We start from the raw sequence: 144,179 nt of genomic DNA, 5'->3' as shown, positions 1-144,179 counted from the left end.
GTAATAGAGGTCACACGGACATGTTACAGAGGAGGCGGAGGTTATAGAGGTCACACGGACATGTTACAGAGAGGGGACGGAGGTTACAGAGGTCACACGGACATGTTACAGAGAGGGGACGGAGGTTATAGAGGTCACACGGACATGTTACAGAGAGGGACGGAGATTATAGAGGTCACACGGAAATGTTACAGAGAGGGGGCGGAGGTTATAGAGGTCACACGGACGTGTTACAGAGAGGGGACGAAGGTTATAGAGGTCACACGGACATGTTACAGAGAGGGGACGGAGGTTATAGAGGTCACACGGACATGTTACAGAGAGGGGACGGAGGTTATAGAGGTCACACGGACATGTTACAGAGAGGGGACGGAGGTTATAGAGGTCACACGGACATGTTACAGAGAGGGGACGGAGGTTATAGAGGTCACACGGACGTGTTACAGAGAGGGGACGGAGGTTATAGAGGTCACACGGACGTGTTACAGAGAGGGGACGAAGGTTATAGAGTTCACACGGACATGTTACAGAGGGGGCGGAGGTTATAGAGGTCACACGGACATGTTACAGAGAGGGGACGGAGGTTACAGAGGTCACACGGACATGTTACAGAGAGGGGACGGAGGTTACAGAGGTCACACGGACATGTTACAGAGAGGGATGGAGGTTATAGAGGTCACACGGACATGTTACAGAGAGGGGGCGGAGGTTATAGAGATCACACGGACATGTTACAAAGAGGGGACGGAGGTTACAGAGGTCACACGGACATGTTACAGAGAGGGGGCGGAGGTTACAGAGGTCACACGGACGTGTTACAGAGAGGGACGGAGGTTATAGAGGTCACACGGACATGTTACAGAGGAGGCGGAGGTTATAGAGGTCACACGGACATGTTACAGAGAGGGGACGGAGGTTACAGAGGTCACACGGACATGTTACAGAGAGGGGACGGAGGTTATAGAGGTCACACGGACATGTTACAGAGAGGGACGGAGATTATAGAGGTCACACGGACATGTTACAGAGAGGGGGCGGAGGTTATAGAGGTCACACGGACGTGTTACAGAGAGGGGAAGAAGGTTATAGAGGTCACACGGACATGTTACAGAGAGGGGACGGAGGTTATAGAGGTCACACGGACATGTTACAGAGAGGGGACGGAGGTTATAGAGGTCACACGGACATGTTACAGAGAGGGGACGGAGGTTATAGAGGTCACACGGACATGTTACAGAGAGGGGACGGAGGTTATAGAGGTCACACGGACGTGTTACAGAGAGGGACGGAGGTTACAGAGGTCCCACGGACATGTTACAGAGAGGGGGCGGAGGTTATAGAGGTCACACGGACATGTTACAGAGAGGGACAGAGGTTATAGAGGTCACACGGACATGTTACAGAGGAGGCGGAGGTTATAGAGGTCACACGGACATGTTACAGAGAGGGACAGAGGTTATAGAATTCACACGGACATGTTACAGAGGAGGCGGAGGTTATAGAGGTCACACGGACATGTTACAGAGAGGGGACGGAGGTTATAGAGGTCACACGGACATGTTACAGAGAGGGGACGGAGGTTATAGAGGTCACACGGACATGTTACAGAGAGGGGACGGAGGTTATAGAGGTCACACGTACATGTTACAGAGAGGGGACGGAGGTTACAGAGGTCACACGGACATGTTACAGAGAGGGGGCGGAGGTTAAAGAGGTCACACGGACATGTTACAGAGACGGATGGAGGTTATAGAGGTCACACGGACGTGTTACAGAGAGGGGACGGAGGTTATAGAGGTCACACGGACAAGTTACAGAGAGGGACGGAGGTTATAGAGGTCACACGGACATGTTACAGAGAGGGGACGGAGGTTATAGAGGTCACACGGACATGTTACAGAGAGGGGACGGAGGTTAAAGAAGTCACACGGACATGTTACAGAGAGGGGACGGAGGTTATAGAGGTCACACGGACATGTTACAGAGAGGGGACGGAGGTTATAGAGGTCACACGGACATGTTACAGAGAGGGGGAGAGGTTATAGAGGTCACACGGACATGTTACAGAGAGGGGACGGAGGTTATAGAGGTCACACGGACATGTTACAGAGAGGGACAGAGGTTATAGAGGTCACACGGACATGTTACAGAGAGGGACGGAGGTTATAGAGGTCACACTGACATGTTACAGAGAGGGGACGGAGGTTATAGAGGTCACATGGACATGTTACAGAGGAGGCGGAGGTTATAGAGGTCACACGGACATGTTACAGAGGAGGCGGAGGTTATAGAGGTCACACGGACATGTTACAGAGAGGGGACGAAGGTTATAGAGGTCACACGGACATGTTACAGAGAGGGGACGGAGGTTATAGAGGTCATATGGACATGTTACAGAGAGGGGACGGAGGTTATAGAGGTCACACGGACATGTTACAGAGGTCACACGGACATGTTACAGAGAGGGACGGAGGTTATAGAGATCACACGGACATGTTACAGAGAGGGACGGAGGTTATAGAGGTCACACGGACATGTTACAGAGGAGGCGGAGGTTATAGAGGTCACACGGACATGTTACAGAGAGGGGACGGAGGTTATAGAGGTCACATGGACATGTTACAGAGAGGGGACGGAGGTTATAGAGGTCACATGGACATGTTACAGAGAGGGGACGGAGGTTATAGAGGTCACACGGACATGTTACAGAGAGGGACGGAGGTTATAGAGGTCACACGGACATGTTACAGAGGAGGCGGAGGTTATAGAGGTCACACGGACATGTTACAGAGAGGGGGCGGAGGTTATAGAGGTCACACGGACATGTTACAGAGAGGGGGCGGAGGTTACAGAGGTCACACGGACATGTTACAGAGAGGGGACGGAGGTTATAGAGGTCACACGGACATGTTACAGAGAGGGACGGAGGTTATAGAGTTCACACGGACATGTTACAGAGGGGGCGGAGGTTATAGAGGTCACACGGACATGTTACAGAGAGGGGACGGAGGTTACAGAGGTCACACGGACATGTTACAGAGAGGGGACGGAGGTTACAGAGGTCACACGGACATGTTACAGAGAGGGATGGAGGTTATAGAGGTCACACGGACATGTTACAGAGAGGGGGCGGAGGTTATAGAGATCACACGGACATGTTACAAAGAGGGGACGGAGGTTACAGAGGTCACACGGACATGTTACAGAGAGGGGGCGGAGGTTACAGAGGTCACACGGACGTGTTACAGAGAGGGACGGAGGTTATAGAGGTCACACGGACATGTTACAGAGGAGGCGGAGGTTATAGAGGTCACACGGACATGTTACAGAGAGGGGACGGAGGTTACAGAGGTCACACGGACATGTTACAGAGAGGGGACGGAGGTTATAGAGGTCACACGGACATGTTACAGAGAGGGACGGAGATTATAGAGGTCACACGGACATGTTACAGAGAGGGGGCGGAGGTTATAGAGGTCACACGGACGTGTTACAGAGAGGGGACGAAGGTTATAGAGGTCACACGGACATGTTACAGAGAGGGGACGGAGGTTATAGAGGTCACACGGACATGTTACAGAGAGGGGACGGAGGTTATAGAGGTCACACTGACATGTTACAGAGAGGGGACGGAGGTTATAGAGGTCACACGGACATGTTACAGAGAGGGGACGGAGGTTATAGAGGTCACACGGACGTGTTACAGAGAGGGACGGAGGTTATAGAGGTCACACGGACATGTTACAGAGGAGGCGGAGGTTATAGAGGTCACACGGACATGTTACAGAGAGGGGACGGAGGTTATTGAGGTCACACGGACATGTTACAGAGAGGGGACGGAGGTTATAGAGGTCACACGGACGTGTTACAGAGAGGGACGGAGGTTACAGAGGTCCCACGGACATGTTACAGAGAGGGGGCGGAGGTTATAGAGGTCACACGGACATGTTACAGAGAGGGACAGAGGTTATAGAGGTCACACGGACATGTTACAGAGGAGGCGGAGGTTACAGAGGTCCCACGGACATGTTACAGAGAGGGGGCGGAGGTTATAGAGGTCACACGGACATGTTACAGAGAGGGGACAGAGGTTACAGAGGTCACACGGACATGTTACAGAGAGGGGACGGAGGTTATAGAGGTCACACGGACATGTTACAGAGGGGACGGAGGTTATAGAGGTCACACGGACATGTTACAGAGAGGGGACAGAGGATATAGAGGTCACACGGACGTGTTACAGAGAGGGGACGGAGGTTATAGAGATCACACGGACATGTTACAGAGAGGGGACGGAGGTTATAGAGGTCACACGGACGTGTTACAGAGAGGGGATGGAGGTTATAGAGGTCACACGGACATGTTACAGAGAGGGGACGGAGGTTATAGAGGTCACACGGACATGTTACAGAGAGGGGACGGAGGTTATAGAGGTCACACGGACATGTTACAGAGAGGGGACGGAGGTTATAGAGGTCACACGGACATGTTACAGAGAGGGGACGGAGGTTACAGAGGTCACACGGACATGTTACAGGGAGGGGACGGAGGTTATAGAGGTCACACGGACATGTTACAGAGAGGGGACGGAGGTTATAGAGGTCACACGGACATGTTACAGAGAGGGGACGGAGGTTATAGAGGTCACACGGACATGTTACAGAGAGGGACAGAGGTTATAGAGGTCACACGGACATGTTACAGAGAGGGACGGAGGTTATAGAGGTCACACGGACATGTTACAGAGAGGGGACGGAGGTTATAGAGGTCACATGGACATGTTACAGAGGAGGCGGAGGTTATAGAGGTCACACGGACATGTTACAGAGGAGGCGGAGGTTATAGAGGTCACACGGACATGTTACAGAGAGGGGACGAAGGTTATAGAGGTCACACATGACATGTTACAGAGAGGGGACGGAGGTTATAGAGGTCACATGGACATGTTACAGAGAGGGGACGGAGGTTATAGAGGTCACACGGACATGTTACAGAGGTCACACGGACATGTTACAGAGAGGGACGGAGGTTATAGAGATCACACGGACATGTTACAGAGAGGGACGGAGGTTATAGAGGTCACACGGACATGTTACAGAGGAGGCGGAGGTTATAGAGGTCACACGGACATGTTACAGAGAGGGGACGGAGGTTATAGAGGTCACATGGACATGTTACAGAGAGGGGACGGAGGTTATAGAGGTCACATGGACATGTTACAGAGAGGGGACGGAGGTTATAGAGGTCACACGGACATGTTACAGAGAGGGGACGGAGGTTATAGAGGTCACACGGACATGTTACAGAGGAGGCGGAGGTTATAGAGGTCACACGGACATGTTACAGAGAGGGGACGGAGGTTATAGAGGTCACACGGACATGTTACAGAGAGGGACGGAGATTATAGAGGTCACACGGACGTGTTACAGAGAGGGGACGAAGGTTATAGAGGTCACACGGACGTGTTACAGAGAGGGGACGGAGGTTATCGAGGTCACACGGACATGTTACAGAGAGGGGACGGAGGTTATAGAGGTCACACGGACATGTTACAGAGAGGGGACGGAGGTTATAGAGGTCACACGGACATGTTACAGAGAGGGGACGGAGGTTATAGAGGTCACACGGACATGTTACAGAGAGGGGACGGAGGTTATAGAGGTCACACGGACGTGTTACAGAGAGGGACGGAGGTTATAGAGGTCACACGGACATGTTACAGAGGAGGCGGAGGTTATAGAGGTCACACGGACATGTTACAGAGAGGGGACGGAGGTTATTGAGGTCACACGGACATGTTACAGAGAGGGGACGGAGGTTATAGAGGTCACACGGACGTGTTACAGAGAGGGGACGAAGGTTATAGAGTTCACACGGACATGTTACAGAGGGGGCGGAGGTTATAGAGGTCACACGGACATGTTACAGAGAGGGGACGGAGGTTACAGAGGTCACACGGACATGTTACAGAGAGGGGACGGAGGTTACAGAGGTCACACGGACATGTTACAGAGAGGGATGGAGGTTATAGAGGTCACACGGACATGTTACAGAGAGGGGGCGGAGGTTATAGAGATCACACGGACATGTTACAAAGAGGGGACGGAGGTTACAGAGGTCACACGGACATGTTACAGAGAGGGGGCGGAGGTTACAGAGGTCACACGGACGTGTTACAGAGAGGGACGGAGGTTATAGAGGTCACACGGACATGTTACAGAGGAGGCGGAGGTTATAGAGGTCACACGGACATGTTACAGAGAGGGGACGGAGGTTACAGAGGTCACACGGACATGTTACAGAGAGGGGACGGAGGTTATAGAGGTCACACGGACATGTTACAGAGAGGGACGGAGATTATAGAGGTCACACGGACATGTTACAGAGAGGGGGCGGAGGTTATAGAGGTCACACGGACGTGTTACAGAGAGGGGACGAAGGTTATAGAGGTCACACGGACATGTTACAGAGAGGGGACGGAGGTTATAGAGGTCACACGGACATGTTACAGAGAGGGGACGGAGGTTATAGAGGTCACACGGACATGTTACAGAGAGGGGACGGAGGTTATAGAGGTCACACGGACATGTTACAGAGAGGGGACGGAGGTTATAGAGGTCACACGGACGTGTTACAGAGAGGGACGGAGGTTATAGAGGTCACACGGACATGTTACAGAGGAGGCGGAGGTTATAGAGGTCACACGGACATGTTACAGAGAGGGGACGGAGGTTATTGAGGTCACACGGACATGTTACAGAGAGGGGACGGAGGTTATAGAGGTCACACGGACGTGTTACAGAGAGGGACGGAGGTTACAGAGGTCCCACGGACATGTTACACAGAGGGGGCGGAGGTTATAGAGGTCACACGGACATGTTACAGAGAGGGACAGAGGTTATAGAGGTCACACGGACATGTTACAGAGGAGGCGGAGGTTATAGAGGTCACACGGACATGTTACAGAGAGGGACAGAGGTTATAGAGGTCACACGGACATGTTACAGAGGAGGCGGAGGTTATAGAGGTCACACGGACATGTTACAGAGAGGGGACGGAGGTTATAGAGGTCACACGGACATGTTACAGAGAGGGGACGGAGGTTATAGAGGTCACACGGACATGTTACAGAGAGGGGACGGAGGTTATAGAGGTCACACGGACATGTTACAGAGAGGGGACGGAGGTTACAGAGGTCACACGGACATGTTACAGAGAGGGGGCGGAGGTTAAAGAGGTCACACGGACATGTTACAGAGACGGATGGAGGTTATAGAGGTCACACGGACGTGTTACAGAGAGGGGACGGAGGTTATAGAGGTCACACGGACAAGTTACAGAGAGGGACGGAGGTTATAGAGGTCACACGGACATGTTACAGAGAGGGGACAGAGGTTATAGAGGTCACACGGACATGTTACAGAGAGGGGACGGAGGTTAAAGAGGTCACACGGACATGTTACAGAGAGGGGACGGAGGTTATAGAGGTCACACGGACATGTTACAGAGAGGGGACGGAGGTTATAGAGGTCACACGGACATGTTACAGAGAGGGGGAGAGGTTATAGAGGTCACACGGACATGTTACAGAGAGGGGACGGAGGTTATAGAGGTCACACGGACATGTTACAGAGAGGGACAGAGGTTATAGAGGTCACACGGACATGTTACAGAGAGGGACGGAGGTTATAGAGGTCACACGGACATGTTACAGAGAGGGGACGGAGGTTATAGAGGTCACATGGACATGTTACAGAGGAGGCGGAGGTTATAGAGGTCACACGGACATGTTACAGAGGAGGCGGAGGTTATAGAGGTCACACGGACATGTTACAGAGAGGGGACGAAGGTTATAGAGGTCACACGGACATGTTACAGAGAGGGGACGGAGGTTATAGAGGTCATATGGACATGTTACAGAGAGGGGACGGAGGTTATAGAGGTCACACGGACATGTTACAGAGGTCACACGGACATGTTACAGAGAGGGACGGAGGTTATAGAGATCACACGGACATGTTACAGAGAGGGACGGAGGTTATAGAGGTCACACGGACATGTTACAGAGGAGGCGGAGGTTATAGAGGTCACACGGACATGTTACAGAGAGGGGACGGAGGTTATAGAGGTCACATGGACATGTTACAGAGAGGGGACGGAGGTTATAGAGGTCACATGGACATGTTACAGAGAGGGGACGGAGGTTATAGAGGTCACACGGACATGTTACAGAGAGGGGACGGAGGTTATAGAGGTCACACGGACATGTTACAGAGGAGGCGGAGGTTATAGAGGTCACACGGACATGTTACAGAGAGGGGGCGGAGGTTATAGAGGTCACACGGACATGTTACAGAGAGGGGGCGGAGGTTACAGAGGTCACACGGACATGTTACAGAGAGGGGACGGAGGTTATAGAGGTCACACGGACATGTTACAGAGAGGGACGGAGGTTATAGAGTTCACACGGACATGTTACAGAGGGGGCGGAGGTTATAGAGGTCACACGGACATGTTACAGAGAGGGGACGGAGGTTACAGAGGTCACACGGACATGTTACAGAGAGGGGACGGAGGTTACAGAGGTCACACGGACATGTTACAGAGAGGGATGGAGGTTATAGAGGTCACACGGACATGTTACAGAGAGGGGGCGGAGGTTATAGAGATCACACGGACATGTTACAAAGAGGGGACGGAGGTTACAGAGGTCACACGGACATGTTACAGAGAGGGGGCGGAGGTTACAGAGGTCACACGGACGTGTTACAGAGAGGGACGGAGGTTATAGAGGTCACACGGACATGTTACAGAGGAGGCGGAGGTTATAGAGGTCACACGGACATGTTACAGAGAGGGGACGGAGGTTACAGAGGTCACACGGACATGTTACAGAGAGGGGACGGAGGTTATAGAGGTCACACGGACATGTTACAGAGAGGGACGGAGATTATAGAGGTCACACGGACATGTTACAGAGAGGGGGCGGAGGTTATAGAGGTCACACGGACGTGTTACAGAGAGGGGACGAAGGTTATAGAGGTCACACGGACATGTTACAGAGAGGGGACGGAGGTTATAGAGGTCACACGGACATGTTACAGAGAGGGGACGGAGGTTATAGAGGTCACACTGACATGTTACAGAGAGGGGACGGAGGTTATAGAGGTCACACGGACATGTTACAGAGAGGGGACGGAGGTTATAGAGGTCACACGGACGTGTTACAGAGAGGGACGGAGGTTATAGAGGTCACACGGACATGTTACAGAGGAGGCGGAGGTTATAGAGGTCACACGGACATGTTACAGAGAGGGGACGGAGGTTATTGAGGTCACACGGACATGTTACAGAGAGGGGACGGAGGTTATAGAGGTCACACGGACGTGTTACAGAGAGGGACGGAGGTTACAGAGGTCCCACGGACATGTTACAGAGAGGGGGCGGAGGTTATAGAGGTCACACGGACATGTTACAGAGAGGGACAGAGGTTATAGAGGTCACACGGACATGTTACAGAGGAGGCGGAGGTTATAGAGGTCACACGGACATGTTACAGAGAGGGACAGAGGTTATAGAGGTCACACGGACATGTTACAGAGGAGGCGGAGGTTATAGAGGTCACACGGACATGTTACAGAGAGGGGACGGAGGTTATAGAGGTCACACGGACATGTTACAGAGAGGGGACGGAGGTTATAGAGGTCACACGGACATGTTACAGAGAGGGGACGGAGGTTATAGAGGTCACACGGACATGTTACAGAGAGGGGACGGAGGTTACAGAGGTCACACGGACATGTTACAGAGAGGGGGCGGAGGTTAAAGAGGTCACACGGACATGTTACAGAGACGGATGGAGGTTATAGAGGTCACACGGACGTGTTACAGAGAGGGGACGGAGGTTATAGAGGTCACACGGACATGTTACAGAGAGGGACGGAGGTTATAGAGGTCACACGGACATGTTACAGAGAGGGGACGGAGGTTATAGAGGTCACACGGACATGTTACAGAGAGGGGACGGAGGTTATAGAGGTCACACGGACATGTTACAGAGAGGGACAGAGGTTACAGAGGTCACACGGACATGTTACAGAGAGGGGACGGAGGTTATAGAGGTCACACGGACATGTTACAGAGAGGGGACGGAGGTTAAAGAGGTCACACGGACATGTTACAGAGAGGGGACGGAGGTTATAGAGGTCACACGGACATGTTACAGAGAGGGGACGGAGGTTATAGAGGTCACACGGACATGTTACAGAGAGGGGGAGAGGTTATAGAGGTCACACGGACATGTTACAGAGAGGGGACGGAGGTTATAGAGGTCACACGGACATGTTACAGAGAGGGGACGGAGGTTATAGAGGTCACACGGACATGTTACAGAGAGGGACGGAGGTTATAGAGATCACACGGACATGTTACAGAGAGGGACGGAGGTTACAGAGGTCACACGGACATGTTACAGAGAGGGGGAGAGGTTATAGAGGTCACACGGACATGTTACAGACAGGGGGCGGAGGTTATAGAGGTCACACGGACATGTTACAGAGAGGGACGGAGGTTATAGAGGTCACACGGACATGTTACAGAGAGGGGACGGAGGTTATAGAGGTCACACGGACATGTTACAGAGAGGGGACGGAGGTTATAGAGGTCACACGGACATGTTACAGACAGGGGGCGGAGGTTATAGAGGTCACACGGACATGTTACAGAGAGGGACGGAGGTTATAGAGGTCACACGGACATGTTACAGAGAGGGGACGGAGGTTATAGAGGTCACACGGACATGTTACAGAGAGGGGACGGAGGTTATAGAGGTCACACGGACATGTTACAGAGAGGGGACGGAGGTTATAGAGGTCACACGGACATGTTACAGAGAGGGGACGGAGGTTATAGAGGTCACACGGACATGTTACAGAGAGGGACGGAGGTTATAGAGGTCACACGGACATGTTACAGAGAGGGACGGAGGTTATAGAGGTCACACGGACATGTTACAGAGAGGGACGGAGGTTATAGAGGTCACACGGACATGTTACAGAGAGGGGGCGGAGGTTACAGAGGTCACACGGACATGTTACAGAGAGGGGACGGAGGTTACAGAGGTCACACGGACATGTTACAGAGAGGGGACGGAGGTTACAGAGGTCACACGGACGTGTTACAGAGAGGGGACGGAGGTTATAGAGGTCACACGGACATGTTACAGAGGAGGCGGAGGTTATAGAGGTCACACGGACATGTTACAGAGAGGGGACGGAGGTTACAGAGGTCACACGGACATGTTACAGAGAGGGACGGAGGTTATAGAGGTCACACGGACATGTTACAGAGAGGGGACGGAGGTTATAGAGGTCACACGGACATGTTACAGAGAGGGGACGGAGGTTATAGAGGTCACACGGACATGTTACAGAGAGGGGACGGAGGTTATAGAGGTCACACGGACATGTTACAGAGAGGGGACGGAGGTTACAGAGGTCACACGGACATGTTACAGAGAGGGGGCGGAGGTTAAAGAGGTCACACGGACATGTTACAGAGACGGATGGAGGTTATAGAGGTCACACGGACGTGTTACAGAGAGGGGACGGAGGTTATAGAGGTCACACGGACATGTTACAGAGAGGGACGGAGGTTATAGAGGTCACACGGACATGTTACAGAGAGGGGACGGAGGTTATAGAGGTCACACGGACATGTTACAGAGAGGGGACGGAGGTTATAGAGGTCACACGGACATGTTACAGAGAGGGACAGAGGTTACAGAGGTCACACGGACATGTTACAGAGAGGGGACGGAGGTTACAGAGGTCACACGGACGTGTTACAGAGAGGGGACGGAGGTTATAGAGGTCACACGGACATGTTACAGAGGAGGCGGAGGTTATAGAGTTCACACGGACATGTTACAGAGAGGGGACGGAGGTTACAGAGGTCACACGGACATGTTACAGAGAGGGGGCGGAGGTTATAGAGGTCACACGGACATGTTACAGAGAGGGGACGGAGGTTATAGAGGTCACACGGACATGTTACAGAGGAGGCGGAGGTTATAGAGGTCACACGGACATGTTACAGAGGGGGCGGAGGTTATAGAGGTCACACGGACATGTTACAGAGAGGGGACGGAGGTTATAGAGGTCACACGGACATGTTACAGAGGAGGCGGAGGTTATAGAGGTCACACGGACATGTTACAGAGAGGGGACGGAGGTTATAGAGGTCACACGGACATGTTACAGAGAGGGGACGGAGGTTATAGAGGTCACACGGACATGTTACAGAGAGGGGACGGAGGTTATAGAGGTCACACGGACATGTTACAGAGAGGGACGGAGGTTACAGAGGTCACACGGACATGTTACAGAGGGGGCGGAGGTTACAGAGGTCACACGGACATGTTACAGAGAGGGGACGGAGGTTATAGAGATTACACGGACATGTTACAGAGAGGGGACGGAGGTTATAGAGGTCACACGGACATGTTACAGAGAGGGGACGGAGGTTACAGAGGTCACACGGACATGTTACAGAGAGGGACGGAGGTTACAGAGGTCACACGGACGTGTTACAGAGAGGGGACAGAGGTTATAGAGGTCACACGGACATGTTACAGAGAGGGACGGAGGTTATAGAGGTCACACGGACATGTTACAGAGAGGGGACGGAGGTTACAGAGGTCACACGGACATGTTACAGAGGGGGCGGAGGTTACAGAGGTCACACGGACATGTTACAGAGAGGGGACGGAGGTTATAGAGATCACACGGACATGTTACAGAGAGGGGACGGAGGTTATAGAGGTCACACGGACATGTTACAGAGAGGGGACGGAGGTTACAGAGGTCACACGGACATGTTACAGAGAGGGACGGAGGTTACAGAGGTCACACGGACGTGTTACAGAGAGGGGACAGAGGTTATAGAGGTCACACGGACGTGTTACAGAGAGGGACGGAGGTTATAGAGGTCACACGGACATGTTACAGAGGAGGCGGAGGTTATAGAGGTCACACGGACATGTTACAGAGAGGGGACGGAGGTTATAGAGGTCACACGGACATGTTACAGAGAGGGGACGGAGGTTATAGAGGTCACACGGACATGTTACAGAGAGGGGGCGGAGGTTATAGAGGTCACACGGACATGTTACAGAGAGGGGACGGAGGTTATAGAGGTCACACGGACATGTTACAGAGAGGGACGGAGGTTATAGAGGTCACACGGACATGTTACAGAGAGGGGGCGGAGGTTATAGAGGTCACACGGACATGTTACAGAGAGGGGACGGAGGTTATAGAGGTCACACGGACATGTTACAGAGAGGGGACGGAGGTTATAGAGGTCACACGGACATGTTACAGAGAGGGGACGGAGGTTATAGAGGTCACACGGACATGTTACAGAGAGGGGGCGGAGGTTATAGAGGTCACACGGACATGTTACAGAGAGGGGGCGGAGGTTATAGAGGTCACACGGACATGTTACAGAGAGGGGGCGGAGGTTATAGAGGTCACACGGACATGTTACAGAGAGGGGGCGGAGGTTATAGAGGTCACACGGACATGTTACAGAGGAGGCGGAGGTTATAGAGGTCACACGGACATGTTACAGAGGGGGCGGAGGTTATAGAGGTCACACGGACATGTTACAGAGAGGGGACGGAGGTTATAGAGGTCACGCACATGTTACAGAGAGGGGACGGAGGTTATAGAGGTCACACGGACATGTTACAGAGAGGGGACGGAGGTTACAGAGGTCACACGGACATGTTACAGAGAGGGGACGGAGGTTATAGAGGTCACACGGACGTGTTACAGAGAGGGACGGAGGTTATAGAGGTCACACGGACATGTTACAGAGAGGGACAGAGGTTATAGAGGTCACACGGACATGTTACAGAGAGGGGACGGAGGTTATAGAGGTCACACGGACATGTTACAGAGAGGGGGCGGAGGTTATAGAGGTCACACGGACATGTTACAGAGAGGGGACGGAGGTTATAGAGGTCACACGGACATGTTACAGAGAAGGGACGGAGGTTATAGAGGTCACACGGACATGTTACAGAGAGGGGGCGGAGGTTATAGAGGTCACACGGACATGTTACAGAGAGGGGACGGAGGTTACAGAGGTCACACGGACATGTTACAGAGAGGGACGGAGGTTATAGAGGTCACACGGACATGTTACAGAGAGGGGGAGAGGTTATAGAGGTCACACGGACATGTTACAGAGAGGGGACGGAGGTTACAGAGGTCACACGGACATGTTACAGAGAGGGGGCGGAGGTTATAGAGGTCACACGGACATGTTACAGAGAGGGGACGGAGGTTATAGAGGTCACACGGACATGTTACAGAGAGGGGACGGAGGTTATAGAGGTCACACGGACATGTTACAGAGAGGGGACGGAGGTTACAGAGGTCACACGGACATGTTACAGAGAGGGACGGAGGTTATAGAGGTCACACGGACATGTTACAGAGAGGGACGGAGGTTATAGAGGTCACACGGACATGTTACAGAGAGGGACGGAGGTTATTGAGGTCACACGGACATGTTACAGAGAGGGGACAGAGGTTATAGAGGTCACACGGACATGTTACAGAGAGGGACGGAGGTTATAGAGGTCACACGGACATGTTACAGAGAGGGGACGGAGGTTATAGAGGTCACACGGACGTGTTACAGAGAGGGACGGAGGTTACAGAGGTCACACGGACATGTTACAGAGAGGGGACGGAGGTTACAGAGGTCACACGGACATGTTACAGAGAGGGACAGAGGTTATAGAGGTCACACGGACATGTTACAGAGAGGGGACGGAGGTTATAGAGGTCACACGGACATGTTACAGAGAGGGGACGGAGGTTATAGAGGTCACACGGACATGTTACAGAGAGGGGACGGGGTTATAGAGGTCACACGGACATGTTACAGAGAGGGGGAGAGGTTATAGAGGTCACACGGACATGTTACAGAGAGGGGACGGAGGTTATAGAGGTCACACGGACATGTTACAGAGAGGGTACGGAGGTTATAGAGGTCACACGGACATGTTACAGAGAGGGGACGGGGTTATAGAGGTCACACGGACATGTTACAGAGAGGGTACGGAGGTTATAGAGGTCACACGGACATGTTACAGAGAGGGGACGGGGTTATAGAGGTCACACGGACATGTTACAGAGAGGGGGAGAGGTTATAGAGGTCACACGGACATGTTACAGAGAGGGGACGGAGGTTATAGAGGTCACACGGACATGTTACAGAGAGGGTACGGAGGTTATAGAGGTCACACGGACATGTTACAGAGAGGGGACGGGGTTATAGAGGTCACACGGACATGTTACAGAGAGGGTACGGAGGTTATAGAGGTCACACGGACATGTTACAGAGAGGGGACGGGGTTATTGAGGTCACACGGACATGTTACAGAGAGGGGACGGAGGTTATAGAGGTCACCGGAGTAACATCCCACAGTAATCTTTACTCACAGTATCGACATTAAAACAGTATTAAAAATACTCACGTCTGTTTTTCTCCCCAAAATCAATCCCCTGGTTATAACCTATTAAGTGTATCACTGTCAGTTTAACCCTGTGTGGGGCAGGACCTTTATCTCCTGCAGTGCACTGGGTGGTGCAGGGGTTAACGCCCCAGAGGTACAGGCCCAGACATGTAGGTATCAGTGTGCCTGACATCGCCCTGCTGTGCCCTTCCCTGGCTGGTCCTCCCATGCAGGGACCTGCGAGACCTGTTTATATTGCGCTTACTCCCTCCGTGCTGCTCACAGCTCCCAGCTCCAGCCTGACAGAGCCCAGGATACCCACAGACATGAAGCTGTCCCTGCAGTGCGGGCTGCTCAGTGCCCTGCTGTGCCTGGGTAAGTGAATATAACCCGTCCGCCATGCGTTGCAGGACCTTCTGGCAGCAAAGGGTTAAGTCAGGGGTTCTCAACCCCAGTCCTCCCCTCCAACAGATCAGCTTTGAAGGATAGCCCTGCTTCAGCACAGGTGGCTCAAATGGGCTCAGAGACTGTCCCTGATTGAGCCACCTGTGCTGAAGCAGGGATTGATTGAGCCACCTGTGCTGAAGCAGGGATATTTTTGATTGAGCCACCTGTGCTGAAGCAGGGATATCATGACAACCTAACCTGTTGGGGGGTCTTGAGGGCTGAAGTTAGAACCCCCGGGTTAAGTGAAACCAGATATATATGTATTGGTTCCTGGGCATGCTGGGCTGGTAATCCGATTACCCAGTCTACATGCCAAGGAACACGGGCTGGGCTGGTTCCACGGGAGATCGGAGACAAATGAAGGATGGGCAGTCCTCCTATCTGGGAGATGTTTTTATGAAGAGTGGAGCCATTGTCTGCCCAGACAGAGAGGTGCCTGTCTCCTCCGGAGATAGCGTCCCGGCACTGAGGGCAGGGGAAGGGGCTGCTGCCCCAAACTCCAGGTTTTTCAATGGAGACCGGGAACCTAGAACAGCAGCGACTGATTTGGGTTCCGCAGACCTCTCCTGGGCTGGCGTGCGGATACACTGAGCGGGGGGGGGGGGGGGTGGCTCTAAGGGCGTGCCAGGGGTGCCCCAAGTCGAGGCTGCGTGTACGCTGAGCGGGGGGCTCTGAGGGCGTGCCAGGGATGCCCCAAGTCGAGGCTGTGGGTACGCTGAGCGGGGGGCTCTGAGGGCGTGCCAGGGATGCCCCAAGTCGAGGCTGTGTGTACACTGAGCGGGGGATTTGAACGTGCCTGGTTCCAACTTGCATCCAGCGCTGCGGGGCCCTGCGGGTTTGCTACAGAAGTGGAAGCGGCTCCGGGAAAGCCATTTCGGTGGTGCCAGCATAGAGATGATACTGGAAGCCAAACAAGCTGCTGAAATCACCAAGTGATCGTGTGTCGAGAGAAAAAAAGAAAACAGAGGAACCAAAAGATAGATCAGCAGGGTGTGGAGACGTTAGCACGGGAGCAGTGGGAGAGGTGTGGGGAGAACCAGGATCGGGCTTTGCATCGGATGCAAAGAGAGCAGTGGGAGAGGTATGGGGAGAACCAGGATCGGGCTTTGCATTGGATACCAAGAGAGCAGTGGGAGAGGTATGGGGAGAACCAGGATCGGGCTTTGCGTTGGATACCAAAAGAGCAGTGGGAGAGGTATGGGGAGAACCAGGATCGGGCTTTGCATTGGATACCAAGAGAGCAGTGGGAGAGGTATGGGGAGAACCAGGATCGGGCTTTGAGTTGGATACCAAGAGAGCAGTGGGAGAGGTATGGGGAGAACCAGGATCAGGCTTTACGTTGGATACCAAGAGAGCAGTGGGAGAGGTATGGGGAGAACCAGGATCGGGCTTTGCGTTGGATACCAAGAGAGCAGTGGGAGAGGTATGGGAGAACCAGGATCGGGCTTTGCGTTGGATACCAAGAGAGCAGTGGGAGAGGTATGGGGAGAACCAGGATCGGGCTTTGCTTTGGATACCAAGAGAGCAGTGGGAGAGGTATGGGGAGAACCAGGATCGGGCTTTGCATTGGATACCAAGAGAGCAGTGGGAGAGGTATGGGGAGAACCAGGATCGGGCTTTGCGTTGGATACCAAAAGAGCAGTGGGAGAGGTATGGGGAGAACCAGGATCGGGCTTTGCATTGGATACCAAGAGAGCAGTGGGAGAGGTATGGGGAGAACCAGGATCGGGCTTTGAGTTGGATACCAAGAGAGCAGTGGGAGAGGTATGGGGAGAACCAGGATCAGGCTTTACGTTGGATACCAAGAGAGCAGTGGGAGAGGTATGGGGAGAACCAGGATCGGGCTTTGCGTTGGATACCAAGAGAGCAGTGGGAGAGGTATGGGAGAACCAGGATCGGGCTTTGCGTTGGATACCAAGAGAGCAGTGGGAGAGGTATGGGGAGAACCAGGATCGGGCTTTGCTTTGGATACCAAGAGAGCAGTGGGAGAGGTATGGGGAGAACCAGGATCGGGCTTTGCATTGGATACCAAGAGAGCAGTGGGAGAGGTATGGGGAGAACCAGGATCGGGCTTTGCATTGGATACCAAGAGAGCAGTGGGAGAGGTATGGGGAGAACCAGGATCGGGCTTTGCATTGGATACCAAGAGAGCAGTGGGAGAGGTATGGGGAGAATCAGGATCAGGCTTTGCATTGGATACCAAGAGAGTAGTGGGAGAGGTATGGGGAGAACCAGAATTGGGCTTTGCGTTGGATACCAAGATAGTAGTTGGAGATGTATGAGGGGCCCCTGATGAAGCCACGAAGGGGAAACGTACATCGGTACGTCTGACGTCACTTCCTCAGTGACGCAGGCTCATCGAAGAGGTGTGGGCGCATACTTGGTCGGAGTGCTTCGCAGACTGCGTCCGTGGGCAGCAACAGCACTCTGACCGTCAGTAGTATTATACTTGTCACTTTGAGCTATTTAATAGGGCTCTCAACGTTGAGTCATAAGTGTCATATTGTGTTCACCATTTAGTACAAGCGTAGCCACTTTGTATCTTTAACTAAGTGCTACACTGAGTACTTACCCGACTAAACTGTTTATTTCTTTAACAGTTTAGTGGTAAGAGGTCCCCCCACTGGGCTCCTACTTACAACACAGGTTACTTGTCAGACACTACACCAGTAGCTCCACTTACCTATTGCAGGTTTAAGTATGGCCTACCAATCCTTCAATTATTTCATGATAGGATAGTTGGTGTCTTTCCATTGGATACCAAGATAGTAATGGGAGAGGAATGGGGAGAACCAGGACTGGGTTTTGGGTTGAATACCAAGAGAGTAGTGGGAGAAGTATGGGGACAATCAGAATTGGGCTTTGCATTGGATACCAATATGAGGAGTGGGAGAGGTATGAGGAGAACCAGGTTCAGACTTCGTGTTGGATACCAAGAGAGTCTAGAATATGAAGAGAGGAGTCAGTGGACAGAGTGAGGATATCATGAACTGTGTATATGTTCCCAGGGACAGATTTGTACTTGTTTAACCCTTTAATTGCCGGTGCGTTGCGGGCTCCCTGTGGTAGTGAATCCAGCTGGGATGTTTGATGTCATTAAGTGCTAGTGATAACCCACACTCTGTGCCCCATTCCAGCTGCCAGCCTGCAGTGCTACCATTATAGGGGCACCCCCGGGCTCGCCCTGCGGAAACAGGAGCCCAAGACCTGTGAGGATGGCACCTTATACTGCAGCTCCTCACTCATCACGTACAGAGGTGAGTACACCTCCTGCCCTCACCGAAATGCTGACAGTCTATGTTGGCCTATACATAGAGCGACACAGACACTGCCCTGAAGAGCTTGCACTCTAATGTATGAGGAAGATACCCGACTCACTCAAGGTCCCATGGAGAAAATGTGCCCATCACAGTGCCAGGTGGTGCAGTGGCTCAGTGGCAAAGGCATAGAAGGGACTAATGGTCACTAGCAACACAGAAAGGACAATGGGGACTAGACGTAGGACGTTCACGTCTTACCCAGCTTGGTATTGCATATGTAAGACAGCTACAGGACCCTAAGCTCAGCTCCCAAGACATCATCACTTACAATGATAGCCCCAGTAATGATATTGTGGCCCTAAACAGCACCCTTCCTAATTATAGCAGCACTGGGAGACAGGAGTATGTTCCCCCCACCAAAAGGTGACATAACGATAGTCACATACAGTATTGTATGTCTTTATTTGTATAGCGTCAAAAGTGTACTCAGCGCTTCACAAAGAATACAGTACGGGGAATTATAATAATACAATAAGTGCAGCAAAATCAGACAATAGGAAAGGAAATCCCTGCCCCAAAGAGCTTACAATCTAAGAGGTTTGATGGGGAACTTACAGAGACAGCAGGTGAGGGAATAAGTGCTGTAGATGGCAGTGCTTGGCCACAATGGGTGGTAGGAGTGGCTGAGTGTGGGACAGTAACCATGAGTGCAGGCTGTTGGGATGCTTTGTGGGGTGAGTTTTAAGGTTAGTAGTATTAAAATGAGAGGGTTAACACCATTTACAGGGGAAGAGATGGCAGGGAGGCGTGGGTGAGATCAGGTGTGTATGTCTGGGTTCAGGTTTAGGGGAGATCCCCAGCAGCAGGAAGGAGTAGATAGAGGGTGTGAATAGAGGATTTGTGTGGGTGTTTTTTATTGAGAGGTAAAGAAGATGTTGGGAGAGAGGTGTATAAATAATGGTGCAGTGGGGAGTGGGGAAGTTGGAGAGTACAGGGACATTCACCAAGGAGTGAGGAAACAGTAACCAGAAAAAAGCAATAGGGGGAGGGCATAGTGAGATGCAGGAGGAGAGACTTCCCAGGTACTGGAGGATAGGAAATGCGCAAAGAATCACAGTGTATCGAAAGTAAAGTTCTCACAGTTGCAAAGTTGTGGTGCCGAGTCCCGGTCTTCCTCCAATCTTCACCTCCAATTTCAACTCCAAAATTAACTCTGCCACACACTTCTGAAGTTACACTTAAGATGGGACAAACAGCCATATGGCTCACAGCCAAGATATTCTGTCTTAAGTACTCTGATCACATGCAATTGAATAACAATTAAGGGAGGGGTCTGCCTATCAACTCACAGAAACATACCCCAATAGTTAACAGTAAGTCTGTTATTCCCAGTGCAGTGCGACCAGGGATCTCAGGGGAACTAAGAATGGACTTATCACCTATACAGTCTGTGCCCCCCCCCCCCCCACAGGGTGACACAGTGACACAGACATGGAGTCCCTCCCACCACAGGGTGACACAGCCATGGAGTCCCTCCCACCACAGGGTGACACAGTGACACAGCCATGGAGTCCCTCCCACCACAGGGTGACACAGCCATGGAGTCCCTCCCACCACAGAGTGACACAGCCATGGGGTCCCTCCCACCACAGGGTGACACAGCCATGGAGTCCCTCCCACCACAGGGTGACACAGTGACACAGACATGGAGTCCCTCCCACCACAGGGTGACACTGTGACACAGCCATGGAGTCCCTCCCACCACAGGGTGACACAGTGACACAGCCATGGAGTCCCTCCCACCACAGGGTGACACAGTGACACAGCCATGGAGTCCCTCCCACCACAGGGTGACACAGCCATGGAGTCCCTCCCACCACAGGGTGACACAGTGACACAGCCATGGGGTCCCTCCCACCACAGGGTGACACCCTGACACAGCCATGGGGTCCCTCCCACCATAAAGTGACACAGCCATGGGGTCCCTCCCACCACAGAGTGACACAGCCATGGAGTCCCTCCCACCATAGGGTGACACAGCCATGGAGTCCCTCCCACCTCAGGGTGACACCCTGACACAGCCATGGAGTCCCTCCCACCACAGGGTGACACAGCCATGGAGTCCCTCCCACCACAGGGTGACACAGCCATGGAGTCCCTCCCACCACAGGGTGACACAGCCATGGAGTCCCTCCCACCACAAGGTGACACAGCCATGGAGTCCCTCCCACCACAGGGTGATACAGTGACACTGCCATGGAGTCCCTCCCACCACAGGGTGACACAGCCATGGAGTCCCTCCCACCACAGGGTGACACAGTGACACAGCCATGGAGTCCCTCCCACCACAGGGTGACACAGCCATGGAGTCCCTCCCACCACAGGGTGACACAGCCATGGAGTCCCTCCCACCACAGGGTGACACAGCCATGGAGTCCCTCCCACCACAGGGTGACATGGTGACACAGCCATGGAGTCCCTCCCACCTCAGGGTGACACAGCCATGGAGTCCCTCTCACCACAGGGTGACACCCTGACACAGCCATGGAGTCCCTCCCACCACAGGGTGACACAGCCATGGAGTCCCTCCCACCGCAGGGTGACACAGCCATGGAGTCCCTCGCACCACAGGGTGACACAGCCATGGAGTCCCTCCCACCACAGAGTGACACAGCCATGGAGTCCCTCCCACCACAGGGTGACACAGTGACACAGCCATGGAGTCCCTCCCACCACAGGGTGACACAGCCATGGAGTCCCTCCCACCACAGAGTGACACAGCCATGGGGTCCCTCCCACCACAGAGTGACACAGCCATGGAGTCCCTCCCACCATAGGGTGACATGGTGACACAGCCATGGAGTCCCTCCCACCACAGGGTGACATGGTGACACAGCCATGGAGTCCCTCCCACCTCAGGGTGACACCCTGACACAGCCATGGAGTCCCTCCCACCACAGAGTGACACAGCCATGGAGTCCCTCCCACCACAGGGTGACACAGCCATGGAGTCCCTCCCACCACAGAGTGACACAGCCATGGAGTCCCTCCCACCTCAGGGTGACACAGCCATGGAGTCCCTCCCACCACAGAGTGACACAGCCATGGAGTCCCTCCCACCACAGAGTGACACAGCCATGGAGTCCCTCCCACCACAGAGTGACACAGCCATGGAGTCCCTCCCACCACAGGGTGACACAGTGACACAGCCATGGGGTCCCTCCTACCACAGGGTGACACAGCCATGGGGTCCCTCCCACCACAGGGTGACACAGCCATGGAGTCCCTCCCACCACAGAGTGACACAGCCATGGGGTCCCTCCCACCACAGGGTGACACTGTGACACAGCCATGGAGTCCCTCCCACCACAGGGTGACACAGCCATGGAGTCCCTCCCACCACAGAGTGACACAGCCATGGAGTCCCTCCCACCACAGGGTGACACAGCCATGGAGTCTCTCCCACCACAGGGTGACACAGCCATGGAGTCCCTCCCACCACAGGGTGACACAGCCATGGAGTCCCTCCCACCACAGGGTGACACAGCCATGGAGTCCCTCCCACCACAGAGTGACACAGCCATGGGGTCCCTCCCACCACAGAGTGACACAGCCATGGGGTCCCTCCCACCACAGGGTGACATGGTGACACAGCCATGGAGTCCCTCCCACCTCAGGGTGACACCCTGACACAGCCATGGAGTCCCTCCCACCACAGGGTGACACCCTGACACAGCCATGGAGTCCCTCCCACCACAGGGTGACACAGCCATGGAGTCCCTCCCACCTCAGGGTGACACCCTGACACAGCCATGGAGTCCCTCCCACAACAGGGTGACACCCTGACACAGCCATGGAGTCCCTCCCACCACAGGGTGACACAGCCATGGAGTCCCTCCCACCACAGGGTGACACAGCCATGGAGTCCCTCCCACCACAGGGTGACACAGTGACAGCCATGGAGTCCCTCCCACCACAGGGTGACACAGTGACAGCCATGGAGTCCCTCCCACCACAGGGTGACACAGTGACAGCCATGGAGTCCCTCCCACCACAGGGTGACACAGTGACAGCCATGGAGTCCCTCCCACCACAGGGTGACACAGTGACAGCCATGGAGTCCCTCCCACCACAGGGTGACACAGTGACAGCCATGGAGTCCCTCGCACCACAGGGTGACACAGCCATGGAGTCCCTCCCACCACAGGGTGACACTGTGACACAGCCATGGAGTCCCTCCCACTACAGGGTGACACTGTGACACAGCCATGGAGTCCCTCCCACCACAGGGTGACACTGTGACACAGCCATGGAGTAACTCCCACCACAGGGTGACACAGCCAAGGAGTCCCTCCCACCACAGGGTGACACAGCCATGGAGTCCCTCTCACCACAAGGTGACACAGCCATGGAGTTCCTCCCACCACAGGGTGACACAGCCATGGAGTCCCTCCCACCACAGGGTGACACAGCCATGGAGTCCCTCCCACCACAGGGTGACACAGCCATGGAGTCCCTCCCACCACAGGGTGACACAGCCATGGAGTCCCTCCCACCACAGGGTGACACAGCCATGGAGTCCCTCCCACCACAGGGTGACACAGCCATGGAGTCCCTCCCACCACAGGGTGACGCAGCCATGGAGTCCCTCCCACCACAGGGTGACACCGTGACACAGCCATGGAGTCCCTCCCACCACAGGGTGACACAGCCATGGAGTCCCTCCCACCACAGGTGACACAGCCATGGAGTCCCTCGCACCACAGGGTGACACTGTGACACAGCCATGGAGTCTCTCCCACCACAGGGTGACACTGTGACACAGCCATGGAGTCCCTCCCACCACAGGGTGACACTGTGACACAGCCATGGAGTCCCTCCCACCACAGGGTGACACTGTGACACAGCCATGGAGTCCCTCCCACCACAGGGTGACACTGTGACACAGCCATGGAGTCCCTCCCACCACAGGTGACACAGCCATGGAGTCCCTCCCACCACAGGTGACACAGCCATGGAGTCCCTCCCACCACAGGATGACACAACCATGGAGTCTCTCCCACCACAGGGTGACACCGTGATACAGCCATGGAGTCCCTCCCACCACAGGGTGACACAGCCATGGAGTCCCTCCCACCACAGGGTGACACAGCCATGGAGTCCCTCCCACCACAGGGTGACACTGTGACACAGCCATGGAGTCTCTCCCACCACAGGGTGACACTGTGACACAGCCATGGAGTCCCTCCCACCACAGGGTGACACTGTGACACAGCCATGGAGTCCCTCCCACCACAGGGTGACACTGTGACACAGCCATGGAGTCCCTCCCACCACAGGTGACACAGCCATGGAGTCCCTCCCACCACAGGGTGACACAACCATGGAGTCTCTCCCACCACAGGGTGACACCGTGACACAGCCATGGAGTCCCTCTCACCACAGGGTGACACAGCCACGGAGTCCCTCCCACCACAGGGTGACACAGCCACGGAGTCCCTCCCACCACAGGGTGACACTGTGACACTGCCATGGAGTCCCTCCCACCACAGGTGACACAGCCATGGAGTCCCTCCTACCACAGGGTGACACAGCCATGGAGTCCCTCCCACCACAGGGTGACACAGCCATGGAGTCCCTCCCACCACAGGTGACACAGCCATGGAGTCCCTCCCACCACAGGTGACACAGCCATGGAGTCCCTCCCACCACAGGGTGACACTGTGACACAGCCATGGAGTCCCTCCCACCACAGGTGACACAGCCATGGAGTCCCTCCCACCACAGGGTGACACTGTGACACAGCCATGGAGTCCCTCCCACCACAGGTGACACAGCCATGGAGTCCCTCCCACCACAGGGTGACACTGTGACACAGCCATGGAGTCCCTCCCACCACAGGTGACACAGCCACGGAGTCCCTCCCACCACAGGTGACACAGCCACGGAGTCCCTCCCACCACAGGTGACACAGCCATGGAGTCCCTCCCACCACAAGGTGACACTGTGACACAGCCATGGAGTCCCTCCCACCACAGGCTGACACTGTGACACAGCCATGGAGTCCCTCCCACCACAGGGTGACACAGCCATGGGGTCCCTCCCACCACAGGGTGACACAGTGACACAGCCATGGAGTCCCTCCCACCACAGGCTGACACTGTGACACAGCCATGGAGTCCCTCCCACCACAAGGTGACACTGTGACACAGCCATGGAGTCCCTCCCACCACAGGCTGACACTGTGACACAGCCATGGAGTCCCTCCCACCACAGGGTGACACAGCCACGGAGTCCCTCCCACCACAGAGTGACACAGCCATGGAGTCCCTCCCACCACAGGGTGACACAGCCATGGAGTCCCTCCCACCACAGAGTGACACAGCCATGGAGTCCCTCCCACCACAGGGTGACACAGCCATGGAGTCCCTCCCACCACAGGTGACACAGCCACGGAGTCCCTCCCACCACAGGGTGACACAGCCATGGAGTCCCTCCCACCACAGGTGACACAGCCATGGAGTCCCTCCCACCACAGGGTGACGCAGCCATGGAGTCCCTCCCACCACAGGTGACACAGCCATGGAGTCCCTCCCACCACAGGTGACACAGCCATGGAGTCCCTCCCACCACAGGTGACACAGCCATGGAGTCCCTCCCACCACAGGTGACACAGCCATGGAGTCCCTCCCACCACAGGTGACACAGCCATGGAGTCCCTCCCACCACAGGGTGACACTGCCATGGAGTCCCTCCCACCACAGGGTGACACAGCCATGGAGTCCCTCCCACCACAGGGTGACACAGTGACACAGACATGGAGTCCCTCCCACCACAGGCTGACACCCTGACACAGCCATGGAGTCCCTCCCACCACAGGGTGACACAGCCATGGAGTCCCTCCCACCACAGGGTGACACAGTGACACAACCATGGAGTCCCTCCCACCACAAGGTGACACTGTGACACAGCCATGGAGTCCCTCCCACCACAGGGTGACACAGCCATGGAGTCCCTCCCACCACAGGGTGACACCGTGACACAGCCATGGAGTCCCTCCCACCACAGGTGACACAGCCACGGAGTCCCTCCCACCACAGGGTGACACTGTGACACAGCCATGGAGTCCCTCCCACCACAGGGTGACACTGACACAGCCATGGAGTCCCTCCCACCACAGGGTGACAGGGTGACACAGCCATGGAGTCCCTCCCACCACTGGGTAACACTGTGACACAGCCATGGAGTCCCTCCCACCACAGGGTGACACTGTGACACAGCCATGGAGTCCCTCCCACCACAGGGTGACACAGCCATGGAGTCCCTCCCACCACAGGGTGACACCCTGACACAGCCATGGAGTCCCTTCCACCACAGGGTGACACCCTGACACAGATAAGGGGCCTATGGCCATGGAGTCCCCACCCCCACATGGTGACATCATGCTATTATTTGGATTAACCCTACAATCTCCCCCAGGTTTGCTGTTCGGTGAGGTCCTGGTGAAAGTCTGCGCCAGCGGTAAGGGGGAGTTCTGCAACAAGACCGAAAGTGTCCCCCTGAAACACATCCAGGCAAACCAGAGTGTGCTGTGCTGTGCCTCAGAGCTGTGCAATGCAAAGCTAGTGCCAGGTGAGGCTCACATCTGCCCCCCGCAGGGGGAGAGGGTCCCGGGGCATCTCCAGGGAGCTGTGACTCAGAGCTGTGTAATGCGCAGCTAGTGCCAGGTAAGGGTCCGATCTGCCCCCCGCAGGGGGAGAGGGGTCCGGGGCATCCCCAGGGGGCTGTGCCTCAGAGCTGTGTAATGCGCAGCTAGTGCCAGGTGAGGCTCAGATCTGCCCCCCGCAGGGGGAGAGGGGTCCGGGGCATCCCCAGGGGGCTGTGCCTCAGAGCTGTGTAATGCGCAGCAAGTGCCAGGTGAGGCTCAGATCTGCCCCCCGCAGGGGGAGAGGGGCGGGGCATCCCCAGGGGGGCTGTGCCTCAGAGCTGTGCAATGCGCAGATAGTGCCAGGTAAGGGTCCGATCTGCCCCCCGCAGGGGGAGAGGGGTCCGGGGCATCCCCAGGGGGTCTGGTACTTGCACAGAATTTACCTCAGTTGTGCAGTTGGGAGACAGTAACTACCCCCACACCGCCCCCACCCCCAAAGATCTCAGGGGGGGAGGCATTAGTAAATATGCCCCCCCCCCAAAGATCTCTGGGAGACATTAGTACACACCCTCCCTCCCCCCCAAAGATCTCTGGGAGACATTAGTACATATGCCCCCACTCCAAAGATCTCTGGGAGACATTAGTACATACGCCCCCCCCCCCTACCTCCCCCCCAAAAGATCTCTGGGAGACATTAGTACATACGGCCCCCCCACCTCCCCCCCAAAAGATCTCTGGGAGACATTAGTACATACGCCCCCACCTCCCCCCCAAAAGATCTCTGGGAGACATTAGTACATACGCCCCCCCCACCTCCCTCCCAAAAGATCTCTGGGAGACATTAGTACATACGCCCCCCCCACCTCCCCCCCAAAAGATCTCTGGGAGACATTAGTACATATGCCCTCCACCTCCCCCCCAAAAGATCTCTGGGAGACATTAGTACATACGCCCCCCCCCACCTCCCCCCCCAAAAGATCTCTGGGAGACATTAGTACATACGCCCCCCACCTCCCCCCCCAAAAGATCTCTGGGAGACATTAGTACATACGCCCCCACCTCCCCCCCAAAAGATCTCTGGGAGACATTAGTACATACGCCCCCCCCACCTCCCCCCCAAAAGATCTCTGGGAGACATTAGTACATACGCCCCCCCCCCACCTCCCCCCCCAAAAGATCTCTGGGAGACATTAGTACATACGCCCCCCCCCACCTCCCTCCCAAAAGATCTCTGGGAGACATTAGTACATACGCCCCCCCCCACCTCCCTCCCAAAAGATCTCTGGGAGACATTAGTACATACGCCCCCACCTCCCTCCCAAAAGATCTCTGGGAGACATTAGTACATACGCCCCCCCCACCTCCCCCCCAAAAGATCTCTGGGAGACATTAGTACATATGCCCTCCACCTCCCCCCCCAAAAGATCTCTGGGAGACATTAGTACATACGCCCCCACCTCCCCCCCAAAAGATCTCTGGGAGACATTAGTACATACGCCCCCCCCCCACCTCCCTCCCAAAAGATCTCTGGGAGACATTAGTACATACGCCCCCCCCCACCTCCCTCCCAAAAGATCTCTGGGAGACATTAGTACATACGCCCCCCCCACCTCCCCCCCCAAAAGATCTCTGGGAGACATTAGTACATACGCCCCCCCCCACCTCCCCCCCCAAAAGATCTCTGGGAGACATTAGTACATACGCCCCCACCTCCCCCCCAAAAGATCTCTGGGAGACATTAGTACATACGCCCCCCCCCCACCTCCCTCCCAAAAGATCTCTGGGAGACATTAGTACATACGCCCCCCCCCACCTCCCTCCCAAAAGATCTCTGGGAGACATTAGTACATACGCCCCCCCCACCTCCCCCCCCAAAAGATCTCTGGGAGACATTAGTACATACGCCCCCCCCCACCTCCCCCCCAAAAGATCTCTGGGAGACATTAGTACATACGCCCCCACCTCCCCCCCAAAAGATCTCTGGGAGACATTAGTACATACGCCCCCCCCCACCTCCCCCCCAAAAGATCTCTGGGAGACATTAGTACATACGCCCCCCCCCACCTCCCCCCCAAAAGATCTCTGGGAGACATTAGTACATACGCCCCCCCCACCTCCCCCCCAAAAGATCTCTGGGAGACATTAGTACATACGCCCCCACCTCCCTCCCCTCCATGATCTTTGTCAGATCACTGTAATAAACTGTTACTGGAAAGGCGATAAGTCTCTCCGAGGCAGGGCCCCCTGCAGCTTTTTTGAACCCCTTCTCCATTACAGATTCAGTTGAGGACTCCCAGAAGGGGATAGACTGCCTAGTATGTAATGGGCACCCCTCAATTTGTGGGGGTGACGATCTTCCAAGCATGCGATGTGGCCCCTCCCAGACTCACTGCCTTCAGAATTCCATTACTACAGCGATGGACAAGGGTGCGTATCCGCGGACATGTGTGTATATACAGGGAGAGAGCGTGAGTGTATATACAGGGAGAGAGCGTGTGTGTATATACAGGGAGAGAGCGTGTGTATATACAGGGAGAGAGCGTGCGTGTATATACAGGGAGAGAGCGTGTGTGTATATACAGGGAGAGAGCGTGTGTATATACAGGGAGAGAGCATGTGTATATACAGGGAGAGAGCGTGCGTGAGATGGGGGGAGGTATATACAGACAGGGAGCATGAGTGAGACAGGGGAGGTATATATAGGCATGGAGCGTGTGTGAGATGGGGGAAGTATATATAGGCACAGAGTGTGTGTGCGCAACGGGGGAGGTACAGTATATACAGGGAGAGAGCGTGTGTGAGACAGGAGGAGCTATATACAGGGAGAGAACATGTGTGAGACGGTGTGGGTATATACAGGGAGAGAGCATGTGTGAGAGAGGGGTAGGTATATACAGGGAGAGAACGTGTGAGACGGAGGGAGGTATATACAGGGAGAGAGCATGCATGAGACGGACGGAGGTATATACAGGCAGGGAAAGTGTGAGATGGGAGTAGGTATATACAGGTAGGGAGCATGTGTGAGAGGGGGAGGTATATATAGGCAGGGAGCGTGTGTGAGATGGGGGGAAGTAAATATAGGCACGGAGTGTGAGTGTGCAATGGGGGAGGTATATACAGGGAGAGAGCATGTGTGAGATGGTAGGAGGTATATACAGGCGGAGGGTGTGTGAGACAGGTGGAGGTATATACAGTCAGGGAGTGAGTGTGAGGCAGGGGGAGTATATACAGGCTGAGCTTGTATGAGAGGGGGGAGGTTGGCACGTCTCCTTGGTATATATTGTGATCCCTCCGTCTAGTTGCAGGGTCTTTTGTCCAAGATTAAGGCAGGAAACTCTATAGTTGTTGAACAGGGTTTATTTTACAGGGGTTAAATAACACAATAATAGGCCCACTGTCCCTTTAAGGAAAAACAAATCATAAAAGTAAAGCCTATTCCTATCAGGAGAATAACTGAACATCAGCTCCCTCTCTTATTGTCGCTGGCCAACTAAACTGGTTCCCAGCTTTAAATAACCCACCTGGTTAGCAACAATATCAATAGACTTTTCGGCACCCAAATATACAGTATTCAGTCCTTATCTGTTTGTTGGGATTCGGTCCCCCAAGAGTCCAGGAAATCACTCAGGACCGCCATGCTTACACATCAGATTCATGTCCTAACATACATGTCCCAGGACATACTTGAAAACGAGAGGTAACTCTCAATGTATTACTTCCTGGTAAAATATTTTATAAATAAATAAATAATAACTCTAAACGCCCTCTTGGCAATTCCCTGGCCCTCATGGCTCCCCTTCTTCACGGCTGCAGGGTCCTGCAGGTACCAGGCACATCCCTCTGGGCAGTCCCCACAGCCTTTTTGCCTCCCTCCTCATGCTCTGGAACAGATAGCCAGACCAACATTTCTCTCCCCTCTCCTGGGGAAATGCAACCTCTGTGTGTAAGCAAGCTCTCTGTCTGCCTTTTCCACTTTCTGGAATCAGGAGGACTGCTTGTTGATTAGTTGCTGCAGCTGCTGCTAGCTTCTCCAGGGGAGGTTAACTCCCTGTAGGCTGGAAAGCACACTATAGAAAAGGAAAAACCGAATAAAAGCTCAAGGAACAAAACATGTGGTGACTACGCTAACCCAATATATGATGATAAAAAGCGGGGCACTGAAAGGGTTGGATAAGGAGGTAATCACTGCTGAAGAGAAACTTGTGTTTAGGTGAAGGAGATAAGGGGTGAAGCGCTGATATAAACAAGCCCTGTTAACCCCGTGAAGGACAGATATACCACCTCCACGGTATAACTGCAGCGTGATGTAACCCCTGTCCGGTGTGGAGTAACGCTTCTACTCACGATTAATCACCGTATGAAGTTTTCAGCGTACATGCAGCTTGTGATGAACCCGAACTGAAAGGGTAATCCGCGTTCTCCCTACCCTGTCTCTCTGATCCTGGAGTGCAAAGCTACAAAGGCAGTGGGTCCCTGCAAGTAATCTTGGAACTCACCAGCATAGAAAAAAAAATAAAAACGTTTATTTAACCCACATAAAAAATGGTACGAAAATAGACAAACAAAACACGTGTTCTCCTCCCGCGCGTTTCACGCCCTCTGTGGCGCTTTCTCAAGGAGACTTGTTCATTTTTTTCTATGCTGGTGAGTTCTGAGCTCACTTACAGGGGCGGCAGTTTCACGGATCCACTCCCTTTTTCGCTTTGGAAAGCACGCTAGCTGCACCAGTCCAGCCTATACAGAGGCAGTGACTGTATATACTGTGTGTATATAGAGAGTTGGCAGTATGTGTGACAGGAGGGGGAGGCTTGTTCTGTATGTGTGTGTGAGGGGGACAGCTGTGTGAGGCTTGGTGATACCCGGTATATATGGGGGTTTAGCGCTGAGTAATTGTTAATGTCGGGGTCCCACAGCCGTACATCACGTGATTATAAAGAGCTGCAGTAACACCTCCGTGAGCCCCGGACTCTCCGCCTTCAGTAACGGCAAAAATCCAGTGTCATACGCCTCCAACTTCCAGTACTGCAGCAGCACACAGTGTAACACAGGTGTCTTCACAGGTTAGTGTCACACCCCCCCCGCCCCCACACACACACACACACAGTCACACACACACACACAGTCACTCTGTAACACACACACACACACACTGCGTGTTCCCTCCTCTCAGACACAGACCCCGGAGCAGAGAACGGGTTGGTGTGTCACACACACACACACACACACACACAGTCACTCTGTAACACACACACACACACTCACACTGCGTGTTCCCTCCTCTCAGACACAGACCCCGGAGCAGAGAACTGGTTGGTGTGTCACACACACACACACACACACAGTCACTCTGTAACACACACACACACACTCACACTGCGTGTCCCCTCCTCTCAGACACAGACCCCGGAGCAGAGAACTGGTTGGTGTGTCACACACACACACACACACACAGTCACTCTGTAACACACACACACACACTCACACTGCGTGTCCCCTCCTCTCAGACACAGACCCCGGAGCAGAGAACGGGTTGGTGTGTCACAACAGCTCATCCCCGGAGAGCGTCAGCACCATGAGGTGCCGGGGAGAGATGACCCGCTGCATGGACCTGATTGGTATGTAACGGACTAACAGAGATTCCCAGTCTGACCAATCATCTCACAGGCAGGGAAGAGATGCTCTGCAGTGTGTCTGCTCTGCAGTATGACAGCTCAGTGATGTTCTGCAGTCTCTTCTTCAGCTCTGAAATATTTAGCAGTCTCTCTGTCGGCTCTGCGACACTCTGCAATCTCTGCGATGCTCTGCAGTCTGTTGGCTCTGCGCAGTTCAGCAGTCTCTCAGCTCTGCGATGCTCTGCAGTCTGTCTGCTCTGTGACGCTCTGCAGTCTGTAGGCTCTGTGATGCTCTACAGTCTCTCAGCTCTGCGATGCTCTGCAGTCTGTCTGCTCTGTGACTCTCTGCAGTCTCTTGGCTCTGCGACGCTCTGCAGTCTCTCAGCTCTGCGATGCTCTGCAGTCTGTCTGCTCTGTGACTCTCTGCAGTCTCTTGGCTCTGCGACGCTCTGCAGTCTGTTGGCTCTGCGCAGTTCAGCAGTCTCTTGGCTCTGCGATGCTCTGCAGTCTCTTGGCTCTGCGATGCTCAGCAGTCTCTCAGCTCTGCGATGCTCAGCAGTCTCTAGGCTCTGTGATGCTCAGCAGTCTCTCAGCTCTGCGATGCTCTGCATAATGTCTGCTCTGTGACTCTCTGCAGTCTCTTGGCTCTGCGACGCTCTGCAGTCTGTTGGCTCTGCGCAGTTCAGCAGTCTCTTGGCTCTGCGATGCTCTGCAGTCTGTTGGCTCTGCGATGCTCAGCAGTCTCTCAGCTCTGCGATGCTCAGCAGTCTCTAGGCTCTGATGCTCAGCAGTCTCTCAGCTCTGCGATGCTCTGCATAATGTCTGCTCTGTGACTCTGCAGTCTCTCAGCTCTGCGATGCTCTGCAGTCTCTTGGCTCTGCGATGCTCTGCAGTCTCTCAGCTCTGCGATGTTCTGCAGTCTGTCTGCTCTGTGACTCTGCAGTCTCAGCTTTGCGATGCTCTGCAGTCTCTTGGCTCTGCGATGCTCTGCAGTCTCTCGGCTCTGCGATGCTCTGCAGTCTGTCTGCTCTGTGACTCTCTGCAGTCTCTTGGCTCTGCGACACTCTGCAGTCTCTCAGCTCTGCGATGCTCTGCAGTCTGTCTGCTCTGACTCTCTGCAGTCTCTTGGCTCTGCGACGCTCTGCAGTCTCTCAGCTCTGCGATGCTCTGCAGTCTCTTGGCTCTGCGACACTCTGCAGTCTCTCAGCTCTGCGATGCTCTGCAGTCTGTCTGCTCTGCGATGCTCTGCAGTTCCTGTACCTTGTACCTGACTCTCCTCTCTCCCCCCCCAGGTGTCTCCCCAATGGACTTTGTCATGAGTGGATGTGCCACGGAATCCTTCTGTCGGGGTCTGTACCCCAAATTCCCCATCCCAGGATGGAAGAGCACAGCCTGCTGCTCCTCACCGCTCTGTAACCGCGGCAACACCACCACCCCATCCCCACAGTGATACTGAGTATCTCTATCCTCCTGCAAAATAACCCCTTCAGTGCCAGAGAGGCCTGCCACACAATATGGGGCTGAGATGATTAAGCTGGACTCAGCATTTCCACGCGGAAACCATCTTTATACCACCCCATCCGCCCGGGGCCGCCGTACACATAAAGTGCATTATTTCCCTGTAACACTGGCTTGCAACGGCACATTTTAAATTGCAACGGTACAAATAAACGTGTGTGGCGGCGAAACGCGACGGCCATTTTGTTCTGCAAATTAAATTCACTGTCGCCAAACCTTCCTCCTCATTTCTCTCTTCTTCCAAAATAAAGGAACTTTCTCGCAGGAGCCCGCGCCAGCCCGCAGTGCGCACAGTCCCATTATACGCGCAGCGCGTCCAATACACATCACTCTGCCCATTATACGCGCAGCGCGTCCAATACACATCACTCTGCCCATTATACGCGCAGCGCGTCCAATACACATCACTCTGCCCATTATGGCTCTGTGTGTGAGCCCCTTACTCGCTGAGCCCCTTACTCGCTGAGCCCCTTACTCGCTGAGCCCCTTACTCGCTGAGCCCCTTACTCGCTGAGCTCCTTGTGACGCTTGTACTCTCCAGACAAGCGCAGGGAAAGGGAAGGACCCGGTAGCGAGGTGGGGAGGCCGCAGGGGAGACGAAGGGAGTGAGTTGCCGCGCAGCTGGGGTTCGGCGCACGTAGTCACGTGACCGCGCCGCGTGCAGGAGATTGCGCGACGCGTCCGGAGGTGCGGTGCCTGGCTCAGAGACACGAGTGATCCAGCTGCATGTGCGCACATGCTCTGACAGCAGAGCGGGAGTGCGCGCATTCTCAGGCACCAACGCGGGGGTTGTGGGAAGCCACATGTGAGAAGCAGGGGAGGTAGTATCCAAAGCACACGGTCACTATAGTGGAGTGCATCCTGGAGGACGTCCAGCCTCCTTAAGGACAGAGTGCCAATAACTGAAGAGTGCAGCAAAACTAAATATAAACATAAGGGTTCTTAGTCTAATCCATTGGCCAAGGAATTATAAGCCTGCCACCACATCAAGGTGAACCCTACTAAGCAGGTACCTACACTACCCGACGGTAAACTAACCTCAGTAGTAATTGAGTGACTGTCCCAGTCTTCCGGAATCCATAGGAGATAAGTAAAGATCCCAAGGAGGTCCAGGCAGGAGCAGCATGCGATGGTAGGACTTGCAGGAACCCAGACAGGTAGCCACTGAGTGCTATTTAAAGGAAGCAGCAGCTGTAAGCAATCAGAAAGTCAGAGAGAGGCTTACTTCCTGTCAGGAGGAGGAGGGCAGGATTTGCCAGGAAGCAAGATGGCGTTGTTTGCTACGGAATCCTTTAAGACACAGGATCTTGACTCGCAACTAGAGGGCGGCGATCAGAAGTAAACAGGTAAGGAAGGAACACGCCGCAGGGGGCGTGTTCCGCACATCGTTCCAGCCCTTACTCACTGAGCCCGTTACTTACTGGGCCCTTACTCACTGAGCCCGTTACTCACTGAGCCCGTTACTCACTGAGCCCGTTACTCACTGAGCCCGTTACTCACTGAGCCCGTTACTTACTGGGCCCTTACTCACTGAGCCCGTTACTCACTGAGCCCGTTACTTACTGGGCCCTTACTCACTGAGCCCGTTACTCACTGGGCCTGTTACTTATTGAGCCCCTTACTCACTGAGCCCCTAACTCACTGAGCCCCTTACTCACTGAGCCCCTTACTCACTGAGCCCCTAACTCACTGAGCCCCTTACTCACTGAGCCCCTTACTCACTGAGCCCTTACTCACTGAGCCCCTTACTCACTGAGCCCCTTACTCACTGAGCCCCTTACTCACTGAGCCCCTTACTCACTGAGCCCCTTACTCACTGAGCCCCTTACTCACTGAGCCCTTACTAGAGTGAAGTAAGGAGAAAGAAAAACCAAGAGGACCGGAAACTCGTGGCATCAGAGCGCCGCGGTAAGCAGAACGTCGCCCCCAGCGGCCGGTTTTTGGGAGACACAAGGCGAATCCACGGAACAACGACGCACACCGGGGCGCAGTGCTGGAGGACACGGGACTGTGACATCCCGTAAAGATACCACGATGTGTCTGTAGGGCACACACTGTGAGGCCCCTTAAGGGGACTTGTATTGCTGTGTGTATTGTGCATTAAAACCTTTATTTTCACTGCATTATTTATCCTCTATGTCCCTCTCCGGCCTAAAGACTCCACTTTACCGGCCACAATTGCAACATTGTATTCACTATTGTAGTAATTAGTGATTACAATTAAACTGAGCGAGCCCATAGTGCAGTGATTCCCAACCAGGGCCCCGTGCAGCCGTCTCAGGGGTTCCTCCTACGGACCACAGCCCCCCCCCCCCCCGCTGGGGGTGTTTTTTTTGCTATGTATTTTGTAGGGTGGATTGAGTGAGAGTGGGGTAATTGACGGAAGGTAGGGGCGAGAGTGAGAGAAGAGAGAGGGGCGGGAGGGAGTGAGTGAGGAAAAGAGGGAGTAAGAGTGAGACGCAGGGGATAAATACATGCGAGGCGGGAGGGGGGAGAGTTAGTGAGACGGAGGGGAGAGAAATACATGGGTAGAGGGTGGGAAATAGAGGGGGCTCGTGAGGTGTGAAATGTCGTGACTGACCCCTGTCGAACCTAATATATGTGTCAGCCAGATAGGGGTTCCCCGAGATTTATCGAAATACTTCAAGGGTTCCTCCAAACAAAAAAGGTTGGGAATCACTGCCGTAGGGGTCTGCTAACAGCTATTAATCTACTCCCTAACTTCTGCAGCCCTTGTACCCCCCCCCCCCTCTAAGTGAGATTGGGGTCATCTGTTTCTCTGCTACTCCATTTGGGTGATGTGCTGTACCTGTTTGGCAACAGGAGGGCTGGGTGCTCCGCGGTGTTGTGGGGAGAACAGGACAGGTTTACAGGTTACCTTAGTTCTTTGGGGCAGCGCCTCCAGTCAGCATGGGTCCTTTGGATGGAAGTAGAGTCCATACTGACACCTTGTTCTGGTCCAGTCAGTAACCACAATGGATTATGGTGCAACTGGTTCTTTATTCGTTTACAGTAGGAGTCAGCCAGACTATACAGCCCTCCTTTAGGAATAAGGCCTTGCAGGCCCCATCCAGATTCTTATCCCTGGTAGTGCTCAGGATAACACACACACGCTCACACCCCTCAGGGGGAGGGGATACAGACTGACTCACTTCTGAGAAAGTGCCAGAATCAACCCTGAGGAAATGTTTGTAACCCCGCCCCATAACAGAGCAGGTCTGAATACTGATAGGTCATCACATACAACAGATGAACCAATCAGTATCCTTCCCTCAGGCTGACACTCTCTGGCTGTTGCTAGGCCCGCCCTTGGATACATCTAATATATCCAGAGCTGCAAAAGCACACAGGGCCTATTTGAAGGAATCAACCCAACCACTTCCTGCACCTAACAGGGCTTATACGGGAAGAGCCGGGAGGCTATGCTACACTTCTATGCATTTGTACCTTTGGAGGAAATTTGGTTGTTCCTCTTCTGAGGTTGAGTGATTATAGCAGTCGTTTTGAATATTTTTATGTTTCTTATGTAGCCCTGCTTCCTATAGAACGCAGGCCGCTACGATATGCTGTATCACCTGTAGGCTCGCAGGGCCTGAGTCTCTGCCACGGAGAGCCTGGGGTACGCGCGTAATGATTATAAGGGGTGCAGCGCCTCCACCTGCGACAGCTCCCGCCAAAGGGGGAGTGGGTCTTCGCAGGACGTATACACGGTAAATACCAACACACGGCAGAATAACTTAACTAATCGACTTTACTGGCAGGAATATCGTTATACATGTACAGATCAACTCCCTCCCTAGTGGAGATACTCTATTCGCGTCACGGCGGACACCAACCCTCCCGTATCCCTCCACCGGGTGATCCCACCCCGTGTCCAATCCCCAAGGGATAAGTCCTCCCACCCTACAGTGAGTCAGATGTATGTGTATATGAGAGTGTGACTGCGCAGCCACTGTGTCCCGAATGAATTGAGGGTACCGTTGGTGCACTTGTAGAAATACCTGCCGGGTACTCCGATACCCGGTACCACTACAATCTTCACAAAGGCTCCGTACGAAGTAGATGTCGTCCGCACACCCACGTGGGTATCCAGGGCGATCCCACCCGGACACTCGTGGTAGCTTAACGGGGTCTGAGCCCAGACCTCCCGCCAATTAGAACAGTCCAGCACCGATCGTATGATACTAACGGGAATCTGGAACCTCGCTATGGCGGTCCCTAGCTCGGCTTGTCTCTACTGGGACTCAGGGCCTAACTGGGCCTGGGGCATGCGGCCTACGCAGGGGCGGTGAACCTCCCCTGCACCGAAGCTCCGTCTCCTCTCCTCTCCTCCCAGCTCTGATACAACGTGCGCGCAAACACCTCCCTTTCCTCCTCCAGCACTCAACCCATTGGCCCAATCCTATCACGGGGTCTTCGCGGGTGCTACTGGGACAGGTGTCTCGCTACCTCCCTCCAATTAGAGCTCTCCTCCTTCGCGGGCTTTGGCAAAAACAAGTCTGCGCAAGCGCAACCTCTGGCTAGGTCAGACCTTACGGGTGCGAATCAGAACATGGCGTCTTGCATGACGCGGAGCCTCCCTATGCGCCCCCTCCTTCCCCCATACCAAGGGTGAACCAGGGGGTCCCGGCTACACTTATGATTACTCTATTTGATTTTATTTGAGTTTACTATTTTACTGCTGTGTGATTATTCCACCACTAGGTGGTGCTACTATGCTGATAAATTCTGTGTTTGGGGCGGGCCGATTAGCCTGGTTTTTCTGCGAGTTCTCAGTCTATCGGGTAGGGGTAAGTCTGTAATGTGCACCAGTGGGAGACTGACCCTGGCCACCCTAGAGCCACTGGAGCTGGAGGCGCTGAGACCAAGAGCGAACTGTGAGAAGCCAACGAAAGCCTGTCCTGTTCCCCATGCCATCGCGGAGCACTCAGCATCTCCTGGACACTCGCAAGTATGCAAGCACCACAGCACCGGTACCAGCAGTAAGATCTCCCGGGGGGGGGGGGGGGGGCGGGGGAAGCAGTGCTACATAAAAATAAGAGAAGATAGCAATGTATCAAAACAGGTTAATTAGCCCTTAAAGTTCATACATTAGAATTTGTGAACTTACATTTTTGCATAGCTTGTGTTGTAATTCTTTTTCTATCCGGAGTGTCAGAGGTTAATCTAGACAGGCCAGGTCTCCAATACATATAGAGTTCCAATGGAAATAGAAGTGAGAAAAGATCATGGCACAATACATTTATTACAAAAGACGAGATTAAGAACAATATTGCACTTACAGCCATTATAATCACACACAGCGTTTTTGGACAGCTTCCCGGCGTGTGGGAGTAACTCTTTGCTTTGATGGTAATGTTGCTCACACATTGTAGAGTCCACGGTCCCCTTCCGCTGTGTGTCCGCTGCACCCGGGGGTGGGGGGTGGGGGTCGGGGGACACTGCACCTCTCTTTCTCCCCTGTACCTTGCTCACGGTCAGGGGTGCCGGGAGGAGATATTACCGCAGCAGTGTCTCATTCACACGCGTGTTCACATACAGCAGCCAGTAGCTTCAGCAAAGCGGATTTCTCACCACACGCCACACGTGGCAGGGAGCTACGGTGGCTCAGTAATAATCCACAAATCTAACATGTCTCGCCAACGCTTCATCAGCAAAACAGAAAATAAATAACCGTGAAGCAAACGCTAGGCCGTAATAGTGACAGAATATATCTCACAGCCCCGGTGCCGGCGCCATAAAATGCCGTTTGTTCCTAACACTTAAGATAAAAAGAGGGAAAATATAGTTTGATTAGTAGAACATTATTAAATAAATAAACTCACAATGTTAATTATTGTTAGTGGTCTTGCAAGTTTGTCTGGCTCCTGGTTTGTTGCTGGTTAACCCCTTCAATGGTACCTCCATCCTGTGAGGATTTCAGCGGCTACGTGTATATATGGCGGGAGAGCAGCCAAATAGTATATTACCAGGCATTTATAAAGTACAAAACAGAGGCATTTCTCCGCATTCATGAGTATCATGTGCAGATATTATTCCTGGTAGAATAAGATGGCGCCCGGGAGGCTCAGAGGGATCAGGCAACCGCGGTCAGAGTTTGCTGACCATCTTCGCCGTGCATCCTCCATCCCACCTGTGACGTCAGGAGGTGGCATCTGACCTGGTCTCTCAGTTTGATAATGGAGTGTCTTGTCAACCCAATGATGCCACCCAACGCGTTTCATGGGACTACCGCTTCATCTGGGGTAATTTGGGTAGGGTCACAAGTGTTCTATTCACCTGTTCCACACAGCTACGCAAATTCAGGGCTTATAATGTCCCATTAGTAAAATCCGTAATGGCCGTTAAAAACTATGGCGGTTGTCTATGGCGTTAGCGTAGGCTTAATGCCATGTGAAGTTAGCCCTGACTCGTGCCAAGTATCTCCCCCCTCTCGCATATAACAGGGCTCTGTGAGGGGTAACCCTGCTATTTTCTAACATTGGCACCAATGTCGGTTATAGATAAGGCGCACAACGCACACAGTGAAGAACAGTTATAAAAGTGGATTTTACTAAAGGATAATAAGTTCTGCGTACATCAAAATAAAAACAATCAAGCAATGGATCAGTGGGGTTACCACACAGAGGGACAGCTGGGCACGTCACTCTTCACCCGAGGTAGAGGAAGAAGCAGGGGACCAGCGGTCATCTGTCCAGACAGGAAGGTCCTCAACGTCTGTAAATAGCACTCACTCCATCTCAGGGTGTTAGAATGGTAAGTCCACAGTGTATAGTCCCGCAAACAAGTCCCACAGCCGGGTACAGCAGCCTCCGTCAGAGCCACCAGTGCCAGATGCCGACAGCACGCCACTACACCTCGTGGGGCGCCTGCCGATGACGTCACGGACTTCTCCTCGACTGCAGTACAGAGGGGAGCGTCCGCTCCAACGCACAGCACACACGGCGGCACAGAATTGTTTAAACGGAGGGGGCTGTCACAGGGGACAGGGGGAGATGAACCAAGTGAATTCTTGGCAACAAAGGGGGCGGTGTTGTCCTCCAGAATCGTAAGGATTACGAACAGGAGGCCCACCGTCTCCTCTATGATACCTCCTTTTATAGGTTACTCACTAAGGATCCAACTGGTGAATTCACTGTCCTTTTGAAAGAACTGAGCAAGCTGAGTTTGATTTTCTGTTTACTGCCTCTCCCAAAATACCTATATTTTATCATTTGCCCATAGTCCATAAGTCTATCTCTAACCAACTTAGCCGTCCCATAATTTCGGGAATTGATTCCCTTACAGCGAATCTTTTGCCATCTTATCTAAAGGATACATCCTCTGTCCTACATACGTTTCAGGACTTTGAGTGCAAGAGTACCTACAAATGGATCACCTGTGATGTGCAGGCGCTCTACACTCATATTCCACATGACAAGGGACTCCAGGCAGTTACATTTTTCCTGGAGACAGATACGACCCTACATCACCTTAATACCGAGTTCATTTTGAAATCCATAGATTTCATACTTACCCACAATTATTTCATGTTTCTTGCAGAGTTTTTCATACAGGTTTGCGGAACTGCAATGGGCACAAGATTTGCTCCAAGTTTCGCAAACCTGTACATGGCTCAGTGGGAGACGCAGAGTATTTGGAATAACAACCCCTTCAGACAACATATCATCATTTGGTGTCGCTATATTGACGACATCCTCTGTGTCTGGGAGGGGGATGATTCCTCCATTTGCTCTTTCCTCACCTACCTGAATACCAATGATAAAAACTTGGTCTTCACACATGTTTCTGATTCTATCAGTATTGACTTTTTGGATCTGCAACTGACAGCACTTGACAATGGGAATGTATCCACAAAAGTGTTCTTTAAAGAAATTGATGCCAACAATTTGCTAATGGCAAACAGTAACCACAAAAAATCGGGGATTACCAATATTCCCAGAGGTCAATTCATTAGAATTAAACGAAACTGTAGTGGGGAACACGATTTCGAGGAGCAGTCCAAATTGTTGTTTAATAAGTTTCTTGAAAGAGGTTACTCGAGTGCTAGCTTATCTAAAGATCTTGATGTAGTACGTTGTATGGATAGACAAACTATGCTAGTCTCCAAAACTAAGGAACAAATTAGTAACCAGAGCAGTATGTTAGAGGTACCTTTTATTACTACTTTTAACTCAGTGAATAAGAAAATTAAAAAAATTATTCAGAGGCATTGGGCAATTTTATGTAACGACCCAGTTCTAGGTGACTGCCTTTCAGATGTCCCCAAATTTATATACAGGAGGGCAAAAATTTTGAAAAATTCATTGGCCCCCAGTGATGTGGGTAATGTTCGTGTTAGATCTGCCCCAACCACTTGGATTGGTGATAAACCAATTGGCAACTTCCAGTGTGGGAGGTGCTCAATATGTAAACACCTACACCCTGAGAGGAAAACCTTTAAATCGTTCGCTACCGGTGAGAGCTTCGCTGTCGATTCCTTTATCAATTGCAATTCAACCCATGTGGTTTATTTGATTCACTGTGAGTGCGGCCTTCAATATATAGGCCGCACAAAAAGACGCTTAAAGATCCGAATACAGGAACATATCAGGAATATCAAAATTGGCTATGAAAAACACAGCCTTTCTCGCCACTATGCAGTATGTCATAACAAAGACCCTTCAAAACTAATGTTTAAGGGCATTAAAGTGGTCCCTAGAGAAAGGAGGGGAGGTGATAGTATTAAAAGCCTCTCCTATCAAGAAACCTTTTGGATTTACCAAATGAGTACGTTGACCCCTAAGGGGTTAAACGAAGACATAGATATTTGGTCCTTGTATTAATCTTTAAGCAATCATATATATATATATATATATATATATATATATATATATATATAGTCTGTCTTCATTTCTACACCTGTATGGCTCTAATTGTGGCTTCTCTCTTTCAGAATTTTGATGTCTAAATAATATACATTTGTATTGTTTTTATTGTATTATGTACTTTATATATGTTCTGGTTTTTTTAATTGACACTGTGTTTGTATAACTTTAATAAGCAATTAGATGCACCTCCACGGATTGGTGCAGTAATATGACACCTTATTTTGGATTGGGGGCTGTTTGATATATAAGTATGTACTCTCCCCCAGCTGCATGTATTCCCTGAAGAAGTAACTGTGTGTTACGAAACGCGTTGGAATGTGTCATTGCTAATTTTAATACCCCCTTGTTGCCAAGAATTCACTTGGTTCATCTCCCCCTGTCCCCTGTTACAGCCCCCTCCGTTTAAACAATTCTGTGCCGCCGTGTGTGCTGTGCGTTGGAGCGGACGCTCCCCTCTGTACTGCAGTCGAGGAGAAGTCCGTGACGTCATCGGCAGGCACCCCAAGTGGTTTAGTAGCGTGCTGTCGGCATCTGGCACTGGTGGCTCTGACGGAGGCTGCTATACCCAGCTGTGGGACTTGTTTGCGGGACTATACACTGTGGACTTACCATTATAACACCCTGAGACGGAGTGAGTGCTATCTACAGACGTTGAGGACCTTCCTGTCTGGACAGATGACCGCTGGTCCCCTGCTTCCTCCTCTACATGGGGTGAAGAGTGACGTGCCCAGCTGTCCCCCTGTGTGGTAACCCCACTGATCCATTGCTTGATTGTTTTTATTTTGATGTACGCAGAACTTATTATCCTTTAGTAAAATTCACTTTTATAACTGTTCTTCACTATGTGCGTTGTGCGCCTTGTTCTCTTGTTTTTCCTCCAGTTCTAGGGGTGTCGAGCCACCCCCCAAGAAAGGCTGCAGATGCAATATTAGTGATGCTTACACCTACAAGGTCTATAACATTGTTTATTTCACATTGAAATCACTGTGTGTGTCCCGCCTTGCATTAGCTGCGCACTTTCACTTTTTTGTTTTTTTCTGTTATAGATAAACCTTTCTGGACAAAGACCGGACTTTAGCTAACGCTGCTGATATTAACATAACCTTAAATTAACGCTGTGTTAATTCACTTAACGGAACGCTGTGAACCTGGGTGCAAATTAACTCTAATATTGGGGGTTCAATATGTTTTGCAATTCTTGTTCAGCTGGTCCTAGCTGATTTGGAGGGTGGCTCCTCCTTCCCTAGTTTGAAGCTCACCCCCTCCCACTTTTAAATGGTTTAAGCTTACTCCTTTGCACCTTCCACACCCATGGGAACTTGCATCCAGTATGATTGCGACAAATCTAATACAGAGTGCTTTTCCTGGTATTATACAGATAATAAGAGCTTCAAACAGACTTAGAACTATGCAACTAATTTGGACAGATTTATTATAAATCATTCTTCCTGGTAATGTACACGTTATTAAAAATCTATATTAGTGTTAAAACCCTTGAGACGTGGTCTGCCTTGGAGGGGCTCAAGGGCTTACAACACTTTGGCCAAAGAGTTAAACTAAAAGACCATTTTATTCAAAAGATATCTATATATATATATATATATTTAGGCACTGTACCGTGTATTAGTGTCTTTGGATGTAGCACTGATCTCCGTCTGTGTTTCATGTTCTATCTCTGGTTTTAAATGGATTTTATTATGCCCATTGTATTACCCAAGTTTGGCACAAGGGGGCGCACATCGCTGTTATAATATCCAAGATTTCATTCTAATAAACATCATTACAGTTATGACAAACCTGGGAACATGTCTCTCTTACTAATAACATATTATCTGTAGAGTGCGATAAATATCTAGGAGTAAACATTGAATATAACAAGTAAAAAAGGTCTAAAAGTGCACGTAGTGTTTTTTTTTATACAAATGTTTTAACACAAAGTAACACGTTGAGAGTTACCTCTCGTTTTCAAGTAATAGTATGTCTCGGTATACATCATATATACCATTTTATGAAAAATAATTGAGAAGAAATGTAAAAAGAATCTGTTGGTAGGGCTAAGAAATTTAGAAAAAAAGGGAAATGAACAACTAACAAGTAAGTATAAAAATAAGGGATCTGTGAATTCATTCATGAAAATTACATTTAATCTATAGTCTAAAATCTATAGTCTATAATCTATAGTCTAAAATCTATAGTCTAAAATCTATAGTCTATAATCTATAGTCTATAATCTATAGTCTATAATCTATAGTCTATAATATATAGTCTATAATATATAGTCTATAATATATAGTCTAAAATCTATAGTCTAAAATCTATAATCTATAGTCTATAATATATAGTCTATAATCTATAGTCTATAATCTATAGTCTAAAATCTATAGTCTAAAATCTATCATCTATAGTCTATAATCTATAGTCTATAATCTATAGTCTAAAATCTATAGTCTAAAATCTATAGTCTAAAATCTATAGTTATAATCTATAGTCTGTGCAAACAAATAGTTAAAGAGTGGCGCCTAAATCTAATTTCAGTGACTTAATAAATTCACGTGAATAATTATAACAGTGTATAAATGTGTATATGGGATATGATCCCGGTCTTCAGGGCTCAGCTGTTTGTGGTATACAATTGATTAAACCTTTAATCACAAATCATCCAGTCACTTGAGCATATATTGAGCTGTATGAGACTCACTGTGGTATATAGGCAGACAGGTGTACAGGTAATATTGGAGGAGTGACACAGAACTCTATATATACCATAAAGGCACTGTCTAAATCCCCAGTACCAAAGTACATACCTTGTGATAAACCGTTTTGTGTTGGAGCCTCAGTAGAACAGCTGCTCAGACTTCAGATGTGTGCGTGCATCACGCCAGTAACTTGAATAGGCGGTGGGTGGTCCCGTGGGATCCCACGGCGGAGCACTGCGGCTGTAGACAATGGGGGCTGCAAACCAGTTCCGAGTATAAAAAGAATTTATTTGGTGGTCATCGGGAGTACAAATAAACACTCTGACGCGTTTCAGGACTGTTGTCCCTTTATCAAAGAGTAAATGCGCGTCTGCTGGGTTCTCCGTTATAAACTCTTACTCCCGCCCCCAACGATGACGTCACACGCTCTGCAAGTATCGCGTGAGTTGATGGATAAGCCTGCTCATTGGTGGATCTACTAACCAATAGCGCAATTCCAGTCTGGCCAGCACTACGTCTGGAGCGCATGCGCATGCGCGGAAGGCGGGAGCTGCGACAAGGAGAGAAACAAACAGGAGGAAATCCGGTCTGTGCACGAGTTCCAGAAGACCACCCTGCTGTTAACTGCATCCTCGCATTACCATCTTACCAGCTGGAACAGAATCCACAAGAGACGATCAAATATTCTGGAGGACGATCTGTGGAGTCTGGAGACACCTCCTCTCTATGCCATTAATTATTGGTCGCTTGTGAGTTTTCAATCTCTTTTTCATTTGTTGTTAATAAACGGTGTTATACTATGTTTCCCTTCTCTTCCCTATTTTGAGGTACCATCAAGAGGTCCGCCCATCCCCATTTGAAGACTTGTTGTCCAAATGTAAGTGTGTTCCTTATAAAACTCCATACGTTTATTATTGTGTCCTAACCACCCCTGATTGTGGTCCCTCTCTTTATTTTATATTGAAATCTACCTGTTCTTTTTGAGCAAAATGTATGCCCACAATTATCTTTAGGTATAATAGGTTATGCAAAGGCATTGATAACTGTAACCACCGAGATAACGTCTTTATCTTTATCTCTTTCTATTTCAATGTTGTGAATAAGTGGGTTTATAGTTATAGTTCATTGTCTCGGAAGCAATCTTTGAAGCATATATATTAATATAACTCATTGTAGCATATATATTAATATAACTCATTGTAGCATATATATTAATATAACTCATTGTAGCATATATATCACTATAACTCATTGTAGCATATATATGAATATATCTCATTGTAGCATATATATTAATATAACTCATTGTAGCATATATATTAATATATCTCATTGTAGCATATATATTAATATAACTGATTGTAGCATATATATTAATATAACTCATTGTAGCATATATATTAATATATCTCATTGTAGCATATATATATATGAATATATCTCATTGTTGCATATATATGAATATAACTCATTGTAGCATATATATTAATATAACTCATTGTAGCATATATATTAATATAACTCATTGTGGCATATATATTAATATAACTCATTGTAGCATATATATATCAATATAACTCATTGTAGCATATATATGAATAGATCTCATTGTAGCATTGTAACAGGGGACTTATCCCTATACACAAATGTGCCTCTAATCCAGCATTGTGGTGGTTAAATGCTGGTAGCAAATTAACTAACCCCACCTGCCTGATTAGAGGTGGTAGAAAAAGCCTGCCTTTGAGACAGGAAGTAACTCCTAGCTCTGACTGAGAGCTGAATTTGGGAGAGAGAGCAGAGATTGTCTTTGACTCTCACAACAGTCTTAAGCCCTGCCAGAAGAAACAGCAGAGCTGCTTACAAGACACAGGGAAAACTTCTGAACCTGAATGCTGACACACCCTGAGGGAAGGGAGCTGAACCAGAGAAGATTTTTCCTCCAAGGAACCGATAAAACTGTCATTATTAAGAGACTGCTTATATCTGCTTATTTCATACTATATGTTTGGGGCTGCGAGACATGCTTGACTTAGGGAGTTGTGAATTAATTGCATGGTATTTTCACTAGAGATACTCCCAAGTGAATAGAAGCTTTGTTCCCCCCCCCGCCCCTGTTTTTGGATGATTTCCTGATGAAAAGGAAATGGCACAATAAAGCCTATTATAATTTCACATTATAAAGTCTCCAATTGTGTACCTCTGTGAACGTCCGTCTAGAAGCATATATATGAATAACTCATTGTAGCATATATATGAATATATCTCATTGTAGCATATATATTAATATAACTCATTGTAGCATATATATTAATATAACTCCTTGTAGCATATATATTAATATAACTCTTTGTAGCATATATATTAATATAACTCATTGTAGCATATATATTAATATAAATCATTGTAGCATATATATATTAATATAACTCATTGTAGCATATATATTAATATAACTCTTTGTAGCATATATATTAATATAACTCATTGTAGCATATATATTAATATAAATCATTGTAGCATATATATTAATATAACTCATTGTAGCATATATATTAATATAACTCATTGTAGCATATATATCAATATAACTCATTGTAGCATATATATGAATATATCTCATTGTAGCATATATATGAATAACTCATTGTAGCATATATATGAATATATTTCATTGTAGCATATATATTAATATAACTAATTGTAGCATATATATTAATATAACTCATTGTAGCATATATATTAATATAACTCATTGTAGCATATATATTAATATAACTCATTGTAGCATATATATTAATATAACTCATTGTAGCATATATATTAATATAACTCATTGTAGCATATATATTAATATAACTCATTGTAGCATATATATGAATATAACTCGTTGTAGCATATATATGAATATATCTCATTGTAGCAAAATTAAAAAAATTATGTGACAAAATAAACTTAATGCTTGTGATTAAAAAAGATTTAAAAGTGTCAGAAACCATAGAATCACCGTCCAGGACTTCGCCAATAGCCTCACAACCCTGAACGTGGTCAATAACTGTGTACAGTGATGATACGTCTGCTGTAACCAAAAAAAAAATGTGATTGCCACTGAACGTCCCTGAGGGTCTGCAGTATGTGGGTCGTATCTCTCAAATAGGATGGAAGTTGGGTGACATATGGCTGCAAATGAAAATCTATAAATTCTGATAAATGAGAAGTTAGTGATTGGATGCCGGATACGATCGGATGTCCTGGAGGGTGGTACAAATCTTTGTGAATCTTGGGGATGATATAAAAAATAGGAATAACTGGGTATTTATTGTACAAAAAATCAAATTCGTGTTTGGTCAGAACTTGTTGTTCCAATCCTTTACATAAAAATTCCATTAGTTGTTGTTAGTATTTGACAGTAGGATTAGAGGGGGGGGGGCTGGTAACATAATCTCCGAACAAAGCGTTGGACATCTACATAAAGTTGGAAACTACTGGGGCCTATAACAGGGGAAAAGGACAGGCCTTTGGAGAGAACTTCCTTCTCTTTATCTGTAATGGGGTAAGGGCTGATGTTAAATATATTTGTGTAAGTGGACTGTTTTGTAATCAATCCTGTCCCTTTGAAATTTACTCTGTTTGCGTCCAATAATATCCTTTTGCATACTGTCCATCTTAGACTTAATCCTATCCTCCACCACTGAAAACTCACTATTATGCTGGAACTTGACAAATTGCTCCTTCATAGCATTAATTTCTCCGTCTAATTTTTGGAGACACATTTTGCGCTTTGAAATAAGTAAGCGCATAAGCTCAAAGGAGCAATTGTCGAGCAACCGATTCCACTCTAAAATAAACTCTTCGCTCTGAAAGTCAGTGGTGGGTGGCTTAAAAATTCTTAAACCACGGGGAATCCTATTCTGTTCCACATATTTTTCTAAGGTTATCGCATCTCATAAATGTTTGGTTTCACTCAATAACAGTATTTCAAGTTTATCGGCCAATTCATACATATCATCTGGAATGTCATTGGTTTGAACAGATACATCATCATCTGAGAATATTTTATTAATATCTATATTCCCGTTAGCCCGTAGGGCGAATAATTGCGACATATTGTAATAAAAGCAGCTAACCTCAAGGAGGGTATAAAAACACTAAAAAACAAAAAAAGGTAGCGCTAATAGAATAACCTGGTAATGTCCCGCAGCCTGGGATGTAAGTCCGACACCCACGGTCAGATAAGATAGAAGCAAAACATGTTATATCTATGGCGCTGGGCCCCAAGTCACACCAAACAAAGGAACACCAAATAAAGGATATAAAGCAGCCTGATGGAAGAAGATGTCCACTAGAGCCCTCCTCGTGTTGGCAGTCAGATCATGTAAAAAAAAAATCTAAAAAATTAAAAAACAAACATAGTGTAATACAGTAAATGACATAAACACACAAATAGTGACACCACTAACAAACACTAAAACTAACAAATGCTGAGACAAACAAATGACTGGAAAGTAAAAAAGGCATTTAATACAATAACTGATAGTCCAGTACAACTAAAAACACACAATGTGAGAAGTCCCTATGGTATCCTGTAACTACTGTAGCTGAAATGCCCGCTTACCGGAGCCCAGCTGGTAGCAGGCAGTGGATAATTGGAGAGTATCCCCTCTCATGCGACACCGGTGCAGCTCCTGCCCGTCTCCTAGGCGTCTGCCACGTGTAATCATCTGGCTGCCGGGGAGTCAGTAGATGTAGCAGCTGTCTCAGCTTCACAGGGGCAGAACCAGCCGTCTAAGCTCCTTTCCTCTGTCCTCCGTGGTATGGACATGCGCAGAAGCGCTCGGCGTCACAGGACATGCACCGCAGTAACACCAGCTCCTCGCGGTGAAGGGGGGAGCTAATGGCGGCAAATTCAAAAGTGCTCCAGTGAAGGAGCTGCTCAACTCGGCTTGCGGGGATCAGATTCGCTGCATAAAACGCTCAGTGATATCAGGGACCACCCTACGCGGGAAGGAAGACTGCGCTTCCTTCCTCAGGGGTAAAAAAGTAGTGCCTCAGTCTCTGAATGTCTGCACATAAATAGTCCCGATTTAAAGACACATTGACATATTTAATAAAATGGACATGCGCACTAATACCAATGAAATGGTGTCTCAGCATACAAACATAAACACATAAAAAACAACATAAAAGACAAAGAAAATATACACAGCACTTGTGCAATACATAGATCTAATAATAAAATATCAAAATTCATGATGACCACCAACTATTGAGTGGAAGAAAAGATCTGAATAGGATGATACATCATACATGCTAACCTATTTCGTTAAGTGATCAATGTTAAGCCCTAAATCAATATCCATTAAAGGATATGTACTGTACATATGTATCATGGTATACATAAGAAAAGCAGTATATAGCCCATATGTAAACACAATATTGGATAAACAAGTGTAAGATAGACAGTATGCAATAGGAACATCAACCCAAGAGACCGCAGAAATAAAATACTGACTGTTCTAACATGAACAACACACATAGCATAGCCTATGACAGAATGTACAGCGTCCAGTGCAATACCATCCATAACTCATAATATTATAAAATGTGAAGGGACAGTGATGGACTAGATTTACTTTCAAGTAATCATGTGATATATATTAAGAAAAAGCGTTCTAACGCTAAAAAAAATCTATATATATAAATGCATACACATGAACATATATACGTGCACATACATGCATAAATACATGAACATATACATGAGTAAATATACGTGTTACAAGTTATACACCCAATATAGTAAATTGTAATATAATGTGTAATGCAGACTACTGCATAGTTAATACCTTATACAGAGGAGTGCTTTTGTTAACACTACATGAACTCTTATAATGTGATCCAAATCAATAGCGGTACATTAATATAGGTGGAATAAACCCACATAAAGGTGGCTCCAAAAAAAAAGGTAAGAGCATAACTCAACAACCCAAGAAGTGATTAAAACATGATCAAAAGTGATCAAATAGAAATAAAAATAACAATAATAGAATGGTCATTTACTTATAAGGAAAGCCTTAAGGTCGAACTCAATGTTTAGGCCAAGTGGCATGAGCGTTTGGCGCTCGTATATCCATAAAGACTCCTTTTTGCCCAGGAGGCTATTTATATTGCCAATTTGGTGTAAGTGCCTCTATGGCCAAACATTTGAGTCCTCTGAGGTCCTTTTCATGCACCTGAAGAAAGTGATTTGACACGCTATGTGTGACCAAGCCCTTAGTGATATTGTAGATATGCTCATATAAGTGTCGTTTAATGGACCTTGTGGTCATTCCCACATACTGCAGACCGCAGGGACATTCCAAAAGATAAATAACTTTGTGCTGTTGCAAGTGATATGTTGTTTAATGTCATAAGTCTTAGAGGTAACTGATGAAGTGAATGTTGTTTTTTTTGTGCTGTATTTGCAGGCTGTACACGTATTACAGATGAAATAGCCCTTAAGGCCAAAGGCTCATTGTACCATATATATGAATATAACTCATTGTAGCATATATATTAATATAACTCATTGTAGCATATATATTAATATATCTCATTGTACCATATATATTAATATAACTCATTGTAGCATATATATTAATATATCTCATTGTAGCATATATATTAATATAACTCATTGTAGCATATGCTGTATATTAATATAACTCATTGTAGCATATATATTAATATAACTCATTGTAGCATATATATGAATATAACTCATTGTAGCATATATATTAATATAACTCATTGTAGCATATATATCAATATAACTCATTGTAGCATATATATGAATATAACTCATTGTAGCATATATATTAATATAACTCATTGTAGCATATATATGAATATAACTCATTGTAGCATATATATGAATATAACTTATTGTAGCATATATATTAATATAACTCATTGTAGCATATATATCAATATAACTCATTGTAGCATATATATTAATATAACTCATTGTAGCATATACTGTATATTAATATAACTCATTGTAGCATAAATATCAATATAACTCATTGTAGCATATACTGTATATTAGTATAACTCATTGTAGCATATATATTAATATAACTCATTGTAGCATATATATTAATATATCTCATTGTAGCATATATATTAATATAACTCATTGTAGCATATATATTAATATATCTCATTGTAGCATATATATTAATATAACTCATTATAGCATATGCTGTATATTAATATAACTCATTGTAGCATATATATGAATATAACTAATTGTAGCATATATATTAATATAACTCATTGTAGCATATATATGAATATAACTAATTGTAGCATATATTAATATAACTCATTGTAGCATATATATCAATATAACTCATTGTAGCATATATATGAATATAACTCATTGTAGCATATATATTAATATAACTCATTGTAAAATATATATGAATATAACTTATTGTAGCATATATATTAATATAACTCATTGTAGCATATATATCAATATAACGCATTGTAGCATATATATTAATATAACTCATTGTAGCATACTGTATATTAATATAACTCATTGTAGCATAAATATCAATATAACTCATTGTAGCATATACTGTATATTAGTATAACTCATTGTAGCATATATATTAATATAACTCATTGTAGCATATATATGAATATAACTCATTGTAGCATATATATTAATATAACTCATTGTAGCATATATATGAATATAACTCATTGTAGCATATATATTAATATAACTCATTGTAACATATATATGAATATAACTCATTGTAGCATATATATTAATATAACTCATTGTAGCATATATATCAATATAACTCATTGTAGCATATATATTAATATAACTCCTCATTGTAGCATATACTGTATATTAATATAACTCATTGTAGCATATATATGAATATAACTCGTTGTAGCATATATATTAATATAACTCATTGTAGCATATATATTAATATAACTGATTGTAGCATATATATCAATATAACTCATTGTAGCATATATATTAATATAACTCATTGTAGCATATACTGTATATTAATATAACTCATTGTAGCATATATATTAATATATCTCATTGTAGCATATATATTAATATAACTCATTGTAGCATATATATTAATATATCTCATTGTAGCATATATATTAATATAACTCATTGTAGCATATGCTGTATATTAATATAACTCATTGTAGCATATATATTAATATAACTCATTGTAGCATATATATGAATATAACTCATTGTAGCATATATATTAATATAACTCATTGTAGCATATATATCAATATAACTCATTGTAGCATATATATGAATATAACTCATTGTAGCATATATATTAATATAACTCATTGTAACATATATATGAATATAACTTATTGTAGCATATATATGAATATAACTTATTGTAGCATATATATTAATATAACTCATTGTAGCATATATATCAATATAACTCATTGTAGCATATATATTAATATAACTCATTGTAGCATATACTGTATATTAATATAACTCATTGTAGCATAAATATCAATATAACTCATTGTAGCATATACTGTATATTAGTATAACTCATTGTAGCATAAATATTAATATATCTCATTGTAGCAGATATATTAATATAACTCATTGTAGCATATGCTGTATATTAATATAACTCATTGTAGCATATATATTAATATAACTCATTGTAGCATATATATGAATATAACTAATTGTAGCATATATATTAATATAACTCATTGTAGCATATATATCAATATAACTCATTGTAGCATATATATGAATATAACTCATTGTAGCATATATATTAATATAACTCATTGTAACATATATATGAATATAACTTATTGTAGCATATATATGAATATAACTTATTGTAGCATATATATTAATATAACTCATTGTAGCATATATATCAATATAACTCATTGTAGCATATATATTAATATAACTCATTGTAGCATATACTGTATATTAATATAACTCATTGTAGCATATATATTAATATATCTCATTGTAGCATATATATTAATATAACTCATTGTAGCATATATATTAATATATCTCATTGTAGCAGATATATTAATATAACTCATTGTAGCATATGCTGTATATTAATATAACTCATTGTAGCATATATATTAATATAACTCATTGTAGCATATATATGAATATAACTAATTGTAGCATATATATTAATATTACTCATTGTAGCATATATATCAATATAACTCATTGTAGCATATATATGAATATAACTCATTGTAGCATATATATTAATATAACTCATTGTAACATATATATGAATATAACTTATTGTAGCATATATATTAATATAACTCATTGTAGCATATATATCAATATAACTCATTGTAGCATATATATTAATATAACTCATTGTAGCATATACTGTATATTAATATAACTCATTGTAGCATAAATATCAATATAACTCATTGTAGCATATACTGTATATTAGTATAACTCATTGTAGCATATATATTAATATAACTCATTGTAGCATATATATTAATATAACTCATTGTAGCATATATATGAATATAACTCATTGTAGCATATATATTAATATAACTCATTGTAGCATATATATGAATATAACTCATTGTAGCATATATATTAATATAACTCATTGTAACATATATATGAATATAACTCATTGTAGCATATATATTAATATAACTCATTGTAGCATATATATCAATATAACTCATTGTAGCATATATATTAATATAACTCCTCATTGTAGCATATACTGTATATTAATATAACTCATTGTAGCATATATATGAATATAACTCGTTGTAGCATATATATTAATATAACTCATTGTAGCATATATATTAATATAACTCATTGTAGCATATATATCAATATAACTCATTGTAGCATATATATTAATATAACTCATTGTAGCATATACTGTATATTAATATAACTCATTGTAGCCCCCCTCCTCCACCCCTTGCCCCCCTCCACCACCCCCTCCTCCCCTTCCCGCCGCCCTTCGCCTTCCTGCCCGCCTTACCGCCTCCCCACCCCGCCTCTGCCTTTCACCCGCCCTTACTCCGGCCGCCTCTGCCTTTCACCCACCGCCTCACAGCCGCTGCACGCACTCAACAGACACCCGCCACACTCGACACATACCTGCCGCCACACACACCTGCTGCCTCCCGCCCCTACGCACCGACATCACTGTCCCACTGCCTCACACCCTAGCAGGACCCCCACGCACAGACAGCACTCACAACCCACGCGCCACCCGCCGCCTCACACCCTAGCAGGACCCCCACGCACAGACAGCACTCACAACCCACGCGCCACCCGCCGCCTCACACCCTAGCAGGACCCACACTCACAGACAGCACTCACAACCCACGCACCACCCGCCGCCTCACACCCTAGCAGGACCCCCACTCGCAGACAGCACTCACAACCCACGCGCCACCCGCCGCCTCACACCCTAGCAGGACCCACACTCAGACAGCACTCACAACCCACGTACCACCCGGCGCCTCACACCCTAGCAGGACCCCCACTCGCAGACAGCACTCACAACCCATGCGCCACCTGCTGCCTCACACCCTAGCAGGACACACGCCTCACACCCTAGCACATTTTTAGACACACGCCTCACATTTTTACATCACTTATGGCACCAAAATATACATTGTACTGTGGTGTGGTTACAATAAACCATTTTTATACAACATCGTATTACATTTTCTTCCATCTTTCTTTTCAATATTATTATCCAACCTTTACAACAAATACTCACCTATTGTTCCACAATTTATAAATAATACTACCTATTACGCATTTACATCCCGGGCAACGCCGGGTCTCTCAGCTAGTATATTAATATAACTCATTGTAGCATATCTTATACTATATTAGTGAAAGCACTGTATGTTTGCCTGCCTGGATGTCCGGTGTCCCTAGGGGAAATCTCATTGGTCCCTTGGGTCGCCCGCCCCCGCACACCTCTCATTGGCCTGAGTCGGAGTGACGGCCCACACACACACACACACACACACAACACAGCAGCTCTATACACACACACACGCACACACCACAGCAGCTCTATACACACACACACACACACACACACACACACACACACACACAACACAGCAGCTCTACACACACACACACACACAACACAGCAGCTCTATATACACACACACACACACACACACACACACACACACACACACACACACACACAAGACAGCAGCTCTATACACACACACACACACACAACACAGCAGCTCTATACACACACAACACAACACAGCAGCTCTATACACACACACACACACAACACAGCAGCTCTATACACACACACACACACACACAACACAGCAGCTCTACACACACACACAACACAGCAGCTCTATACACACACACACAACACAGCAGCTCTATACACACACACACACACACACAACACAGCAGCTCTATACACACACACAACACAGCAGCTCTATACACACACACACCCTCTGTCCGCCCCCCTCCCCCCCCTCACGTGCGCCGTCCTGCACTGGCTCCGGACGGGAAGCGCGGCCCTCCTACCCCAGCCGCTCCCTTACCTCCCCGGCGCTACCAGCCGCTCAGGTAAGTCACTGTGCGTCCCGCCTCAGCCTCAGGCCCACTGCGCGTCCCGCCTCAGCCTCAGGCCCACTGCGCGTCCCGCCTCAGCCCCACTGCGCGTCCCGCCTCAGCCTCAGGCCCACTGCGCGTCCCGCCTCAGCCTCAGGCCCACACAGACAGGGCGCTTCCTACCGCCGCTCAGCCAGACGCCACATCGAGCGGCGCGGCGCCGGGGGGGGGGGGGAGCGCGAGTCTTAGGCCCACACAGGGCGCTTCCTGCAGCCGCCTGCACGCCTCACTCAGCAGGACGGCACATCGGGGGACCAAGCGGGCGCCGGGGGGGGGAGGCGCGAGTCACAGGGAACGGGTGGGGGGAGTCACGGGGAACGGGGGGGAGTCACGGGGAACGGGGGGGGCCACCAGCCGAACCAGCAGGGGGACGGACGCACGGAGGAGGGGGGGGAAATGCCCATACATAAATTATGACAATACATATGCCCACTGCTCTCCACCCCCCCCCACTCCCCTTCCCCCCCCCACTCCCCTTTCCCCCCCCCCACTCCCCTTTCCCCCCCCCCGCTCCCCTTTCTCCCCCCCCGCTCCCCTTTCTCCCCCCCCCGCTCCCCTTTCTCCCCCCCGCTCCCCTTTCTCCCCCCCCGCTCCCCTTTCTCCCCCCCCGCTCCCCTTTCTCCCCCCCCCCCGCTCCCCTTTCTCCCCCCCTTTCTCCCCCCCCGCTCCCCTTTCTCCCCCCCCGCTGCCCTTTCTCCCCCCCGCTCCCCTTTCTCCCCCCCGCTCCCCTTTCTCCCCCCCCGCTCCCCTTTCTCCCCCCCCGCTCCCCTTTCTCCCCGCTCCCCTTTCTCCCCGCTCCCCTTTCTCCCCCCCCCTGCTCCCCTTTCTCCCCCCCGCTCCCCTTTCTCCCCCCCGCTCCCCTTTCTCCCCCCCCCGCTCCCCTTTCTCCCCCCCCGCTCCCCTTTCTCCCCCCCCGCTCCCCTTTCTCCCCCCCGCTCCCCTTTCTCCCCCCCGCTCCCCTTTCTCCCCCCCCGCTCCCCTTTCTCCCCCCCCGCTCCCCTTTCTCCCCCCCCCGCTCCCCTTTCTCCCCCCCGCTCCCCTTTCTCCCCCCCCCGCTCCCCTTTCTCCCCCCCTCCGAAATCTTTACAACAAATACTCACCTATTGTTCCAAGAGTTATAAATAATACTACCTATTACGCATTTACATCCCGGGCAACGCCGGGTCTCTCAGCTAGTATATGAATATAACTCATTGTAGCATATATATTAATATAAATCATTGTAACATATATATGAATATAACTCATTGTAGCATATATATTAATATAACTCATTGTAGCATATATATCAATATAACTCATTGTAGCATATATATTAATATAACTCATTGTAGCATATACTGTATATTAATATAACTCATTGTAGCATATATATTAATATATCTCATTGTAGCATATATATTAATATAACTCATTGTAGCATATATATTAATATATCTCATTGTAGCAGATATATTAATATAACTCATTGTAGCATATGCTGTATATTAATATAACTCATTGTAGCATATATATTAATATAACTCATTGTAGCATATATATGAATATAACTAATTGTAGCATATATATTAATATTACTCATTGTAGCATATATATCAATATAACTCATTGTAGCATATATATGAATATAACTCATTGTAGCATATATATTAATATAACTCATTGTAACATATATATGAATATAACTTATTGTAGCATATATATTAATATAACTCATTGTAGCATATATATCAATATAACTCATTGTAGCATATATATTAATATAACTCATTGTAGCATATACTGTATATTAATATAACTCATTGTAGCATAAATATCAATATAACTCATTGTAGCATATACTGTATATTAGTATAACTCATTGTAGCATATATATTAATATAACTCATTGTAGCATATATATTAATATAACTCATTGTAGCATATATATGAATATAACTCATTGTAGCATATATATTAATATAACTCATTGTAGCATATATATGAATATAACTCATTGTAGCATATATATTAATATAACTCATTGTAACATATATATGAATATAACTCATTGTAGCATATATATTAATATAACTCATTGTAGCATATATATTAATATAACTCCTCATTGTAGCATATACTGTATATTAATATAACTCATTGTAGCATATATATGAATATAACTCGTTGTAGCATATATATTAATATAACTCATTGTAGCATATATATTAATATAACTCATTGTAGCATATATATCAATATAACTCATTGTAGCATATATATTAATATAACTCATTGTAGCATATACTGTATATTAATATAACTCATTGTAGCCCCCCTCCTCCACCCCTTGCCCCCCTCCACCACCCCCTCCTCCCCTTCCCGCCGCCCTTCGCCTTCCTGCCCGCCTTACCGCCTCCCCACCCCCGCCTCTGCCTTTCACCCGCCCTTACTCCGGCCGCCTCTGCCTTTCACCCACCGCCTCACAGCCGCTGCACGCACTCAACAGACACCCGCCACACTCGACACATACCTGCCGCCACACACACCTGCTGCCTCCCGCCCCTACGCACCGACATCACTGTCCCACTGCCTCACACCCTAGCAGGACCCCCACGCACAGACAGCACTCACAACCCACGCGCCACCCGCCGCCTCACACCCTAGCAGGACCCACACTCACAGACAGCACTCACAACCCACGCACCACCCGCCGCCTCACACCCTAGCAGGACCCCCACTCGCAGACAGCACTCACAACCCACGCGCCACCCGCCGCCTCACACCCTAGCAGGACCCACACTCAGACAGCACTCACAACCCACGCGCCACCCGGCGCCTCACACCCTAGCAGGACCCACACTCAGACAGCACTCACAACCCACGTACCACCCGGCGCCTCACACCCTAGCAGGACCCACACTCGCAGACAGCACTCACAACCCATGCGCCACCCGCCGCCTCACACCCTAGCAGGACACACGCCTCACATTTTTACATCACTTATGGCACCAAAATATACATTGTACTGTGGTGTGGTTACAATAAACCATTTTTATACAACATCGTATTACATTTTCTTCCATCTTTCTTTTCAATATTATTATCCAACCTTTACAACAAATACTCACATATTGTTCCACAATTTATAAATAATACTACCTATTACGCATTTACATCCCGGGCAACGCCGGGTCTCTCAGCTAGTATATTAATATAACTCATTGTAGCATATATATGAATATAACTCATTGTAGCATATATATTAATATAAATCATTGTAACATATATATGAATATAACTCATTGTAGCATATATATTAATATAACTCATTGTAGCATATATATTAATATAACTCCTCATTGTAGCATATACTGTATATCAATATAACTCATTGTAGCATATATATTAATATAACTCATTGAAGCATATATATTAATATACCTCATTGTAGCATATACTGTATATCAATATAACTCATTGTAGCATATATATTGGATTTATGACACTCACTACCTACCTACTTACTTATTGTTTCGATTTATGTTCCAAATTAATTGTATTCATCTATTTATGCATTGATATTGTATTTTTCTGTTTCTGATTGCACAGTATATCCGAAACGCGTTGTTCAAAGACTCTAAAGAACTTTTATTCTGTCCAGTCATTTGCTGGAAGACGCCTGCTTCCGACCTCCGGACGCGGAGAGAACAACGCCAAGCAGCAGCCGGACAGCATCTCAGTTACAGGACGTATTCGTCTTCTAGTGTAAGTCACACTTTTTATTTTTATTTTGTTCTTAACCTTTTGTTTAATAAAATTGTTACCCCCTTTTCCCACTCCTACGTCGCCTTCCACTTTATGACTAAGAGACGCTGTGTATGAATCAATCCATCTGGAGTCAAGTACCTGTTTCATTATATGAGGGCCCTCACATAAGCCCATGTGAGTAATTATATATCCATACCAATTCATTTCCCGGTATTTTGTTCTGGGACCAACCCCCATTGTTTCTACTTATTTGTCTGAGGTCCCATTGGATGAAACACGAGGCAGAAGCATCAGAGATTGTCTGCAAAAATCTTTCAACAAGGGCACTCACACATGCCCGTGTGAGCGATTTATACTTTATTTTATACTCATATTCCCCATGAGTAATTTTATTAATTGGTGGTTTGGGACACATTCTTGCCACTTTAACCGTCTCTCGGAGGTACCATCGGAATAATTTTGCAGTGAGGAGCCCCTAGAAGATTCGCAGACACAGTCTCCAGGAGCATCTCTAGATGGCTGGAGGATGGCTGGTCAGTTTCTGTACGCTGTTATTCCTGGACACTGGACGTGTTAACCCTTTACTGCTGTGCTTTGTGAGGGTTTCCCGGCCGGCGTTCTGTACCGACCTATTCAAACCTCATATACCAATTGTATGCTATTTCCAGGGTGGGGTTCTCCTGTTTCCTGTTCATGTCGGGCCCTAGTTCTGAGCACCACACCATCTTCTGGATATCCTGGTACGTGACCTGGTGGTGGCTGGGAAACTGCGGCAAAGTCCGTGCACCACAATTGCACCAGATTTACCAAAGGCGAAAGTCCCGCTGCTCTCTGTGGGATTCCTGCTCCTGGATGAATATGGCGCTGGCTTTGTCATACTGTCACAGCCGGGATACTTTAGTGAATAGGCCCCGAGTTCTGTGTGTGAAACTCACCTCTCACATGTCACCAAACCACATACCTGTGCACACGCATCACAGACAGGAATGTTACCCAGCAGCCTCCCTGTTATTTCTACTGTGGGTCTGCATTCCTTTGGGTTCCTGGCCCTTAATGTACGTATGTAGCCATGTATGTGTATGTATGCATGTGTGTATATGCATGTATGTGAATGTGTGTATGCATGTATGTATGTGTATGTATATGCATGTATGTGTATGTGTGTGTGTGTGTGTATGTATGTATGGGTATGTATGGGTATGTATGTGCATGTATGTATGTGTATGTGTTATGTATGTATGTATGTATGTGTATGTGTTATGTGTGTGCGTGTATGTATGTATGTGTATGTATGTATGTATGTATGTGAATACACATCCTAGGGGGTATCTGACACGGGTAGATGTGTTAGCTTGCAGGATCGGCATACATTTAAGTGACGAAAGAGAATGTCGATGTTGTTTAAAATGTCTCGCCACCGGAAGAAGTTTGAGGTCATCCTCAGTGTTTTGGTCCAATAGTGCCTTTCGGATGGTTGACCTGTGAACGGCCATGCGTTCCTTAAACATACGGCTCGTATAATAAAGCCCACAAGGACATTGAATAAAATAGACAACAAATCGCGACTCACAAGTAATAGCAGCTTTAATGCCAATAGGTTTCCCACTGTGGGGGATGCGCAAAGAATTGGCCAGTCTGTAAGAAACCGCAATTAATGCACCCGTGGCATTTGTAGACACCGGGTTTTCTCTGGAGCCATGTTGTTAAATTTGCATATTTAGTAGTTGGATCAGCTTGAACAAGCGAGTCCCTCAGGTTCCTACCACGGCGAAAACACATCCTAGGGGGTATCTGACAGATATTTCCGATTTCAGGGTCATTGACCAGAATATTCCAATTCCTTCTTATACTACGTTTGATTTGATTGGATGAAGTAGTACAAGTATTACTGATATTAAGGCACGTCTTTTCAATTTTTCCAGCAGATGGTGAAAGAAGGGACCCCTGTCAACTGCCCGTACGTTAGTTAGGGCCACATTGACTTCTGATCTAGAGTATCCCCTATTCAGAAACCTCTTAGCCATTTTGCACAATGCTTCCTCAACCAGCTTAGGGTCACTGGTAATGCGTTTGACTCTTAGCATCTGTGAATAAGGGAGGCCACGTTTAAGTGACTAAGGATGGTGACTCACGCACACAACAGTGTATTTTTGGCTGTCGGTTTCTGAAAGATCTCAGTAGCTGCTAATCCATCTTTCTTATAGACCACTGTGTCTAGGAAAGGAATTCGATCCATGCAATAGTTAACAGTGAACCGTATCGTGGACGGTATCGTATTCAGGTGAGAGATTAACTGCAACAGTTCATCCTCTTGTCCTCCCCAGATCAGGAAGATGTCATCAATGTAGCGAGTGTAATGGACAATTTTGCTGGAAAAAGGGGCATCGTTAAGTAGATGTAGCTGTTCATAAACAGGTTGGCATAAGCCGGAGCCATAAGGAAAAAGTCACGCTCAAAACGAAAAAAGTTTATATGCAAAATAATGTCGATCAGAAGGAGAACAAATTCAATTGGAGGGTCGTCATATCCATCTAGATTAGAAAAATGTTCGCTTTCTTGCTGCGTGGATTTCCTGGTCTGCCTGGTAAGGAATTCTGTTACTTATCCATTTTTATGGGACAAGCACCTACCTTCAATACCTATGCGAGTGCCACACACATATATACATATGTTTTTCTCACGCACGGTACATTTCACCGAGATGTTCCTGACGCCTCCGCGCCTTTGGAAGGTAAAGGTCGTGGCCTGATACACGAGCGAGGTCGGAGTGCAGCGTGCGGTGGAAATGTCAGAACGCAAGAAACGTTTTTATTGCGGCGTCTCCATGTGTGTCGCGGGAGTTTACCGAGAAATGCTGAATCCGGAGACTGTAACAGTTACCGTGTCGCGGCACAGGATTCCCACGTCATTACCGTCTTATTACCGACACTCCCTGAAGCGCAGGAAAGTGACACCAATTATTGGGGGTTATTTACTAAAGTCTGCCGGCTTAAAACTGCGGCAAAGTCCGTCCAAAAACAGCACCAGATTTATCAAAGGAAAACCGGGAAACTTTAGTAAATATAACCCTAAATCTTGTGCTGTTTCTGAGGCTTTGCATTAGCACCTCTGGGTGCCGGGGTGTTTTTGCAGCAGTATGGCATTGTTCAAAGTGCCAATAAGAAGTAGTGGTTCTGAACTGAATTCTTATTTACTGAAACCACGGGCCTTGGTAAATCGCCCCCAGGGTGAGAAGAAAAAGCGAGGAGAGCAAAGAGACACAGGGCGGGACAGGAGGGGAGAGAGAGGGGAGGAGAGACAGTGACAGAGGTGCAGTGACAGGGGTGCAGCAAGTGAGAGAGAGAGACAGACAGAGAGACAAAGAGAGAGAGAAATAGTGAGAGAGATACATAGTGAGGGAGAGAGGGGAGAGAGAGGGAGACAGAGAGAGAGAGAGAGAGAGAGAGAGAGAGAGAGAGAGAAATAGTGAGAGAGATACATAGTGAGGGAGATACATAGTGAGGGAGATACATAGTGAGGGAGGGAGCGGAGAGAGAGGGAGACAGAGAGAGAGAGAGATAAATAGTGAGAGAGAGAGATACATAGTGGGAGAGAGGAGACAGAGAGAGAGAGAGAGAGAGAGAGAGAGGGAGACACAGAGAGAGAGAGAAATAGAGAGAGAAAGAGAAAGAGAGAGAGAGAGAGAGAGAAATAGTGAGAGAGATACATAGTGAGGGAGATACATAGTGAGGGAGAGAGGGGAGAGAGAGGGAGACAGAGAGAGAGAGAGATAAATAGTGAGAGAGAGAGATACATAGTGGGAGAGAGAGAGAGAGAGAGAGAGAGAGAGAGAGAGAGAGAGAGGAGAGAGGGAGAGGGGGAGAGGGGGAGAGGGGGAGAGGGGGAGAGGGGGAGAGGGGGAGAGGGGGAGAGGGGGAGAGAGAGAGAGCCAAACAGGGACAGACAGAGACAAACAGGGACAGACAGGGAGACAGACAGACAGAGATAGATATGAGCAGGTTCCTGGCTCTGTTCTTCCTCGGTATTTTTCTACCTGGAGGTGAGTTGCAAATACATCTGAAGTGGTGAGTGTGTGTGTGTGTGTGTGTGTATGTGTGTGTGTGTATGTGTGTGTGTATATGTGTGTGTGTACAGTATATGTGTGTGTGTATATGTATGTATGTTTGTGTGTTTATAAGTACTGTGTGTGTGTGTATATATATGACTGGCGCGTCCAGTTTTTCACTAGGAGAAAATTGTCACCCTAAAATGTATATATACACCCTTCCTGTGCTCTGTATCAGCAAATGCATGTCCTCCACCCTCCCTGGGGGTGAAGAGACCCCTCAGCCATTCACATGTGTGTTCCAGAAGCCACTGATTAAGTGGGAAGGGTGAGCTTCAACTGAGGAGGTCACAGGACTCCCCAACATTGTTACCAATTTACATTATGACATACACCGTCTCAGCTCAAAACCCAAACCCACTATATTGTATCTATATTTGTGTCATTTGGAGTGCTATTGGGTTCATGACCAATCTGTACTGTTGCTCATACACAGCACATACGGTGCTTCTTACATTGTAACATAGACACTGCATGTATGTCCCACGTCCCATGCGTTTGGCTGCAGCATGTGCTTCCTCTCTTCTCTCCATGCAGTGGGAGAAATACATAAGACAGTATAATATTGGTAGTGTAGGACCTGCTGAGATGGGTTATCCTGACGGGATTGAGTAGGACCTGCTGAGATGGGTTATCCTGACGGGATTGAGTAGGACCTGCTGAGATGGGTTATCCTGACGGGATTGAGTAGGACCTGCTGAGATGGGGTTATCCTGACGGAATTGAGTAGGACCTGCTGAGATGGGGTTATCCTGACGGGGTAGTGTAGGACCTGCTGAGATGGGGCTATCCTGACCGGGGGGGGGGGGGGGGGGTAGGACCTGCTGAGATGGGGCTATCCTGACCGGGGGGGGGGGGGGGGATAGGACCTGCTGAGATGGGGTTATCCTGACAGGGTTGTGTAGGACCTGCTGAGATGGGGTTATCCTGACAGGGTTGTGTAGGACCTGCTGAGATGAGGTTATCCTGACGGGGTTGTGTAGGACCTGCTGAGATGGTGTTATCCTGATGGGGGGTGTAGGACCTGCTGAGATGGGGTTATCCTGATGGGGGGTGTAGGACCTGATGAGATGGGGTTATCCTGATGGTGTTGTTTAGGACCTGCTGAGATGGGTTATCCTGACGGGATTGAGTAAGACCTGCTGAGATGGGTTATCCTGACGGGATTGAGTAGGACCTGCTGAGATGGGTTATCCTGACGGGATTGAGTAGGACCTGCTGGAGATGGGGTTATCCTGACGGGATTGAGTAGGACCTGCTGAGATGGGGTTATCCTGACGGGGTTGTGTAGGACCTGCTGAGATGGGGCTATCCTGACCGGGGGGGGGGGGTAGGACCTGCTGAGATGGGGCTATCCTGACCGGGGGGGGGGATAGGACCTGCTGAGATGGGGTTATCCTGACAGGGTTGTGTAGGACCTGCTGAGATGGGGTTATCCTGACAGGGTTGTGTAGGACCTGCTGAGATGAGGTTATCCTGACGGGGTTGTGTAGGACCTGCTGAGATGGTGTTATCCTGATGGGGGGGTGTAGGACCTGCTGAGATGGGGTTATCCTGATGGGGGGTGTAGGACCTGCTGAGATGGGGTTATCCTGATGGTGTTGTGTAGGACCTGCTGAGATGGGGTTATCCTGATGGTGTTGTGTAGGACCTGCTGAGATGGGGTTATCCTGATGGTGTTGTGTAGGACCTGCTGAGATGGTGTTATCCTGATTGGGGGGGTGTAGGACCTGCTGAGATGGGGTTATCCTGATGGTGTTGTGTAGGACCTGCTGAGATGGGGTTAGGATCTGCTGACTACTGTGATGTGGTACTGTAGTGTAGGACCTGCTGATTATTGTGATGTGGGTGTGTAGGACCTGCTGACTACTGTGACGTGGGTGTGTATGACCTACTGATAATTGTGACGTGGTTGTGTAGGATATGCTGATTATCATGACATGGTTGTGTAGGACCTGCTGATTATTGTGACATGCTAGTGTAGGACCCGCTGATTATCATGACGTGGATGTGTAGGACCCGCTGATTATCGTGACATGGTTGTGTAGGACCCGCTGATTATCGTGACGTGATTGTGTAGGACCTGCTGATTATCGTGGGGTGCATGTTGGAGTATAGAGTACAGATTTGGGGTGCATGTTGGAGTATAAAGTACAGATTTGGGGTGCATGTTGGAGTATAGCGCACAGATTTGGGGTGCATGTTGGAGTACAGAGCATAGATTTGGGGTGCATGTTTGAGAATAGGGTACAGATTTGGGGTGTATGTTGGAGTACAGAGCATAGATTTGGGGTGCATGTTGGAGTATAGAGTACAGATTTGGGGTGCATGTTGGAGAATAGAGTACAGATTTGGGGTGCATGTTGGAGTACAGAGCTTAGATTTGGGGTGCATATTGAAGAACAGAGTACAGATTTGGGGTGCATGTTGGAGTATAAAGTACAGATTTGGGGTGCATGTTGGAGAATAAAATACAGATTTAGGGTGCATCTTGGAGTACAGAGCACAGATTTTTTTGCATGTTTGAGTATAAAGTACAGATTTGGGGTGCTTATTGGAGAACAGAGTACAGATTTGGGGTGCATGTTGGAGAATAAAGTACAGATTTGGGATGCATGTTGGAGTACACAGCACAGATTTGGGGTGCATATTGGAGAACAGAGTACAGATTTGGGGTGCATGTTGGAGAATAAAGTACAGATTTGGGGTGCGTGCTGGATTATAGAGTACAGATTTGGGGTGCATGTTGGAGTACAGAGTACAGATTTGGGGTGCATGTTGGAGAACAGAGTACAGATTTGGGGTGCATGTTGGAGAATAGAGTACAAATTTGGGGTGCATGTTGGAGTACAGAGCGCAGATTTGGGGTGCATGTTGGAGTATAGAGCACAGATTTGGGGTGCATGTTGGAGAATAGAGTACAGATTTGGGGTGCATGTTGGAGTATAAAGTACAGATTTGGGGTGCATGTTTGAGTACAGAGCACAGATTTGGGATGCGTGTTGGAGAACAGAGTACAGATTTGGGGTGCATGTTGGAGTATAGAGTACAGATTTGGGGTGCATGTTGGAGTATAGAGCACAGATTTGGGGTGCATGTTGGAGAATAGAGTACAGATTTGGGGTGCTTGTTGGAGTATAGAGTACAGATTTGGGGTGCATGTTGGAGTACAGAGCACAGATTTGGGGTGCATGTTGGAGTATAGAGTACAGATTTTGGGTGCATTTTGGAGTATAGAGCACAGATTTGGGGTGCATGCTGGAGTATAGAGCACAGATTTGGGGTGCATGTTGGAGTATAGAATACAGATTGGGGTGCATGCTGGAGTATAGAGCACAGATTTGGGGTGCATGTTGTAGTACAGAGCACAGATTTGGGGTGCATGTTGGAGAATAGAGCACAGATTTGGGGTGCATGCTGGAGTGCAGAGCACAGATTTGGGGTTCATGTTGGAGTACAGAGCACAGATTTGGGGTGCATGCTGGAGTATAGAGCACAGATTTGGGGTGCATGTTGGAGTACAGAGCACAGATTTGGGGTGCATGCTGGAGTACAGAGCACAGATTTGGGGTGCATGTTGGAGTACAGAAAGATTTGGGGTGCATGCTGGAGTACAGAGCACAGATTTGGGGTGCATGTTGGAGTACAGAGCACAGATTTGGGGTGCATGTTGGAGTATAGAGTACAGATTTGGGGTGCATGTTGAGTACAGAGCACAGATTTGGGGTGCATGTTGGAGTACAGAGCACAGATTTGGGGTGCATGTTGGAGTACAGAGCACAGATTTGGGGTGCATGTTTGAGTACAGAGCACAGGTTTGGGGTGCATGTTGGAGTACAGAGCACAGATTTGGGGTGCATGTTTGAGTATAGAGCACAGATTTGGGGTGCATGTTTGAGTATAGAGCACAGATTTGGGGTGCATGTTGGAGTATAGAGTACATATTTGGGGTGCATGTTGAGTACAGAGCACAGATTTGGGGTGCATGTTGGAGTACAGAGCACAGATTTGGGGTGCATGTTTGAGGCCACGCTCTCTGCTCCTCCTCAGGTCTCTCCCTGAAATGTTACCAGTGCTCCGGGGTTCCCTATAATTGCCTGGAGACCGAGCAAACCTGCTACATCAACCAAACCAACTGTATGTCACAGGGGCACACCATCGTAGGTAAGGTCTGGTACCCCGATATCTCACTGTCTGCTTCTCTCTCCTCACCTCCCCTCTCCCTGCTTCTCTCTCTTCTCCTCCCGTCTCCTCACCTCCCATCTGTCTGCTTCTCTCTCTTCACCTCCCCTCTCCGTTTCTCTCTCTTCACCTCCCTCCTCTCTGCTTCTCTCTCCTCACCTCCCCTCTGTCTGCTTCTCTCTCCTCGCCTCCCCTCTCTCTCTGCTTCTCTCTCTTCACCTCCCCTCTCCTTGTTTCTCTCTCTTCACCTCCCTCCTCTCTGCTTCTCTCTCCTCACCTCCCCTCTGTCTGCTTCTCTTTCCTCGCCTCCCCTCTCTCTCTGCTTCTCTCTCTTCACCTCCCCTATCCCTGCTTCTCTCTTTTCACCTCCCCTCTCTCTCTGCTTCTCTCTCCTCCCCTCTCCTCTGTCTGCTTCTCTCCTCACCTCCCCTGTCTGCTTCTCTCTTCACCTCTCCTCTCCATGCTTCTCGCTCTTCACCTCCCCTCTCCCTGCTTCTCTCTCTTCACCTCCCCTCTCCCTGCTTCTCCCTTCACCTCCCCTCTCCCTGCTTCTCTCTTTTCACCTCCCCTCTCTCTGCTTCTCATCTCTCCTCTCTGCTTCTCTCTTTTCACCTCCCCTCTCCATGCTTCTCTCTTCACCTCCCCTCTCCCTGCTTCTCTCTCTTCACCTCCCTACTCCCTGCTTCTCTCTTCACCTTCCCTCTCCCTGCACCTCCCTCTCCCTGCTTCTCTCTTCACCTCCCCTCTCTGCTTCGCTCTCTTCACCTCCCCTCTCTCTGTTTCTCTCACCTCCCCTCTCCATGCTTCTCTCTCTTCACCTCCCCTCTCCCTGCTTCTTACTTTTCACCTCGTCTCCCTGTTTCTCTCTCTTCACCTCCCCTCTCCCTGCTTCTCTCTTCGCCTCCCCTCTTCCTGCTTCTCTCTCTTCACCTCCCCTCTCTGCTTCTCTCTCTTCACCTCCCCTCACCTCTCTCTGCTTCTCTTTTTACCTCCCCTCTCCATGCTTCTCTCTTCACCTCCCCTCTCCCTGCTTCTCTCTCTTCACCTCCCCTCACTCTGCTTCTCTCACCTCCCCTCTCTCTGCTTCTCTCACCTCCCCTCTCTCTGCTTCTCTTTTCACCTCCCCTCTCCATGCTTCTCTCTTCACCTCCCCTCTCCCTGCTTCTCTCTTCGCCTCCCCTCTTCCTTCTTCTCTCTCTTCACCTCCCCTCTCTGCTTCTCTCTCTTCACCTCCCCTCTCTCTGCTTCTCTCACCTCCCCTCTCTCTGCTTCTCTCTTTTCACCTCCCCTCTCCATGCTTCTCTCTCTTCACCTCCCCTCTCCCTGCTTCTTACTTTTCAACTCGTCTCCCTGCTTCTCTCTCTTCACCTCCCCTCTCCCTGCTTCTCTCTCTTCGCCTCCCCTCTCCCTGCTTCTCTCTCTTCACCTCCCCTCTCTCTGCTTCTCTCACCTGCCCTCTCTCTGCTTCTCTCTTTTCACCTCCCCTCTCCATGCTTCTCTCTCTTCACCTTCACTCTCCCTGCTTCTCTCTCTTCACCTCCCGTCTCCCTGCTTCTCTCTCTTCACCTCCCCCCTCTCTCTGCTTCTCTCTCTTCACCTCCCCTCTCCCTGATTCTCTCTCTTCACCTCCCCTCTCTCTCTGCTTCTCTCTCCTCACCTCCCCTCTGTCTGCTTCTCTCTTCACCTCTCCTCTCCAGGCTTCTCTCTCTTCACCTCCCCTCTCCCTCCTTCTCTCTTCACCTCCCCTCTCCCTGCTTCTCTCTTTTCACCTCCCCTCTCTCTGCTTCTCTCTTTTCACCTCCCCTCTCCATGCTTCTCTCTTCACTTCCCCTCTCCCTGCTTCTCTCTCTTCACCTCCCTTCTCTCTGCTTCTCTCACCTCCCCTCTCTCTGCTTCTCTCTCTTCACCTTCCCTCTCTCTGCTTCTCTCACCTCCCCACTCTCTGCTTCTCTCTCTTCACCTCCCCTCTCCCTGCTTCTCTCTTTTCATCTCCAGTCTCCCTGCTTCTCTCTCTTCACCTCCCCTCTCCCTGCTTCTCTTTCTTCGCCTCCCCTCTCCCTTCTTCTCTCTCTTCACCTCCCCTCTCCCTGCTTCTCTCTCTTCACCTCCACTCTCTCTGCTTCTCTCACCTGCCCTCTCTCTGCTTCTCTCTCTTCACCTCCCGTCACCCTGCTTCTCTCTCTTCACCTCCCTTCTCCCTGCTTCTCTCTCTTCACCTCCCCTCTCCCTGCTTCTCTCTCTTCACCTCCCCTCTCCCTGCTTCTCTCTCTTCACCTCCCCTCTCCCTGCTTCTCTCTCTTCACCTCCCCTCTCCCTGCTTCTCTCTTCATCTCCCCTCTCCCTGCTTCTCTCTCTTCTCACCTCCCTTCTCCTTGCTTCTCTCTCTTCACCACCCCTCTCCCTGCTTCTCTCTCTTCATCTCCCTGCTTCTCTCTCTTCACCTCCCCTCTCCCTGCTTCTCTCTCTTCGCCTCCCCTCTCCCTTCTTCTCTCTCTTCGCCTCCCCTCTCCCTGCTTCTCTCTCTTCCCCTCCCCTCTCCCTGCTTCTCTCTCTTCGCCTCCCCTCTCCCTGCTTCTCTCTCTTCACCTCCCTTCTCTGCTTCTCTATCTTCACCCCCCCTCTCCCTGCTTCTCTCTCTTCACCTCCACTCTCTGCTTCTCTCACCCCCCCTCTCCCTGCTTCTCTCTTCACCTCCCCTCTCCCTGCTTCTCTCTCTTCACCTCCCCTCTCTCTGCTTCTCTTTTCACCTCCCCTCTCCTTGCTTCTCTCTCTTTTCACCTCCCCTCTCCTTGCTTCTCTCTCTTCACCTCCCCTCTCTGCTTCTCTCTCTTCCCCTCCCCTCTCCCTGCTTCTCTCTCTTCACCTCCCCTCTCCCTGCTTCTCTCTCTTCACCTCCCCTCTCCCTGCTTCTCTCTCTTCACCTCCCCTCTCCCTGCTTCTCTCTCTTCACCCCACCCCTCTCTCTGCTTCTCACCTCCCCTCTCCCTGCTTCTCTCTCTTCACCCCCCCTCTCCCTGCTTCTCTCTTCACCTCCCCTCTCCCTGCTTCTCTCTCTTCACCCCCCCTCTCCCTGCTTCTCTCTCTTCACCTCCCCTCTCCCTGCTTCTCTCTCTTCACCTAACCTCTCCCTGCTTCTCTCTCTTCACCTCCCCTCTCTGCTTCTCTCTCTTCACCCCCACCCCTCTCTCTGCTTCTCACCTCCCCTCTCCCTGCTTCTCTCTCTTCCCCCCCCTCTCCCTGCTTCTCTCTCTTCACCCCCCCTCTCCCTGCTTCTCTCTCTTCGCCTCCCCTCTCCCTGCTTCTCTCTCTTCGCCTCCCCTCTCCCTGCTTCTCTCTCTTCCCCCCCACCCCTCTCTGAGGCAAAACAAGTGCAAGATAAGAACACCAGATTTATCCAAGGAAAAGAAGTGTTTTTCCCTTTTGATAAATCAGTTTATTCTGTGCTGGTTCTGCAGCCCGGAGACCTCATTAAATAACCTCCTTGTGCCTAATCAGTCTGGATGCCGGTCCCAGGTTAGGGACCGTCACTGTCACGTTGTCCCGGTAATGTAACGCGTTTGGCGGGATTTCCCGCTTCAGCACAGTAACGTCTTGTTCGCCTCCTGCAGATGGTGAGGACATTGTGGAATGGACGTTTAAGGGCTGCTCTCAGGGGCTGGTATGCAACGAGACGGCGTTTCTGGACCGGGGCAGCAAGAAGACCTACATCACCTCCCAATGCTGCACCAGTGACCTGTGCAATGCGGGCACCTACTACTGTGAGTGTCAGCCAATCAGCATTCAGGGGGATTTTGGCTGAGCCTCTCTGATTTGGGGTGAGCCTCCCTGATTTGGTGTGAGCCTCTCTGATTTGGGGTGAGCCTCTCTGATTTTGGCTGAGCCTCTCTGATTTGGGGTGAGCCTCCCTGATTTGGAATGAGCCTCGCTGATTTGGGGTGAGCCTCTCTGATTTGGAATGAGCCTCGCTGATTTGGGGTGAGCCTCTCTGATTTGGGGTGAGCCTCTCTGATTTGGGGTGAGCATCTCTGATTTGGCGTGAGCCTCTCTGATTTGGGGTGAGCCTCCCTGATTTGGTGTGAGCCTCTCTGATTTGGGGTGAGCCTCTCTGATTTTGGCTGAGCCTCTCTGATTTGGGGTGAGCCTCCCTGATTTGGAATGAGCCTCGCTGATTTGGGGTGAGCCTCTCTGATTTGGAATGAGCCTCGCTGATTTGGGGTGAGTCTCCCTGATTTGGGGTGAGCCTCTCTGATTTGGGGTGAGCCTCTCTGATTTGGAGTGAGCCTCTCTGATTTGGAGTGAGCCTCTCTGATTTGGGGCGAGTCTCTCTGATTTGGAGTGAGCCTCCCTGATTTGGAGTGAGCCGCCCTGATTTGGAGTGAGTCTCCCTGATTTGGGGTGAGCCTCTCTGATTTGGGGTGAGCCTCTCTGATTTGGGGTGAGCCTCTCTGATTTGGGATGAGCCTCTCTGATTTGGGATGAGCCTCCCTGATTTGGAATGAGCCTCTCTGATTTGGAGTGAGCCTCCCTGATTTGGAGTGAGCCTCCCTGATTTGGAGAGAGCCTACCTGATTTGGAGTGAGCCTCTCTGATTTGGAGTGAGCCTCTCTGATTTGGGGTGAGCCTCTCTGATTTGGGGTGAGCCTCCCTGATTTGGGGCGAGCCTCTCTAATTTGGAGTGAGCCTCTCTGATTTGGGGTGAGCCTCCCTGATTTGGGGTGAGCCTCTCTGATTTGGGGTGAGCTTCCCTGATTTGGAGTGAGCCTCTCTGATTTGGGGTGAGCCTCTCTGATTTGGGGTGAGCCTCCCTGATTTGGAGTGAGCCTCTCTGATTTGGGGTGAGCCTCCCTTATTTGGGGTGAGCCTCCCTGATTTGGAGTGAGCCTCTCTGATTTGGGGGGAGCCTCTCTGATTTGGGGGGAGCCTCCCTCATTTACATAGTAACTAAGTGAGGTTGAAAAAAGACATATGTCCACCAAGTTCAACCTATGCTAAATTTAGAAAACAGATACTTTATCCTATAACTATACTTACTTATTGATCCAGAGGAAGGCAAACAAAATACCCCAGAGTCATATTATTCTGTAGCCACAGGGTAAACGCTGCGTATAAGTATGGCCAGATAGCTTAACTCGTTCCTGTTACAAGCACAGCAAGTTCTTTGTCTTTTCTTCACGTTATTGGGGAAAGCACAGACACACAAAGGCACTTGTAGATGATGGTGTAGTGAGAGAGAGCTTCTCTATAGTGAGTGTGCTTGATAGTGGGGAAAGGTAAAAAACGGTAAACCTTGCCAGGAGGTGAATAGCGTGAAATGTACTTACTCAGTCAGCTATGGGAGAAAGGAAGTGTGAGGGTTTCTGGGAAATAGGAATAGTCTCAGGATCAGACTAACTGTGAACAGAGACACGGGGGGGGGGGGGTGGAATAGCCCACTCTCAGTTTAGGAGAATAGGAGGTTGCTAAGGCAAACAACACTGACTAGGGCTGTGTAAGAGCATATGTATCAATAATGTTGCCTTACACACGCAGCTAGCTGCTGGGACAGGGGAAATTACAGGCAGCTGAACTAGGGAGACATAAATCCTATGAGCTGCAAAATGACACAGAAATGTAGACAATCCTGTTCCAGGACACATATCATCCAATGATATCTCATAAGGGGAAAAATTAATTCCTTCCTGACTCCAAGAATTGGCGATCGGATTAATCCCCGGATCAACATCCTTCCCATGTATACTTATTTGGTATATCCCTGTATACCTTTCCGAAAAGATGCCCAACTTTTTTTGAACAAATCTATTGTATCTGCCATCACAGTCTCCATGGGTAATGAATTCCACATTTTAACTGCCCTTACTGTAAAGAACCCTTTCCTTTGTTGCTGGTGAAATCTCCTTTCCTCCAACCTTAAGGGATGGCCCCGAGTCCTTTGTACTGCCCGTGGGATGAATAGTTCTTTTGAAAGCTCCTTGTATTGTCCCCGAATATATTTGTATATAGTTATCATATCCCCTCTTAGACGCCTCTTTTCTAATGTAAATAAATATAATTTAGCTAGCCTCTCCTCATAAGTTAGATTGCCCATCCCCTTTATTCATTTGGTGGCTCTTCTCTGCACTCTCTCTAGTTCCATAATGTATTTTCTAAGGATTGGTGCCCCAAATTGTACTCCATATTCAAGGTGTGGTCTTACTAATGCTTTGTAAAGGGGCATAATTATGTTTATTTCCCTTCCATCCATTGCCCGTTTGATGCAAGATAAGATCTTGTTTGCCTTTGCAGCTACTGCATGACATTGGGCACTATTGCTAAGCTTGCTGTCTACAAGTACTCCTAAATCCTTCTTCATCAAGGATTCCCCCAATTTATCCCTATTTAATTTGCAAGTCACCTGTTTATTCTTGCTTCCCAAATGCATAACCTTACATTTATCTATATTAAACCTCATCTGCCATTTACCTGCCCAAGTTTCCAGTCTCTCCAAGTTCTTCTGAAGAGAAATTACATCCTGCTCTGATTATATTTTCTATTACTTTACACAATTTAGTATCATCAGCAAAGATGGAGACTTTGCTCCTGATGCCAACCTCAAGGTCATTAATAAACAAGTTAAAAAGCAGGGGTCCCAGTACCGATCCCCGAGGTACCTCACTCACGACTTTAGCCCAACCTGAAAAAGTTCCATTTATGACAACCCTCTGTTGTCTGTCCTTCAACCAGTTTTCAATCCAGGTGCATATATTATTGCTGAGTCCAATTTGCTTTATTTTGTACACCAACCTATTTTGTGAAACCGTATCAAAAGCCTTTGCAAAATCTAAGTAGACCACAGCAACTGCATTACCCTGGTCTAAATTCCTACTTACCTCCTCAAAGAAACAAATAAGGTTAGTTTGGCATGATCTATCCTTCATAAATCCATGCAGACTGTTACTAATAATTTTGTTTTCCATTAGGTATTCCTGAATATTATTCCGTATTAAACCTTCAAGTAGTTTCCCCCCTATTGATGTCAGGCGTACAGGTCTGTAATTCCCTGGTCGTGATCTAGCTCCCTTTTTAAATATAGGCATCACATCTGCTTAACGCCAATCTTGTGGTACTGAGCCTGTGGAGATGGAGTCCTTGAATATTAAATATAATGGTTTGGCTATTACTGAGCTTAACTCCTTGAGAACTCTTGGATGTATGCCATCGGGGCCAGGTGCCTTATTTACTTTAATTTTATTGCGCCGCCTATGAATTCTTCCTCAGCTAACCAATTGATCATTAATATGGAGGTTGTGGCTTCCTCCTGCGGCACTACTATTGAAATGGATTCTTCCCTGGTAAACACAGAGGCAAAGAATTTGTTTAATACCTCTGCTTTTTCCTTATCTCCAATAATCTGCCTACCCATCTCACACTGAAAGGGTCCTGTGACAGGGTGAATAAAAGCCACCAGTCATATGCCTGGCAGACCTATGTGTAGGTCTGCAGTGCAGCAGTTAGGAGGTTAACGTTCAGCTGTGTTAATTAGTCTGATCCCAGCTGCCTCATCAAGGTGTTTTAAAACCCTGAGGCTGTACACACATGCAGGCTAGCTGGTCAGGAGACAGGAGTGAAATGCTGAAGTAAGATAACTGCTACAAGGTCTGTTTTCAAAGTACATGTTTGATGAACTGTCTGTGTCCTGCATGCTGAAAAGAAGCCGTCTTGTTTTTCTATGCTGAAGAGAAGCTATTTTGTTTTTGTATGCTGACAGGAAGCTGTTTTGTTTTTGTGTGCTATAATTTTTAAGGCTCATTAAATAAGCCTTATCAAGAAAACCCACGTGTGGTTGCATTTACCCTGCAACATATGGTGTCAGAAGTGGGATGTTGAGAGGCCCCTGCAGTTGAAGGGCAACACACAAAAAAAAAAAATGATAAAAAAAAAATGGAAGAATTTTTAAAAGAGTTTCTGTGCGAGCAGACCAAACAGCAGGGACTGTTAATGCAGGACCAGACCAAACAGCAGGGACTGTTAATGCAGGAGCAGGCCCAATTACTATTGCAACAGCAAACCCAGCTCCTAACCCAGCTACAGGCAGCACAGGATGCGCGGATGGCCAAGCTGCTGACCCAATTCCAGGGGTTTGCCAGTCCAGAATTTGCGAACAAACCCCCGGTCCTCCTGAGGAAAATGGCTCCAAATGAGGATCCAGAGGCTTTTCTACTGACGTTTGAAAGGGTTGCCGAAGCTCAAGGCTGGTCTGAAGATCGCTCGGCAACTGCTTTGGCCCCGTTCCTCATAGGAGAAGCCCAGGCCTCATATCAGGGCCTCCCAGCAGATCAGGCAATGGGCTACCAACAAGTAAAAGCCGCCATACTGGATCGCTTAGGTCTGACCCCAGAGACCTACCGGCAGCTAAGATGAGACCCCGGGTCCTCGCTCAGCGGTTATTGGACTTGTGTAACTGCTGGATACAACCCGAGGAGCGCACAAAGGAGGCAATTCTTGAGCAAGTTGTTTTGGAACAATTTCTAGAGATAATACCCCCTTCTGCACGCTTGTGGGTAAAATGCTGCTGAAACCCTAGCTTTGGCGGTCCGACTCGGTGAGAACTTCCTTGGGGCCGAGGATCAGGCGAGTGCCCTGGACCCGACAGATCCAACTTCACCAGCACTTGTGGAGACCCAAAGAGGGAGATTGGAACAATGGGGAAACTATGGCCCCATTGTAAAGGGGGGTTAAGGCTGCACACCACAATATATAAACAAATACATACAGTTTACCGGTGCTGCTGGTTCAAGGAAGTACCTGCCAGGAATTTCCAAAGTACACTGAGGAAAAAAGAGAGAGATCCAGCGCTACACGGATTTCAGGATAATGAATTTATTGTGCCAAACTATGGCCCCTCCATACGCAACCAAGTGCCATGAAAGGAGCAGTCGTTCCAACAAGGAAGAAGTCAAAACGCCAGGCACCGCCGAGACCCTCATCCCTTCCTGATGTCGGCTTGTCGCCAAATGAGAGGAACTTCCGAGGACGTCGCCCACAGGACCCACCAGATGCCTGGTCTCCAGTATCCGGTCCAGCGGAGCGCTATTCGCGGCACCCTCCTGCGAGGGAACCCTCTCCATGTTCCACCTGCGGAGAACAAGGCCACCGGCATGTGGACTGTCCACAAATGGATTGTTCCTTCAGCAGGACCGTCGCCTCTATCTTCACTGGAGAAAATTACAAGACCTGGCTACTTCCAGACCAGATTGGAGGTAAAACCATCCAGGCCCTTGTAGATTCAGGCTCTGGGAAAACTTTGGTCTTCCAGGAACTGTTACCACCTAACGTGTGTTCCTTTGACTCCCCATGGAGTACAGAATGTATACACGGAGATGTAAAACGGTATCCGACGGCCAAAATCCGGCTACAGGTAAAAGGTCAGGAGGCCTACCTCGAAGTAGGAGTCGCTCCTTGGCTCCCTGCCCCTGTTGTGCTCGGTCGGGACTGGCCTTTCTTTTCAGACCTAATGGCTACAGTCTCTCATGAGGAGCCATATTCGATGGCTCAGGAGAACCCTGGTAAACTGTTCCCCTTCTCGGCAGACCTTTTCCCCAGTAGACACCGGGTTCCAAAGATTCGAAAGCAGAGATGCTCTGACAAACAGGACTGGTTGCAGAAATCTGGGTCTCAAGGTGACCGTTCTAGTAGCCAGAAGTCACAAATGATGGCTGGGGATGGCCAGAAGGAGGGGGATATGGGCCCTGGAGATTTACCAGACCTATACCTCCCTGATTTTTGCCAGAGGCAAAGGGAAGACCCAGTCCTTGCTAGACAGTATGATAAAGTGGTAAAAATTGATGAGCAGATATTGAATGCACAGGGGGTGATAGTATTCCCCCATTTTGAATTGTGAAATGATATCCTGTATAGGGTGAATAGGCAGACACAAACAGGGGAGGTCACCAGACAAATATTGGTTCCCAAAGCGTTTGTTAAATCTGTATTCACCCTAGCCCATACTGTCCCTTGGGGTGGTCACCTTGGTATGGATAAAGCCTTGGACCGTATTTCGTCCCGATTCTATTGGCCAGGGATGCATAGTGATATTGCTAAGTTATGTGCGGCATGTCCTAAGTGCCAGCTAACTAGTCCGAAGGGACAAAAAACAGCACCTTTGGTTCCTCTACCCTTGGTGTCAGTTCCCTTTGAGAGGATTGGTGTAGACTTGGTAGGACCTCTAGAACCTTCTGCGAAAGGACACAGGTTTATTCTCGTAATAGTTGACTATGCAACAAGATATTCTGAGGTGTTCCCCCTGAGGACAGCAACGGCAAAGCAAGTAGCCAACAAGTTGTTGGAGCTGTTCTCACGGGTTGGACTTCCCCAGGTTATGTTGACAGACCAAGGTACAAATTTTATGGCTAAACTGATGCAGGATGTCTTAAAATTACTAGAAGTCAAGTCTGTTCGGACATCAGTCTACCATCCATAGACTGACAGATTGGTGGAAAGATTTAACCGAACTCTAAAAGGGATGCTGAGGAAATTTGTAGATTCAGAGAAGAGAGCCTGGGATGAACTTCTCCCTTTTCTGCTGTTTGCAGTGTGGGAAGTTCCCCAGGCCTCCACGGAATTCTCTCCATTTGAACTGCTGTATGGCTGCCAACCCAGGGGTATCCAAGACCTCCTAAAGGAGTCCTGGAAGGAACAGCGGTCCCCTTCTAAGAATACCCTGCAATATGTACTAGACCTTAGGAAGCGCCTAGATGTGGTCGGCCATTTTGCTAGGGAGAATCTTAGATCAGCCCAGGACAGTCAGGAGAGACATTACAATCATAATGCTCGTATGAGAGTGTTTCACCCAGGAGATCAGGTGATGTTGTTGTTACCCAGTTGTGAGAGCAAACTCCTAGCCAAATGGCAGGGCCCATTCGAAGTACTCCGCCGCACGGGTGATGTGGATTATGAGATCGCTCAACCAGGGTCCAGGAAGGGTAAGCAAATTTACCATTTGAACTTGCTGAAACCCTGGAAGGTGCAGCGGTCTCTATTCATCCACCCGGTGGAGAAGGAAACGGACCTGGGTCCTCAGCCCCCACGGGGGAACATCTGTGGTGACGATAAAATCCCAATGGGTAGACAATTGTCCTCTGAACAAAAAGGGGACTTGTTAGAAATAATTACACAATCCAATGATGTTTTTTCTGATTTGCCAAGGCAAACTGATTTAGTTTCACATGAAATAGAGACAGCACCTGGGGTAAAAGTACGTTCCAGTCCTTATAGGTTGCCTGAAAGCCGTAAGGCTCTGGTAGAGAAGGAGGTACAAGAAATGTTACACTTAGGAGTGATTGAGGAATCATGCAGTGAGTGGTGTAGTCCACTAGTTATGGTCCCTAAACCCGATGGGAAGGTACGATTTTGTGTGGACCTCCGAAATGTCAATGCGGTATCCAAGTTTGACGCATATCCGATGCCAAGGGTGGACGAGTTAATTGACGCCCTTGGTAACGCGGAATATATATCCATGCTGGACTTAACAAAAGGATACTGGCAAATACCTTTAGAGAAAAAGTCCAAATGCAAAACAGCCTTTGCCACTCCCATGGGTTTATACCAGTTTGTGACAATGCCATTTGGACTGCATGGAGCCCCAGCCACGTTTCAGAGACTCATGGATAAAGTGCTGAGACCTCATAGGGCTTATGCCGCAGCCTACCTAGATGACATTGTCATTGATAGTAAACACTGGCGGGCCCATCTAAATAGGCTGAAAGCGGTCCTCAAATCTCTAAGAGAGGCAGGGCTCACAGCCAACCCTAAGAAATGTGCCTTAGGTAAGGCGGAAACCAAATACTTAGGGTATGCAGTGGGAGGTGGAAAAGTAAGGCCACTAGCCGACAAGGTAGCTGCCCTGAAAGAAGTTCCGACCCCCCCAAAAAAAACGCAGGGACGCTCTCTGCTGGGTTTAGCAGGGTACTATCGGCGGTTCATCCCCAACTACTCGGAAGTTGCAGCCCCATTAACGGACCTCACAAAAAAGTGTGCCCCTACTCAAATGGTGTGGTCAAGGGATTGTCAGAGAGCCATTGAAGATATAAAAAGGTGTCTATCAGAGGGTCCCGTCCTTAGAAGCCCAGACTTTAACAGCCTTTTGTAGTGCAAACGGATGCATCAGAAATAGGGCTAGGGGCAGTGTTGTCACAACAGTTTGAGGGAGTGGAACATCCGATCCTTTTTCTGAGTAAGAAATTGTTCCCGAGGGAAAAAAACTACTCAGTGATTGAGAAGGAGTGCCTCGCGGTAAAGTGGGCAATCGAGGCTTTGAGGCATTACCTGACAGGAGTCAATTTTACTCTGGTGACGGACCATGCTCCATTGAAGTGGTTAAATAGTATGAAATACTCTAATGCTAGGTTGACCAGGTGGTATATGGCCCTCCAACCCTTCTCGTTTGAGATTCAGCACAGACCTGGAAAAGAAAATGCGAATGCTGATTTCTTTTCTAGAGAAGGGGTGGATGGTCGGGCTTCAGCCGTGTGTGGCCCCAGGCACACACTAACAGGGGAGGAATGTGACAGGGTGAATAAAAGCCACCAGCCATATGCCTGGCAGACCTATGTGTAGGTCTGCAGTGCAGCAGTTAGGAGGTTAACTTTCAGCTGAGTTAATTAGTCTGATCCCAGCTACCTCATCAAGGTGTTTTAAAACCCCCAGGCTGTACACACATGCAGGCTAGCTGGTCAGGAGACAGGAGTGAAATGCTGAAGTAAGATAACTGCTACAAGGTCTGTTTTCAAAGTACATGTTTGAGGAACTGTCTGTGTCCTGCATGCTGAAAAGAAGCGGTCTTGTTTTTCTATGCTGAAGAGAAGCTATTTTGTTTTTGTATGCTGACAAGAAGCTGTTTTGTTTTTGTGTGCTGTAATTTTTAAGGCTCATTAAATAAGCCTTATCAAGAAAACCCGCGTGTGGTTGCATGTACCCTGCAACAGGTCCTATATTTTCTTTTCTCATTTTTTTGTTATTAAGGAACTTAAAGAACTTTTTAGGGTTGACCTTACATTCTATGGCAATCCTTTTTTCATTATCCATTTTTGCTAATTTGGTCACCCTTTTGCAATTTTTGTTGCATTGCTTATTGTATTGTATTGTATATCTTTATTTATATAGCGTAAAAAGTGTTCTCAGCGCTTCACAAAGAATACAGTATAGGGAATTATAATAATACAATAAGTGCAGCAAAATCAGACAATAGGAAAGGAAATCCCTGCCCCAAAGAGCTTACAATCTAAGAGGTATGGTGGGAGACTTACAGAGACAGCATGTGAGGGAATAAGTGCTGTAGATGGCAGTGCTTGGCCACAATGGGTGGTTGGAGTGACTGAGTGTGGGACAGTAACCATGAGTGCAGGCCTTTGGAATGCTTGATTTGTGGGGCACGTTTTAAGGTTAGTCAAATAACTTATAATTCTGATACGATGTCTCCGTCCCTTCTGACTTATAGAATCTAAACGCCTTCCTCTTCTTGTCCATTTCCTCCCCTACCTGTTTATTTAGCCACATTGGTTTTGACTTATTTCTTTTATACTTATTACCCAAGTGTATACACTGATAAGTGTGCTTTTGTAACAATGTTTTAATGACTGCCCATTTATCTTCTACATTTTTCCCTGCAAAAACATCATCCCAGTGTATTACTTGTAGATTAATCCTCAGTTTATTAAAATCTGCCTTTCTAAAGTTTAAAGTCCTTTGTTGAACCCAAGTAATCTGTTTTTTGATCATTTATTTCAAATGAGACCATGTTATGATCACTGTTACCCAAATGTTCCAGGACTTGAATATTTGTTATTACTTCTACATTGTTTGATATGCTCAAATCCAGAACTGTCCCTCTCCTGGTTGGTTCCTCAATAATTTGGGTCATATAATTGTCTTTAAGCACCCCCAAAAACCTGTTTCCTTTTGTTGTAATGCTAATCTCATTGCCCCAGTCTATGTCTGGATAATTAAAATCCCCCATTATGCCAACATGACCCAGTTTTGATGCCTTCTCCATTTTCAAAAGTATTTTAGTTTCCTCGATCTCACAGATATATGGTGCTTTATAGCATATTCCCACAAACATTTTCTTTATACTTTACCTCCTCTGCTAATTTCTATCCACAAAGTCTCTACATTTTCATAATTCCCTTCATAAACATCATCCCTTATAATAGGTTTTAGATCCAGTTAACATATAAACATACTCCACCTCCCCTTCTATTTGTTCGATCCTTCAGTAAAAGGGAATAACCCTCTAAATTAACTGTCCAGTCATGAGTTTCATCCCACCATGTTTCAGTAATGCCTATGATATCATACTGCTCCCTTGCAGCTATTAATTCAAGCTCCCCCATTTTATCTGTCGAGCTTCTTGCATTAGCAAGCATGCATTTAAGTTTTTTTTCAGCCTGTACTATTATCTTATCTGCTCCTTCCTTTCTGCTCCCACTTGGGTTAAGGTTGGTTAGAAGTTTTCTGGTATTATCTGTATTTACTATGGGTGTCTCACTACTTGTCAAACTCACACTTGCCCCCATGCTACCTCCATAACCCCTTGTTTATTTAGTTTGTTATCTGTTTCATTCCCCTCCCCCCTCCATCCTAGTTTAAAATCTCCTTCAAGCTTTTTAACATTTGGCGTGAGCTTGCCTGATTTGGGGTTAGCCTGCCTGTTTTGGGATGAGCCTGCCTGATTTGGGGTAAGCCTGCCTGTTTTGGGATGAGCCTGCCTGGATTGAGGTGTGCCTCCCTGATTTGGGATGAGCCTCCCTGATTTGGTGTGAGCCTGCCTGATTTGGGATGACTCTGTCAGATTTCAGGTGTGCCTCCCTGATTTGGGGTGAGTCTCCCTGTTTTGGGGTGAGCCTCTCTGATTTGGGGTGAGCCTCCCTGATTTGGGGTGAGTCTCCCTGATTTGGGGTGAGTCTCCCTGATGTGGAGTGAGCCTCCCTGATTTTTAGCATGAGGTCTCCCTGAGAAAGATTAGCCGTTTTTTGGTGCAGAGATCCCCAATCTCTGGTGTTGGGAGTTGATATCTTGACATATTGGAGACGTATAGTCATGGTTTGAGAGACTGAAGGGGTAATAAGTAGGTGTTGGAATATTTTGAGGGGTGGATAATAAGATGGGGTCTCCGCTGCTGACCTCTCTCCCCTTCAGCTCGTATACCGGTAGCTTCTCTCTACTGTCTGACCTGTGAGGGTGACCCCGCGTCCTGCGCCCTTCAAAACCTGACATCCCTCCAGTGTGCCGGAGTCCAAGAACGCTGCATGACCATCACCACGGCGAATACCACTGGTGAGAGACCACCACCTATCCCCACCCGCCCCCCCCCCCGAGCACAGAGAAACCGAGGGACCCCAAAATACACACAGGGAGAGAAGGATAATCCTAACAATAACCTAATATATATATATACATACCCCACATATACAGATATATCTTTATGTCATACATACATGATACAAAACACTTATGAGCCCGTTCACACGATTGAGACAGGTCCACAAACCTGCCTTATCCGTAAATCGCTCAGCATACCATGCTTTAACTGCAGCACAGGATTCTGGGTAATGATATGCAAATGAGCATGCACGGTGTGTCACTTTTGCTTCTTACTCACTTTAACATGGACCCCTATAAGCTTAACACTTCATATAATACTCCCCCGCTTCCTGAAGATATCACTGCCTTTGGGCGTGTGAACGTGCTCCTCCCTCTCCCTGCAGATTCCCGCACGGACACGGTGATTAAAGGGTGTGGAACCGGTAACCTGTGTGACCTGAGGCTGGAGTATAATAATGGGAAAGAGACGCTATATACAGGTGTATCCTGCTGCGGGAAGGACAACTGCAACAATGGCACAACTACAGGTAACACAACCCCTACACTGCCCATTCAGCTATCCCAACTCCTGTACCATCCGACAGGTAACCCAACCGCTCCAGTACCCCACAGGTAACCCATTCCTTAGACTGCCCACAGTTTACCCAACCCCTCTCCTGATCTGCAGATAGCCCGACCCTTATACTGCCCACAGGTAACCCAACCCCATCACTACTCTATATGAGACTTAACCCTACAGCTACCCACAGATGCCCCTCAACTCTTCTACAGGGAGGTAACAAAACCCCACAACTGTCTTACTAAACGTTGCCACCCTTCACAGTTAACTTACTTATAAACCCACAGGTAACCCGTTCACTCACCTCACTAGATGGTAACCTAAACCCTTAGATCGCTCACAGGTAAGTTAACCCCTTCATTCAGAATGCACTGATGGCCCATGGAGTCTGTCCTCCCACCACCGAGTGACATAGTGATACAGGACAGTCCGGTGACACATCATGGTGTCCTAGAGACAGACAGGACCCCCCCCCCCCACCTCCCCCATTCCCCTCAGTCTGACCGCAAGTCTCCCCGCAGTGACTGTGAATGAGGATCCGAATGGACTGCAGTGCTACGCATGCAAGGATATGGGAGACTGTCTGGTCAACAACGCCAGCAAAATACAATGCACCGGGGGCATGAACAGGTGCATGGATGTCGTAGGTGAGACACAGCGGAGTCGCACTATCAAACCCTCTATCAATCACCTCTCTATCTGTCTGATCGCCATGCCCAGCACCTCTCTACCTGTCTGATCGCCATGCCGAGCACCTCTCTATCTGTCTGATGTCCATGCCCAGCACCTCTCTACCTGTCTGATCGCCATGCCGAGCACGTCTCTATCTGTCTGATCTGCATGCCCAGCACCTCTCTATCTGTCTGATCGCCATGCCGAGCACGTCTCTATCTGTCTGATCTCCACGCCCAGCACCTCTCTATCTGTCTGATCGCCATGCCCAGCACCTCTCTACCTGTCTGATCTCCATGCCCAGCACCTCTCTACCTGTCTGATCTCCATGCCCAGCACCTCTCTATCTGTCTGATCGCCATGCCCAGCACCTCTCTACCTGTCTGATCTCCATGCCCAGCACCTCTCTATCTGTCTGATCTCCATGCCCAGCACCTCTCTACCTGTCTGATCTCCATGCCCAGCACCTTTCTATCTGTCTGATCTCCATGCCCAGCACCTCTCTACCTGTCTGATCGCCATGCCCAGCACCTCGCTATCTGTCTGATCGCCATGCCCAGCACCTCTCTATCTGTCTGATCTCCATGCCCAGCACATCTCTATCTGTCTGATCGCCATGCCCAGCACCTCTCTATCTGTCTGATCGCCATGCCCAGCACCTCTCTACCTGTCTGATCTCCATGCCCAGCACCTCTCTACCTGTCTGATCTCCACGCCCAGCACCTCTCTATCTGTCTGATCCCCACGCCCAGCACCTCTCTACCTGTCTGATCTCCACGGCCAGCACCTCTCTATCTGTCTGATCGCCACGCCCAGCACCTCTCTATCTGTCTGATCGCCACGCCCAGCACCTCTCTATCTGTCTGATCGCCACGCCCAGCACCTCTCTATCTGTCTGATCGCCACGCCCAGCACCTCTCTATCTGTCTGATCGCCACGCCCAGCACCTCTCTATCTGTCTGATCGCCACGCCCAGCACCTCTCTACCTGTCTGATCTCCATGCCCAGCACCTCTCTACCTGTCTGATCTCCATGCCCAGCACCTCTCTATCTGTCTGATCGCCATGCCCAGCACCTCTCTACCTGTCTGATCTCCATGCCCTGCACCTATCTACCTGTCTGATCTCCATGCCCAGCACCTCTCTACCTGTCTGATCTCCATGCCCAGCACCTCTCTATCTGTCTGATCGCCATGCCAGCACCTCTCTATCTGTCTGATCGTCATGCCCAGCACCTCTCTATCTGTCTGATCGTCATGCCCAGCACCTCTCTATCTGTCTGATCTCCATGCCCAGCACCTCTCTATCTGTCTGATCTCCACGCCAACTGTCTGATCGCCATGCCCAGCACCTCTCTATCTGTCTGATCTCCATGCCCAGCACCTCTCTAACTGTCTGATCTCCATGCCCAGCACCTCTCTATCTGTCTGATCGCCACGCCCAGCACCTCTCTATCTGTCTGATCTCCACGCCCAGCACCTTTCTATCTGTCTAATCGCCACGCCCAGCACCTCTCTATCTGTCTGATCTCCACGCCCAGCACCTCTCTATCTGTCTGATCTCCACGCCCAGCACCTCTCTACCTGTCTGATCTCCATGCCCAGCACCTCTCTATCTGTCTGATCTCCACGCCCAGCACCTCGCTATCTGTCTGATCTCCACGCCCAGCACCTCTCTATCTGTCTGATCTCCATGCCCAGCACCTCTCTATCTGTCTGATCTCCACGCCCAGCACCTCTCTATCTGTCTGATCGCCATGCCCAGCACCTCTCTACCTGTCTGATCGCCATGCCCAGCACCTCTCTATCTGTCTGATCTCCATGCCCAGCACCTCTCTAACTGTCTGATCTCCATGCCCAGCACCTCTCTATCTGTCTGATCGCCATGCCCAGCACCTCTCTATCTGTCTGATCGCCATGCCCAGCACCTCTCTATCTGTCTGATCGCCATTCCCAGCACCTCTCTATCTGTCTGATCTCCATGCCCAGCACCTCTCTATCTGTCTGAACGCCATGCCCAGCACCTCTCTACCTGTCTGATCTCCACGCCCAGCACCTCTCTATCTGTCTGATCTCCATGCCCAGCACCTCTCTATCTGTCTGATCTCCATGCCCAGCACCTCTCTATCTGTCTGATCTCCATGCCCAGCACCTCTCTACCTGTCTGATCGCCACGCCCAGCACCTCTCTACCTGTCTGATCTCCACGCCCAGCACCTCTCTATCTGTCTGATCTCCATGCCCAGCACCTCTCTATCTGTCTGATCTCCACGCCCAGCACCTCTCTATCTGTCTGATCGCCATGCCCAGCACCTCTCTACCTGTCTGATCTCCACGCCCAGCACCTCTCTACCTGTCTGATCTCCACGCCCAGCACCTCTCTATCTGTCTGATCCCCACGCCCAGCACCTCTCTACCTGTCTGATCGCCATGCCGAGCACCTCTCTATCTGTCTGATGTCCATGCCCAGCACCTCTCTACCTGTCTGATCGCCATGCCGAGCACGTCTCTATCTGTCTGATCTGCATGCCCAGCACCTCTCTATCTGTCTGATCGCCATGCCGAGCACGTCTCTATCTGTCTGATCTCCACGCCCAGCACCTCTCTATCTGTCTGATCGCCATGCCCAGCACCTCTCTACCTGTCTGATCTCCATGCCCAGCACCTCTCTACCTGTCTGATCTCCATGCCCAGCACCTCTCTATCTGTCTGATCGCCATGCCCAGCACCTCTCTACCTGTCTGATCTCCATGCCCAGCACCTCTCTATCTGTCTGATCTCCATGCCCAGCACCTCTCTACCTGTCTGATCTCCATGCCCAGCACCTTTCTATCTGTCTGATCTCCATGCCCAGCACCTCTCTACCTGTCTGATCGCCATGCCCAGCACCTCGCTATCTGTCTGATCGCCATGCCCAGCACCTCTCTATCTGTCTGATCTCCATGCCCAGCACATCTCTATCTGTCTGATCGCCATGCCCAGCACCTCTCTATCTGTCTGATCGCCATGCCCAGCACCTCTCTACCTGTCTGATCTCCACGCCCAGCACCTCTCTACCTGTCTGATCTCCACGCCCAGCACCTCTCTATCTGTCTGATCCCCACGCCCAGCACCTCTCTACCTGTCTGATCTCCACGGCCAGCACCTCTCTACCTGTCTGATCGCCACGCCCAGCACCTCTCTATCTGTCTGATCGCCACGCCCAGCACCTCTCTATCTGTCTGATCGCCACGCCCAGCACCTCTCTATCTGTCTGATCGCCACGCCCAGCACCTCTCTATCTGTCTGATCGCCACGCCCAGCACCTCTCTATCTGTCTGATCGCCACGCCCAGCACCTCTCTACCTGTCTGATCTCCATGCCCAGCACCTCTCTACCTGTCTGATCTCCATGCCCAGCACCTCTCTATCTGTCTGATCGCCATGCCCAGCACCTCTCTACCTGTCTGATCTCCATGCCCTGCACCTATCTACCTGTCTGATCTCCATGCCCAGCACCTCTCTACCTGTCTGATCTCCATGCCCAGCACCTCTCTATCTGTCTGATCGCCATGCCAGCACCTCTCTATCTGTCTGATCGTCATGCCCAGCACCTCTCTATCTGTCTGATCGTCATGCCCAGCACCTCTCTATCTGTCTGATCTCCATGCCCAGCACCTCTCTATCTGTCTGATCTCCACGCCAACTGTCTGATCGCCATGCCCAGCACCTCTCTATCTGTCTGATCTCCATGCCCAGCACCTCTCTAACTGTCTGATCTCCATGCCCAGCACCTCTCTATCTGTCTGATCGCCACGCCCAGCACCTCTCTATCTGTCTGATCTCCACGCCCAGCACCTTTCTATCTGTCTAATCGCCACGCCCAGCACCTCTCTATCTGTCTGATCTCCACGCCCAGCACCTCTCTATCTGTCTGATCTCCACGCCCAGCACCTCTCTACCTGTCTGATCTCCATGCCCAGCACCTCTCTATCTGTCTGATCTCCACGCCCAGCACCTCGCTATCTGTCTGATCTCCACGCCCAGCACCTCTCTATCTGTCTGATCTCCATGCCCAGCACCTCTCTATCTGTCTGATATCCACGCCCAGCACCTCTCTATCTGTCTGATCGCCATGCCCAGCACCTCTCTACCTGTCTGATCGCCATGCCCAGCACCTCTCTATCTGTCTGATCTCCATGCCCAGCACCTCTCTAACTGTCTGATCTCCATGCCCAGCACCTCTCTATCTGTCTGATCGCCATGCCCAGCACCTCTCTATCTGTCTGATCGCCATGCCCAGCACCTCTCTATCTGTCTGATCGCCATTCCCAGCACCTCTCTATCTGTCTGATCTCCATGCCCAGCACCTCTCTATCTGTCTGAACGCCATGCCCAGCACCTCTCTACCTGTCTGATCTCCACGCCCAGCACCTCTCTATCTGTCTGATCTCCATGCCCAGCACCTCTCTATCTGTCTGATCTCCATGCCCAGCACCTCTCTATCTGTCTGATCTCCATGCCCAGCACCTCTCTACCTGTCTGATCGCCACGCCCAGCACCTCTCTACCTGTCTGATCTCCACGCCCAGCACCTCTCTATCTGTCTGATCTCCATGCCCAGCACCTCTCTATCTGTCTGATCTCCACGCCCAGCACCTCTCTATCTGTCTGATCGCCATGCCCAGCACCTCTCTACCTGTCTGATCGCCATGCCCAGCACCTCTCTATCTGTCTGATCTCCATGCCCAGCACCTCTCTAACTGTCTGATCTCCATGCCCAGCACCTCTCTATCTGTCTGATCGCCATGCCCAGCACCTCTCTATCTGTCTGATCGCCATGCCCAGCACCTCTCTATCTGTCTGATCGCCATTCCCAGCACCTCTCTATCTGTCTGATCTCCATGCCCAGCACCTCTCTATCTGTCTGAACGCCATGCCCAGCACCTCTCTACCTGTCTGATCTCCACGCCCAGCACCTCTCTATCTGTCTGATCTCCATGCCCAGCACCTCTCTATCTGTCTGATCTCCATGCCCAGCACCTCTCTATCTGTCTGATCTCCATGCCCAGCACCTCTCTACCTGTCTGATCGCCACGCCCAGCACCTCTCTACCTGTCTGATCTCCACGCCCAGCACCTCTCTATCTGTCTGATCTCCATGCCCAGCACCTCTCTATCTGTCTGATCTCCACGCCCAGCACCTCTCTATCTGTCTGATCGCCATGCCCAGCACCTCTCTACCTGTCTGATCTCCACGCCCAGCACCTCTCTACCTGTCTGATCTCCACGCCCAGCACCTCTCTATCTGTCTGATCCCCACGCCCAGCACCTCTCTACCTGTCTGATCGCCATGCCGAGCACCTCTCTATCTGTCTGATGTCCATGCCCAGCACCTCTCTACCTGTCTGATCGCCATGCCGAGCACGTCTCTATCTGTCTGATCTGCATGCCCAGCACCTCTCTATCTGTCTGATCGCCATGCCGAGCACGTCTCTATCTGTCTGATCTCCACGCCCAGCACCTCTCTATCTGTCTGATCGCCATGCCCAGCACCTCTCTACCTGTCTGATCTCCATGCCCAGCACCTCTCTACCTGTCTGATCTCCATGCCCAGCACCTCTCTATCTGTCTGATCGCCATGCCCAGCACCTCTCTACCTGTCTGATCTCCATGCCCAGCACCTCTCTATCTGTCTGATCTCCATGCCCAGCACCTCTCTACCTGTCTGATCTCCATGCCCAGCACCTTTCTATCTGTCTGATCTCCATGCCCAGCACCTCTCTACCTGTCTGATCGCCATGCCCAGCACCTCGCTATCTGTCTGATCGCCATGCCCAGCACCTCTCTATCTGTCTGATCTCCATGCCCAGCACATCTCTATCTGTCTGATCGCCATGCCCAGCACCTCTCTATCTGTCTGATCGCCATGCCCAGCACCTCTCTACCTGTCTGATCTCCACGCCCAGCACCTCTCTACCTGTCTGATCTCCACGCCCAGCACCTCTCTATCTGTCTGATCCCCACGCCCAGCACCTCTCTACCTGTCTGATCTCCACGGCCAGCACCTCTCTATCTGTCTGATCGCCACGCCCAGCACCTCTCTATCTGTCTGATCGCCACGCCCAGCACCTCTCTATCTGTCTGATCGCCACGCCCAGCACCTCTCTATCTGTCTGATCGCCACGCCCAGCACCTCTCTATCTGTCTGATCGCCACGCCCAGCACCTCTCTATCTGTCTGATCGCCACGCCCAGCACCTCTCTACCTGTCTGATCTCCATGCCCAGCACCTCTCTACCTGTCTGATCTCCATGCCCAGCACCTCTCTATCTGTCTGATCGCCATGCCGAGCACGTCTCTATCTGTCTGATCTCCACGCCCAGCACCTCTCTATCTGTCTGATCGCCATGCCCAGCACCTCTCTACCTGTCTGATCTCCATGCCCAGCACCTCTCTACCTGTCTGATCTCCATGCCCAGCACCTCTCTATCTGTCTGATCGCCATGCCCAGCACCTCTCTACCTGTCTGATCTCCATGCCCAGCACCTCTCTATCTGTCTGATCTCCATGCCCAGCACCTCTCTACCTGTCTGATCTCCATGCCCAGCACCTTTCTATCTGTCTGATCTCCATGCCCAGCACCTCTCTACCTGTCTGATCGCCATGCCCAGCACCTCGCTATCTGTCTGATCGCCATGCCCAGCACCTCTCTATCTGTCTGATCTCCATGCCCAGCACATCTCTATCTGTCTGATCGCCATGCCCAGCACCTCTCTATCTGTCTGATCGCCATGCCCAGCACCTCTCTACCTGTCTGATCTCCACGCCCAGCACCTCTCTACCTGTCTGATCTCCACGCCCAGCACCTCTCTATCTGTCTGATCCCCACGCCCAGCACCTCTCTACCTGTCTGATCTCCACGGCCAGCACCTCTCTATCTGTCTGATCGCCACGCCCAGCACCTCTCTATCTGTCTGATCGCCACGCCCAGCACCTCTCTATCTGTCTGATCGCCACGCCCAGCACCTCTCTATCTGTCTGATCGCCACGCCCAGCACCTCTCTATCTGTCTGATCGCCACGCCCAGCACCTCTCTATCTGTCTGATCGCCACGCCCAGCACCTCTCTACCTGTCTGATCTCCATGCCCAGCACCTCTCTACCTGTCTGATCTCCATGCCCAGCACCTCTCTATCTGTCTGATCGCCATGCCCAGCACCTCTCTACCTGTCTGATCTCCATGCCCTGCACCTATCTACCTGTCTGATCTCCATGCCCAGCACCTCTCTACCTGTCTGATCTCCATGCCCAGCACCTCTCTATCTGTCTGATCGCCATGCCAGCACCTCTCTATCTGTCTGATCGTCATGCCCAGCACCTCTCTATCTGTCTGATCGTCATGCCCAGCACCTCTCTATCTGTCTGATCTCCATGCCCAGCACCTCTCTATCTGTCTGATCTCCACGCCAACTGTCTGATCGCCATGCCCAGCACCTCTCTATCTGTCTGATCTCCATGCCCAGCACCTCTCTAACTGTCTGATCTCCATGCCCAGCACCTCTCTATCTGTCTGATCGCCACGCCCAGCACCTCTCTATGTGTCTGATCTCCACGCCCAGCACCTTTCTATCTGTCTAATCGCCACGCCCAGCACCTCTCTATCTGTCTGATCTCCACGCCCAGCACCTCTCTATCTGTCTGATCTCCACGCCCAGCACCTCTCTACCTGTCTGATCTCCATGCCCAGCACCTCTCTATCTGTCTGATCTCCACGCCCAGCACCTCGCTATCTGTCTGATCTCCACGCCCAGCACCTCTCTATCTGTCTGATCTCCATGCCCAGCACCTCTCTATCTGTCTGATCTCCACGCCCAGCACCTCTCTATCTGTCTGATCGCCATGCCCAGCACCTCTCTACCTGTCTGATCGCCATGCCCAGCACCTCTCTATCTGTCTGATCTCCATGCCCAGCACCTCTCTAACTGTCTGATCTCCATGCCCAGCACCTCTCTATCTGTCTGATCGCCATGCCCAGCACCTCTCTATCTGTCTGATCGCCATGCCCAGCACCTCTCTATCTGTCTGATCGCCATTCCCAGCACCTCTCTATCTGTCTGATCTCCATGCCCAGCACCTCTCTATCTGTCTGAACGCCATGCCCAGCACCTCTCTACCTGTCTGATCTCCACGCCCAGCACCTCTCTATCTGTCTGATCTCCATGCCCAGCACCTCTCTATCTGTCTGATCTCCATGCCCAGCACCTCTCTATCTGTCTGATCTCCATGCCCAGCACCTCTCTACCTGTCTGATCGCCACGCCCAGCACCTCTCTACCTGTCTGATCTCCACGCCCAGCACCTCTCTATCTGTCTGATCTCCATGCCCAGCACCTCTCTATCTGTCTGATCTCCACGCCCAGCACCTCTCTATCTGTCTGATCGCCATGCCCAGCACCTCTCTACCTGTCTGATCGCCATGCCCAGCACCTCTCTATCTGTCTGATCTCCATGCCCAGCACCTCTCTAACTGTCTGATCTCCATGCCCAGCACCTCTCTATCTGTCTGATCGCCATGCCCAGCACCTCTCTATCTGTCTGATCGCCATGCCCAGCACCTCTCTATCTGTCTGATCGCCATTCCCAGCACCTCTCTATCTGTCTGATCTCCATGCCCAGCACCTCTCTATCTGTCTGAACGCCATGCCCAGCACCTCTCTACCTGTCTGATCTCCACGCCCAGCACCTCTCTATCTGTCTGATCTCCATGCCCAGCACCTCTCTATCTGTCTGATCTCCATGCCCAGCACCTCTCTATCTGTCTGATCTCCATGCCCAGCACCTCTCTACCTGTCTGATCGCCACGCCCAGCACCTCTCTACCTGTCTGATCTCCACGCCCAGCACCTCTCTATCTGTCTGATCTCCATGCCCAGCACCTCTCTATCTGTCTGATCTCCACGCCCAGCACCTCTCTATCTGTCTGATCGCCATGCCCAGCACCTCTCTACCTGTCTGATCTCCACGCCCAGCACCTCTCTACCTGTCTGATCTCCACGCCCAGCACCTCTCTATCTGTCTGATCCCCACGCCCAGCACCTCTCTACCTGTCTGATCGCCATGCCGAGCACCTCTCTATCTGTCTGATGTCCATGCCCAGCACCTCTCTACCTGTCTGATCGCCATGCCGAGCACGTCTCTATCTGTCTGATCTGCATGCCCAGCACCTCTCTATCTGTCTGATCGCCATGCCGAGCACGTCTCTATCTGTCTGATCTCCACGCCCAGCACCTCTCTATCTGTCTGATCGCCATGCCCAGCACCTCTCTACCTGTCTGATCTCCATGCCCAGCACCTCTCTACCTGTCTGATCTCCATGCCCAGCACCTCTCTATCTGTCTGATCGCCATGCCCAGCACCTCTCTACCTGTCTGATCTCCATGCCCAGCACCTCTCTATCTGTCTGATCTCCATGCCCAGCACCTCTCTACCTGTCTGATCTCCATGCCCAGCACCTTTCTATCTGTCTGATCTCCATGCCCAGCACCTCTCTACCTGTCTGATCGCCATGCCCAGCACCTCGCTATCTGTCTGATCGCCATGCCCAGCACCTCTCTATCTGTCTGATCTCCATGCCCAGCACATCTCTATCTGTCTGATCGCCATGCCCAGCACCTCTCTATCTGTCTGATCGCCATGCCCAGCACCTCTCTACCTGTCTGATCTCCACGCCCAGCACCTCTCTACCTGTCTGATCTCCACGCCCAGCACCTCTCTATCTGTCTGATCCCCACGCCCAGCACCTCTCTACCTGTCTGATCTCCACGGCCAGCACCTCTCTATCTGTCTGATCGCCACGCCCAGCACCTCTCTATCTGTCTGATCGCCACGCCCAGCACCTCTCTATCTGTCTGATCGCCACGCCCAGCACCTCTCTATCTGTCTGATCGCCACGCCCAGCACCTCTCTATCTGTCTGATCGCCACGCCCAGCACCTCTCTATCTGTCTGATCGCCACGCCCAGCACCTCTCTACCTGTCTGATCTCCATGCCCAGCACCTCTCTACCTGTCTGATCTCCATGCCCAGCACCTCTCTATCTGTCTGATCGCCATGCCCAGCACCTCTCTACCTGTCTGATCTCCATGCCCTGCACCTATCTACCTGTCTGATCTCCATGCCCAGCACCTCTCTACCTGTCTGATCTCCATGCCCAGCACCTCTCTATCTGTCTGATCGCCATGCCAGCACCTCTCTATCTGTCTGATCGTCATGCCCAGCACCTCTCTATCTGTCTGATCGTCATGCCCAGCACCTCTCTATCTGTCTGATCTCCATGCCCAGCACCTCTCTATCTGTCTGATCTCCACGCCAACTGTCTGATCGCCATGCCCAGCACCTCTCTATCTGTCTGATCTCCATGCCCAGCACCTCTCTAACTGTCTTATCTCCATGCCCAGCACCTCTCTATCTGTCTGATCGCCACGCCCAGCACCTCTCTATCTGTCTGATCTCCACGCCCAGCACCTTTCTATCTGTCTAATCGCCACGCCCAGCACCTCTCTATCTGTCTGATCTCCACGCCCAGCACCTCTCTATCTGTCTGATCTCCACGCCCAGCACCTCTCTACCTGTCTGATCTCCATGCCCAGCACCTCTCTATCTGTCTGATCTCCATGCCCAGCACCTCGCTATCTGTCTGATCTCCACGCCCAGCACCTCTCTATCTGTCTGATCTCCATGCCCAGCACCTCTCTATCTGTCTGATCTCCACGCCCAGCACCTCTCTATCTGTCTGATCGCCATGCCCAGCACCTCTCTACCTGTCTGATCGCCATGCCCAGCACCTCTCTATCTGTCTGATCTCCATGCCCAGCACCTCTCTAACTGTCTGATCTCCATGCCCAGCACCTCTCTATCTGTCTGATCGCCATGCCCAGCACCTCTCTATCTGTCTGATCGCCATGCCCAGCACCTCTCTATCTGTCTGATCGCCATTCCCAGCACCTCTCTATCTGTCTGATCTCCATGCCCAGCACCTCTCTATCTGTCTGAACGCCATGCCCAGCACCTCTCTACCTGTCTGATCTCCACGCCCAGCACCTCTCTATCTGTCTGATCTCCATGCCCAGCACCTCTCTATCTGTCTGATCTCCATGCCCAGCACCTCTCTATCTGTCTGATCTCCATGCCCAGCACCTCTCTACCTGTCTGATCGCCACGCCCAGCACCTCTCTACCTGTCTGATCTCCACGCCCAGCACCTCTCTATCTGTCTGATCTCCATGCCCAGCACCTCTCTATCTGTCTGATCTCCACGCCCAGCACCTCTCTATCTGTCTGATCGCCACGCCCAGCACCTCTCTATCTGTCTGATCGCCACGCCCAGCACCTCTCTATCTGTCTGATCGCCACGCCCAGCACCTCTCTGCCTGTCTGATCGCCATGCCCAGCACCTCTCTATCTGTCTGATCTCCATGCCCAGCACCTCTCTATCTGTCTGATCACCATGCCCAGCACCTCTCTATCTGTCTGATCCCCACGCCCAGCACCTCTCTACCTGTCTGATCTCCACGGCCAGCACCTCTCTATCTGTCTGATCGCCACGCCCAGCACCTCTCTATCTGTCTGATCGCCACGCCCAGCACCTCTCTATCTGTCTGATCGCCACGCCCAGCACCTCTCTATCTGTCTGATCGCCACGCCCAGCACCTCTCTATCTGTCTGAACGCCACGCCCAGCACCTCTCTATCTGTCTGATCGCCACGCCCAGCACCTCTCTACCTGTCTGATCTCCATGCCCAGCACCTCTCTACCTGTCTGATCTCCATGCCCAGCACCTCTCTATCTGTCTGATCGCCATGCCCAGCACCTCTCTACCTGTCTGATCTCCATGCCCTGCACCTATCTACCTGTCTGATCTCCATGCCCAGCACCTCTCTACCTGTCTGATCTCCATGCCCAGCACCTCTCTATCTGTCTGATCGCCATGCCAGCACCTCTCTATCTGTCTGATCGTCATGCCCAGCACCTCTCTATCTGTCTGATCGTCATGCCCAGCACCTCTTTATCTGTCTGATCTCCATGCCCAGCACCTCTCTATCTGTCTGATCTCCACGCCAACTGTCTGATCGCCATGCCCAGCACCTCTCTAACTGTCTGATCTCCATGCCCAGCACCTCTCTATCTGTCTGATCTCCACGCCCAGCACCTTTCTATCTGTCTAATCGCCAAGCCCAGCACCTCTCTATCTGTCTGATCTCCACGCCCAGCACCTCTCTACCTGTCTGATCTCCATGCCCAGAACCTCTCTACCTGTCTGATCTCCACGCCCAGCACCTCTCTATCTGTCTGATCGCCACGCCCAGCACCTCTCTACCTGTCTGATCTCCACGCCCAGCACCTCTCTATCTGTCTGATCGCCACGCCCAGCACCTCTCTACCTGTCTGATCTCCATGCCCAGCACCTATCTATCTGTCTGATCGCCATGCCCAGCACCTCTCTATCTGTCTGATCTCCATGCCCAGCACCTCTCTACCTGTCTGATCTCCATGCCCAGCACCTCTCTACCTGTCTGATCTCCATGCCCAGCACCTCTCTATCTGTCTGATCGCCATGCCCAGCACCTCTCTACCTGTCTGATCTCCATGCCCTGCACCTATCTACCTGTCTGATCTCCATGCCCAGCACCTCTCTACCTGTCTGATCTCCATGCCCAGCACCTCTCTATCTGTCTGATCGCCATGCCCAGCACCTCTCTATCTGTCTGATCGTCATGCCCAGCACCTCTCTATCTGTCTGATCGTCATGCCCAGCACCTCTCTATCTGTCTGATCTCCATGCCCAGCACCTCTCTATCTGTCTGATCTCCACGCCAACTGTCTGATCGCCATGCCCAGCACATCTCTATCTGTCTGATCTCCATGCCCATCACCTCTCTAACTGTCTGATCTCCATGCCCAGCACCTCTCTATCTGTCTGATCGCCATGCCCAGCACCTCTCTATCTGTCTGATCTCCATGCCCAGCACCTCTCTATCTGTCTGATCTCCACGCCCAGCACCTCTCTATCTGTCTGATCTCCACGCCCAGCACCTTTCTATCTGTCTAATCGCCACGCCCAGCACCTCTCTATCTGTCTGATCTCCATGCCCAGCACCTCTCTATCTGTCTGATCTCCACGCCCAGCACCTCTCTATCTGTCTGATCTCCACGCCCAGCACCTCTCTATCTGTCTGATCTCCACGCCCAGCACCTCTCTATCTGTCTGATCGCCATGCCCAGCACCTCTCTATCTGTCTGATCTCCACGCCCAGCACCTCTCTATCTGTCTGATCGCCATGCCCAGCACCTCTCTACCTGTCTGATCGCCATGCCCAGCACCTCTCTATCTGTCTGATCTCCATGCCCAGCACCTCTCTAACTGTCTGATCTCCATGCCCAGCACCTCTCTATCTGTCTGATCGCCATGCCCAGCACCTCTCTATCTGTCTGATCTCCATGCCCAGCACCTCTCTATCTGTCTGATCGCCATGCCCAGCACCTCTCTATCTGTCTGATCGCCATTCCCAGCACCTCTCTATCTGTCTGATCTCCACGCCCAGCACCTCTCTCTGTCTGATCGCCACGCCCAGCACCTCTCTATCTGTCTGATCTCCATGCCCAGCACCTCTCTATCTGTCTGATCGCCACGCCCAGCACCTCTCTACCTGTCTGATCTCCATGCCCAGCACCTCTCTATCTGTCTGATCGCCATGCCCAGCACCTCTCTATCTGTCTGATCGCCATGCCCAGCACCTCTCTATCTGTCTGATCGCCACGCCCAGCACCTCTCTATCTGTCTGATCTCCACGCCCAGCACCTCTCTATCTGTCTGATCTCCATGCCCAGCACCTCTCTATCTGTCTGATCGCCATGCGCAGCACCTCTCTATCTGTCTGATCTCCATGCCCAGCACCTCTCTATCTGTCTGATCTCCACTCCCAGCACCTCTCTATCTGTCTGATCGCCATGCCCAGCACCTCTCTATCTGTCTGATCTCCATGCCCAGCACCTCTCTACCTGTCTGATCTCCACCCCCAGCACCTCTCTACCTGTCTGATCTCCACGCCCAGCACCTCTCTATCTGTCTGATCTCCATGCCCAGCACCTCTCTATCTGTCTGATCTCCACGCCCAGCACCTCTCTATCTGTCTGATCGCCACGCCCAGCACCTCTCTACCTGTCTGATCGCCACGCCCAGCACCTCTCTATCTGTCTGATCTCCATGCCCAGCACCTCTCTGTCTGATCTCCATGCCCAGCACCTCTCTACCTGTCTGATCTCCATGCCCAGCACCTCTCTACCTGTCTGATCTCCATGCCCAGAACCTCTCTACCTGTCTGATCTCCACGCCCAGCACCTCTCTATCTGTCTGATCGCCACGCCCAGCACCTCTCTACCTGTCTGATCTCCACGCCCAGCACCTCTCTATCTGTCTGATCGCCACGCCCAGCACCTCTCTACCTGTCTGATCGCCACGCCCAGCACCTCTCTCTATCTGTGTGATCTCCACGCCCAGCACCTCTCTACCTGTCTGATCGCCACGCCCAGCACCTCTCTCTATCTGTCTGATCGCCACGCCCAGCACCTCTCTATCTGTCTGATCGCCACGCCCAGCACCTCTCTACCTGTCTGATCGCCACGCCCAGCACCTCTCTCTATCTGTGTGATCTCCACGCCCAGCACCTCTCTACCTGTCTGATCGCCACGCCCAGCACCTCTCTCTATCTGTCTGATCGCCACGCCCAGCACCTCTCTATCTGTCTGATCGCCACACTCAGCACCTCTCTATCTGTCTGATCGCCACGCCCAGCACCTCTCTATCTGTCTGATCTCCACGTCCAGCACCTCTCTACCTGTCTGATCGCCACGCCCAGCACCTCTCTACCTGTCTGATCGCCATGCCCAGCACCTCTCTACCTGTCTGATCGCCATGCCCAGCACCTCTCTACCTGTCTGATCGCCACGCCCAGCACCTCTCTATCTGTCTGATCGCCATGCCCAGCACCTCTCTACCTGTCTGATCTCCACGCCCAGCACCTCTCTATCTGTCTGATCTCCATGCCCAGCACCTCTCTATCTGTCTGATCTCCACGCCCAGCACCTCTCTACCTGTCTGATCTCCACGCCCAGCACCTCTCTATCTGTCTGATCGCCACGCCTAGCACCTCTCTATCTGTCTGACCGCCACGCCCAGCACCTCTCTATCTGTCTGATCGCCACGCCCAGCACCTCTCTATCTGTCTGATCTCCACGCCCAGCACCTCTCTATCTGTCTGATCTCCATGCCCAGCACCTCTCTATCTGTCTGATCGCCATGCGCAGCACCTCTCTATCTGTCTGATCTCCACGCCCAGCACCTCTCTATCTGTCTGATCTCCACGCCCAGCACCTCTCTATCTGTCTGATCGCCATGCCCAGCACCTCTCTATCTGTCTGATCTCCATGCCCAGCACCTCTCTACCTGTCTGATCTCCATCCCCAGCACCTCTCTACCTGTCTGATCTCCACGCCCAGCACCTCTCTATCTGTCTGATCGCCATGCCCAGCACCTCTCTATCTGTCTGATCTCCACGCCCAGCACCTCTCTATCTGTCTGATCGTCATGCCCAGCACCTCTTTATCTGTCTGATCTCCATGCCCAGCACCTCTCTATCTGTCTGATCTCCACGCCAACTGTCTGATCGCCATGCCCAGCACCTCTCTAACTGTCTGATCTCCATGCCCAGCACCTCTCTATCTGTCTGATCGCCACGCCCAGCACCTCTCTATCTGTCTGATCTCCACGCCCAGCACCTTTCTATCTGTCTAATCGCCACGCCCAGCACCTCTCTATCTGTCTGATCTCCACGCCCAGCACCTCTCTACCTGTCTGATCTCCATGCCCAGAACCTCTCTACCTGTCTGATCTCCACGCCCAGCACCTCTCTATCTGTCTGATCGCCACGCCCAGCACCTCTCTACCTGTCTGATCTCCACGCCCAGCACCTCTCTATCTGTCTGATCGCCACGCCCAGCACCTCTCTACCTGTCTGATCTCCATGCCCAGCACCTCTCTACCTGTCTGATCTCCATGCCCAGCACCTATCTATCTGTCTGATCGCCATGCCCAGCACCTCTCTATCTGTCTGATCTCCATGCCCAGCACCTCTCTACCTGTCTGATCTCCATGCCCAGCACCTCTCTACCTGTCTGATCTCCATGCCCAGCACCTCTCTATCTGTCTGATCGCCATGCCCAGCACCTCTCTACCTGTCTGATCTCCATGCCCTGCACCTATCTACCTGTCTGATCTCCATGCCCAGCACCTCTCTACCTGTCTGATCTCCATGCCCAGCACCTCTCTATCTGTCTGATCGCCATGCCCAGCACCTCTCTATCTGTCTGATCGTCATGCCCAGCACCTCTCTATCTGTCTGATCGTCATGCCCAGCACCTCTCTATCTGTCTGATCTCCATGCCCAGCACCTCTCTATCTGTCTGATCTCCACGCCAACTGTCTGATCGCCATGCCCAGCACATCTCTATCTGTCTGATCTCCATGCCCATCACCTCTCTAACTGTCTGATCTCCATGCCCAGCACCTCTCTATCTGTCTGATCGCCATGCCCAGCACCTCTCTATCTGTCTGATCTCCATGCCCAGCACCTCTCTATCTGTCTGATCTCCACGCCCAGCACCTCTCTATCTGTCTGATCTCCACGCCCAGCACCTTTCTATCTGTCTAATCGCCACGCCCAGCACCTCTCTATCTGTCTGATCTCCATGCCCAGCACCTCTCTATCTGTCTGATCTCCACGCCCAGCACCTCTCTATCTGTCTGATCTCCACGCCCAGCACCTCTCTATCTGTCTGATCTCCACGCCCAGCACCTCTCTATCTGTCTGATCGCCATGCCCAGCACCTCTCTATCTGTCTGATCTCCACGCCCAGCACCTCTCTATCTGTCTGATCGCCATGCCCAGCACCTCTCTACCTGTCTGATCGCCATGCCCAGCACCTCTCTATCTGTCTGATCTCCATGCCCAGCACCTCTCTAACTGTCTGATCTCCATGCCCAGCACCTCTCTATCTGTCTGATCGCCATGCCCAGCACCTCTCTATCTGTCTGATCTCCATGCCCAGCACCTCTCTATCTGTCTGATCGCCATGCCCAGCACCTCTCTATCTGTCTGATCGCCATTCCCAGCACCTCTCTATCTGTCTGATCTCCACGCCCAGCACCTCTCTCTGTCTGATCGCCACGCCCAGCACCTCTCTATCTGTCTGATCTCCATGCCCAGCACCTCTCTATCTGTCTGATCGCCACGCCCAGCACCTCTCTACCTGTCTGATCTCCATGCCCAGCACCTCTCTATCTGTCTGATCGCCATGCCCAGCACCTCTCTATCTGTCTGATCGCCATGCCCAGCACCTCTCTATCTGTCTGATCGCCACGCCCAGCACCTCTCTATCTGTCTGATCTCCACGCCCAGCACCTCTCTATCTGTCTGATCTCCATGCCCAGCACCTCTCTATCTGTCTGATCGCCATGCGCAGCACCTCTCTATCTGTCTGATCTCCATGCCCAGCACCTCTCTATCTGTCCGATCTCCACTCCCAGCACCTCTCTATCTGTCTGATCGCCATGCCCAGCACCTCTCTATCTGTCTGATCTCCATGCCCAGCACCTCTCTACCTGTCTGATCTCCACCCCCAGCACCTCTCTACCTGTCTGATCTCCACGCCCAGCACCTCTCTATCTGTCTGATCTCCATGCCCAGCACCTCTCTATCTGTCTGATCGCCATGCCCAGCACCTCTCTATCTGTCTGATCGCCATTCCCAGCACCTCTCTATCTGTCTGATCTCCACGCCCAGCACCTCTCTATCTGTCTGATCTCCATGCCCAGCACCTCTCTGTCTGATCTCCATGCCCAGCACCTCTCTATCTGTCTGATCGCCACGCCCAGCACCTCTCTACCTGTCTGATCTCCATGCCCAGCACCTCTCTATCTGTCTGATCGCCATGCCCAGCACCTCTCTATCTGTCTGATCGCCATGCCCAGCACCTCTCTATCTGTCTGATCGCCACGCCCAGCACCTCTCTATCTGTCTGATCTCCACGCCCAGCACCTCTCTATCTGTCTGATCTCCATGCCCAGCACCTCTCTATCTGTCTGATCGCCATGCGCAGCACCTCTCTATCTGTCTGATCTCCATGCCCAGCACCTCTCTATCTGTCCGATCTCCACTCCCAGCACCTCTCTATCTGTCTGATCGCCATGCCCAGCACCTCTCTATCTGTCTGATCTCCATGCCCAGCACCTCTCTACCTGTCTGATCTCCACCCCCAGCACCTCTCTACCTGTCTGATCTCCACGCCCAGCACCTCTCTATCTGTCTGATCTCCATGCCCAGCACCTCTCTATCTGTCTGATCTCCACGCCCAGCACCTCTCTATCTGTCTGATCGCCACGCCCAGCACCTCTCTACCTGTCTGATCGCCACGCCCAGCACCTCTCTATCTGTCTGATCTCCATGCCCAGCACCTCTCTGTCTGATCTCCATGCCCAGCACCTCTCTACCTGTCTGATCTCCATGCCCAGCACCTCTCTACCTGTCTGATCTCCATGCCCAGCACCTCTCTACCTGTCTGATCTCCACGCCCAGCACCTCTCTATCTGTCTGATCGCCACGCCCAGCACCTCTCTACCTGTCTGATCTCCACGCCCAGCACCTCTCTATCTGTCTGATCGCCACGCCCAGCACCTCTCTACCTGTCTGATCGCCACGCCCAGCACCTCTCTCTATCTGTGTGATCTCCACGCCCAGCACCTCTCTACCTGTCTGATCGCCACGCCCAGCACCTCTCTCTATCTGTCTGATCGCCACGCCCAGCACCTCTCTATCTGTCTGATCGCCACACTCAGCACCTCTCTATCTGTCTGATCGCCACGCCCAGCACCTCTCTATCTGTCTGATCTCCACGTCCAGCACCTCTCTACCTGTCTGATCGCCACGCCCAGCACCTCTCTACCTGTCTGATCGCCATGCCCAGCACCTCTCTACCTGTCTGATCGCCATGCCCAGCACCTCTCTACCTGTCTGATCGCCACGCCCAGCACCTCTCTATCTGTCTGATCGCCATGCCCAGCACCTCTCTACCTGTCTGATCTCCACGCCCAGCACCTCTCTATCTGTCTGATCTCCATGCCCAGCACCTCTCTATCTGTCTGATCTCCACGCCCAGCACCTCTCTACCTGTCTGATCTCCACGCCCAGCACCTCTCTATCTGTCTGATCGCCACGCCTAGCACCTCTCTATCTGTCTGACCGCCACGCCCAGCACCTCTCTATCTGTCTGATCGCCACGCCCAGCACCTCTCTATCTGTCTGATCTCCACGCCCAGCACCTCTCTATCTGTCTGATCTCCATGCCCAGCACCTCTCTATCTGTCTGATCGCCATGCGCAGCACCTCTCTATCTGTCTGATCTCCACGCCCAGCACCTCTCTATCTGTCTGATCTCCACGCCCAGCACCTCTCTATCTGTCTGATCGCCATGCCCAGCACCTCTCTATCTGTCTGATCTCCATGCCCAGCACCTCTCTACCTGTCTGATCTCCATCCCCAGCACCTCTCTACCTGTCTGATCTCCACGCCCAGCACCTCTCTATCTGTCTGATCTCCATGCCCAGCACCTCTCTATCTGTCTGATCTCCATGCCCAGCACCTCTCTATCTGTCTGATCGCCACGCCCAGCACCTCTCTACCTGTCTGATCGCCACGCCCAGCACCTCTCTATCTGTCTGATCTCCATGCCCAGCACCTCTCTATCTGTCTGATCGCCATGCCCAGCACCTCTCTATCTGTCTGATCTCCACGCCCAGCACCTCTCTCTATCTGTCTGATCGCCACGCCCAGCACCTCTCTATCTGTCTGATCGCCACGCCCAGCACCTCTCTCTATCTGTCTGATCTCCACGCCCAGCACCTCTCTCTATCTGTCTGATCTCCATGCCCAGCACCTCTCTATCTGTCTGATCTCCATGCCCAGCACCTCTCTATCTTTCTGATCGCCATGCCCAGCACCTCTCTATCTGTCTGATCTCCACGCCCAGCACCTCTCTATCTGTCTGATCGCCACGCCCAGCACCTCTCTATCTGTCTGATCTCCATGCCCAGCACCTCTCTATCTGTCTGATCTCCATGCCCAGCACCTCTCTCTGTCTGATCTCCACGCCTAGCACCTCTCTATCTGTCTGACCGCCACGCCCAGCACCTCTCTATCTGTCTGATCGCCATGCCCAGCACCTCTCTATTTGTCTGATCTCCACGCCCAGCACCTCTCTACCTGTCTGATCTCCATGCCCAGCACCTCTCTATCTGTCTGATCGCCACGCCCAGCACCTCTCTATCTGTCTGACCGCCACACCCAGCACCTCGCTATCTGTCTGATCTCCATGCCCAGCACCTCTCTATCTGTCTGATCTCCATGCCCAGAACCTCTCTCTATCTGTCTGATCGCCATGCCCAGCACCTCTCTATCTGTCTGATCTCCATGCCCAGCACCTCTCTACCTGTCTGATCGCCATGCCCAGCACCTCTCTACCTGTCTGATCTCCACGCCCAGCACCTCTCTACCTGTCTGATCTCCACGCCCAGCACCTCTCTATCTGTCTGATCTCCATGCCCAGCACCTCTCTATCTGTCTGATCGCCACGCCCAGCACCTCTCTACCTGTCTGATCGCCACGCCCAGCACCTCTCTATCTGTCTGATCTCCATGCCCAGCACCTCTCTATCTGTCTGATCGCCATGCCCAGCACCTCTCTATCTGTCTGATCTCCACGCCCAGCACCTCTCTCTATCTGTCTGATCGCCACGCCCAGCACCTCTCTATCTGTCTGATCGCCACGCCCAGCACCTCTCTCTATCTGTCTGATCTCCACGCCCAGCACCTCTCTCTATCTGTCTGATCTCCATGCCCAGCACCTCTCTATCTGTCTGATCTCCATGCCCAGCACCTCTCTATCTTTCTGATCGCCATGCCCAGCACCTCTCTATCTGTCTGATCTCCACGCCCAGCACCTCTCTATCTGTCTGATCGCCACGCCCAGCACCTCTCTATCTGTCTGATCTCCATGCCCAGCACCTCTCTATCTGTCTGATCTCCATGCCCAGCACCTCTCTCTGTCTGATCTCCACGCCTAGCACCTCTCTATCTGTCTGACCGCCACGCCCAGCACCTCTCTATCTGTCTGATCGCCATGCCCAGCACCTCTCTATTTGTCTGATCTCCACGCCCAGCACCTCTCTACCTGTCTGATCTCCATGCCCAGCACCTCTCTATCTGTCTGATCGCCACGCCCAGCACCTCTCTATCTGTCTGACCGCCACACCCAGCACCTCTCTATCTGTCTGATCTCCATGCCCAGCACCTCTCTATCTGTCTGATCTCCATGCCCAGAACCTCTCTCTATCTGTCTGATCGCCATGCCCAGCACCTCTCTATCTGTCTGATCTCCATGCCCAGCACCTCTCTACCTGTCTGATCGCCATGCCCAGCACCTCTCTACCTGTCTGATCTCCACGCCCAGCACCTCTCTACCTGTCTGATCTCCACGCCCAGCACCTCTCTATCTGTCTGATCTCCATGCCCAGCACCTCTCTATCTGTCTGATCTCCACGCCCAGCACCTCTCTATCTGTCTGATCTCCACGCCTAGCACCTCTCTATCTGTCTGACCGCCACGCCCAGCACCTCTCTATCTGTCTGATCGCCATGCCCAGCACCTCTCTATTTGTCTGATCTCCACGCCCAGCACCTCTCTACCTGTCTGATCTCCATGCCCAGCACCTCTCTATCTGTCTGATCGCCACCCCCAGCACCTCTCTATCTGTCTGACCGCCACGCCCAGCACCTCTCTACCTGTCTGATCTCCATGCCCAGCACCTCTCTATCTGTCTGATCGCCATGCGCAGCACCTCTCTATCTGTCTGATCTCCATGCCCAGCACCTCTCTATCTGTCTAATCGCCACGCCCAGCACCTCTCTCTCTGTCTGATCTCCATGCCCAGCACCTCTCTATCTGTCTGATCACCATGCCCAGCACCTCTCTATCTGTGTGATCGCCACGCCCAGCACCTCTCTATCTGTCTGATCGCCACGCCCAGCACCTCTCTATCTGTCTGATCGCTATGCCCAGCACCTCTCTATCTGTCTGATCTCCATGCCCAGCACCTCTCTATCTGTCTGATCTCCATGCCCAGCACCTCTCTATCTGTCTGATCTCCATGCCCAGCACCTCTCTATCTGTCTGATCGCCATGCCCAGCACCTCTCTATCTGTCTGATCTCCATGCCCAGCACCTCTCTACCTGTCTGATCTCCATGCCCAGCACCTCTCTACCTGTCTGATCTCCATGCCCAGCACCTCTCTATCTGTCTGATCTCCATGCCCAGCACCTCTCTAACTGTCTGATCTCCATGCCCAGCACCTCTCTATCTGTCTGATCTCCATGCCCAGCACCTCTCTACCTGTCTGATCTCCATGCCCAGCACCTCTCTACCTGTCTGATCTCCATGCCCAGCACCTCTCTACCTGTCTGATCTCCATGCCCAGCACCTCTCTATCTGTCTGATCTCCACGCCCAGCACCTCTCTACCTGTCTGATCTCCATGCCCAGCACCTCTCTATCTGTCTGATCTCCACGCCCAGCACCTCTCTATCTGTCTGATCTCCACGCCCAGCACCTCTCTATCTGTCTGATCTCCATGCCTAGCACCTCTCTATCTGTCTGACCGCCACGCCCAGCACCTCTCTATCTGTCTGATCGCCATGCCCAGCACCTCTCTATCTGTCTGATCTCCATGCCCAGCACCTCTCTACCTGTCTGATCTCCATGCCCAGCACCTCTCTATCTGTCTGATCTCCATGCCCAGCACCTCTCTAACTGTCTGATCTCCATGCCCAGCACCTCTCTAACTGTCTGATCTCCATGCCCAGCACCTCTCTATCTGTCTGATCTCCATGCCCAGCACCTCTCTACCTGTCTGATCTCCATGCCCAGCACCTCTCTACCTGTCTGATCTCCACGCCCAGCACCTCTCTACCTGTCTGATCTCCACGCCCAGCACCTCTCTACCTGTCTGATCTCCACGCCCAGCACCTCTCTATCTGTCTGATCTCCACGCCCAGCACCTCTCTACCTGTCTGATCTCCATGCCCAGCACCTCTCTATCTGTCTGATCTCCATGCCCAGCACCTCTCTATCTGTCTGATCTCCACGCCCAGCACCTCTCTATCTGTCTGATCGCCATGCCCAGCACCTCTCTATCTGTCTGATCTCCACGCCCAGCACCTCTCTATCTGTCTGATCGCCACGCCCAGCACCTCTCTATCTGTCTGATCGCCACGCCCAGCACTTCTCTATCTGTCTGATCGCCATGCCCAGCACCTCTCTATCTGTCTGATCACCACGCCCAGCACCTCTCTATCTGTCTGATCGCCACGCCCAGCACTTCTCTATCTGTCTGATCGCCATGCCCAGCACCTCTCTATCTGCCTGATCTCCATGCCCATCACCTCTCTATCTGTCTGATCGCCATGCCCAGCACCTCTCTATCTGTCTGATCGCCACGCCCAGCACCTCTCTATCTGACTGATCGCCACGCCCAGCACCTCTCTATCTGTCTGATCTCCATGCCCAGCACCTCTCTACCTGTCTGATCGCCATGCCCAGCACCTCTCTATCTGTCTGATCGCCATGCCCAGCACCTCTCTATCTGTCTGATCTCCATGCCCAGCACCTCTCTATCTGTCTGATCTCCACGCCCAGCACCTCTCTATCTGTCTGATCTCCACGCCCAGCACCTCTCTATCTGTCTGATCGCCACGCCCAGCACCTCTCTATCTGTCTGATCTCCATGCCCAGCACCTCTCTACCTGTCTGATCGCCACGCCCAGCACCTCTCTATCTGTCTGATCTCCATGCCCAGCACCTCTCTACCTGTCTGATCGCCACGCCCAGCACCTCTCTATCTGTCTGATCTCCATGCCCAGCACCTCTCTATCTATCTGATCGCCATGCCCAGCACCTCTCTATCTGTCTGATCGCCACGCCCAGCACCTCTCTATCTGTCTGATCTCCATGCCCAGCACCTCTCTATCTGTCTGATCGCCACGCCCAGCACCTCTCTATCTGTCTGATCTCCATGCCCAGCACCTCTCTACCTGTCTGATTGCCATGCCCAGCACCTCTCTATCTGTCTGATCTCCATGCCCAGCACCTCTCTATCTGTCTGATCGCCATGCCCAGCACCTCTCTACCTGTCTGATCTCCATGCCCAGCACCTCTCTATGGGTCCAGATTCACCGACCTCTGCTACATCCGGGCTCGTAGCATCGCGTTACCTAAATCAGTAACACGGGGTATATACCAAGCTAATTATTTACACAAACAGCAGCCTGTGGGACAGAGAGAGCGGTACCTGCGAACACACCCGAGATACCTGGGGAATGCAGAGAATTTGAATATACTTTGCATATTCAAATGAGCATATTTCCCAGGTATCTGTGAGAGAGATACCTAGGGTACCCGAGAGATAGGCTAATGGGAATGAAAAGGATATTTCAATGATTCAAGGTACCTTAGACTTGCCAACTCCATATAGTTCTTATGGAAATCCTTTAGGAGGTGTGGGGTGTGAATCAGTTAAAAACACTTTTCATACACCCCTAGCATATTCCCCAGGCACTCCTTCCGAGGACAGGTGTCTCTCCCTATGTTATTTGGAGGGAGGAGACACGGGGTGTATATATTTCCCCCACCTCTTCCCCCCCCCCACTCTTTCCCCCCTCCCCCACTCTCCCCCCCACTCTTCCCCCCCCACTCTTTCCCCCCTCTTTCCCCACATCTCTCCCCCCCTTTCACTCCGTCCCCTCTCCCCCTTCTCTCTATCCCCTCTCCCTCTCCTCCTCCCCCGCTCTCTCCATCCCCTTGTCTCTCCTCCCCTTCTCTCTCTCTCTCTCTCTCCCCCTCCTCTCCTCCTCCTCCTCTCTCCCCACTCTCCACCCCCTTGTCTCTCCCCTCTCTCTCACCTAGTCCTTGTGTCTCTTGTGCAGCCTTTCCCTCGGATAAGACGATGATGCGCGGCTGCTGCTCGGAGAACATGTGTCTGGGTCTCTCGGCTTCTCTCGCGGTCCTGCCCAGTCACAAGCGGCACTGCTGCTCGGGGAACCTGTGTAATAACGGCGTGCTGGCGTCCTACTACAGATCCAGCGCATGGAGCACGCGGGGCAGCGCATACACCCTGGGGACAGCGCTGCTGCTCCTGCTGCTGACTGATGGGCTCACGGCTCTGCTATGAACTGAAACCGCGAAACTACATGTATGAAACACACATCAAGAACATGCCAAGAACCGGATACCCGGTACAAGAACACACTGATAATATGCAGGAACAAAAGAGTTATACTAAGAACACAACAGAGAACATGCCAAGAACATGGCAGCTGCTACAAGATCACACAGAGAACATACCAGGAATATAACCAAGGGCGTTTCAGGCAGGCGTCGAGAACACCCCAAGAACATGCCAACGACATGTGACATGCTCCAAGATCACGCCAAGAACCCCAGAAGGAAATCACTCCAGGAACATTGGGCAAACATGGCAGAAACCACCATAAAAAGCCAGCGGACCAAGGGGGCTATTTACTAAAGGTTGCAAAATCAGCGCAGAAAACAGCGCAGAAAACAGCCCCAGATTTACCAAAGGGAAGGAACCCCAGTGAAACAGTTGGAGTTTTCCCTGGATAAATCTGGTGCTGGTTTTTGTTTTTGTTGTGCTGGTTTGGTCCCAGTTTTGGGAGATTTTAGTAAATAATAACCCCCCAGAAGCCGTTGGATCCAATAACTGGAAGGGCCACGATATTTGTATGTTATATAATCTGCCCGGCGCTTAGAGCAGCAGAGATGGACGGTAATGGCGCTCACAAACGTGTGTTCTCTTCATTATGTGAAAAAGCCTCAATAAATATCCAGAGTGCCGTAGGAATGCCCATAATCAATAATCCATACGGATCCGAGGGAAACACAGGCCTGGTGCGGTCCCCGTGACAATCACAGTAATGGCCCGTATATACTGATTCCCAAGCCATGAGATGTAGAACAGGCACTAGCTTAAGGTAAATATATCTGGGTTACTGCCCGTTACCTGCCAGGGTTAGTCCCGGACAAGTCTAGAACAGAACGGTGTAATCAGACTGCCGGCCAGTGGTGCTACCAAGGGACGCACAGTACCAGTACTTTCTTATTTGAACGCTCCGTGTGCCACTAATGATCAATCCCAGTTTGTTTCCAAGGAAAATTAATTATTTTAGCGTTGCGCCCCTTTGTACTTGATAGCTAAAATGTTACGTACGTGTAAATCAGGGATCATGGGGTGCCAACTCCAGTCCCCCCCCCCCCCCCAATAGGCCAGGTTTTCAGGATTTCTCTGCTTCAGCAAAGGTGGCTCAATCATAGGCGACTCAATCAGAGACTCAGTCTTTGCCCGAGCCACTTACATAGTTACATAGTTACACTGTTACAATTACAGTAATTACAGTAGTTACACTGATTGAGCCACCTGTGCTGAAGCAGGGATATCCTGAAACCCTGACTTGTTGGTGACCCTTGAGGACTGGAGTTGCCCTCTCCCCCCCGGTGTAAATGTTTTTGTAAATCAGACATTGCCACGCCTCTGTAGGCCACTTCCACCACAACTACTGGCTATTCCCACATAAAGTGCCACGTAACATATCACAGAGTTCACGTCAATTAAAAGCTATCGAACCAATCTCCACCATTTCTAACAGTTGTAACAAAGAAACTGACCACTTCATTCGCCTCACTGCCCGTTTCCCAACCTCGGAGGCCAGCTTTGTCCCATATTCAGGTCCCGTTGGGTCCATCTGAAGAAACAGAATTATTTGACCGCATTAGAGTTCACCACCACTCCCGGGGAGCTGCTTCATGGATCCACTACTCTTTTAGTAACGAAATCCACCCACACATTTTCCCTGACCTCCCACCCGTGTGTTTCTGTGCCTCCCCTCTTGCTCTTACATATCCGTCATCCTGTCTCTCCCCTGCATGTATAGGAAAGATTGTATGAAACAAACTCCCCACGGCACCCCCTCACCCCTTCTCTCCCTGTCTCCCTCACCCCCTCTCTCCCTCACCCCCTCTCTCCCTCACCCCGTCTCTCCCTCACCCCTTCTCTCCCTGTCTCCCTCACCCCCTCTCTCCCTCACCCCCTCTCACCCTCTCTCCCTCACCCCTTCTCTCCCTCACCCCTTCTCTCCCTCACCCCCTCTCTCCCTCACCCCGTCACCCCCTCTCTCCCTGTCTCCCGAGCTTACATGTACACATGTTAATGTTCATATTTACACGCGGGGGGTAATTTCTCGCGCAGGCACAACGTGCGGGATTAGCCAGAAACCAAAACCCAGATCTCTTGTGAAAAAAAAATCTTAAAAACTCTTTCAAAAAAATGATTTGAAGCCAAACTCATTGTTTGAAAACGTGATTCTTTGTATTTACAACATCTATTTATTGATTATTTTAGCTGGTTCGGGATTAAAAAAAACAAGCAAACCGTTTCTTTGCGATTTTAAATAAAAACCTCTACGTGAGACGTTTCTTCCTCCGCCTGTCAGAGTTACGGTTTCCTCCCTTGCCGGGGATCACGGTCTGGTCCAAAGAAGCCGGGACACTGGATGTGTAAGGCCGCGCTTATAGTCCTTGCTACGGTGACGCTGACATCACGCTGCGGTCGCTGACAAATCTAATTTAATTGACTTCCAGCGCCGCTGCGCCACTCCTACTATAAGCGCACGCCACAGATTCAGTACATTGGTTTTCACGCAACGTCGCATCGCCGAGACTCTAAGCGCGGCCTAAAGGGCGCTGGGGCACTGACTGTGGGAGGACGGAGAGACTTGTGGGTTTATTTACTGGAAAACTGGGGCGAAACCAGTGCAAAAAACAGCACCAGATTTATCAGTGCAATTCCTTTGCTAACTCGTGCTCCTTTGCCTGGTTTTGATGGGAGACGCACCCGGATGTTTCCTGCGGGAATGGGTTAAGTCACTTTGACCACTGGAGACACAACAAGTACGCTGTGCAGAAGAGAGGGAGCGTATAGCACTGTGCACACTGTCCACGTGTCCCCCCCCCATATACTCTCCCTGTGCGAGTCTAAACTCGCCATCCACTCGGCATCATGAACCTGCTACACTACCGACACACTTTATTGAAGTGTGGTCGGTACCGCAAGCCGGGAAATCTCCCGGCTTGCTAGTGGCCGCCCCTCGGCGTGCCGCGCGTCATAGACGCGCGGTCACGCGCCATCGGGAGCGTGCGCCCCCTGCACGCGTGTCCAGGGGCTCCCCGAGGGAGCCCTGGTGTCCCGCGATCGCGGGACAGCGGCAGGGGGTTCCGGGGGACCCGGCGGACCCGGCAGCGGTAGGGAGAGCGCCCCGATCGGAGGCGGAGAACGGGCAAATGCTCGAATAAACTGTGCCGCAGCAGTATGTATTTTAACTTTTTTCTTTCTCCTGGCCTCATGGAGATGTTACTCCCTCTATCCACTACAAACTCCTCCATCCTGGCCCACACCCAACATCACCATACACCCTGGACTACGCAGAAGCCTTGCACTATCTACTGAATGTTGGTGGAGAACTCTAAAAACCAGCACTCCAACCACTGCTCACTCTAATGGAAAACACCACAAAGTTGCAAACAACTACCCAAATTTCTACTCATACTATTACTCTCTTTAGCAGGTGATATTGAACCTAACCCAGGTCCTCCCATTTCAGCTCTGTCCCATGCCCCTGAGAATTCCACCTTTAAATTCCAAAAAGGCCTATCTGTCGCCCATATAAACATCCGGAGCCTGCTGCCCAAACTGGACGAACTAAGGGCATGGTGCCTTATGCATAAACCCAAAGCCATTGTTCTTACAGAAACATGGCTATCCCCTAAAACCGTAATGCAAATATTGCCATTCAGGGATACTCCATTTTTAGGAGAGATAGGTCAAAGAGAGGAGGGGTGTTATTTTATATTGCAGACACATTACAATTTACACTGCTAAATTGCCCCCCAAGCCCACCCTCTTTTGAAATTCTAGTTGGCAAAATCTGCCTCCCCTTTTCTAAGCCCATCTTTCTTGCTGGCATCTACCGCCCCCCTAAAGCCCCTGACTGATATCACCCAGTTTCTTGGCTCCATTTCCTCTCTGAATGAGAAGAGTGAGCTGCTAGTTCTTGGGGATTTCAACTTCAATTGGCTTGACCCTAAAAACCACAAAATCCAGATACAACTCAAGTCACTTAACCTATCGCAACTCATTTCCCAACCCACACGGATAAACCTGAAATCGCACAACCATTCCTTGCTAGACTGGATTCTCTCCTCAAACCCCAGCAGAATTCAATCCTCTGGCATCCTTCCTGATATTTTCAGTGACCATGCAATAGTGTACTGTGTAAGGAAAATTAAACCGCCCCATTCAAGCCCTAAAGTTCTCCTCACTAGAACATTTAAAAACTTTAACCCAGAACAGTTTCTGGATGACCTTACCAACTGCCCATGGCACAGAATCGATTTAATTCCGACCCTGATTCTGCGCTCAACTATTTCCAATCCGAGTTCTTAAAACTCTGCGATACCCATGCTCCACTACGCAAAATAAGGGTACGGGGGGCCCACCTTCCATGGGTTACACCTGACCTTATAGCACTCTACCAGCTCAGGGATGCCTTGTGGAAAAGCTACAAAGTAACTGGCACTACCAAGGATCTCAATCACTACAGATGCCTGCGTAACATGTGCACAAGGCAAACAAGGCACGCAAAAGCACAATATTACTCTGACAATCTCCACCAGAATACATCAAACCCAGCTAACTTCTGGAAGGTTATCAACAATATATTCCAGCCTCCTAACCATCAGCAACCAAGTAATATCACTAAGGGGGATATTACTCTGACAAACCCCACTGACATTGCAAATGCATTCAATGATTACTTTGTGGGGTGTGCCACTAACTTATTAGCGAAACGCAGCCCAAACCACAAACCTGAATCTCATCCTGGGAGTACCCCTACAGTCCCACCCTCTCCCAACACTGCCCACAATTTTCAATTTGGCCCAGTATCTGAAGAGGAGATTATACAAGCGCTCCTCAAACTAAAACTAAGCAGCCAATGTGGACCCGACTTACTACAATCTAGGTTCCTACGACTTGGTGCCCCAGCCATTGCCAATCCAATTGCGTCCATAGTCAACTCTATCCTGTCTGCAGGCCATATCCCTAAGACCTGGAAAACTGCCAGAGTTGTCCCAATCTTCAAAAGTGGGGACAAAAACACTGTCTCAAATTACAGGCCAATCTCACTTCTCCCAATTCTATCCAAAGTCATGGAAAAATGTGTCCTCTCCCAATTAACCGATTTCTATACCAAGACAAATTTCCCTAGCCAATTCCAATCTGGGTTTCGTCCCAAACACTCCACCGTAACTACCCTGCTAAAAGTTTGCAATGAAATCCAGTGTGGAATGGAACGGGGACAACTCACTGGTGCAGTATTCCTAGATTTTGCAAAGGCTTTTGACACAGCTGATCATGCTATCCTGCTTAACAAACTCCAGAGCTCTGGAATAGGGGAACATGCTTTAAACTGGTTTCAGTCCTACCTATCAGGAAGATCCCAACATGTGTCCATCTCAGGCTCTAACTCCAACCCCCTGGATATCACCTGTGGTGTCCCGCAAGGCTCTGTTCTGGGGCCCCTACTCTTCTCAGTGTTCATTAATGATCTTCCCACAGCTTGTAAGGAAGCCTCAATACACATGTATGCAGATGACACAATCCTATATGCACACAGCCATAGCCTCTCTGACCTTCAACACATACTTCAGTCTGACTTTTTGAGACTCGAAAACTGGATTTCCCAAAACAAACTGTTTTTAACACCGACAAGACTGTAACAATGGTATTTGGGACCAAGACTAAATTTGTAAAGCTCCCAGTGACTGAGCTCCTGATTAGAACCAACGCTAACACCACCCTAACCCCTGTCACTAGTTTTAAATACCTGGGCTTATGGTTTGACTCCCACTTATCATTCGGGATGCACATTGATACCCTGACAACCAAGACCTATGCCAAACTAGGGGTACATTACAGGAACAAATCCTCCCTAAGTCTCCTGGTCAGAAAGCGTATCGCACAGCAGATGCTAATGCCAATTATTGACTATGGAGACATAGTATATGGCTCGGCTCCTCAAACCCACCTTAGCAAACTTGACACCCTCTACAATTCAATTTGTCGTTTTGTTCTCCAATGCAACTACAACACACATCACTGCGAAATGCTCAAACAACTAGATTGGTCATCACTCGAGTCTAGGTGCAAAGTTCACCTTTCCTGTCTTGCCTTTAAATTCTTCATGGGCAAGCTACCCAGCTACCTGAACAAGCTCCTCACCCCTACCACCTGCAGCACTTATCACCTGAGATCAGACTCCAAAAGACTATTCATGGTCCCAAGGCTCAACAAAGTATCCGGACGTTCCTCCTTCTCCTTCCGTGCACCCCAAAACTGGAACAACCTACCAGAGACTCTCACATCCACCACCAGTTTAAGTTCTTTCAAATCTAAGGCTGTCTCACATTTTAACCTGGTCTGTAACTGTTTCATACGCCCATAATATATATTTTCTTTAACTGTGCATGCAATGTCTTGTATATAATATATACCCTGTTCATTTATGTAACTGTACTTGAAACCATGTATTATTTGTTTTACTCTGTGCCCAGGACATACATGAAAACGAGAGGTAACTCTCACTGTATTACTTCCTGGTAAAATATTTTATAAATAAATAAATCCAGGCGGCGTGGGTTACCCAAACTATGGACGTTCCCAGCGGGTCCCACACATGCACCTTGGGAGAGAATGGGAATACCCTCCAGACCCTAATAAAGGGGAGAGGAGGAATAACCCAAACAAGAGGTTATACTCTTAAACTGGTGGGACGCCCAGCGCTGCCCACCCAACGGCCATATACAGCTATACTAAGCGGGGTTATGCTGGTAGACACCTCACAGCCCATGGCCTTGGACAGGTGGAGAAGCTTAGTAAATATGGCCGTAGCCTCTGGTCACTGGGAGGGTAGGGGAAGTTAATACAGTAAAGGAGGAGATGTAAAGGTAACCTAACTGCTTTAGATTACCTTGATTACCTTGTTGTTTTATCAAGGGGGGGGGGAATCCATCCCAGTTTGATTTCCTATATCTTCTGCTTGAGGGAGGACAATTCATTGTATCTCTCATTCGTCTGCCGATAAATATGTATGCAGAAATCATTCCCCTTCTCCACATCATCATCATCATCATCATCACCCTCCCGTGCTCCTCATCCTCCTTCTCCAGTACTCTGCTCACCCCACTATGAGCCACCATATCTCCCAACCGCTATTTACTCTGATAAGAAATCTCAATGCCATGTCAATGAATGTATAGTTTGCCAATTTCCGGGCCCCACGGTTATATATTATACAGGAGGTAGGAAACTGGAGAGACGCCGGTTATCCTATACCATGAGAACCTATCACAGGTCTCGTTCAGGAACGCCATCATTTCCTGCCCCAGCATCACCTGCCCCGGCCTGGCCCTAATGAGCTTAATAGTTGGGGTGTCGTTGCTCAGCCATAGTGGCGCTATACAGCATGTAGGGAGAGGTCTGTGGAGGATCGCCACCCAGGGGTCAGGGGCCCCCGTGATATCCAATATGGGTGCGATAAGGGCGAACAAACAGGGGCAATAATCAGGCAGTGCCACCAGGTACCGATCAGAGCCAATATTGGGGCACCCCCTAAAACATCAAGGTGAGGTGGAGCTGTTACATTTCTGGAGGCGAGCTGGGATTGGGTATCACCTATACAGTAGAGTTCTCTGTAATCACCGTACATAGGGAGCTCTCAGCTACAGACTCACAGCTCTCCTCCCATTCTCTAATGGTGCCCTCCAATGCTCTCCCCATTTGTTCCTGACCAGGCGTTATTTCCCGGTTATCAGTGATCTATAGATTAATCTCCTCCATCCTCGTTGTAGATACCGGGAGATGCCCTGTGATTCCCGTTCGGCTGTTTGAGGCGAGACCTCGGGTTTCAGCGGAAGATAGCGGAATATCTCACGGGGGGAGATCATATTTATCAGAAAGGCAAACGCCGCGACGCCCTCCCCATCAAACAGATCCCGGATCCTGGTCAGACCTCAGGTTATCCATAGCGCCAAGTACCACTGCTTTTTAAACAGGGTTAACCACTGACATCACAAAAATATGTATCCTGCGCCCGTTTATACACAGGAGGCCGGTATACAGGGGTATTATGGGACGGAGGAATCCCTGAGGGGGTCCTTCTATGCAGGCCGAAGAATCCGTGCGGGCGGTTTCCAGACGGAAATCAACACAAACATCAATTACAATGTTCTGCGCAAAAACAGCCTGAAAGGCGCTTTGGTTACTATATATAGAACTGTTACTATATATAGAACTGTTACTGTATACTGTATAGAACAATTCCTTTAGTGTGAATTTTGTTTCCTCATTCAGTCTTGTGATAGCAAACAGTAATTATAGGGCTGTTACTGATACCTGACCTTCTATTATTTAGGACTTTTTCTGTTTTACACCCCACTCCCTTCCTCCACACCCCGCTCCCTTCCTCCACACCCCGCTCCCTTCATCACACGGGACTGGCCCTATTTTTCATTCCTGGGGCATCTTCCCAGGGTAATAACCTGAAAGTCCTGTTCCCCCCGTCCTTCTTTTACACAACTTCATTATATTTAACCCCTGCTCGGCCAGAGGGTCCTTCAACGCAAGGCAGCGCCAACATCTATCGCTTAGCAAAGAAACTGCACAACTAGACACAACCCCAGACTGACCCGAGAAGAAACCCCGTGGCATTGTATGGTTAGTGTTTAGTTTTTATGTATTTGGTGCTAATATTAGCACCAGTTTTTAATATTAGTGACTTAGTATTAGTGACTTAGTATTAGCGACTTAGTATTAGCGACTTAGTATTAGCGACTTAGTATTAGCGACTTAGTATTAGCGACTTAGTATTAGCGACTTAGTATTAGCGAATTAGTATTAGCGAATTAGTATTAGCGAATTAGTATTAGCGAATTAGTATTAGCGAATTAGTATTAGCGACTTAGTATTAGCGAATTAGTATTAGCGACTTAGTATTAGCGAATTAGTATTAGCGAATTAGTATTAGCGACTTAGTATTAGCGACTTAGTATTAGCGAATTAGTATTAGCGAATTAGTATTAGCGAATTAGTATTAGCGAATTAGTATTAGCGAATTAGTATTAGCGAATTAGTATTAGCGAATTAGTATTAGCGACTTAGTATTAGCGACTTAGTATTAGCGACTTAGTATTAGCGACTTAGTATTAGCGACTTAGTATTAGCGACTTAGTATTAGCGACTTAGTATTAGCGAATTAGTATTCGCGAATTAGTATTCGCGAATTAGTATTAGTGAATTAGTATTTGTGAATTAGTATTAGTGTATTAGTAATAGCGACTTAGTATTAGCGACTTAGTATTAGCGACTTAGTATTAGCGACTTAGTATTAGCGACTTAGTATTAGCGAATTAGTATTCGCGAATTAGTATTAGTGAATTAGTATTTGTGAATTAGTATTAGTGTATTAGTAATAGCGACTTAGTATTAGCGACTTAGTATTAGCGACTTAGTATTAGCGACTTAGTATTAGCGACTTAGTATTAGCGACTTAGTATTAGCGAATTAGTATTAGCGACTTAGTATTAGCGACTTAGTATTAGCGACTTAGTATTAGCGACTTAGTATTAGCGACTTAGTATTAGCGACTTAGTATTAGCGACTTAGTATTAGCGAATTAGTATTAGCGAATTAGTATTAGCGAATTAGTATTAGCGAATTAGTATTAGCGAATTAGTATTAGCGACTTAGTATTAGCGAATTAGTATTAGCGACTTAGTATTAGCGACTTAGTATTAGCGACTTAGTATTAGCGACTTAGTATTAGCGACTTAGTATTAGCGACTTAGTATTAGCGACTTAGTATTAGCGACTTAGTATTAGCGACTTAGTATTAGCGACTTAGTATTAGCGACTTAGTATTAGCGACTTAGTATTAGCGAATTAGTATTAGCGAATTAGTATTCGCGAATTAGTATTCGCGAATTAGTATTTGTGAATTAGTATTAGTGTATTAGTATTAGTGACTTAGTATTAGTGACTTAGTATTAGTGACTTAGTATTAGCGACTTAGTATTAGCGACTTAGTATTAGTGAATTAGTATTAGTGACTTAGTATTAGTGACTTAGTATTAGTGACTTAGTATTAGTGACTTAGTATTAGTGAATCCGCGTGTAAAATCGTAATTTTTCAGTTAATCCCTAAAACCGGATTGGACGTTGTGTTCGCTGAGATAACGTGGTGTCCCCAAGGCTAATCCAATGGAAAATCAATGCCCGTCCTGTTACTGTAACGTAGCAGTGTGTTATCTCCCTGTCCTGTTACTGTAACGTAGCGACTTAGTATTAGCGACTTAGTATTAGCGACTTAGTATTAGCGACTTAGTATTAGCGACTTAGTATTAGCGACTTAGTATTAGCAAATTAGTATTCGCGAATTAGTATTCGTGAATTAGTATTAGTGAATTAGCATTTGTGAATTAGTATTAGTGTATTAGTGACTTAGTATTAGTGACTTAGTATTAGGGACTTAGTATTAGTGAATTAGTATTAGTGACTTAGTATTAGTGTATTAGTAATAGTGACTTAGTATTAGTGACTTAGTATTAGTGAATTAGTATTAGTGACTTAGTATTAGTGACTTAGTATTAGTGACTTAGTATTAGTGACTTAGTATTAGTGAATTAGTATTAGTGACTTAGTATTAGTGACTTAGTATTAGTGACTTAGTATTAGCGACTTAGTATTAGTGACTTAGTATTAGTGAATTAGTATTAGCGACTTAGTATTAGTGAATTAGTATTAGTGACTTAGTATTAGTGTATTAGTAATAGTGACTTAGTATTAGTGACTTAGTATTAGTGAATTAGTATTAGTGACTTAGTATTAGTGACTTAGTATTAGTGACTTAGTATTAGTGACTTAGTATTAGTGAATTAGTATTAGTGACTTAGTATTAGTGACTTAGTATTAGTGACTTAGTATTAGCGACTTAGTATTAGTGACTTAGTATTAGTGAATTAGTATTAGCGACTTAGTATTAGTGACTTAGTATTAGCGACTTAGTATTAGTGAATTAGTATTAGTGACTTAGTATTAGTGACTTAGTATTAGTGACTTAGTATTAGTGACTTAGTATTAGTGACTTAGTATTAGTGAATCCGCGTGTAAAATCGTAATTTTTCAGTTAATCCCTAAAACAGGATTGGACGTTGTGTTCGCTGAGATAACGTGGTGTCCCCAAGGCTAATCCAATGGAAAATCAATGCCCGTCCTGTTACTGTAACGTAGCAGTGTGTTATCTCCCTATACTGTTACTGTAACGTAGCAGTGTGTTATCTCCCTGTACTGTTACTGTAACGTAGCAGTGTGTTATCTCCCTATACTGTTACTGTAACGTAGCAGTGTGTTATCTCCCTATACTGTTACTGTAACGTAGCAGTGTGTTATCTCCCTGTCCTGTTACTGTAACGTAGCAGTGTGTTATCTCCCTATACTGTTACTGTAACGTAGCAGTGTGTTATCTCCCTATACTGTTACTGTAACGTAGCAGTGTGTTATCTCCCTATACTGTTACTGTAACGTAGCAGTGTGTTATCTCCCTGTCCTGTTACTGTAACGTAGCAGTGTGTTATCTCCCTATACTGTTACTGTAACGTAGCAGTGTGTTATCTCCCTATACTGTTACTGTAACGTAGCAGTGTGTTATCTCCCTGTCCTGTTACTGTAACGTAGCAGTGTGTTATCTCCCTGTACTGTTACTGTAACGTAGCAGTGTGTTATCTCCCTGTCCTGTTACTGTAACGTAGCAGCGTGTTATCTCCCTATACTGTTACTGTAACGTAGCAGTGTGTTATCTCCCTGTAATGTTACTGTAACGTAGCAGTGTGTTATCTCCCTGTAATGTTACTGTAACGTAGCAGTGTGTTATCTCCCTGTACTGTTACTGTAACGTAGCAGTGTGTTATCTCCCTATACTGTTACTGTAACGTAGCAGTGTGTTATCTCCCTGTCCTGTTACTGTAACGTAGCAGTGTGTTATCTCCCTATACTGTTACTGTAACGTAGCAGTGTGTTATCTCCCTATACTGTTACTGTAACGTAGCAGTGTGTTATCTCCCTATACTGTTACTGTAACGTAGCAGTGTGTTATCTCCCTATACTGTTACTGTAACGTAGCAGTGTGTTATCTCCCTATACTGTTACTGTAACGTAGCAGTGTGTTATCTCCCTGTCCTGTTACTGTAACGTAGCAGTGTGTTATCTCCCTATACTGTTACTGTAACGTAGCAGTGTGTTATCTCCCTGTACTGTTACTGTAACGTAGCAGTGTGTTATCTCCCTGTAATGTTACTGTAACGTAGCAGCGTGTTATCTCCCTGTAATGTTACTGTAACGTAGCAGTGTGTTATCTCCCTATACTGTTACTGTAACGTAGCAGTGTGTTATCTCCCTGTCCTGTTACTGTAACGTAGCAGTGTGTTATCTCCCTATACTGTTACTGTAACGTAGCAGTGTGTTATCTCCCTGTAATGTTACTGTAACGTAGCAGTGTGTTATCTCCCTATACTGTTACTGTAACGTAGCAGTGTGTTATCTCCCTATACTGTTACTGTAACGTAGCAGTGTGTTATCTCCCTATACTGTTACTGTAACGTAGCAGTGTGTTATCTCCCTATACTGTTACTGTAACGTAGCAGTGTGTTATCTCCCTGTACTGTTACTGTAACGTAGCAGTGTGTTATCTCCCTATACTGTTACTGTAACGTAGCGGTGTGTTATCTCCCTATACTGTTACTGTAACGTAGCAGTGTGTTATCTCCCTATACTGTTACTGTAACGTAGCAGTGTGTTATCTCCCTGTACTGTTACTGTAACGTAGCAGTGTGTTATCTCCCTGTACTGTTACTGTAACGTAGCAGTGTGTTATCTCCCTGTCCTGTTACTGTAACGTAGCAGTGTGTTATCTCCCTGTAATGTTACTGTAACGTAGCAGTGTGTTATCTCCCTATACTGTTACTGTAACGTAGCAGTGTGTTATCTCCCTATACTGTTACTGTAACGTAGCAGTGTGTTATCTCCCTGTAATGTTACTGTAACGTAGCAGTGTGTTATCTCCCTATACTGTTACTGTAACGTAGCAGTGTGTTATCTCCCTGTAATGTTACTGTAACGTAGCAGTGTGTTATCTCCCTGTACTGTTACTGTAACGTAGCAGTGTGTTATCTCCCTATACTGTTACTGTAACGTAGCAGTGTGTTATCTCCCTGTCCTGTTACTGTAACGTAGCAGTGTGTTATCTCCCTATACTGTTACTGTAACGTAGCAGTGTGTTATCTCCCTATACTGTTACTGTAACGTAGCAGCGTGTTATCTCCCTGTCCTGTTACTGTAACGTAGCAGTGTGTTATCTCCCTATACTGTTACTGTAACGTAGCAGTGTGTTATCTCCCTGTAATGTTACTGTAACGTACTAGTGTGTTATCTCCCTATACTGTTACTGTAACGTAGCAGTGTGTTATCTCCCTGTAATGTTACTGTAACGTAGCAGTGTGTTATCTCCCTGTACTGTTACTGTAACGTAGCAGTGTGTTATCTCCCTATACTGTTACTGTAACGTAGCAGTGTGTTATCTCCCTGTCCTGTTACTGTAACGTAGCAGTGTGTTATCTCCCTATACTGTTACTGTAACGTAGCAGTGTGTTATCTCCCTATACTGTTACTGTAACGTAGCAGTGTGTTATCTCCCTGTCCTGTTACTGTAACGTAGCAGTGTGTTATCTCCCTATACTGTTACTGTAACGTAGCAGTGTGTTATCTCCCTGTACTGTTACTGTAACGTAGCAGTGTGTTATCTCCCTGTCCTGTTACTGTAACGTAGCAGTGTGTTATCTCCCTGTACTGTTACTGTAACGTAGCAGTGTGTTATCTCCCTGTCCTGTTACTGTAACGTAGCAGTGTGTTATCTCCCTATACTGTTACTGTAACTTAGCAGTGTGTTATCTCCCTATACTGTTACTGTAACGTAGCAGTGTGTTATCTCCCTATACTGTTACTGTAACGTAGCAGCGTGTTATCTCCCTGTCCTGTTACTGTAACGTAGCAGTGTGTTATCTCCCTGTCCTGTTACTGTAACGTAGCAGTGTGTTATCTCCCTATACTGTTACTGTAACGTAGCAGTGTGTTATCTCCCTATACTGTTACTGTAACGTAGCAGTGTGTTATCTCCCTATACTGTTACTGTAACGTAGCAGCGTGTTATCTCCCTGTACTGTTACTGTAACGTAGCAGTGTGTTATCTCCCTGTCCTGTTACTGTACCGTAGCAGTGTGTTATCTCCCTATACTGTTACTGTAACGTAGCAGTGTGTTATCTCCCTGTAATGTTACTGTAACGTAGCAGTGTGTTATCTCCCTATACTGTTACTGTAACGTAGCAGTGTGTTATCTCCCTGTAATGTTACTGTAACGTAGCAGTGTGTTATCTCCCTATACTGTTACTGTAACGTAGCAGTGTGTTATCTCCCTGTACTGTTACTGTAACGTAGCAGTGTGTTATCTCCCTGTCCTGTTACTGTAACGTAGTAGTGTGTTATCTCCCTGTAATGTTACTGTAACGTAGCAGTGTGTTATCTCCCTATACTGTTACTGTAACGTAGCAGTGTGTTATCTCCCTGTCCTGTTACTGTAACGTAGCAGTGTGTTATCTCCCTATATTGTTACTGTAACGTAGCAGTGTGTTATCTCCCTATACTGTTACTGTAACGTAGCAGTGTGTTATCTCCCTGTCCTGTTACTGTAACGTAGCAGTGTGTTATCTCCCTGTCCTGTTACTGTAACGTAGCAGTGTGTTATCTCCCTATACTGTTACTGTAACGTAGCAGTGTGTTATCTCCCTGTCCTGTTACTGTAACGTAGCAGTGTGTTATCTCCCTGTCCTGTTACTGTAACGTAGCAGTGTGTTATCTCCCTATACTGTTACTGTAACGTAGCAGTGTGTTATCTCCCTGTACTGTTACTGTAACGTAGCAGTGTGTTATCTCCCTGTACTGTTACTGTAACGTAGCAGTGTGTTATCTCCCTGTACTGTTACTGTAACGTAGCAGTGTGTTATCTCCCTGTCCTGTTACTGTAACGTAGCAGTGTGTTATCTCCCTATACTGTTACTGTAACGTAGCAGTGTGTTATCTCCCTGTCCTGTTACTGTAACGTAGCAGTGTGTTATCTCCCTATACTGTTACTGTAACGTAGCGGTGTGTTATCTCCCTATACTGTTACTGTAACGTAGCAGTGTGTTATCTCCCTGTCCTGTTACTGTAACGTAGCGGTGTGTTATCTCCCTATACTGTTACTGTAACGTAGCGGTGTGTTATCTCCCTATACTGTTACTGTAACGTAGCAGTGTGTTATCTCCCTGTCCTGTTACTGTAACGTAGCAGTGTGTTATCTCCCTATACTGTTACTGTAACGTAGCAGTGTGTTATCTCCCTATACTGTTACTGTAACGTAGCAGCGTGTTATCTCCCTGTCCTGTTACTGTAACGTAGCAGTGTGTTATCTCCCTGTCCTGTTACTGTAACGTAGTAGTGTGTTATCTCCCTATACTGTTACTGTAACGTAGCAGTGTGTTATCTCCCTATACTGTTACTGTAACGTAGCAGTGTGTTATCTCCCTGTCCTGTTACTGTAACGTAGCAGTGTGTTATCTCCCTATACTGTTACTGTAACGTAGCAGTGTGTTATCTCCCTGTCCTGTTACTGTAACGTAGCGGTGTGTTATCTCCCTATACTGTTACTGTAACGTAGCAGTGTGTTATCTCCCTGTAATGTTACTGTAACGTAGCAGTGTGTTATCTCCCTATACTGTTACTGTAACGTAGCAGTGTGTTATCTCCCTGTCCTGTTACTGTAACGTAGCGGTGTGTTATCTCCCTATACTGTTACTGTAACGTAGAAGTGTGTTATCTCCCTATACTGTTACTGTAACGTAGCAGTGTGTTATCTCCCTATACTGTTACTGTAACGTAGCAGTGTGTTATCTCCCTGTCCTGTTACTGTAACGTAGCAGTGTGTTATCTCCCTATACTGTTACTGTAACGTAGCGGTGTGTTATCTCCCTATACTGTTACTGTAACGTAGAAGTGTGTTATCTCCCTATACTGTTACTGTAACGTAGAAGTGTGTTATCTCCCTATACTGTTACTGTAACGTAGCAGTGTGTTATCTCCCTGTACTGTTACTGTAACGTAGCAGTGTGTTATCTCCCTGTCCTGTTACTGTAACGTAGCAGTGTGTTATCTCCCTATACTGTTACTGTAACGTAGCAGTGTGTTATCTCCCTGTCCTGTTACTGTAACGTAGCAGTGTGTTATCTCCCTATACTGTTACTGTAACGTAGCAGCGTGTTATCTCCCTGTAATGTTACTGTAACGTAGCAGTGTGTTATCTCCCTGTCCTGTTACTGTAACGTAGCAGTGTGTTATCTCCCTATACTGTTACTGTAACGTAGCAGTGTGTTATCTCCCTGTACTGTTACTGTAACGTAGCAGTGTGTTATCTCCCTATACTGTTACTGTAACGTAGCAGCGTGTTATCTCCCTGTCCTGTTACTGTAACGTAGCAGTGTGTTATCTCCCTGTCCTGTTACTGTAACGTAGCAGTGTGCTATCTCCCTATACTGTTACTGTAACGTAGCAGTGTGTTATCTCCCTATACTGTTACTGTAACGTAGTAGTGTGTTATCTCCCTGTACTGTTACTGTAACGTAGCAGTGTGTTATCTCCCTATACTGTTACTGTAACGTAGTAGTGTGTTATCTCCCTGTACTGTTACTGTAACGTAGCAGTGTGTTATCTCCCTATACTGTTACTGTAACGTAGCAGTGTGTTATCTCCCTATACTGTTACTGTAACGTAGCAGTGTGTTATCTCCCTGTCCTGTTACTGTAACGTAGCAGTGTGTTATCTCCCTGTCCTGTTACTGTAACGTAGCAGTGTGTTATCTCCCTATACTGTTACTGTAACGTAGCAGTGTGTTATCTCCCTATACTGTTACTGTAACGTAGCAGTGTGTTATCTCCCTATACTGTTACTGTAACGTAGCAGTGTGTTATCTCCCTGTACTGTTACTGTAACATAGCAGTGTGTTATCTCCCAGTCCTGTTACTGTAACGTAGCAGTGTGTTATCTCCCTGTCCTGTTACTGTAACGTAGCAGTGTGTTATCTCCCTATACTGTTACTGTAACGTAGCAGTGTGTTATCTCCCTGTCCTGTTACTGTAACGTAGCAGTGTGTTATCTCCCTATACTGTTACTGTAACGTAGCAGTGTGTTATCTCCCTGTCCTGTTACTGTAACGTAGCAGTGTGTTATCTCCCTGTCCTGTTACTGTAACGTAGCAGCGTGTTATCTCCCTGTAATGTTACTGTAACGTAGCAGTGTGTTATCTCCCTATACTGTTACTGTAACGTAGCAGTGTGTTATCTCCCTATACTGTTACTGTAACGTAGCAGTGTGTTATCTCCCTGTAATGTTACTGTAACGTAGCAGTGTGTTATCTCCCTATACTGTTACTGTAACGTAGCAGTGTGTTATCTCCCTGTAATGTTACTGTAACGTAGCAGTGTGTTATCTCCCTATACTGTTACTGTAACGTAGCAGTGTGTTATCTCCCTGTCCTGTTACTGTAACGTAGCAGTGTGTTATCTCCCTGTCCTGTTACTGTAACGTAGCAGCGTGTTATCTCCCTGTAATGTTACTGTAACGTAGCAGTGTGTTATCTCCCTGTCCTGTTACTGTAACGTAGCAGCGTGTTATCTCCCTGTAATGTTACTGTAACGTAGCAGTGTGTTATCTCCCTGTCCTGTTACTGTAACGTAGCAGTGTGTTATCTCCCTGTAATGTTACTGTAACGTAGCAGTGTGTTATCTCCCTGTCCTGTTACTGTAACGTAGCAGTGTGTTATCTCCCTATACTGTTACTGTAACGTAGCAGTGTGTTATCTCCCTGTACTGTTACTGTAACGTAGCAGTGTGTTATCTCCCTATACTGTTACTGTAACGTAGCAGTGTGTTATCTCCCTGTACTGTTACTGTAACGTAGCAGTGTGTTATCTCCCTATACTGTTACTGTAACGTAGCAGTGTGTTATCTCCCTATACTGTTACTGTAACGTAGCAGTGTGTTATCTCCCTGTAATGTTACTGTAACGTAGCAGTGTGTTATCTCCCTATACTGTTACTGTAACGTAGCAGTGTGTTATCTCCCTATACTGTTACTGTAACGTAGCAGTGTGTTATCTCCCTATACTGTTACTGTAACGTAGCAGTGTGTTATCTCCCTGTCCTGTTACTGTAACGTAGCAGTGTGTTATCTCCCTATACTGTTACTGTAACGTAGCGGTGTGTTATCTCCCTATACTGTTACTGTAACGTAGTAGTGTGTTATCTCCCTGTAATGTTACTGTACCGTAGCAGCGTGTTATCTCCCTATACTGTTACTGTAACGTAGCGGTGTGTTATCTCCCTGTACTGTTACTGTAACGTAGCAGCGTGTTATCTCCCTGTACTGTTACTGTAACGTAGCAGTGTGTTATCTCCCTGTCCTGTTACTGTAACGTAGCAGTGTGTTATCTCCCTGTCCTGTTACTGTAACGTAGCAGTGTGTTATCTCCCTATACTGTTACTGTAACGTAGCAGTGTGTTATCTCCCTGTCCTGTTACTGTAACGTAGCAGTGTGTTATCTCCCTATACTGTTACTGTAACGTAGCAGTGTGTTATCTCCCTGTAATGTTACTGTAACGTAGCAGTGTGTTATCTCCCTGTCCTGTTACTGTAACGTAGCAGTGTGTTATCTCCCTGTACTGTTACTGTAACGTAGCAGTGTGTTATCTCCCTATACTGTTACTGTAACGTAGCAGTGTGTTATCTCCCTATACTGTTACTGTAACGTAGCAGCGTGTTATCTCCCTGTCCTGTTACTGTAACGTAGCAGTGTGTTATCTCCCTGTCCTGTTACTGTAACGTAGCAGTGTGTTATCTCCCTGTCCTGTTACTGTAACGTAGTAGTGTGTTATCTCCCTGTAATGTTACTGTAACGTAGCAGTGTGTTATCTCCCTATACTGTTACTGTAACGTAGCAGTGTGTTATCTCCCTATACTGTTACTGTAACGTAGCAGTGTGTTATCTCCCTGTCCTGTTACTGTAACGTAGCAGTGTGTTATCTCCCTATACTGTTACTGTAACGTAGCAGTGTGTTATCTCCCTATACTGTTACTGTAACGTAGCAGTGTGTTATCTCCCTGTCCTGTTACTGTAACGTAGCAGTGTGTTATCTCCCTGTACTGTTACTGTAACGTAGCAGTGTGTTATCTCCCTGTCCTGTTACTGTAACGTAGCAGCGTGTTATCTCCCTATACTGTTACTGTAACGTAGCAGTGTGTTATCTCCCTGTAATGTTACTGTAACGTAGCAGTGTGTTATCTCCCTGTAATGTTACTGTAACGTAGCAGTGTGTTATCTCCCTGTACTGTTACTGTAACGTAGCAGTGTGTTATCTCCCTATACTGTTACTGTAACGTAGCAGTGTGTTATCTCCCTGTCCTGTTACTGTAACGTAGCAGTGTGTTATCTCCCTATACTGTTACTGTAACGTAGCAGCGTGTTATCTCCCTGTCCTGTTACTGTAACGTAGCAGTGTGTTATCTCCCTGTCCTGTTACTGTAACGTAGCAGTGTGTTATCTCCCTGTCCTGTTACTGTAACGTAGCAGTGTGTTATCTCCCTATACTGTTACTGTAACGTAGCAGTGTGTTATCTCCCTATACTGTTACTGTAACGTAGCAGTGTGTTATCTCCCTATACTGTTACTGTAACGTAGCAGTGTGTTATCTCCCTATACTGTTACTGTAACGTAGCAGTGTGTTATCTCCCTATACTGTTACTGTAACGTAGCAGTGTGTTATCTCCCTGTCCTGTTACTGTAACGTAGCAGTGTGTTATCTCCCTATACTGTTACTGTAACGTAGCAGTGTGTTATCTCCCTGTACTGTTACTGTAACGTAGCAGTGTGTTATCTCCCTGTAATGTTACTGTAACGTAGCAGCGTGTTATCTCCCTGTAATGTTACTGTAACGTAGCAGTGTGTTATCTCCCTATACTGTTACTGTAACGTAGCAGTGTGTTATCTCCCTGTCCTGTTACTGTAACGTAGCAGTGTGTTATCTCCCTATACTGTTACTGTAACGTAGCAGTGTGTTATCTCCCTGTAATGTTACTGTAACGTAGCAGTGTGTTATCTCCCTATACTGTTACTGTAACGTAGCAGTGTGTTATCTCCCTATACTGTTACTGTAACGTAGCAGTGTTTTATCTCCCTATACTGTTACTGTAACGTAGCAGTGTGTTATCTCCCTATACTGTTACTGTAACGTAGCAGTGTGTTATCTCCCTGTACTGTTACTGTAACGTAGCAGTGTGTTATCTCCCTATACTGTTACTGTAACGTAGCGGTGTGTTATCTCCCTATACTGTTACTGTAACGTAGCAGTGTGTTATCTCCCTATACTGTTACTGTAACGTAGCAGTGTGTTATCTCCCTGTACTGTTACTGTAACGTAGCAGTGTGTTATCTCCCTGTACTGTTACTGTAACGTAGCAGTGTGTTATCTCCCTGTCCTGTTACTGTAACGTAGCAGTGTGTTATCTCCCTGTAATGTTACTGTAACGTAGCAGTGTGTTATCTCCCTATACTGTTACTGTAACGTAGCAGTGTGTTATCTCCCTATACTGTTACTGTAACGTAGCAGTGTGTTATCTCCCTGTAATGTTACTGTAACGTAGCAGTGTGTTATCTCCCTATACTGTTACTGTAACGTAGCAGTGTGTTATCTCCCTGTAATGTTACTGTAACGTAGCAGTGTGTTATCTCCCTGTACTGTTACTGTAACGTAGCAGTGTGTTATCTCCCTATACTGTTACTGTAACGTAGCAGTGTGTTATCTCCCTGTCCTGTTACTGTAACGTAGCAGTGTGTTATCTCCCTATACTGTTACTGTAACGTAGCAGTGTGTTATCTCCCTATACTGTTACTGTAACGTAGCAGCGTGTTATCTCCCTGTCCTGTTACTGTAACGTAGCAGTGTGTTATCTCCCTATACTGTTACTGTAACGTAGCAGTGTGTTATCTCCCTGTAATGTTACTGTAACGTAGCAGTGTGTTATCTCCCTATACTGTTACTGTAACGTAGCAGTGTGTTATCTCCCTGTAATGTTACTGTAACGTAGCAGTGTGTTATCTCCCTGTACTGTTACTGTAACGTAGCAGTGTGTTATCTCCCTATACTGTTACTGTAACGTAGCAGTGTGTTATCTCCCTGTCCTGTTACTGTAACGTAGCAGTGTGTTATCTCCCTATACTGTTACTGTAACGTAGCAGTGTGTTATCTCCCTATACTGTTACTGTAACGTAGCAGTGTGTTATCTCCCTGTCCTGTTACTGTAACGTAGCAGTGTGTTATCTCCCTATACTGTTACTGTAACGTAGCAGTGTGTTATCTCCCTGTACTGTTACTGTAACGTAGCAGTGTGTTATCTCCCTGTCCTGTTACTGTAACGTAGCAGTGTGTTATCTCCCTGTACTGTTACTGTAACGTAGCAGTGTGTTATCTCCCTGTCCTGTTACTGTAACGTAGCAGTGTGTTATCTCCCTATACTGTTACTGTAACTTAGCAGTGTGTTATCTCCCTATACTGTTACTGTAACGTAGCAGTGTGTTATCTCCCTATACTGTTACTGTAACGTAGCAGCGTGTTATCTCCCTGTCCTGTTACTGTAACGTAGCAGTGTGTTATCTCCCTGTCCTGTTACTGTAACGTAGCAGTGTGTTATCTCCCTATACTGTTACTGTAACGTAGCAGTGTGTTATCTCCCTATACTGTTACTGTAACGTAGCAGTGTGTTATCTCCCTATACTGTTACTGTAACGTAGCAGCGTGTTATCTCCCTGTACTGTTACTGTAACGTAGCAGTGTGTTATCTCCCTGTCCTGTTACTGTACCGTAGCAGTGTGTTATCTCCCTATACTGTTACTGTAACGTAGCAGTGTGTTATCTCCCTGTAATGTTACTGTAACGTAGCAGTGTGTTATCTCCCTATACTGTTACTGTAACGTAGCAGTGTGTTATCTCCCTGTAATGTTACTGTAACGTAGCAGTGTGTTATCTCCCTATACTGTTACTGTAACGTAGCAGTGTGTTATCTCCCTATACTGTTACTGTAACGTAGCAGTGTGTTATCTCCCTATACTGTTACTGTAACGTAGCAGTGTGTTATCTCCCTGTACTGTTACTGTAACGTAGCAGTGTGTTATCTCCCTGTCCTGTTACTGTAACGTAGTAGTGTGTTATCTCCCTGTAATGTTACTGTAACGTAGCAGTGTGTTATCTCCCTATACTGTTACTGTAACGTAGCAGTGTGTTATCTCCCTGTCCTGTTACTGTAACGTAGCAGTGTGTTATCTCCCTATACTGTTACTGTAACGTAGCAGTGTGTTATCTCCCTATACTGTTACTGTAACGTAGCAGTGTGTTATCTCCCTGTCCTGTTACTGTAACGTAGCAGTGTGTTATCTCCCTGTCCTGTTACTGTAACGTAGCAGTGTGTTATCTCCCTATACTGTTACTGTAACGTAGCAGTGTGTTATCTCCCTGTCCTGTTACTGTAACGTAGCAGTGTGTTATCTCCCTGTCCTGTTACTGTAACGTAGCAGTGTGTTATCTCCCTATACTGTTACTGTAACGTAGCAGTGTGTTATCTCCCTGTACTGTTACTGTAACGTAGCAGTGTGTTATCTCCCTGTACTGTTACTGTAACGTAGCAGTGTGTTATCTCCCTGTACTGTTACTGTAACGTAGCAGTGTGTTATCTCCCTGTCCTGTTACTGTAACGTAGCAGTGTGTTATCTCCCTATACTGTTACTGTAACGTAGCAGTGTGTTATCTCCCTGTCCTGTTACTGTAACGTAGCAGTGTGTTATCTCCCTATACTGTTACTGTAACGTAGCAGTGTGTTATCTCCCTATACTGTTACTGTAACGTAGCGGTGTGTTATCTCCCTATACTGTTACTGTAACGTAGCAGTGTGTTATCTCCCTGTCCTGTTACTGTAACGTAGCAGTGTGTTATCTCCCTATACTGTTACTGTAACGTAGCAGTGTGTTATCTCCCTGTCCTGTTACTGTAACGTAGCGGTGTGTTATCTCCCTATACTGTTACTGTAACGTAGCAGTGTGTTATCTCCCTGTCCTGTTACTGTAACGTAGCGGTGTGTTATCTCCCTATACTGTTACTGTAACGTAGCGGTGTGTTATCTCCTATACTGTTACTGTAACGTAGCAGTGTGTTATCTCCCTGTCCTGTTACTGTAACGTAGCAGTGTGTTATCTCCCTATACTGTTACTGTAACGTAGCAGTGTGTTATCTCCCTATACTGTTACTGTAACGTAGCAGCGTGTTATCTCCCTGTCCTGTTACTGTAACGTAGCAGTGTGTTATCTCCCTGTCCTGTTACTGTAACGTAGTAGTGTGTTATCTCCCTATACTGTTACTGTAACGTAGCAGTGTGTTATCTCCCTATACTGTTACTGTAACGTAGCAGTGTGTTATCTCCCTGTCCTGTTACTGTAACGTAGCAGTGTGTTATCTCCCTATACTGTTACTGTAACGTAGCAGTGTGTTATCTCCCTGTCCTGTTACTGTAACGTAGCGGTGTGTTATCTCCCTATACTGTTACTGTAACGTAGCAGTGTGTTATCTCCCTGTAATGTTACTGTAACGTAGCAGTGTGTTATCTCCCTATACTGTTACTGTAACGTAGCAGTGTGTTATCTCCCTGTCCTGTTACTGTAACGTAGCGGTGTGTTATCTCCCTATACTGTTACTGTAACGTAGAAGTGTGTTATCTCCCTATACTGTTACTGTAACGTAGCAGTGTGTTATCTCCCTATACTGTTACTGTAACGTAGCAGTGTGTTATCTCCCTGTCCTGTTACTGTAACGTAGCAGTGTGTTATCTCCTATACTGTTACTGTAACGTAGCGGTGTGTTATCTCCCTATACTGTTACTGTAACGTAGAAGTGTGTTATCTCCCTATACTGTTACTGTAACGTAGAAGTGTGTTATCTCCCTATACTGTTACTGTAACGTAGCAGTGTGTTATCTCCCTGTACTGTTACTGTAACGTAGCAGTGTGTTATCTCCCTGTCCTGTTACTGTAACGTAGCAGTGTGTTATCTCCCTATACTGTTACTGTAACGTAGCAGTGTGTTATCTCCCTGTCCTGTTACTGTAACGTAGCAGTGTGTTATCTCCCTATACTGTTACTGTAACGTAGCAGCGTGTTATCTCCCTGTAATGTTACTGTAACGTAGCAGTGTGTTATCTCCCTGTCCTGTTACTGTAACGTAGCAGTGTGTTATCTCCTATACTGTTACTGTAACGTAGCAGTGTGTTATCTCCCTGTACTGTTACTGTAACGTAGCAGTGTGTTATCTCCCTATACTGTTACTGTAACGTAGCAGCGTGTTATCTCCCTGTCCTGTTACTGTAACGTAGCAGTGTGTTATCTCCCTGTCCTGTTACTGTAACGTAGCAGTGTGGTTATCTCCCTATACTGTTACTGTAACGTAGCAGTGTGTTATCTCCCTATACTGTTACTGTAACGTAGTAGTGTGTTATCTCCCTGTACTGTTACTGTAACGTAGCAGTGTGTTATCTCCCTATACTGTTACTGTAACGTAGTAGTGTGTTATCTCCCTGTACTGTTACTGTAACGTAGCAGTGTGTTATCTCCCTATACTGTTACTGTAACGTAGCAGTGTGTTATCTCCCTATACTGTTACTGTAACGTAGCAGTGTGTTATCTCCCTGTCCTGTTACTGTAACGTAGCAGTGTGTTATCTCCCTGTCCTGTTACTGTAACGTAGCAGTGTGTTATCTCCCTATACTGTTACTGTAACGTAGCAGTGTGTTATCTCCCTATACTGTTACTGTAACGTAGCAGTGTGTTATCTCCCTATACTGTTACTGTAACGTAGCAGTGTGTTATCTCCCTGTACTGTTACTGTAACATAGCAGTGTGTTATCTCCCAGTCCTGTTACTGTAACGTAGCAGTGTGTTATCTCCCTGTCCTGTTACTGTAACGTAGCAGTGTGTTATCTCCCTATACTGTTACTGTAACGTAGCAGTGTGTTATCTCCCTGTCCTGTTACTGTAACGTAGCAGTGTGTTATCTCCCTATACTGTTACTGTAACGTAGCAGTGTGTTATCTCCCTGTCCTGTTACTGTAACGTAGCAGTGTGTTATCTCCCTGTCCTGTTACTGTAACGTAGCAGCGTGTTATCTCCCTGTAATGTTACTGTAACGTAGCAGTGTGTTATCTCCCTATACTGTTACTGTAACGTAGCAGTGTGTTATCTCCCTATACTGTTACTGTAACGTAGCAGTGTGTTATCTCCCTGTATGTTACTGTAACGTAGCAGTGTGTTATCTCCCTATACTGTTACTGTAACGTAGCAGTGTGTTATCTCCCTGTAATGTTACTGTAACGTAGCAGTGTGTTATCTCCCTATACTGTTACTGTAACGTAGCAGTGTGTTATCTCCCTGTCCTGTTACTGTAACGTAGCAGTGTGTTATCTCCCTGTCCTGTTACTGTAACGTAGCAGCGTGTTATCTCCCTGTAATGTTACTGTAACGTAGCAGTGTGTTATCTCCCTGTCCTGTTACTGTAACGTAGCAGCTGTGTTATCTCCCTGTAATGTTACTGTAACGTAGCAGTGTGTTATCTCCCTGTCCTGTTACTGTAACGTAGCAGTGTGTTATCTCCCTGTACTGTTACTGTAACGTAGCAGTGTGTTATCTCCCTGTCCTGTTACTGTAACGTAGCAGTGTGTTATCTCCCTATACTGTTACTGTAACGTAGCAGTGTGTTATCTCCCTGTACTGTTACTGTAACGTAGCAGTGTGTTATCTCCCTATACTGTTACTGTAACGTAGCAGTGTGTTATCTCCCTGTACTGTTACTGTAACGTAGCAGTGTGTTATCTCCCTATACTGTTACTGTAACGTAGCAGTGTGTTATCTCCCTGTACTGTTACTGTAACGTAGCAGTGTGTTATCTCCCTATACTGTTACTGTAATGTAGCAGTGTGTTATCTCCCTGTCCTGTTACTGTAACGTAGCAGTGTGTTATCTCCCTGTACTGTTACTGTAACGTAGCAGTGTGTTATCTCCCTGTCCTGTTACTGTAACGTAGCAGTGTGTTATCTCCCTGTAATGTTACTGTAACGTAGCAGTGTGTTATCTCCCTATACTGTTACTGTAACGTAGCAGTGTGTTATCTCCCTGTAATGTTACTGTAACGTAGCAGTGTGTTATCTCCTAGTACTGTTACTGTAACGTAGCAGTGTGTTATCTCCCTGATACTGTTACTGTAACGTAGCAGTGTGTTATCTCCCTATACTGTTACTGTAACGTAGCAGTGTGTTATCTCCCTGTCCTGTTACTGTAACGTAGCAGTGTGTTATCTCCCTATACTGTTACTGTAACGTAGCGTGTGTTATCTCCCTATACTGTTACTGTAACGTAGCAGTGTGTTATCTCCCTGTAATGTTACTGTACCGTAGCAGCGTGTTATCTCCCTATACTGTTACTGTAACGTAGCGGTGTGTTATCTCCCTGTAATGTTACTGTAACGTAGCAGTGTGTTATCTCCCTATACTGTTACTGTAACGTAGCAGCGTGTTATCTCCCTGTACTGTTACTGTAACGTAGCAGTGTGTTATCTCCCTGTCCTGTTACTGTAACGTAGCAGTGTGTTATCTCCCTGTCCTGTTACTGTAACGTAGCAGTGTGTTATCTCCCTATACTGTTACTGTAACGTAGCAGTGTGTTATCTCCCTGTCCTGTTACTGTAACGTAGCAGTGTGTTATCTCCCTATACTGTTACTGTAACGTAGCAGTGTGTTATCTCCCTGTAATGTTACTGTAACGTAGCAGTGTGTTATCTCCCTGTCCTGTTACTGTAACGTAGCAGTGTGTTATCTCCCTGTACTGTTACTGTAACGTAGCAGTGTGTTATCTCCCTATACTGTTACTGTAACGTAGCAGTGTGTTATCTCCCTATACTGTTACTGTAACGTAGCAGCTGTGTTATCTCCCTGTCCTGTTACTGTAACGTAGCAGTGTGTTATCTCCCTGTCCTGTTACTGTAACGTAGCAGTGTGTTATCTCCCTGTCCTGTTACTGTAACGTAGTAGTGTGTTATCTCCCTGTAATGTTACTGTAACGTAGCAGTGTGTTATCTCCCTGTAATGTTACTGTAACGTAGCAGTGTGTTATCTCCCTATACTGTTACTGTAACGTAGCAGTGTGTTATCTCCCTGTCCTGTTACTGTAACGTAGCAGTGTGTTATCTCCCTGTCCTGTTACTGTAACGTAGCAGTGTGTTATCTCCCTGTCCTGTTACTGTAACGTAGCAGTGTGTTATCTCCCTATACTGTTACTGTAACGTAGCAGTGTGTTATCTCCCTGTCCTGTTACTGTAACGTAGCAGTGTGTTATCTCCCTGTCCTGTTACTGTAACGTAGCAGTGTGTTATCTCCCTATACTGTTACTGTAACGTAGCAGTGTGTTATCTCCCTGTACTGTTACTGTAACGTAGCAGTGTGTTATCTCCCTAGTACTGTTACTGTAACGTAGCAGTGTGTTATCTCCCTATACTGTTACTGTAACGTAGCAGTGTGTTATCTCCCTATACTGTTACTGTAACGTAGCAGTGTGTTATCTCCCTATACTGTTACTGTAACGTAGCAGTGTGTTATCTCCCTAGTACTGTTACTGTAACGTAGCAGTGTGTTATCTCCCTGTACTGTTACTGTAACGTAGCAGTGTGTTATCTCCCTGTCCTGTTACTGTAACGTAGCAGTGTGTTATCTCCTATACTGTTACTGTAACGTAGCAGCTGTGTTATCTCCCTATACTGTTACTGTAACGTAGCAGTGTGTTATCTCCCTGTCCTGTTACTGTAACGTAGCAGCTGTGTTATCTCCCTGTCCTGTTACTGTAACGTAGCAGTGTGTTATCTCCCTGTCCTGTTACTGTAACGTAGCAGCTGTGTTATCTCCCTAGTACTGTTACTGTAACGTAGCAGTGTGTTATCTCCCTATACTGTTACTGTAACGTAGCAGTGTGTTATCTCCCTGTCCTGTTACTGTAACGTAGCAGTGTGTTATCTCCCTGTACTGTTACTGTAACGTAGCAGTGTGTTATCTCCCTGTCCTGTTACTGTAACGTAGCAGGTGTGTTATCTCCTGTACTGTTACTGTAACGTAGCAGTGTGTTATCTCCCTATACTGTTACTGTAACGTAGCAGTGTGTTATCTCCCTGTACTGTTACTGTAACGTAGCAGTGTGTTATCTCCCTGTAATGTTACTGTAACGTAGCAGTGTGTTATCTCCCTATACTGTTACTGTAACGTAGCAGTGTGTTATCTCCCTGTAATGTTACTGTAACGTAGCAGCGTGTTATCTCCCTGTACTGTTACTGTAACGTAGCAGCGTGTTATCTCCCTGTCCTGTTACTGTAACGTAGCAGTGTGTTATCTCCCTGTAATGTTACTGTAACGTAGCAGTGTGTTATCTCCCTGTCCTGTTACTGTAACGTAGCAGTGTGTTATCTCCCTGTCCTGTTACTGTAACGTAGCAGTGTGTTATCTCCCTATACTGTTACTGTAACGTAGCAGTGTGTTATCTCCCTGTACTGTTACTGTAACGTAGCAGTGTGTTATCTCCCTGTAATGTTACTGTAACGTAGCAGTGTGTTATCTCCCTGTACTGTTACTGTAACGTAGCAGTGTGTTATCTCCCTATACTGTTACTGTAACGTAGCAGTGTGTTATCTCCCTGTAATGTTACTGTAACGTAGCAGTGTGTTATCTCCCTATACTGTTACTGTAACGTAGCAGTGTGTTATCTCCCTGTCCTGTTACTGTAACGTAGCAGTGTGTTATCTCCCTATACTGTTACTGTAACGTAGCAGTGTGTTATCTCCCTGATACTGTTACTGTAACGTAGCAGTGTGTTATCTCCCTGTCCTGTTACTGTAACGTAGCAGTGTGTTATCTCCCTATACTGTTACTGTAACGTAGCAGTGTGTTATCTCCCTGTAATGTTACTGTAACGTAGCAGTGTGTTATCTCCCTGTCCTGTTACTGTAACGTAGCAGTGTGTTATCTCCCTATACTGTTACTGTAACGTAGCAGTGTGTTATCTCCCTGTAATGTTACTGTAACGTAGCAGTGTGTTATCTCCCTGTCCTGTTACTGTAACGTAGCAGTGTGTTATCTCCCTGTCCTGTTACTGTAACGTAGCAGTGTGTTATCTCCCTGTCCTGTTACTGTAACGTAGCAGCGTGTTATCTCCCTGTCCTGTTACTGTAACGTAGCAGTGTGTTATCTCCCTGTCCTGTTACTGTAACGTAGCAGTGTGTTATCTCCCTGTCCTGTTACTGTAACGTAGCAGCTGTGTTATCTCCCTGTACTGTTACTGTAACGTAGCAGTGTGTTATCTCCTGTACTGTTACTGTAACGTAGCAGTGTGTTATCTCCCTATCCTGTTACTGTAACGTAGCAGTGTGTTATCTCCCTGTCCTGTTACTGTAACGTAGCAGCGTGTTATCTCCCTGTAATGTTACTGTAACGTAGCAGTGTGTTATCTCCCTGTCCTGTTACTGTAACGTAGCAGTGTGTTATCTCCCTATACTGTTACTGTAACGTAGCAGTGTGTTATCTCCCTGTCCTGTTACTGTAACGTAGCAGTGTGTTATCTCCCTATACTGTTACTGTAACGTAGCAGTGTGTTATCTCCCTGTCCTGTTACTGTAATGTAGCAGTGTGTTATCTCCCTGTCCTGTTACTGTAACGTAGCGGTGTGTTATCTCCCTATACTGTTACTGTAACGTAGCAGCGTGTTATCTCCCTATACTGTTACTGTAACGTAGCAGTGTGTTATCTCCCTATTTTGTTACTGTAACGTAGCAGTGTGTTATCTCCCTATACTGTTACTGTAACGTAGCAGTGTGTTATCTCCCTATACTGTTACTGTAACGTAGCAGTGTGTTATCTCCCTATACTGTTACTGTAACGTAGCAGTGTGTTATCTCCCTATACTGTTACTGTAACGTAGCAGTGTGTTATCTCCCTATCCTGTTACTGTAACGTAGCAGTGTGTTATCTCCCTGTCCTGTTACTGTAACGTAGCAGTGTGTTATCTCCCTATACTGTTACTGTAACGTAGCAGTGTGTTATCTCCCTGTACTGTTACTGTAACGTAGCAGTGTGTTATCTCCCTGTCCTGTTACTGTAACGTAGCAGTGTGTTATCTCCCTATACTGTTACTGTAACGTAGCAGTGTGTTATCTCCCTATACTGTTACTGTAACGTAGCAGTGTGTTATCTCCCTGTAATGTTACTGTAACGTAGCAGTGTGTTATCTCCCTATACTGTTACTGTAACGTAGCAGTGTGTTATCTCCCTGTAATGTTACTGTAACGTAGCAGTGTGTTATCTCCCTGTACTGTTACTGTAACGTAGCAGTGTGTTATCTCCCTGTCCTGTTACTGTAACGTAGCAGTGTGTTATCTCCCTGTAATGTTACTGTAACGTAGCAGCGTGTTATCTCCCTGTCTTGTTACTGTACCGTAGCAGTGTGTTATCTCCCTGTCCTGTTACTGTACCGTAGCAGTGTGTTATCTCCCTATACTGTTACTGTACCGTAGCAGTGTGTTATCTCCCTATACTGTTACTGTAACGTAGCAGTGTGTTATCTCCCTGTCCTGTTACTGTAACGTAGCAGTGTGTTATCTCCCTGTACTGTTACTGTAACGTAGCAGCGTGTTATCTCCCTGTCCTGTTACTGTAACGTAGCAGCGTGTTATCTCCCTGTCCTGTTACTGTAACGTAGCAGTGTGTTATCTCCCTGTCCTGTTACTGTAACGTAGCAGCGTGTTATCTCCCTATACTGTTACTGTAACGTAGCAGTGTGTTATCTCCCTGTCCTGTTACTGTAACGTAGCAGTGTGTTATCTCCCTATACTGTTACTGTAACGTAGCAGTGTGTTATCTCCCTATACTGTTACTGTAACGTAGCAGTGTGTTATCTCCCTGTCCTGTTACTGTAACGTAGCAGTGTGTTATCTCCCTATACTGTTACTGTAACGTAGCAGTGTGTTATCTCCCTGTCCTGTTACTGTAACGTAGCAGTGTGTTATCTCCCTATACTGTTACTGTAACGTAGCAGTGTGTTATCTCCCTGTCCTGTTACTGTAACGTAGCAGCGTGTTATCTCCCTATACTGTTACTGTAACGTAGCAGTGTGTTATCTCCCTGTACTGTTACTGTAACGTAGCAGTGTGTTATCTCCCTATACTGTTACTGTAACGTAGCAGTGTGTTATCTCCCTGTCCTGTTACTGTAACGTAGCAGTGTGTTATCTCCCTGTCCTGTTACTGTAACGTAGCAGTGTGTTATCTCCCTATACTGTTACTGTAACGTAGCAGTGTGTTATCTCCCTGTCCTGTTACTGTAACGTAGCAGTGTGTTATCTCCCTATTCTGTTACTGTAACGTAGCAGTGTGTTATCTCCCTATACTGTTACTGTAACGTAGGAGTGTGTTATCTCCCTGTACTGTTACTGTAACGTAGCAGTGTGTTATCTCCCTATACTGTTACTGTAACGTAGGAGTGTGTTATCTCCCTGTCCTGTTACTGTAACGTAGCAGTGTGTTATCTCCCTGTAATGTTACTGTAACGTAGCAGTGTGTTATCTCCCTATACTGTTACTGTAACGTAGCAGTGTGTTATCTCCCTGTAATGTTACTGTAACGTAGCAGCGTGTTATCTCCCTGTCCTGTTACTGTAACGTAGCAGTGTGTTATCTCCCTGTACTGTTACTGTAACGTAGCAGTGTGTTATCTCCCTATACTGTTACTGTAACGTAGCAGTGTGTTATCTCTCTATACTGTTACTGTAACGTAGCAGTGTGTTATCTCCCTGTCCTGTTACTGTAACGTAGCAGTGTGTTATCTCCCTATACTGTTACTGTAACGTAGCAGTGTGTTATCTCCCTGTCCTGTTACTGTAACGTAGCAGTGTGTTATCTCCCTGTCCTGTTACTGTAACGTAGCAGTGTGTTATCTCCCTATACTGTTACTGTAACGTAGCAGCTTGTTATCTCCCTGTCCTGTTACTGTAACGTAGCAGTGTGTTATCTCCCTGTCCTGTTACTGTAACGTAGCAGTGTGTTATCTCCCTATACTGTTACTGTAACGTAGCAGTGTGTTATCTCCCTATACTGTTACTGTAACGTAGCAGTGTGTTATCTCCCTGTCCTGTTACTGTAACGTAGCAGTGTGTTATCTCCCTATACTGTTACTGTAACGTAGCAGTGTGTTATCTCCCTATACTGTTACTGTAACGTAGCAGTGTGTTATCTCCCTGTCCTGTTACTGTAACGTAGCAGTGTGTTATCTCCCTATACTGTTACTGTAACGTAGCAGTGTGTTATCTCCCTGTCCTGTTACTGTAACGTAGCAGTGTGTTATCTCCCTGTACTGTTACTGTAACGTAGCAGTGTGTTATCTCCCTGTCCTGTTACTGTAACGTAGCAGTGTGTTATCTCCCTATACTGTTACTGTAACGTAGCAGTCGTGTTATCTCCCTGTCCTGTTACTGTAACGTAGCAGCAGTGTTATCTCCCTATACTGTTACTGTAACGTAGCAGTGTGTTATCTCCCTGTCCTGTTACTGTAACGTAGCAGCTGTGTTATCTCCCTATACTGTTACTGTAACGTAGCAGCGTGTTATCTCCCTGTCCTGTT

The 144,179-nt window shown here is 48.6% G+C and overlaps 2 protein-coding genes across 2 annotated transcripts; both read left to right on the top strand.

The window, feature by feature from the left end:
• Positions 1-15,752: 15,752 nt before the first annotated feature.
• Positions 15,753-34,232, top strand: LOC142497964 (uncharacterized). The gene is made up of 7 exons (XM_075606445.1): positions 15,753-15,907; positions 19,117-19,236; positions 26,719-26,871; positions 29,165-29,314; positions 31,801-31,947; positions 32,392-32,502; positions 33,792-34,232. The coding sequence occupies exons 1-7, from the start codon at positions 15,760-15,762 to the stop codon at positions 33,947-33,949; spliced, it is 987 nt and encodes a 328-aa protein (XP_075462560.1). The 5' UTR covers positions 15,753-15,759; the 3' UTR covers positions 33,950-34,232.
• A 30,792-nt stretch (positions 34,233-65,024) lies between these two features.
• Positions 65,025-112,009, top strand: LOC142496616 (urokinase plasminogen activator surface receptor-like). The gene is made up of 7 exons (XM_075603280.1): positions 65,025-65,100; positions 69,217-69,330; positions 72,957-73,106; positions 84,520-84,657; positions 85,089-85,232; positions 85,786-85,911; positions 111,050-112,009. The coding sequence occupies exons 1-7, from the start codon at positions 65,052-65,054 to the stop codon at positions 111,292-111,294; spliced, it is 966 nt and encodes a 321-aa protein (XP_075459395.1). The 5' UTR covers positions 65,025-65,051; the 3' UTR covers positions 111,295-112,009.
• Positions 112,010-144,179: the final 32,170 nt, after the last annotated feature.

Source organism: Ascaphus truei, chromosome 6 (genome assembly GCF_040206685.1).
Source record: "Ascaphus truei isolate aAscTru1 chromosome 6, aAscTru1.hap1, whole genome shotgun sequence".
NCBI lineage: Eukaryota > Metazoa > Chordata > Amphibia > Anura > Ascaphidae > Ascaphus > Ascaphus truei.
Note: the sequence above shows the minus strand (reverse complement) of the source record. Positions and strands in the feature narration are given on the sequence as shown.

Excerpts from the sequence above, each read along its gene's own strand:
- LOC142497964 (XM_075606445.1), top strand. The coding sequence starts at position 15,760 with ATGCAGGGACCTGCGAGACCTGTTTATATTGCGCTTACTCCCTCCGTG. Across the intron at positions 26,872-29,164 it reads CAATGCAAAGCTAGTGCCAG|ATTCAGTTGAGGACTCCCAG; the intron begins GTGAGGCTCACA and ends TCTCCATTACAG. Across the intron at positions 29,315-31,800 it reads TACTACAGCGATGGACAAGG|CCGTACATCACGTGATTATA; the intron begins GTGCGTATCCGC and ends GGGGTCCCACAG.
- LOC142496616 (XM_075603280.1), top strand. The coding sequence starts at position 65,052 with ATGAGCAGGTTCCTGGCTCTGTTCTTCCTCGGTATTTTTCTACCTGGA. Across the intron at positions 69,331-72,956 it reads ACAGGGGCACACCATCGTAG|ATGGTGAGGACATTGTGGAA; the intron begins GTAAGGTCTGGT and ends CGCCTCCTGCAG. Across the intron at positions 85,233-85,785 it reads CAACAATGGCACAACTACAG|TGACTGTGAATGAGGATCCG; the intron begins GTAACACAACCC and ends GTCTCCCCGCAG.